Below are 115,770 nucleotides of genomic sequence, written 5' to 3' on the forward strand. Positions count from 1 at the left end.
TTAGTCTAGAGAAGAGACGATTCGTTAATGCATGTAAACATCTCAAAGGAGGGTGCCAAGATAGTGGTGCCCAGCGACAGGACAAGGAGCAATGGCCATAAAGTAAAACACAAGAAGTTTCCACTTCGCCATAAGGAAGGACTTTTTTATATGGAGAGTGGCAGAGCACTGGAACAAGGGCTTGGGGCGGCTTTCACCGGTGAGTTCACCGGCTGCAGGTTGCTGCGGTGAGACTGAAATAGAGCAAGAAGATGTTCGGCTGCAACATCAAACAAATTACAGACGCTGGAAGTGCTGAAAGCAGGCTTGATTTGTTTCAGTGCAGCCACTGGAGGGAATCTCGGTGTCGCCGAAGAGCCTCATGAACAAGTTTGCAAAGTCTAATCCAGTTTTTGCAAGAATGAAGAGCTGCAAGGAGCAGTTGGTACAAGGACATTGAAACCCCCAGCCAAAGCACTTTAAACCTGATTTTTCCTGGGCACACCCGTTGCTCAGCCTGTGTGCATTCCAGTGCCACACTACAGGCTGTGGGTACAGAATTCCTTGCCTTCAGCCAACTTGCAGCTGGCCGAGGTGTGCGTGCTTCCGTGGCTGGCAGGACACTGGCTACCCGGTGACAGGATACCACAGCCCACATACCACAAGACATGAATCTTGATCCTTACTCACTTGCTCTGTTTCTCAGCTGTTGCTGGTGGAAGGCCCTGGCTCTTCCCTCCAGCCCTAGCTGGCCCTTTTGGTCACAGCCTACATTTGTCAGTGGCAACCATGGCCACCCCATGGCTGTGCGGCTGCTTCCCAACTGGCATGCTGTCTCCTCAGACGGGGTCTAGGCTGGCTCCTGTCCCCAGCCCCTTGACAATTACTTTTGCTGGCTCTGCTGTCCGAGGATGTGCTGCGACTGCCCATCATCCCCTGATTTTTTCCCTTGACAACCCGTTCCTGGGCTGCTGGCTCCAAGCTATTGTTGCGTTCCTACAGCATCCCGCTTCCCAAGGGCTCACCACCTGGGTCTGATGTGCTCTGTTACCAGAATGACACTTCTTCTGTCCTGTCTCTTCAGATTGTACAGGACCAGGAGTTGATGTGATGCTAATCTGGCTTGCTTTTCCCCAGGAAATATCTGTGGCTCAGTGTTTGCTCTATAGGTTATGCTAAAATGGGACAATGCCAGCATGTCCATTACTTTGTGTTTCTAACCATTTCACTCATCTCTGTGGTCCATTTTTTGGACTATTTTGGTCCATTTTTTTCTGTCTGCTACACACTTTATTATCATCATCATTATCATCATAGTCACCACTATAATACTTGTAGGAAACCAAAAATAGGAAGATTTGAGGAAACTGTTTTTCTAAAGTTGATATGTTTCATGGTGATATATGGTTATTATTACATGGTCTTGGAGTGAACTCAGAGAGTAACTGTTGTAGTACCTGTGTGTTCAAATTGGTACTTTTTTAGTTACTACAAACAGCAGCAAAGAGCCCTACAAATGAAGAATGCATGATGGCCATGGACAAATCAGTATGTAATCAGAACTAACGATCTCCTACCCAATTATTAACAGAATTAGGAAGACTTCTTTTTTAGCATACACTTGTCCCTGGAGAACTTGTGAGGTGTCTGAAAGCATCCCAAGGCTGCAGGCACAGTACACATGTTCCCATCAAATACACTGAACACTAGGAATGCCACAAAATGTTTTTCCACACATGTGATGCCCAAATGTTATGTTCTGGTTATCCAACCCATGTGTATAAAGTATTTTGCACTGGGGTGTCTTGGTGATCGCAGTGTTTTAGACAAAGTGGTTTAGATGCCAGCCACATAAACACTCTTAGAATCTAAATGTTCCATTTTGTTGTTCCACACTTTCAGGTTGGCTTTTGAGTTGAGAAAAAAAAAAAAAATAGGCTTGCAAGATGCCACAGGTGAGGAAGCTTAGAATGAAAGGAGTAATTTCCCATTTTATTTCCCCAAATGGTTCAAACTAAATACGTGATTTTTTTAGTTCCTACATTCCTATTTCCATGCAAAATACAGGAGAACAGTGTTTGAAATTTAACTCTGTCAGTTTCTAGAGGGAAGATAAAAGATCATTCATTCATAGTCGTTGGAACTATCTCCTTTGCTTCATTTTGTCTGAGGATTAAATTAAATCAATTTTTTTGCCATTCATGATGTTTTTTCATTCATCTATTTAATGTTTTGGACTTCCACAGATCTAAAGAAATATTGAAAAAGGCAAGTCTGAAGCTTTGGGTTTTTTACCATGCAAAGGGAAATTCACATTCAAAATCAACATTTAAATAATGGCACAGATGCATACAAGCAAGGAAATAGATAGCTACAATGGAAATGTGCCACATGTCTCAGAACACATAACCACAACAGGGTGTCTCTTTTATGACTTCCTTAATGCACTGCAATATGCCTAGATATCAAAGGACATATGGTATATTTTCCCTTTAATTGCACATTTCTTTGCTCTTGTGAGTTACTCACAACCTTAACATTATTTAATTGTAATTTAGATGCATAAATCTCAGAGTCATCATCAAGAGTTTCAAATGCAAATATGTTTCGGTGAGATCTTGCTTCCACCTCTGTTCCTACTTTGGTCAGTATAGTCTTTCTTTTCTGTTAATAAGCATTTGAGTATGTCATATTTTTTGGAGAGGGAAGAATTCAGACAGAGGAGTATCAGTCTTTTTCTGAAATACTTTTTCCTATGTTTCTGACTAATTTCTTAATAACAAGTTGTTTTCTGTGACTTCTATTATCTGAATTTCCACAGAGTCATGGACATTTCCATCCTCGAGAAGGAAAATACAGCATGCTGATTCATTAACATTTTCAAATGTACATTTAAAATTAAAAAGAAAAAAATTAAATGTAGTATTTATGAAGCTATCTATGAAAGAAGGGGACAGCAAAGAATTTTATGCTAGTACCACTTGCTTAAAAACCTTCATGACTATAGGTCTTGGTATGAGAGTTAAGAATTCTTCCTATGAGCCAAGTGTTTCTTAGGCAAAGATTTTAATATCTTTTTTGGTGTGAGCACCTAATTTTGTGTACTCACTCCAACTGACAGCAACCCACCCACTTTCTTTGCTATAGTAAGGATGACAGCTCAGGATCTAGTGCTAATAGATAGGACAGTGGTGAATTTAAGCCTCTTTTTCAGGACAGACTACTTTTTCATCTTGAAATTAAAAATACCAAAACGGGTGTTATACTGGTGTTCTGTAACATCAACAACACCATCAGGTAACAGGAGATCCCAAGGAAGAAGTGTCTTTCAGTAGATGAAAAAGGAAGATGGAGAAAGGAAAAAATGCCATTTTTGGTGTAGTATTTCTTACCAACTGAACTTGATGATCTCAAACTTTTTTGGGATTTTCTAATGCCCAGTCTCTGTGTTAATTCATCTTGTGGCAAAATGAAGCTTGCACCTGAAGGTCTGCCTATGTAAATGGTTGATGTTCGAATTCTGTTTATTTAAAACTCAGCAACTTGTTATCAATATACACAACAATATCAGAGTGGTTTTTAGGGTAAATGGTGCTTTTTGCTTCTTAGAAGAGATAAATTTGTCTTGAATTTATTTTATTTTAGCTTCTTGCCTGTTTTTTGGGGTTTTTTGGCAGAATTTTGTAATTTCTATTCTCCATTGGCTATTGTATGGAATAGTAATAAAAAGTAGCAACTGAAATGCAAACCTGTATGTTCCAGTATAAAATGAAATACTCAAACAGCTCTGTACACTACAAGAATATTGGTGGCTCTGCCATATTCCAGAGGAGCAGTAACAAATCCAGAAAAAAAATCATTGGAATGCTAAACTTTTATTCTACTACCTGTCATTTTAGTCTGCAAATATAAATATTTAGAATAAAGAAGCTGACAGCAGGTTCGCCAGTTTGCATTTATGGGAGGGAATAAGTGCAATACCTGTGGTGAGAAAATCTTTCCATGTCCCGATTTTATTCTTCAAAAGGGAATCTCCAGCCACTAGGAACATATGCTATAAATAAAAAATAGCAGAACATCTAATCTAAGCCTCCTTAGAGCTGAACATTCCTCAAGTATTCTTTGAGGTTAATATTTTATTTTAGGGCACAGAAGCAAAGTGCTACAGTTCACTAACTTCTTCAGTTTTTAAATGTTGAAAGCAAAGCAGGAAAGAAAACATGAGAAGGCACTGCCAAGCCATACTGAAGAAAAGGCAGCAATGATCTTGATGATCACTGAACTTTCATATCTGGTAAAACACAACTCATTTGCAGTGGAGAGTCATACTGTTTGTTCTTCTGGGGACTCTCACTTCTGCATCATCTGTATCACCTCCAGCATCTGCCTACTGAAGACCCATGACCACGAAGGACAGAGGAGATGACTGAAAAACTAGAGGGCAGTACTTCCACCTTGTCACAATTCCAATAAACTTCCTGAGGGAAAATAGAAAGTGCATATTATGTCATGTGCGATTTTCTTTCAGCGAATCTGATCCCATGAGGTAAAGAAGACCCTGCTCATTCTGCTGGCAGTGCTCTTTTTAGTGCTGTCCAAGATGCTTTTGCCCTTTATGACAAGGGCACATTGCTGGCTTACAACCACCTTGTCCACCAGGACTCCTGGGTACTTTCTGCGAAGTCATCCCTCAGCACGAGCTGGTGCATGGGGTTGGTTCTCCCCAGGTACAGGACTTCGCTCTCCCCTTTGTTGAACTTGATACGGCTCATGCCTGACTATTTCTTCAATCCACTGAGATCATCCAGGAGTGATGGTGTTATCAACAGCTCTAACTCTTGGAACATCTGAAGAACACAAGTTCTGTGTGAACTTGCTGAGGGTCTGATTCCCTCATCCAGGTCAGTAATGAAGAAGTTGAACAGCATTGGCTCCAGCAGTGACCCCTGAGATGTACCACTGTTGACTGGCCCACAGCTGGACTCCATGCTGCTGATCCCAACTCTGTGAGACTGACAGTTCAGCTAATGCTCAGTACGCCTCGCTGTACACTTGTTTAGTCTGTACTCCATCAGCTTGCCTGTATCACTGTTGTGGGAGATAATGTCTAAAGACTTCACTAAAGCTGAGACTATTACAGTATCCATCTCTGTTCAGACAATATTTCTATATTATTCCTCTAGATTGCCTGTCCTTGCTTCTACCTCTGCTATACTACATTCTTATGTCTGGGTTTTGTCAGGAGCCCCTTGTTCATGTTCATCCATACAGACTCCTTGCATCCATGCCTGTGTGTTTCTTTTCAAGAAGGAGCAAAAAAGAAGAAGGAAGATGCTTTATGTGAGTACAATCTGTAAGAAGAGAGTCCCAGTGCAGAGAAGGTCCACTGTAAAAAACAGGAGAAAACATAGAAAAAATAACTAGTAACTATGTTGATTTTTAGCATTTATTTTATGGCTGTAGCAATGCTTTTTACCACTCTCTTTTCCTTTTATTCAGCATGAAATTTTAAAGCATGCCTCTCACACAAAAAGATACTTCAAAAAAGTGTTATCCTATAATTGCAATATATTCTTTTCCAAGCCAAATAGCAATATATCTTACTATTAAGTCAGTCTGAAAATCAAGATGAGTTTGCTCTTGGTATCAGTAAGAGAAAAATCTAAGTTAAAACACTAATTAGAAGCCTTGCTGATGGGAATGTGGGCCATAATAATACTTATGCCTCTTTTATGTTGATTCTATAGGATTAGAGTCTGTAAGAATCTATAAGAATAGAATTTTTCCTAACTATAAACCTTCATTATTAAATACTACTTGTCTTTGAGTAATGACAAAACACAGTTCTGTGTGATTTTCTAAATATATTCATAGACTAGCTATTAGTGTGTATATATTTCTTGAAGGAATAAGGTACTATTGCTCAAATCAATTCATTAGGGCATTTTCTAAATGCTCTATTCTTTCTTAGTCATTCCAAGTGGGCCTTTGATTCTGCTGTCTATGATGCATCATTTTACCCTGCTGATTCAGCTAGTGAGAATAATTCAGTTTGGAATAATTATCTTTTGTATTTTTTATTTATGTATCTACTGAAAATGCTAAGCATGGATTTCATTCTTCTTTGTCTTTTCATAATTCCTCATAGTATTTGGTCAGCATCAGCTTGTAAAGTTCATTAGATACAGTCAAGGAAAATAAATTATAACCCATGAATAAAGAATTGAAGTAACTTTGCTCTTTGGAGAAAGGAAACAAAAAAAAACCTAAATTCACCTGAAATTATGATAAGGAGAGCCAAGTGGAAGAGAGAGTGGTCAAATCTGGGAAAGAGAAGCAGATTAAACCCCCTGTCTTTACTGATATTTATTGGCTCGGACCAAATTTTTGTAAGCAAAGTAATGAATTATAAGGCTAGAACAGAGGACAGAATTTTAATGGATTGACAATGTAACATGAAATTTTCTATGAAAACTTTCATTTGCATAATTTAACATGGAAGTTTTATGAGCTCTGGAACAAGTAGAATTGATAGCTAGATTGTATGTACCTATTGGTTTGCACTTCTGAAAATAGCAAACATATTATATTAGAAGTATGGAATCATAGCCTGTTATTCTTCTTAAATTACCAAAATATCAGTATATGTCTTTTAAAATAATAAACTGTTTTCTAGATTTATGCATGCAATATTTTACCCTGTGTGTACTTCATATAAATAGTCACGGAAAATGTGAAGCGTGATGTTGGTTGTGATATACCAAAGCTCTGGTCTTAGGTAAACAATAAGGAGAATATTTATCATAAGAAAGTTGGGTAAAAAAGGGATGAGTTTTGTATGTAGTGTACTAAAAGTATACTTTTCTTTCTTGAGTACTGGATAAGAAGATACATTTCTGCAAGGGAAGGACTATGTGTGTTCCTATAAGCTCCCTTTTACATCAATTTGTTAGTAAGAGAGAATCTTAAAGGAAGACTTACTAAGCAAAGGAGGGGTTGCTTATGTTGTATTTCAATCATGCTTAACCATCATAATCATGTTCAGCTCAAAATCCTTGTTTATTTATCACTGATCCTATCATTCATTTAATTTTTTCAGTCCATTGTCAGATCTGACACAGTGCTGGTCAGTTTTCTTTTTTCATTTATTTGCATCTTCGAAGAAAAAGGTTTTATGAGGGCAAGTCCAAATTTCAAACAACTGAGTAAACCACAAAGTTCTTATCTTCTCTTGAGATATTGACTAATATTCATTCCAATAGTGTCTCTCAGAAATTTTCAAAGCAACAGTTGCCTTCTTCCCTTCCCTTCCCTTCCCTTCCCTTCCCTTCCCTTCCCTTCCCTTCCCTTCCCTTCCCTTCCCTTCCCTTCCCTTCCCTTCCCTTCCCTTCCTCCATAAAAGGAGCCTCTCACAAATCACTGTACTACAAATGCCTTCAATATTCATCCCGACCAAAATATTCATGAAACCAGTGACAGCGTTAAAGTTGCAGTCTGGTATTACCTTTCAGATATGTAAACCTCACAGCAAGCTGTTAACCAAAATTCATGGTTTTTCTTCAGTCCCCTCTACACTCGTCTTCCCACTCTGTCTCCTGGGCCATCACTTTTACTTGTCTGATCATGTAGTGAGATGTTCAAGGAAGATAAATTGGCAGAAAACAAACTGCCTTTCTTTAAAAGTACTTTTCTGCCTGATCAGTTTTAGAGACTGGGACCAGATGAGTTTCAGTATCAAAGCAAGGGAAGATGATTCACAAGGCAGAAGAGTGGAGTAGCTTTACCCTTTGTCAACAGTTAACTTTTAGAAGATCATAGCCATGACTGGTATGGACAAAAGGTAATTAGGAGTCCTAGCTCCATCTTTTCTCCTTTCTTAAGTACTGTATGTTTGTTTGTGTGTTTTTTTAATTTCCCCAAGGTGAGCATACAGTAGCAGAGTTACTTACCAAGTGGTGGTGTTTAACTTTGCAGTCTTCTACTGTTCTATCCTCTGATGTGCTCATCACACCTTCTTGGCTTCCTGTCCTGCTGGGACCTGCCTGTACTTGTCTCTTATTCCCTAGTTTATGCCTCAAGAGTGTAGTTAATTGGATTACTCTTCAAGTTCTCAGCTTGATTCCCAAAAGAGAGAAAGCAAGGAAGCCCTTACCCCCATCTGTTTTTTCCATCCTCTGAATATACTTCTTTGTTTTCACTGTAAACAGTGCAGAACACCTTTCCTACCATTCTCATTTTAATTTCAAGAAACTCTCCTGGATGATCCTTGTCTTCAGGACTGGTGAATGTGTGTTGGCAGTTGGACCACCAGGGATACCATTTATTGACAGTCATGGCACAGGTGAAAATGGTCATGATCAGCTCTTCAGTTAACCCAGGTAAAGCTTCTGCCCACTTTCTGTATCTCTTCTGAATGAACAAATGCTATTGGGGTTTTTTGCTGCTATTATATTAGAATAATTTTTTTATGATTAAACTTCAAGGAGGGAAAGTTAGTCATCGAACCACTACAAATATTTATTCCCTAGATAATATAAGGAAAGAAAACAACAGCACTATAAGCTAGTCTTGCACATGAGACCATGTGGACACTCTTCAATTCACTTAAGAAGCTGATAGTGATTTAGATGCCAATGAAACTGGAAAAAGTTTGGAATTCCATTTGAGAGAAACCCTGTGCATGCCTTTTTTTTCCTTCTCTGATGTAAAGTAGTATGCACCAAACTTTGGCAGTTCTTTCAAACGGAGCTTCTTGGCTGTTTTTACAAAACACCCTGACTAACTCAGCCACTAAATGCATTCCTAAATGATGAATATAGATTTACATGGGTTAGAATAGAAATAGTTAGAATAGACTATAGAAATAGTCTACATTCCAGCTTACTCAGAATGCTTCTGCCATGGACAGGATTTGAGTTCCTTCAACTGTTGCTCACAGGAGTGTCTTAAAGGATTGAAGTTTCTGTGCTTTCCATAGCTGTTGATCAGAAGGGGTTTTGGCAAACATGAGTTGCCAGAGGATAAAGAAAAAGATATGTGGCATAAAAAACAGTTGAGAACTGCTGCTTTCATGTATTTATGTTCCTAGATATCCTAAGATGAAGTACTGGAACATTAGCAGAGTAACTATGAGCTGCAAGGGGAAATGGTTGACCTGGCAGACAGGAAAGTTGTGCACTGCATGTTGCACAGTGACTGTGAGGGAGTCCCTTTGCAAAATGTATGCGAGCCTTTATAAGATCAACTTAAGCAGGTAAGTTCATGTGTGTTGTGGTGAGATTTGCAACTTCCTTTCTGTCATCTGCAATTGGTGGCAATGCTGAAACTGGCTAAGAGTTTTTGGAAGAGAAATGCCCCAAAGTTGCTCCAAGAGCTCAAAGGACACCATCAAATTAGCTAAGAAGTCATCCAGTACTAAGTGCGTGCTAAAAGCTTCAAGAAAAGCCTGGGCCTCTTTCCTTCACGAAAATGCAAAATACTTGGTAAATATACTTGTTTTAATGATTTCATTGTATGCTACACTGTGAAATCTGGTGGAAAAACATCAAACTTGCTATCATAAGGAGAAACCAGCCACCCCAGGTATGTATTAATGACTCTGTAGGAAACAATTATATAAATGGTATGCAAAATCTTCTCACAAAAATTATTCCAGGTGACACCTGTGCATTCAACTTGATGTATGAAATCTCCCCTAACATCTGGTGGTACAATGTTAGGTGACTTTTGTAGTGTCTCTGTAGATTGATAGTGCTGGGAGCTATAATGGTTGCTGCTGATTTATAATAGCATAAGACACTGTTGGGAACATTTCATGCAGGAAGCAGTGTAGGAAGGTGTATGGCAACATGCTACTTGTGTGGGTTGTACAAGACATTATCATTGTCTTTAAAAATGATGAAAATTATAGCAGTGTTTTATCCCGTAGTGATCCTTATCACAGTGTTTCTGACATGTTGTTGTCCCTTTCTAGCTTAATAGCTTCTGTTTCCATCACAAGTGGAAGATACAGGCTTTACAGTATATAAAAAACTTGCATTAAAATATTATCCGAATGCAGTATTCTCATTTTTTTTGTAACAGTTACTGTAATACTACCTCTATAAAGTCCTGCTAGCACACTAAAGGAAGATAAACTTTGCTCAGCACCGGTGAGGCCACACCTGGAGTGCTGTATTCCATTCTGGGCTCCCCAGTATGAGAGAGACATGGATGTACTGGAGAGGGTCCAGCAAAGGGCCCCAAGGATGATGAAAGGACTGGAGCATCTCACCTATGAGGAAAGGTTGAGAGTGTTTGGACTGCTGAGCCTGGAGAAGGCTCAGGGAGATAAAGTCAATGTCTATAAATACCTGATAGGAAGGTGCAAAGAGGAGAGCACCAGTGGTGTTCAGTGACAAGACTGGAGGTAACAGGCTCAAACTGAAATACAGGAAGTTGTGTTGAACATCAGGATTATTTTTTTATTTTTTTTATTTTTTTTTTTACAATGAGGGTGATGGAGCATCAGAGGGTATTGCCTGTCTCTAGGTATTCAGCTTGAATAACAAATTTTAATGAGTGTACTTTGAAATTCAGTATCCATTTCCTCTCTCCCAGTATGATTGTACATTATAGGACTATGACTTGGATGTTTCGGAAACAGTACAGAAAAAATATGGGAGGGAACAACATGTAAATGCATTTTCCCAAGTGTTTAAATAGGGCAAACAATTTGCTTTGCATTAATGCTTTTGAAATTAGACTAATTTTTCCATTTTAACATTTGTTCAAAGTTTAAAATACCCCTCTTTACCCCTTCAAATATGAGAACAGTGTGAAGGAAGGAAGAGGAAGGGAAAAAAATTCTCAATCTTTTTATTAATGACCAAAAGAAAAAAAAAGATAAATCCAGGCATTCTTTGCAGGCACTTTTTGATCAAGTAAACCAGTTTCTTTGAATTATCCATGGAACAAAAATAAGGAAAAAAGATTGCAGTTCCAGGTTCAGAAATCATTAGCTTCCTATGCTATTATGCTCTTTGTGTATTAAGGGTGAATCAAATTATGAATTCCCAGTGGAAGACCAGCAGTTCAGCTAAAAAAGATGCATCTATTTAATTTAAGGAGATATGCAAGCATAGGGAGGTGGAAATTTAACACACCAGTCCAGCAGTAGTTTACTACAATGTGGTACTTGCGAGGATAAAGGAAAAACAGATTACAGCATCACAATTGGAAATCCGTGGCATTAGTAATTTTGTTTTACTCAGATTTTTAATGCAAAAGACACTGAAATGCAAGTTACAGAAGCAGAGAAGGGAAAAAGATCTATGTCACAGAACAATTATGACAGCATAATGTTTTTGAAGCTCTTAGAAGCAGTAATTATCCACAGTGCACAGAGTTGCTGAATGAACTTGTTTCAATCTAAGCTGAGTTTTGTGGTTTTCCTGAAACATGATGGAGGTAGAGCTGTGCTACTTCTGATATGCTTGAGCTGTATTAAATGAGGCATTTTTTCCCTCCTCACACATATATTTGCCCCAAAAAATTGCTGATGTGTTTTCCAGAAGCTGATGATTGGCCTGGGTTAGTGGTGGTACAGGATATGTAAAGTCTGTCAGAACCTCTTTTTTCCTCCCATTTTATTGAAATTTTTGCAAATAGGCTAATTACTGCTCAGTGGTAGTATGAGTCCAAGAAAGATCTTATTTGTGTTCTGTTTCAAGTACTAAGTATTGCTCATTATTCATGAGCAATATAAAATTAATAAATAAATAAATAAGATAGCAGCGTCACTTTACATAATGCTGTATTATTATAGACCACTGCAGCTTCAGTGATAAAACTTTTATTTTAATGAGTTTTACTGGATAGCAAGTGGTATCCAGTATAACTTCACAGTATAGTTCTGTAATTCTTAACATAGTAAGTCTGAGATCAATTTGTTTTATTCTCTGTGCTCCGTTGAGAATATATTTGTGCCCAATGGCTAAGCTTTAATACTGTGGATCTCTTTTGTAGAGGCATTTTTACCATACCTTTTTCCTGTTACTGTATGTTTTCAGCTACTCATGCCTATTGCTCATGCCCATTCCTCCCTTCCTTCTTCCTTTGTTCACTTAGTTTTCTGATCTTTCTCACTTAGAGTCATGCTTGTGAGATGCCTGTGCTTTCCAGACCTTCCCACCTCACCAGGTCACTTCCAGGTGAACATGAATCAGTGTGTGCCCAGGTGGCCAAGAAGGCCAATGGCATCCTGGCCTGTATCATCAATAGTGTGGTCAGCAGGACCAGGGTAGTGATTGTCCCCCTGTACTTGGCACTGGTGAGCCTGCACCTCAATTCCTTTTTTCAGTTCTGGGCCCCTCATGACAAGAAGGACATGGAGGTGCTGAATCGTGTCCAGAGAAGGGCAACAGAGCTGGGGAAGGGTCTGGAGCACAGGTTGTTTGGGGAATGGCTATGTGAGTTGGGGGTGTTTAGCTGGGAGAAGAGAAGGCTGAGGGATGCCCTTATCACTCTCTGCACCTACCTGAAAGGATGCTGTAGCCAGGTAGAAGTTGGTCTCTTCTCTGAAGGAACAGTGATAGGACAAGAGGAAATGGCCTCAGATTGTGCCAGGGGAAGTTTAGATTGGAGATTAGGAAAAATTCCTTCACTGAAAGAGCTGCTGAGCATTGGAACAGGCTGCTCATGGAAGTGGTTGTCACAGTCCCTGGAGGTATTGAAACAATCGTGTGGTGGTGTGTTTTTATTGTTAATTGATGTTAATTGTTTGTACCAATGGTTGACCCCAAATTCCTTTCCCCTGAAATGGAATGGTTTCTCCGAAATTCTCCACACCCTTCTCTTGTGTCACTCATCCTGGTATCCTTCCCCTTGCTCCAGAATGGTCTTTGTAAGTCTTGCCAAACATCAATGATATTAAAGTTCCCCTTTGTCCATTATTGTAAACCCTGGCCTTTGTTCTAGACCCTTCGCTGTCAATCCCTTAACCCTTGAGGCCCCATTGGCCTATGTGACCAGTCCTCTCCACCCCCTCATCCCTGTTGGTCCCTGCATTGTAATCCCCTCCCCTTGCTCCTCCCTCCTGGATTCCAAATTGGCTGTTTGCTTGTACCCACCCATTGGGTTGCTGCTCTATAAAATGCCAAGCACAGATGTGCTTGGGGCTCTTTGGTCCCTGATCCCCTTGGGGCACAAAGCTTTCTGGGACGCACACCAAAGGCTCCTCTCCATCCTGTACCCCTGTCCTGGGTGCTTTCACTGACACCAAAAGCCATAGAGCATGCCACTCTGACCCACAAACTTGCCAGCCGTACCCCTGATTGCACAGCTTTCTGGGGACAGCCCACACATCTGTTGCCATACCAGGGGCTAGCCTGGGCGTGGCCACACGATCTGTATGTGTGATACTGAGGGACAAGGTTTAGTGATGGACTTGGTAGTGCAGTGTAATGGTTGGACCTGGTGATCTTAGTGGTCTTTTCCAACGTAAATGTTTCTATGACTCTGATGTAGCTTGGGGTTCCTCAAATCAGCTAGTACTGCAGATGCACAGCCAGACAGGAATTCCTCTGCTGGGATTTCATATGCCTCACTGTTAGTTCTCTTGCTATTAGTAGCTCAGTATAGTCAAGCTTATATAGCAAGCTTTATGTCATGTAACAGTTTAAAAGTATATGCACAATTCTTTTTATTATACCTTCCCGTTGTACTTTTAAATTTACAAAGTTTTAAAGCTGCAGGGTACTGTACCTCATGGAATAAAGACTTTGACTTATGCAAATCTGTATATACATTGTGACCTGAATATCCAAAAGGAAGAGGCACCTCCATAAAAAGATCATCAGTCAAGACAGAAAAAGCAGGGCAGACTGTATCTCTGACTATAAATAAACTAAAAAATCTACTGAAATTGCAACTGTCTTAGGTTGCAATGCAAGATTTAACCAAAAGTATTTTCTATTCTATTCTACTCCTAGTCTAGTTTAGTCTAGTCTATTCTAGTCTATATTCTATTCTATTCCTTGCCATCTGTTAAAACCAGGTGAGGCAGTGTTCCTTATCTCTTCCATGACCCATCCCTCATAACTGGGGGATATCTTCTGTTAATGGGCCATTGAGTCTCACTGCATGACTGATAAAATTACCTCATCCCCTTGTGAGATGCTCCACCCAGGGGAGGAGCCAAGCATTCCTACTTGCCTGTAATCTGAGACTCGGAACACCGCAGTCAGCCTTTCTCCACGGGCTTCTGAGAGGAAGACTGGACCCAACTACACCACCACTGGACCTTCAGAGTAAAACTACAGCCTTCTACAGGATCATTGCTTCAACAAAACCACATCTGTCACTCCAAAAGGACAGCAGCCACCATTTAATCTGTTACCAATGCCCTGACCAACAGGGTGTCAGGTTGTATTCTGATTCTGTCAGGGTTTTTTTTTTTTGTACTGCTGCATTTTTATTTTAATTTTCCTAGTAAAGAATTGTTATTCCTATTCCTATATCTTTGCCTGAGAGCCCCTTGATTTCAAAATCATAATAATTTGGAGGCAGGAGGGGTTTACATTTTTTCCATTTCAAGCAAAACTCCTGCCTTCCTTAGTAGACACCTGTCTTTTCAAATCTAGACAGCAACTAAAATGCAGATGTGTTTACTGCTGATATTAAATAGCTATCTGTGATTTTACTTGGTTGTTCCCATTAGTAAATAAATACACATTTACAACTTTAGTTGCCATTACTTAGTCTTTTTGCTCATGTATTCTATTCCTGAATTTCCAACTAAGAGAAGATAAAACTTTTGTAAAAAGGATCATGGACAGATTAAAAACTCTTGACGCATACTAGATAGATTTTATAGGATTATAGGAAGCTGGAACCATTGTTGTATGTAAAACTGGCTTAAGACCTAAGGACTTTAAAAGGTCCATCTTTGGAAGTTAAGGCTTGCTGTGTGTGGACAGAAATTTTGGAGGGCAAGTGGCTTTATGAAGGGTGGTTTGTGTTTTGAATATGCTATTTGAAAGCCTCCAAAAAGCTTAGAACAGCACATACTTATTCAATGCACACTGTGATGGTCTCAGCTGTTGGAAACAGGTTATGCAGAACAAACTATGGGCAGTATCTATCCAACCTAATAGCTCCTGGAAAGGAAATCTGAGCTGCTGTTTGCTGTAATGCATTCCTGTGCCTGGAAGGCAAAGAAGGGACTTAATTCTATATGAATGTCAGATGCGCCCATTCATGGGTTATTTGAAGTAGAACAGGTCAGTTTGCCAAGGCTGGGTGTTCATGAAAGGAATAGTTACGTGGTTAGATGCATCTTCAGCTGACTTTGAAAAGCAATTATGATGTTTAGCAGTATCCCCCAGACAAGATCTGGGTTCTTTGTGGGTTTTTTTGATGGTGGCATTTACCCACGAGAATAGAGATTTTTTTAAAACCCCAAAACTCTAGGTAATGACAAAAGTAACCTCCTTACATGTGCTGTAACCTCTTCAGTTATGAAAACAGCTTTCAAGTTTCAGATTCTTTGTTCGTTTTTATTCTGAACAACATTTTGTATTTCCCTTAACATTGCTAATAAAGAGTGTGTACTGGGCATCTATGATAACACATTTTTCCAGTGTGGGAAAAGGACTCTTCCTTTTATTTCCTGTGCAGTTTCATACAATGATTTGTTTGGAGAAGACAGTATGCCACTTTTAACTTTTTAATTTTCTTAAAGATATGCATATTTCTAAATTGTCTGGGTATGGGTTTTTTTTTTCTTCTTTACTGTAAATGTGCTATGCCTTTTCTTGTAATGCGTTTCATATTGCTTTCTTCATTTCTTGATTTGTCTATTTTTCTCTCACTATGCTGTATTTTATACTCCTCATTTTCTCACACTGCTGGGGTTTGCAGCTTTGGTGCATACACTTGTGCTGTCTTTAGCTGTTTCTTTTTGCCTCTTTCAGATACGTTTTCATTCCTAAGAATTTGCATGGGGGTCTCAGAAATTTCCTCTAAAGTTCAATGGCTGCAAGAAGATAAAAACTTGGCTTTAAGTAAGAAGCCAACTCCATTCTTCCTGAAGTCCAAGAATAATAAACATGATACCTTGCTTTGTATCCTCTTCCCATCTGCTGTCAGTCACTGCTGGTCTTTGCTGAAACTGAAGCATCCTTCTCTCCTGTTCTCTGTGCATCCTTTGGCATGTAGGAGGTAACTCACTGTACCCTGGTTGTTGCTTTATGTGTGTAACACAGCTTGATATGCATAAGAAGCGATGTAACTTGGACAGACTTGGCAGAGCTGTAAAAGGTACAGAGGATGCTAACTCTTGCTTTACCAACTCTTTCACCATCTTCTTAGCTTGGTCTGACACTTGGAAACTGACCATTGCTGCTTCTGCCACCTCTTTGAGATTTTGGGCTGATTTGTTCTAGAATAGAGTATGCATGGCAAGAGGAGAGCGTTTTCTCTAACTGTTTCTGTTGCTGCTGACAGCAATATAAAGCACTACAGCTGTGGAATCAACCAAAGTTGTTACTCAAAATGGCCAAAAAATAGGAGTGTTTCTCTTTCTTGTCTACATTTCTATCTGAAGAACATAGTTGCAGAGGAAGTTTAATACAAAATTTTTTTTTTTCTCCTAGTTTTTTTTTGAGATTTTTGTACCACTTTAATAAACCGTACAACAGGCCCTGGATTTTTTAATTGCTTATGTTGTGCTCAATTTGGATAGTTATAAGCAGTACCCCTTAAATTTTATGCATAAAATAAAGCATGTGCATCAACATGCTTCAGAATGTATTGAAATTTAACCCAGACTATGAAAACACAACGACCTCAAAGCAGAATTACTGAAGGTCATGCTGAGTTCCCTTTGTGCAAAAACTTTCCATTATATGCTGAAATTTGTTTTTAGAGCTGTGTTGTGTGTATTCTGTAAGGATCACACTTTCTTTACAAGGGGGACCGAGTTGCACATCTTCCCTCAGCCCTTCTCCAAGTCGAGCCCCGGGCATGAAGGTCAAACGGGACAACTTTGTCCCCTTCATCCTTTCTGTCCCCAAGTCCGTGCTGCTTTCTCCGTCTCGGCCTGTCAGCAAGTTTCCATCACGACACGACCAACTCCCACACTTGCCGCAGCTGCTTTTGTTTTGAATGGAAGCCCCAAGGACACCTGCAGCCCAGGTACAGCCGGGGGTGGTCTGGCGCAGGTAGGCGGGCCGGAGGCCGGCACGGCGGGAGGAGCAGCTCCGCGCCTCTGCCGCGGCCTCCCACGCGTGCCCCCCATCCCGGAGCTCCGGGCGCGTCCCCCTCCGGCCGCCGGGACTCTCTCGGCCGCCACCAACTTCAACGCGGCACAAGCGCTGGAGTCCGCATGGCTCCGTAAACACGGGCGGGCTCAAAGGGGCGGCGGGGCCGGGCCGGGCGCCGCCGCAGTAGGACGCGCTGGCAGCGTTGGACCGCCCTTCTTCCCTCCTCCCTGCCTCCCTCCCGCCGCCGGCAGGGGGGGCCCCCCGGCGCTGTGCCCGGCGGCCCCGCGCCCGCTGCCGCCCCCGCGGGGACCCCGGTGGTGCGGGGGGCCGCTCCCGGGGTCCCGCGGCCGGTGGCGCCCAAGGGGCCGGCCACGGCCAGCCTCCAGTTGCCGGCCAACTTGCAGCTGCCCCCAGGTGAGTGATCCCTCTCGGGCTGCCCCGGCTGCGGGCACGTCCCGTGTCGCGACTTAGCCGGCATGTCGCCGGCGTCGCTGCCGGGGGGCAGGTGGGCAGGACGGAGCCGCGCTGCCCTTGCTGCTGGAGATGAGCCGTGGCGAAGGACGGGCAGGGCGGCGGGGGTGGCGGTGATGGTAGCGGCGGTGTGGGTTTCGGGCTGCTCGTCTGCCCCGAACTTCTGGGGACCGGCGTGTGCGTCTGCCTTGCCGGGCATTGGCAATGTGACTGGATTCAGTCGGGTAGCGCTGGGGATGCTTGCAGCCTGTCTGAAAGATGGATCTGGAAGCCTCTGGATAATGGCAACTTCTTACTTTGCTGGATAGCACGAAGAGCAGGAGGAGTAACTAAAAACTCAGCGGCCAAGTTACCATCTGACTTGAAAAAACTGCTCGAGGCTTTAGTGGAACTTGGATGAAGGAGTATTTCGGGGAGGGGGTGTGAGCGTGGGCTGGCGGCTGCAGAGCGGCTCGGTCACTTAGGGAGCGGGTCAGGTTGCCCGCTCTCCCCTGCGACCGGGCGGTCCCGAGGGAATTCTCGTCACTGGCACAACCAGGCCGATGTGACTGTCGATGGAACAAAATACTGCCGTGCCTAAGGAGGGCAGAGTTGAAAGTTCATTACGTGTTGCTCCTTGAAACACTTTTTTGCTATGAACCCTTTGTGGGAAACATAAGAGTCCGGAGAGATACTGCCCTTACAGATGCGAAGTCCTTCTTTCTATAGCAGCAGTGAAAATACTAACGTAGGAGTTGCACAGTGCTGATACACATATCTTAATACTTTGGAGAGCAACAGAGGATTAGCCAGAGCTTTCACCTGCACTTTCTCTTAAGAGGGAGAAGGTTCTGAACTTCCCGCTTCTTCCTGTTGGGCTGTATTTAAGTGGTTTTTTTAAAAAAAAAAATAGTCACTTTGCTTCCACTGGTCTTGGTTGTGCTCTGTTGAGACCCCAAGATATGTAATAACTTTATTGCTATTTGATGCTGTAATAATTTCCTGCCAGGACAGTTCTGTTGTTGGAGCATCTGTTGCAATTACTTTCAGGTTGGCTGTTGCTGAAAAGGATGTCAGGCTTTACAGTAATCCCTGTGCTGGTAGTGCGTGTTTGCTTTTTTTTTTCCTTCTTTTTTTTTTTTTTTTTTTTAGTCCCAATGTCTATCAAAGACATGCACCTCCCAAGGAAATATATAATGCTAATTAAAAATAGTCTTTAGTCAGTCAGTTTTACTGTAGACTTCCCAGCACTCATGATGCTGTAATGTCTGGGTAGTCAGCAGTCAAGGATGAGTCTAAATCCTTGCCAACTTTCCTCTGAAGTGAACCATGATGGAAATATATTAACTTCTTGGATGGAAATATATTAACTTCTTGTTCTGGGGCTTCCCGAATGTTCAGGTTTTGTATCTAATATTTTTGTTTTCTGGAATGCATTGACATTCAGTTAAACACCTTTCTGTGAAGGCAGATGCTCAGGTGAGTTGCTTGTGAATTGGGAACTAGAAGTTATCAAAACTTGTGGGTTTTTTGTAGTGGCTTAAGTTTGATTGCATCCAGGTAAACTGTTGAATGTCATCTGACTTGAATTGTGGTAGGAGGCTGATGCCACAAAAGTAGTATTACCCCTCACTTGCATCAGCCTTGCTCCTGGGACAGTGCAGTCTTTGTATCAGAAGTTCAGAGATGCTGGTACTCTGCAGCATTGTAAATTAAAATAACTGTATGGACTTCAGTGCTTTAGAAGAAGCTAGACATTGTCAGATTTCATACAAAGATCAATGTTTCAGGGAAACTTGCCTATTTAATTGTTGCAAGGTTATATAAAAATGCATCCCATCTTGAAAAAGTGTTAGTATTTTGCCTCTGTGTTCTAGATGGATTCAATTTTTAATTAATAATAAAAAATGCAAGATGGATAGCACTAAAGCTACAAGTGCTAGCAGCATTAAAAAAAAGAAAGTGGATTAAACCACCAAATTCCTAGGCTTGAAAAGTTTTTATTTCAAGTTAACTGCCAAATCTAGCCATACGGGATAAAATACAGAAGGGGGAACGCACTTAAGTTTAAAATCATGGCGTTCAACTTTTGTGGCACCAGTTAAGAAAAATGCGTACAGAAAACATCCTTCCCTTGAATGTCCTTGTGGTCAGAATACAGCCAGGAGTTGGGAAAAGCAGATGACTTGATAGTGACTGACTCCTCATGTCTCTGAGCACAGATTGCCCATCTGCCAAGTGCCTCTTTTTGTCTGGTTGCCCAGGAAAGATCATTGAGCTTTACAAGTTCTCTTGGTCTTGAAGGACTCAGACTTGCTTATGAGTAACAAGGGTTTTTCATCACCTTCCTATGATTTCCTCTACCAAGTGCTGGTTTTCAGCGGAGCAGCCAGCTGTCAGAGCAGTGCTGCTGATGCCCAAGGCCATCCTCCTGCACCAGTGCATCCCTGGCTGACCACCACTGAAGGCTTGAGCACGCAGTAGGACTCCAGCTGGTCTGACTTCAGGGTTTGGGTGTGTACCATCAGCTCTTAACTGAATGGCTGGGCTGTGTCCTCCCAAATGGAGGGGATTTGATCTGCTAAAGGGACCTTTTCTCAGTTGCTCTCTTTGTTGACAAGGACAAGGCTAGCAGCATTCCAGAAGGTAATTTGCAGGTAGCAGTCTGGGTTTGCAGAGAGCAGAGGCATGGCAAGTCCTGAGCTCCGTGTGGCCTGTGCTGATGCGTACAAACCTGCAAAAGTCTCACGTCATGGACCATCTGCTTAACAAGAAATTGTGTCCTTGATTAACCTGAGTTTAATGAGGGGGGGAGAAATGGATGGGCTGTGCTGTTAAACAGGAGGAAATAATTGGGAAGGGGAAGGAGAGACAAGGGCTGTGACAAATGTGTATAGTTCACCTTAGTGTCTTTGGGCCCCACTCTGCTTTGGAGAAGTGGAGGGTAGAAAAAGTGCATAAAAACAACAAAAAGAATGTTGTTTCTTGGTTTTGTTTACTTTCTTGAATTTAGGATTTTGTCACTTCTGTATCTGTACTTTCAGTCTATCCCTGGCCCTGGAATGCTTGTTACAAGCAGGTGTTGAAAGTACAATTAGTAGATAAATCTGCTTCTCTGCTGGTGGGATGAGAATTGAACCGGATGCCAGGGATCCTCCATTGTTACCTTCAATCTGCTTAGAGCAGGAAAACCCTTGGAAAACCTCACCTTGTGCCGCTGCTACTGGCTACAGGGCTGTGGCAGCAGCTGCTATCACTCTCCACTGTAGCATTGGCTTCCTCTTGTGTGTATTTCTGTTTTATGCTTTCCATTACTGCTAACACCAGTGGACCTGAGCAAGTATGGTGTCAGCAAAGAGAAGTTGCCCTGAGTGTGCTGTATTTCACTAGTAATGTGGTGCAAGGCATAGTCTCCGTGTAAGGTTTCCTTTGCACCTGACTTAGAGGGGAACAGCAGCAAGAGCAGCTTCTTGGTTTCTGTTTGCAGCTCAGTTGTCTTTGCTTGGATATTTCGCCTTGTCTGTGGCAGGTTTTCCACTGCCTGCAGCTTATCTAGGATGATGGTGGGTAACTTCAGAAAGCACAGGCACTGTGTCAGGTGGCTGTGCTGTGTGGCATGAAGGAGGCAGGCAGAACGTGGACTCCTGTGGGTAAGAAGGAGAGAACCTGTGGGGTATTCCAAAACTGCAGTGGGATGGCATGGAGCCTGGTCTTGTCGAGTTTCTCGTAATTTTCTGTAGAACCTAAGGTAGGTAACCTGAAGAGGTAAGGGCTGATAAACATCTGGATGCTGCTGCCTTCTGCTTTTGAAATTGACCTAATGTGTCTCATGCAGAATGCTGTGAATGTCCCATGTCATGGTCTAGTTGTTGTTTTTCAGTGGTAAAACCATATGAGAAATCCGATATTTCTGTATTTGTATCTGGTCTGTTGCTTTAGAGTTGCTCCTTGCATAGGAGGTAATGCTGATTTTAAAATACTTCTTATATTATATTTGAGTAGGAGTAGGCTATCTAAAGATTTCTTGTTTCAACAGGCAGAAATCTGTAGAAATTCCTTTGAAGTATGCAATTTCTGGATGTTGATAATCCCATGAAGTCTGAGCATGGTACTTGTGCATATACCAGTAGGGGCTAAATAATCGGTGCTTTTAACCTTTTTTATCACAATTACATCCTCTGTTTAGCAGGCTTCTGGGGATGGATTCTCTGCAAACTTTTCTCTTGACATTAGGTGACATTGATCAATTTTTTTATTTTTTTTTTCCTGAGGAAGGGTGAACAAAGCTTTGGTGGGCTTGAAGAACTAAGTCAAACTTAGTGAGGAAATGTTTTGTGCTGCAACCATTTGAAATTTCAGCTGCATTGTAGAGCTGAATTTTGCTTTCAGGACTGAGTGTATCTAGCAAAATAATGCCTTCTTATGATTAAGTACACAGCCATGTGGGAATTAAGATTTAAATCTCGGCAGAAGATGTAAAGCTAATGTCTAAATTTATGGTTTTCCAACACAGAAAAAAAAAGATGCATTAAGAATACTGAAGCACAGAAATATGATGCTCAGTAAAATTAATGTTAGATGCTGTTCAGATTTTACAGTCAATTGGAGTGTATCGCAAAGAATTACAGCTACAGTTTGGTGAAGAGTAAACTTTTTTTAATCTTCAGAACAGAGAAAGTGAGCCAGACTTGTGTTGCTTTTGCAGTATTTAAAGGACCTTTCAGCTTCTAGCAGTAAAAATAGTGTCATCCACACACAATTGGCAGCTGGAAGAAACATTATTAATTATGTTTCAGTATTCTTTTTCCCAAAGATGCTGATAAAATCTAGGTAAGCTCATGTGTTGTTACTTTGAGTAGTTATCATACCAGGTTTTTAAGTAATTTTAGAGAACCAGGTATTTGTAATGCCACTTGATTGGAATCTGTGCTGTACCTATTGGGTAGGATTGTATTTACAGATGCAAGTATATGCAAGTTTTGATGTAAATTGCAACGCTTCTGGTAACTATCAAAGATGACTGTCATAACCAATTAGGCAAAAGCAAAAGGCAAATACTTTTTTATAATTCTCTTTGGATGAAGCTACTTTTCTGAAAACTGATAATGTCAGAAGAAAAGCAGGTATAATTTGCAAAATGAAAGAGACCGCCATAGATGCTTTTAAGTGCCTTGCTATTCAAATTGTCAGGATTAAGGTCTGTTCTGCCATCTGGATCACCTTTAGAACAAAGTTCACTAACTGATCTTTTCCACCAGTGTCTTGAGGAAATAGTCTCAGTTTGCAACTGAAGTGGGGTAAAAAGGCAATAGATAAAAGATCCTTGTTGCTAATGAGCAAATCTAGGGTCTGTTAAAGCTAGAGAACTGATGAAGCTCAGTGATCTTACTGCTCTGTAAGAACAGTCCCATGATATGGTAACACTTAATTTTCATAGCTCATGTTTGCAGACTTCTTCCAATGCGCACTTCCAGTTTGGTGGAGGCAGAGGGGATGCTTTCACTAGTACTGGCTGCTCCTAGGAGTTGCCTGGAAAATCAGAGTTCCTTGGGTGAATGTCCAGGCTAGATTAACAACTGGGTGAAACAGCATCCCTTGGTTGGCACAGCACCTGGAGACTTTCCCTGGCAGCTTGCCCAGTGGCAGTTGCCACCTAATCCCAGTGGAGCCCTGGGAGCCAGGTCCAGCTGACTGATGGCTGGTGCATTACCAGGCAGTCTCAATGGGGCAGCCAGTGCTTTCTGTTGAAGGGGGTAGGTGCAGTCAGAAAGAACACCTTTATACATGGCACTTGACAAATATGACACATTTCTGGTGCCAGTTTCCACAATATCTGTGTAGACAGAAGTTAATGTTTCCCATGAAGGTTTTGCTGTCTTCTGCAATAATTTTTGTTTGCTCCATCACACTTAGAGCAAGGTGGTGACCAGTGTTAAAATTCAGTGTTGATACCTTGTTTGCAAGTGAAAAACCATCCAGCTGAGGAGTGACTTTGCACTTTTGGAAGAAATGAAGTGGAATTCAACTTTTTTCCGGTCCCCAAGTGAGCAACGAGGAGACAAGGGTCCCATTTAAAATTAATCTGAATTAACTGACTTGATTCTCATCTTATTTAAGAGAAACAGAGATTTAAAGGGGACTGATCTTGTCCTTTCTTGAAACACTACCAAAACACCAATGATGTGTTTAGCAACTCCAGTTATAAAGTTAAGTTCTGTGGTTCAACTTTTCAGATTTCTCTGTAACAGCTGTTACAGAATGGCTGTTCCAGAAATGCTAAGTGTTGGCATACCTTCTGGTCCTTAGAAAGCCATGTGCTGTATATGTATGTGGCTGCAGTGTGCCAAGCATGTAACTTGCTGTTTGAGGAATTCCACTCCAGTGAATACTCGGAGTACACAAGAGGATGTGGTGTAGAGACTTAATGCTTCTTTCAGCGCAGTAGGAATTGTCTTGAGAGTAAGGAAGTGTCACTTTGCTCCTTTGAGGTACTATTTCACTGCCATCAGCTGAGTCCCCAGTAAGTATTTGAAGCTCCTATATGAGGCAATTTGTGTCCTGGAGAATGCTCAACTGAGATCATCTTAGCTGTAGACAATCCTAGAGCTGTCTGATTGCTCTGATAGGAAAGCAACCTAGCCTCAAGGTGCAAAGTAGCAAACCACAAAGATGGGATGTGGAAATGCTGATGGGAAATGATCCCAGTTGGTGAAAGGCATGGCCCAAGGACAAGAGCTGGATGTTATCACGATATCACATAAGGCTCTGCCTTGTGGTACACAGTGTTGGCAGGGAATCCCCGATGCCTACACGCAATAAAAACAAAGCCTCTTGGGATTCAGGTGTAATAAATACACTCTGAATCCAAATAGAAACTAGTGCTATCTTGTAACCATGCCCAGAAAACCTATTGGTTATTTACAGCCCTTCCAATTACCAATGCAATATCCAAATTTTCTTCAGATGGTTTGTATGGGCATCTGCTGCTTTGCAAAAAAACTTGACTACCTTTGCAACTGGTACAGTTATACTTCTGCTTAAGAGTTCTACTATAACTGTAAAATTATGTGGCTATAAATGTACTCTCAAGGAAAGAAGCTCAACTGTATGTGCAATTGAGGAGAACTCTTAAAAAACACTGAAATGTGGGCTAGTATTCCGTGAAAAGGCATCAGAAAATGTGAAAACTATGGTGGCTCTGTTGCTAGACTGTTAAACAGATACCCATCTAGGCACCAAAATGCATTGATGAGCAGCTGGTCTCCAACAGCTTGGATAAGACTTGCTGGTTGAGCCGTGTGTGGAACTTAGCTTCAGAATTTTGCAGTTTCAGCACTTTGTGTCTAGTTCCTGGAGAAAGGGAGGGAGAGGGGACTTTGTTTGCACACTTGAAAAAGTTGTGTGTATTCCAGACTGTTTTAAACAATAGGATGTCAGAGTCTTCTTCATCCTGCCTAGAAGAGATAGATAGCATTGTCCCTTTCCTGGCTCCCTGCACTTGGAAAGCCTGTGTCTGTGCTGGGTGTCTTAGGAGCTGGTGCCTGCTGTTAGCACAGAAAGGTGCTTAGCCAGAGAAAGGCTGGAGTTACTGGAGGCAGCAGCCTTTGCTGGGATGTAAACCCCTCGAGCTGTTAGTGCTCACAGCACCCCAGACAGGCTGGGAAACATTAATGCTGGTGGAACTGGCAGCTGGACAGTGATGTCCATGAGGAAAGCTGGTCAGTGGCTTTGGAAAAGTGGGATGTCAGACATCAGCCTTGGAAGTAGTAGGCCAGAGTCTACATGAATCTGCAGTGCAGTTGGCAAAGATGCCATCAACACCTTTAAAGAACTTACAGATATAATATTGTGTTGTATTTTATATGGACTGTGTTCTGTTGTAGCATGAAAGAATATGAGGATTATGCCCTTTGAGTTTTTTTTCCTGACATGGAAATTAATGATTTCCATATCCGTGGGCAAAACAAGGTGTCTTTCATTGGAATTCAAAATCTGATGTTTCATTGTGACTCTGCAATATCTACATGCTAGTCACTGGTCCTGAGCCATTGCTATAAAGACCCATTAGTTTAGAAGCTTCCCTGGAACAAAGGGAAAGAGCACAGAGGGAGATTTCTGAGATATGTAATTATTTAGTTTGTGAAACAAAATGTGAATGAAATTAATTGTTTGAGGGCCTTGGATGTATGGTGAGTGATTCTGGTTGCTGCAATGGCAGTGCTTGGTTGTGGGTTGGAAATTGCTGAATTCTTCTTACATCAGCTAGAATCGACTTCCGAAGGTTGGATTGATTTGTTGTATGGAGTAAAATGTTTTGTGGGTGTAGTGTAGATCCTGAACAACTTATCTTGACCCCATGTAGTGTAGATGAACCCTCTGCCCTGCTTATCTGGGAAATATGAGAATACTCACAGGCATTTTTCCCAAGAAAAGCCCAAAACAGTCAATCCTTGTGACTTCACGGAATTTCTGTTGTCTGAAGTCAATTGCATTTAAAAATAGAAGTTAGAGATCATGATTGGGAGCCTGTGGTAACTTGGTGTAGCCTCTAGATCATTGTAGCTTCATTCCTAAAACAGTGAAAAGCACAGCTGGATGTTGCCTCCAGACTGGGCTGTTGTCCTGGTTTCTTCATCTTCACTACAGAAATTTGCAGCAGACATCTAGGAAAACTCAAGTACTGAGTGAAGTTCATAGGGAGTAAGTAGTTCTCCTGCATGCACTACAGATCTGAAAGCATTACAGCCCCATCATATTAGAAGGATTATGTAAATCATGTGAAAGTTACATTAGTGTCTTTCACAGTATTTCATTAGCACTTTGTGCCTCTAGCACTCTTTTTAAGCTATCCTTTGATATAATGCACCTTGATACAGTCACTGCTGGTAGTCTACATCTCTAATAATGCTCTTTTTTGGTCTGTCTTATTCAGTTATGTAATGTGTTTTTAAAAATTTTTAAGTGACCTATTCTGTGGGGCTCAATAAATGGAATTGAAGAGGAAAAAACCAGGCTTTTTCTCTTAAAGGATGGCTTTAGATAGGAAAAACTGTATTCAAACCTGTTGCATGGATTAGTAGTGTTTGGTGTTTCATTTTCTGAATTTTGAATGATCCTAAATAGTCAAAGAAACTTAAAACCAATATTCCTTTTTAGTTGCCACTTAGTTTCCTATTAAAACATGACCTTCAAAGCTTGGTCTTAGCTTGAAATAACTGCCTTAAAAGCTTTCACTTTGAGTAGCTCAGTGAAAGAGTGGCATTTGTTTAGGAACAGAGAGCTCTGACACATTACTGTTGTTTTAAAACATTTTTGTTGTTCAGTTACTGATTTGAGACCTGGAAGTCCCCATTTAGCCTTGTTTTTATGAATGGGTTAAAGTGTACTTTACTAAGAATGGCAACATACCTGATGCAGACATTCCTTGTTTTGAAATAGGCTAAATTTACCCTTCTTTGAAAGCAGCTTTTGTGACTTGTGTTCTTTTACATGAGTTTGGCCTCATTGTGGCTGGTTCTTGCTTGTATTTTATTTTAGGAGCAAAAGACTTCATTTCCTCACGTTATTCCCTAGCCAGTAGCTCACAAGAGCTGCTTGGTTGCACAGTTGGGTTGGAAACCTTGTAGTCTAAGTGGTGGTTTAACATGACAACTTCAGCTTCAGGTGTAGTAACAGCGTAAATTCTGTCTCTACTAGAGCACAGATGCCAGCTGGTTCGTCTCAGGAAATTCCTGGGTGAAGTTCCCCTTCAGAAAGGGTCTCAGGCTTATCTTACGTGGTGGAAGTTGCTCTTTTGGTGAGCTGCTTTTAGCATCCATTGGTGTTCAGTGCTGCTGCCTGAAGCCCAGAGCTTCAGCTGGCAGCACAGGTTTATGTTAACAACATTGTGGTTTCCTTAACACTGTTTCCTGAAATACAGTGAAGCCCATGCAGGTGGCATTGCCTACAGTGGCATAAACAGATCTCTGACGTTATCCCACAGCTTCTTGCTCTTGTCTCCAGTGAGGTTTTGGTGCTTTTGTGTTAAAATGCAGAGGTATCTGGAGCTGATCCTCCAGCTAACTTGTGTTTCTTGGTTCCTGGGTCGGGTGCTGAACCAAGTTCAGAATAAGCTGGGTTTCCTTCACCGATGGTGTTGGGACAGTGAAAATTTGTAGCAGAGGGATCTCAAGTTTGTGAAATGAAATGAAATTTCCTAAGAAGGGCTCTGATTTTCCATTGCTGACAGTGCTGACATGTCTAGGTAGAGGCTGATCTGGATGATGGCTGCTGGAGCTTTGCAGGACTGCTGCCAGGCACTCCTCCTGAAGGCAGGGTACCTGCAGCCCTGGTTCCAGGAGAAGGCAGGGCACTGGGTGTAGATCTCAATGAGACCTCCTCAGGGTGAGAAGGTGGCTCCTTCTGTGTAGCTTTGGAGGAACCTAAGTTGGGTTTTGGTTGTCAGGTACTTCCCCTCCAGCCCTCTTTCCGGGGTTGCAGCTGAAGAAGGGTGTGCAGAGAACAAATGGGTGAAACAACTGATTGTGTTTTAACTGGCTTCTCTGCCAGTGCAGGAAAACCAAGTAACTTCCCAAAGTGTTTTTGGCAGGATGGGCAGAATCTCTAAGGACAGAAGTCTTAATTCATTGTAAAAATGTTTGTTTTTTTTTAAATCTGCAAGAGACATCGGAGTCCTCCAGTGAAGCAGGTAAAAATAATTCCTTATGGTAACCGGTCACTGTGGTTTGAAAATAGGAACAGCTATGTAGCCCCAAAGGGATTGTGCCTTGCTCTTACTATCAAAGTGTGTGAGCAGTGAGACATTTGTTCCTGCTCTCTGAAACAACTCCAGTAGAACTATCAAACAGTGTTCTTGGAAGTGCAGCTCAAAAGAGGGCATCTCTAGTGTTACGAGGATGCTTCATTGCTCTTCATTTACTACCATTGGTGCTGATATTTTGCTCAGATTGCCAATACTTTTTCTGTTTTTAAATGCAGTGCTGAGAGGTGTTAGCTGAAACTTCATGCTTCAGCTGTTCAGAGGTCCTGTGTTGTTTCGTGTGTTGTCTCTTCGTTTCTCCCCATTTTCTTGGGGAGTTGCAGTGACTGCAAGACATGTTCTGTTTTCACATTTATTTTGTTAGTATTTGCCTTCTAGTGAATGTGAAAGCAGCTCTTGATAAGAAGTACTATCTTTCCCCCCTGCCAAGTGAAGAATGTGGATTCTTACACTTATTTTCATTTCTGATGGTAGCGTCTTGGTAGCTGCACAAGTCTGTTTATGTGACCTTTCTACTGAGAGCCTCAAGGTTACCATCACCTGCTGTTCCCTCATTTCACACTTGTGCAGCTGTATAAAAGTGTATGAGACTTCAGGTATTGGTTTTGAGAGCCATGGAACCTCTTCTTCTGGCTTACCAGACCTCCTGTGCCGCCCCTTGGAGTCTGTGTTATTGGCTGCAGTATGGGGTTATTGCTTTTGTTTCCAGGCAGAAAGGGAGTATCAAAGTTGTGAAAAACTGTAATTAAATTGTGGCAACCAGAGGTAAAAAATAAGTGCTGTTCTCAACAGCTTTCAAAGTGTTTCAGGCAATTCATGTGTCAGTTTACTGTCCCTTTGTGACATTAGGTTGTAACTGCCCAAAACACTCTCTTGTGCTTGGACAAGATGTGGCTCTTCAGTGTGTGGAACTGTAGATATAACAGTTGTTTCAAATTTGCCTTCAGCTTTATCTGTGCTAGCATCAGGCATCAATGGCATTAAGCCTGCAGAAGCAGTAGTTAGTAGACTATCATAATACGGGTTTGGAGTTAGAATTTTGCCAGTGTCACAAAGAGCTGCTGCCATGAAAAAGTTACCATGCCTTATTAAAAATTCTGCTAAATGGAACAAAGATAGCAAAGATTATTGTTTGTTCCAAGGTAACAATTTCTTACTCACATGCTAGTAACAGGCATTATCATAGTTGACTGTTCCAATCAAGGCTATGACCACTGGAGTGGCCACAGGTAATTTCTTCTGTGGATGCTCTCACCAAGTTATTTTACAGTATTCTGATTCTGTATGGATGTCCTTCTGTTGCTTAATCCTGTTGCTGGGGGGAAAGTTGCTTTATGTTACATAATTTTTGGGATCGTTATTATCCTGCTCAAATGTAAAGGAGCTACTTTGACTTGTTAATCCTCTAGTTGGTTTTTGTTTACCTTTTCTTTTTTGGAGATGTTAATGAATTTACATATGAACTGTATTGTATTTGCATAAACTTTCTAGTTCTGTCCTTGAGGTAATTTCCTGTCAAGCAAGTAGATTGTGCTGGAAACTCACCCCATTCAGGTGACTGGAGGATGGGATAGTTTTCCAGCAGGGTGTCCATCTCTGGTGAATGCCGACTGAAAATGCAGAACAGTAGGGCAAAACCAGTCCCAGCTCTGTAATCAGGTTGACTTGTATCAATGTGGTTTCTCAAATGCAGGGTAGAAAATGCACTTCTGATAATTTGACTTAACAGACAAATGTAATGAGTAGTGACAAAATATCCAAGTACATGAAAACTAACCCTTCATGCATTCCAAACCTCTAAAGGAATGAACTTATAAGTTTATATGTGCCTTCTCAAAGAGTAGAGCTCTCAGTGATGTTTTAAACCAGGCTTATAAAGAAAAAGCCTAAAATCTCCAGTAGCAATACTTCTGCCTTTCTAAATGTAGACCTAGAGCAAAGAGAAATGCTACTGCTAGCAAAACGTGGTCAGCTTTCTCTCTTTCAAGTGAAATCTGCGTAAGCATGTGTGAACAAGGAAAAAAATGTCCCTTTTCTGGCTGATGATAAATTGTTTGCCATGAATCACTGTCTAAGTAAGATGGCATGAAAAGGAAATTAAAAACCTAATATGTTTTCTGTAATTCCGGTTATTCATTGATTAAATTAAATGATCCATCTGTACCTAAATATAATTATAGTCAAGTCATCAGTGGAGGAGGAGAAAGCTGAGTTGTCAGATGGAGTTAACAGTGTTTTTCTGAATACACAATTGCCTTGTGCATCTGCCCCATGTAGTAAAAGCTGCTTGAGAAAGGAGGGGATCATGTAGATGCTGCTCTTGCAGTTCTCAGTTTGTGTCTGCTATGTAAATGGCAATATGTTGATGTTACAGAATTTTATACCAGGTTTTGTGTTGTCTTGCAACATCCTCTTAAGCTTTTAGATGTGGAGGATGAAAAGCTGTTTCCAAGCATGTGGTTATAGTTTGATAGTTTTTTTTTTTAAATACCCCAAAACATACTCAACAAAACCCAGCTCATGGAGCTTGTGGCTTTTTCTGTTGTATGCATTTCAACTCAGACAGAAGCTTTAGGCTGTATTGTATGGTAGTGTTTTGACAACTTTCAGACTAACCAAGTAGTAAAAAGACTTTCATTGCAGTCTTGTTTTACACTAGGAAAGATCGTAAGTGTGCATAGAAGATCTTGGTTTCAGATATTTGGTAACTCGCAAGAAAGTTTAATGCAGTTCTCCAGAAACATTGAGGTAGTCTTATTTACGTATCTGGATTCTCTTGTACCTCCTCCTTCCTTCTATTTGAAAGGTCAGTGTTAAGGGAGGATGTTTGGGGATGGTGTTTTCAGTGGTGGACTTGTGCAGCAGCTGCTGTTGGAGGCAAAGGAGGTGAGACACAAAGGTAGGGTCCTCTGTGGCTCCCTTGAAGAATCTGACATGGTACAGACCAGGTATCCAACTGGCATTTTGTATTTGTCATTGTTTTGAATCTTCTGAATTTTTCAGAGTTGAGTCCTTAGGGGAGGAGGGAGAAGGCTTTGGTAGCTGAATGGTCTTTTTTTTTTTTTTTTTCCCCTTTCTTTTTTGTTTTTAATTATTTCCCGCTGTAATCTCCATATTTGGCTTCAAACTGCTTCAATAAAACCCTGGGTTTTAATGCTTTTGGACACAACTTTGACCAAGGGACAGCTTCAGATATCTCCGTGACTTGATTTTCATGGGAGATCATTGCCCTCTTGACTGGGTAGGATGGTCTTGGTTACAGGTAGGTGAGCTCATACTAATCAGGCTTCAGTTCCCACTGCAGTTTTCTCCAAGCTGTGTTTTCACCTCTGAATATGTGCGTAAATGTTCAGAAGCTGAAGAGGCAGCCAAGTGTGATAGTGGTGATGAATTTTGCAAGTTGAAGAACTGCTTAAAATTAGTGTTAAAGAAATCCCAGAGTGTGTGTATATTTTGTGTGTCTGTCTTTTTAATGTTCAGAATATCTTTTGGACTCAAATGGTGAACTGCTTTGCAATTTGCATCTTGTATGCACACAGTGTTTCAGTGTGGCTGGTGGCTAAGTTTTTGTCTTGAATTTAGGGATTCTTTTCTGTCATAAGATGCATAGTAAAGCTAGATGTGCACTTAATTCTTATATTTCTTGGCAGCTTCTCCTTGGAGTGATAAACTCAGTATTACATTATCAGTGTGGTCTATTTATTTCTTCCACAGAAATATAGGAAATCCATAATATAACTTAATTTCTAACAATCTAAATGTGTTTTTTTTCCACAGGAACTGTTCTTATCAGAAGCAGTAATGGCCACCTAATGCTGGTATCTCAACAGGCAATAGCAGGAGCACAGAACCAGACACAAAACAACACAAGTGTGAGACCATCTGTGCCAACCAGCACACCTGCAATTAGAATATGTGCTGTGCAGGTAACTTCTCTGATAACTTCAATTTGATGTAGCTGTATGTTATGTAGTTATAACAGGGTTTACAAATAAGTTGTGGGGGGTTAAGTGTTTCAATCCTTTCTGAATGGTGTTTGAATCTGAATCCTTCTGATGGTGTTTGGTTTTGCACCAATAAATTATGTACTTTGCTTTCTTGCCTGGGAAAAAAACTTGTGAGCTGTTATATACGGTAAAGGTCAAATTAGTGAACTCCTCTCTGATGATGATGATGTAAACCAATGTAAGAAAAAAAAATGCCAGCCACTGTCTAAATGGTAACTGCTAGTATCTAAAACCTTGTGATCCTCTCTTGGGATGTTTCTCCAAAGCTGAGTAAAGCTGAGGGCTTTTCCATGTCCCTAGGATGTTCCTCCTTCCCTGAACTCTGCTGGCTTTTTGCTTCCATCTCTTGTAGTGTAGTCAGCGCACAAGAGTAGGGAAGTACATGAAAGTAACAATTCACTTTATTTCTTTATTTATTAAATTTCTTTAATTTTATTCTGATTATACTTTATCTCTAAATGCCCCTGAATCTGCTATTGAATATTAAACTGGTAGACAAAGAGCTTTATTGAGCAGTGTTTAAACTATATAGACTGTGTGAATTATGCCTGTAGTATTACTGTAAGATGATGTGTCTCAGTTTGTATCTGACCCCAGCTTCAGTGTCTGTTTTGTCACTGACTTGTCTGACAAGTGTTCTCTGCCCATGTGTAATTATTTTTTATTTTTATTCTTTCAAAGAATTCTGGCACACAGTTAGTAAAGAAAATAGCAGCTGCTCCTGTGAAAACGTTATCTCAAACTACAAATGCTGTGGTTTCTACTGTTCAGACACCTGCTGTAATACAGGTACTTTGCAAGCTTTATAGTATGGTGGAATAAGTGACAGAAAGAACTAGAGAAAATATGGATGCATTCTTGTTATTTCTAACTGTAATATGGTTTTCAGTAAGCTTAGTAACCTTTGTTCTCATAACAAATTATTTCCCAAATCTGGTTTTTTTTTTAAATGCATAATTTAATTAGGTTTCTGTCACTGTGTGTCAGATAATCTTATCTCACTACAGTAGAAAGCGCATGAACAATGAATAAAATAAATAGTTCAGAGAGCCTTTCCAGTGCTTTTGTACACTGTGACAGAGCTCCTTCAATCTCTTGCTAAATCTTTTCTGGGAGATGTGCTCCTGTTGGAATTTTCTGATTCCTTAGTGGGGAAAAAGGTATACCTGAGATGATGTTGAGGGGAAAATGAGCTATCTGCGCCAATCAAGCTGTTTTTCATGTGTATGGCTTTTTTTCCCCTCATTATACATTGAAGGAAAGTCATAGCTGAAGACCTGTTCTCTAATTGAGTGTGGCAGATGGGTTCCACGGGTGCAACTGTAAATAGGCAGTGGTTGAAAATGCCTCATTATTTTTAGATAGTATTTTTGTTTTATTTCCTAGGTGTTATTTTGCTTTTTCTGGAGAAAAATGCTGTAGTCCTCTTCTGAAGGACTTCTATCACCTGCAGAGTTATGAGATTTTTCGTGCATATGGTTCATCTTCTGTTCTTGGGGACTAGACTTCTGCATAAGCATGTGGAATGAAGAGAAAACTACATTTTTCTGTAGATAATATGTTCTGGTCTCATAATCTGGAGAAGAAATCATGAAAAAGTCAGAAGTCTGGCTTGTACCTATATTTTGTGACAAGAGTTTGAAGGAGACTGAGCTGTAGCAGTTGACAGCAGAACACTCAGTAAATGGGCAGCATCAGTCAGTCATTCAAAAAAACATGCTAGATGTATGTTCTTGACCCTTAGGGTGTTTGAAGGATTGAGGGATGTGTTTGCTGGTAACAGTCTGACTAACAAGTTCATCCTTCTGCTGTTCTTCTGTGTCAACAACTGAACACTGCTCACTCTCTGTGCTCTTTTTTTCACTTCTCTCTCACTACAGATAGCTAGTGTTGGGGCTAAAGGGGAAAACCCAGAGGCCTCTCTTAATACATTTTCTGTTTTGCTTAGAATGGGAACAGTGTATGCCTTGTGTCTAAATACAGCAATGGATTTTCCTTGCTTTTATTTCGGAATACTAGTTTGCAAACTCTATGTTTGTGATCTCTGCATAGAGGTCTTTAGTATATAAAAAGAATAGTCATCTACTATACTACCCTTGCACTGGGGAAAAGAGATGAAGGTCATCCATCATCTGATGGATGAAGTTGCCTGCATCCTCACACTCTCATGTGGATAAACACTGAGATTCATCATGCTATTAACTTCTCTTTTTTAAACTTATATCTGCCTTTGGCTTGGTTTTTCTGTACTTCAGTTTCGTTTGATGTAGTCTATTGAACTTGTGTTCTTCTGAGATATTTAAAGACATAGACATGGAGTATTTTTTGTAAGCTGTTCTTTTTTTTTGTTCCCCACTGTAGAAACTGGAACACTTGTAATGAGCTGTAGGGCTGGATTTAAACAGCAGGAATGATGACTCTAGGAAAAATTAATAGAGCTGTTTTGTTTGGAGTGGCTTCCTTGAAGCCCCACTGTTGTGCAGAGGATTGCAAAGCCCTCAGTACGAGCTCCTTGTACAATGAAGAGTAAATAGAAGCAATATGGATACATCTTGCTGTCATGTGGTCACGTTGCTCTTCACTCTGGGGTGGACAAGAGAAGAGTGCTGAAAGGGGAGAGAGTGCAAAAAGTTGATGGAACCATCTGGGGAAAGGATGGCAGAGCCCTTGAGTCTGATTTCCTTGGCAGAAATTCATTCATCAGTCTTAAAATAACTTCCTCATCTCAGTCTTGACAATTTTTTGAGGTCACAGGAGACGAGTGTTTGTGTGGAAGTATGAGGTCATCACAGAAAGTGGTGGAGAGTGGAGAGGAAATAATCTTTGGCTTGGTTGTGCATCTTCAGTCTTGTGTGAAATACAACTTGGAATAGTGTCTGCGAAACTCTTTAGGTACTGACTGCAGGATTATTCTCCTCATCAACAAAAATATTTCCCTTTTTGATGTTACTGAATGTTTAAGCTCTGAGGTTAGACAAAATTACCTGCACATTCTTATTTTTCACCTGTTTCCCAGATGGGGCAACGAAGCTGCAAAGTGTCTAATTAGCATCATGCTGGGGCACTTTCATTTAGATGCAGAGCACTTCTTCTCTTGAAATGACTTCAAAATATGCAGGATTAATGCCATTTTTTTGTGGTTACTGTTTCTCTGTTGCTCAAAGTGAGAATGAGAATTGTCAGTAGCGACAAAGGTTGACGGCAGATGACAGAAGTTAATTCCCATATATTCATTTTCCTGGGAAAAGGGTCCAGCAGACTTCCTGTCGTTTCCTCCCTCAGCTGATAAAATGCTGTTCTAGTCTTGATGTGTAAGCATGCTGGAATTTGCAAGAGATCAGCTCCTGTTTTCGACTTTTAAAAGCCCAGGGCATTGCAACTTGGCAGATCTGCATTGTGTCCCCCTCCGTCTTCCTCCTGCCCATCTGTTTGTGGGATTCTTGTGCCCAGTTTGCCTCCCTGTGGTCTTAGAGCTGTTGAGCCTCATCCTTGGAAGAGGCAGTGGTGGTGGCAAAGATCCTGCAGAGAGCTATTAAAGTGTTACCAACAGTGGGAACCTAAGCTAGGAGCTTTCTGGTAGCTGCCTGCTGCTTTCATGTCAAGCTGGCACCAGCTTGGGGAGGGGAAGAAACCCACCCAGAAAAAAAAAATATTAAATATATGACCAAAGCGTTGTGGTTTTGCTTTAGCTTCAAGTGTTCGTTCATTAATTTTCCCCATCCTGAAAGGCTGATATTCTACATGATGTCTGTCCCACTTTTGATTAGTTTTTCTTTTATCCACGGTAGGGTAAGTTAAATTCCTGTCTGTTTTATGATTGATGCAATTAGCAAGTATTAGTTGTGTCTGTTCGACTAAGCTGGGGTGATGGAATGTGTTAAGAGTCAGTGAAAGGCATTACATTGTGCAGATCTGAACATAGAATTTGAACTGCAAAACCCGACTTTCCCTTCCTCTTCACAGGCTTGGAGGAAAGATGACACCCAACTTGAGGTTTCAAATGTTAACCTGGAACTCTACCTGTGGGTTCCCTCTGACTTTTCCGCTTTTAAGTTGAGAAATCTAATGTAGTGGTTTTTTGCATGGGCAGAGTCTCTTTTATTCATGTTGTTTTATTCATCTTGTATTCCGTTCTTTCAAATTAACTGTGTTGGTTTTTTGGGTATGGTTTATTTGTTTTCTTTAAAATCTGAAGTAGAAATACTTCTGTTAAGTGGGTTTTAGATTTAGCCTAGTTTGCAAAGAAGGGAGGTATTTTTTTCTTGAATCTTAATTACTCTACTGTTGCTGGATCTTCTTAATCTGTTGGGAAATTATAATGAGCTTTTAAAAAGAGGTCTCAAAATAACTGAATTTTGTGAGAGTTTCTGTCAGGGCAGAGGAGAAGGAGATCCAAATTGCTGTCCACAAGGAAAAGACAGGAAAAACTTGTTAGGTTCATTTGCTGAGCTGGCTGCTTCTGCTGGCACTTGCATCCTTCCAAAGTGGACATGATGTCTTTTGCCTACTCCGTGTGTGATAGGAAAAGCAAGGGGTGTTGCAGCTGGGAGAGGAGCTTCAGGGCAAGACTGGAAGATTAAAAATCACCTTTGGTTCTTCTTGTCTTCAGAATAGTATCACCTGGCTTAGCATTGTCCAAAATCTATTAGTCTTAGACTGTAGGAGCCTAGCAAAGTTAATATATTGCTTTCTATAAGACAATTTTACCTTTCTCTCTTCCTTTAAAGTTGCAGGCAGTGCTTTGGTCTTGATGTGCCTTTGTAATTTATTTCCCCCCACCCTTGATTTGTAAATAGAATTGTGGCTGTGGCTGTCACTTATTGTATTAAATAGAGCCTCACAAAGCAAATGAATCTAAACTCTAAAAGCAAAGAGAAGAATTGTTTCTTTGTGTTTCAGATAGCAGTGTGGAGGAGGTTGCTACCTTATGTGCTAGCAGAATCCCGTATGTTTGTCACGTTGTTCCTTGGTTAAAAAGTGTTAATTTTTCTCTTCAGCCAGCAGCTGCAACAGCTAGTGTTACTACAGTTACTGCTGTAAAGCCTTTGAGTACTGGAACACCTGTAAAACTTCCAGTTACAGGACCACCTGCACGAGCTATCTCCCAAAAGGCAGTCTCTGTGAAAGCAGAGGGCACAACAGTAGCACAGACCAGCGCTTCTACAGTAAGGAAAAAAAAAGTTTTTAATTAAAAATTAACATTCTGTATGTTCATCAGAGGTTGAAGAGACAGAGCAACATCTAATACTCTTCTCTTTATTTCCACACTAGGAGATGCTAGAGAATGTGAAGAAATGCAAGAATTTTCTTGCTACGCTAATAAAATTGGCGTCTAGTGGACCTCAAGCCCCTGAGATGGGGCAGAATGTGAAGAATCTGGTGCAAAATCTACTGGTGAGACTTTTTTTTCAAAACAGTCTGTGTCATTTGTGTTTAGATTTTTGACATTTATGTTATCACAGTCTTGTTCCTGTTATTTTGTAGCTTTTTTTTTTTTCACAGCTCAAGAGTTGGATCTGTGGCTGAATACATCTGACCTTCGTTAAATCTTACATTATAAATCTTATTTTAACTGGATGCCAGTGTTATTTCCCCCCTCACATTTCTGTTTCATTTTATGCACACAGGTAACTGATAGCAGGAGGAGGTGGTAGTGTTAACACAGCTTCTGGGTCTTTTTTTTTAATGTTAGTGTAGTTTTGAGTGCTCAGTAGCAAGAATCTGATGTGAAGGGTGCAGTACAGTGCTAAGTCCATACTACTGCTTTACTCCAAGACAGAACTGAGCAGTGGAACAAGAATGACATTATCAATAGCTTAAAAACAGTAGGATGGAGCAAACAATGTGGTGGCTGCCAACCTCTCTCTCTTTGCAGGTGGCTTCCGTATGGTGCTTTGTGCTGTATCCCAGCACAGCTGGGTTTTCCTGGTAACGATTTCTCCTGCCACTTCTTGTCATGGCATTTGACCGCTGCTGCTGCGTTGCTGTTCCACCGTAGCAGAAGGCTGTGTGCTGGTGGAGGGGGGTGGCTTTGCTAGTGGTACCAAAGGGCTTTTCAGTCTAGGAAGGTGTGATGTAGACAGATGTAATTTCAGAGAGCAGATTGTTTGAAGATGCAGCCTTGCAAAAATTTGATTCCTTAGCCTCTGTCCCTGCTGGACTATACCCCTTCCTTCTGTGGGAAAAATAAAGTTGTTCTTTCTTGTGCTTACAGTGCTTTCTTTTTTTTAAGAGCAGTTAAGAGATGTTAATACATTGTTAACTGCACACTTGTTTGCTTTTTGTAGTAGTTTAAAAATCTGCCATTCAGTATGTGTATGATTTAAATGCAGAATAAAGTGATGTTTTGTGGGTATGACAGAAATGTGTAAATTGAAGCTGGGGAGCAAAATGATCCTTAAGGCAGTGTTTCATGAAGTGTGTGGCAAGCACCCTGTATGCACTGAGCCTCAGTGTGCCAAACCACTTGCATCTGTATCAGTGAGACCTTGGTGACCCATGTCTGCATCTCAGTGAGATCTCAAATGTTCTGGCTAAATGGGAGAGCTGCGGGAAGCTCAGTTTGTCTGCAGATACGCTGTCTTTACAACCCCTGTTCTGGTGATGTAGCAACTCGGAACAGTTGCTCCAGAGGTGAATATGGGTGAGAGGAGTAATTTCTCAGCAGAAATGGAGATTGGTGCTGCTCTTTGTGTGTCTGTACCTTCTTGGAGGAGGTAATGTTCTTGGTGACTCTGGGAGGGTGAGGAAGGGCAGTCTGGGGCTCAGCCCTGGGTTGCATTTTGCTGCAGCTTCCTAACCCCCCTCCCAAGCCCTTGAGGGTGTTTGTGTTGGGACAGGGTGGAAAGCATTAAGAAAGGAAACTACTCTGCAATTGAGAGGACTGTTACCATGGGGGTATGCAGAAATGTTTTGATTGCTCTTGAAAGACAGTGTTAAGTGTTCTGTTTTATTGTGTATTCATTAGTTTAGAATTGTCTTACGAAAACCGATAAGTTGTCATTAGTCTTCGATGCCTGTAAGTTTATTTTCATGCAGATAAACTACTGTACTGAAAGAAGTACTAGTAGTTGATTTAAAATACATCTACACAACAATGAGATAAGGATCAGAATCAAAAGGATCAGTGCTTCTTATAAACTTTTTTTCTATCCCTTCACTTCAGTGACTGGTGTGAACACCTATCCCATGGTGTGTTAGCTGCCTGTAGCTGAAGAAAGCATAAACAACTGGGGTAATACATATGGACATTACAACATTATTCTATTCTAACTGCCCTTTTCTTTCTTTCTGAAATAAAGCAGGAAAAAAGCATTTGAGTACTGAAATTGAACAATGCCATGATATGTTTCCATGACCTTTTGCTACATCTTGGGGAAAAAGTGGGGTGGATTCAGTTATAGCTTACTATTGTAATTATATTTTCCTCTTAGGAAGCAAAAATTGAACCAGAAGAATTTACAAAAAAGCTGTACATAGAACTTAAGTCATCTCCACAACCCTATTTAGTTCCTTTTCTCAAGGTAAGTGTCTAATTATGGATAATGTAGTATTTAAAGAGGGAAGGAAGGAGGACCAGAAAAGAAAAGAGTTTGGGTGTTCAAATAGGTATTTGTTCAGGTCAGTTGAAGAAGAGTGCTTAGCATACCTCTGTGTGACTGTTGTGCTTGGAAAGACAATTCTTAAGGGGAAGGGGAATTTTTAAGGAGTAATTTATGCTGTGTTCTTAATGTTGTAGAGTAATTGCCCTCTAGGTGTTAGTGGAGACCAGTGTTTTGGAAGCTGTGCATCTATCTACAGTAAATCAGCTATGTTAAGCTGACCTCTTACTTTCTCATCAAAATCGTAGCAATTCTGAATTCTAACTTAGAAGCTGACAACAGTGGCCATGCACAGCTTATGCCATATTAAAGATCAAAGAATCTGCGTAAAGCTGTTCATCTTCTGCTGGTACATGTTTAGCTGGAGGCAGAAAAAAATCTTTACCCATTTCTCTAGGAAGGGTCTGACAAGACTACTTCTTCCATTCAAGCAAATAATCATACAAAGGAAAGAACATTTCCTTGAGACTTTTAATCATATGATAGAGTGGTATTGGCAAAATAAAAAAATAATTATACAGCAAGCATTAAGTCTCAGTGAAAACATGGAAAACTACATTAAATTTACTAAATTTCAATGTACACCATCCTCCTAGGCTTGTTAAATTTGTACTTTTGTCATAGGTGTGATGGGAAATAAAGGAAGAAAAGTGGTAAAGCTGGGGCAGAGTTTTCCTGGAGTTTGCCCTTTTCCTTGGTATTTGACAGGCCATATAGCAATGCATGTGGTGATGTTAATATTGCTCTAGATGGCTGGTGTTAATCTGCTCAAATGTGGGGAAAAAAAATTTCTTACAGTGGCAGCTTTGCAGCTTTTAAATGCCTTGCTAGCCAGTTTACCATGAGTCTGAAAGACTGCAGTCATCTCTGCAGGACCTTAAGCTGAGATGGGAGATTCAGATTTGATACTAGAAAAAAAAATTACCATGTTAGGATGGTTTGGCATGGGGAATAGATTGCCCAGGGAGGTGGTGCAGTCACCATGGAGTCACCACACTGGAGGTGCTTATTAGGATCCAGATCTGGTGCTGGGTGATGGTTGAACTTGACAGTCCTAAAGGTATAAGATTTCTTCCAACCTTGATGATTCTATGATACATAAAATTTTCCTATTGGTCATTTATTACCTGTTTAATTTCCTGGAGGCTTCTTAAATGCCCATGCAAACGCCAGAAAAGTAAACAGCTCAGAGAATGGGTTTTCTGCATCCAGCGTGGCCCTGGCTGCAGAAGAACCAGGCTGTGAGTACAGGGTCAGCATGACTGGCACTCACAGAGGTGCTCAGCTGTTATGAGAAGCCATCCAACGATGTCAAGAGCTGCTACACTTGATGCAGAGAACTCAAGGCAATTTTGCAGGGGTTAAGTTGGGTTCATCAGTGTGGGTCAGACCCTGACCTGTCTCAGCAGAGCCATTGTGTGTTTCTGCTGCAGCGCACTGCCAAGTACTGGTATCATCTAGGCTTCTCTGATTTGGGCAGTGTCCCTACCACATAATCCTTGGCACGTGCTCTCTCCCTGTTGCATGCTGTATTAGCAAAGATATACTGTGACTTCAGAAGTGTTGTTCAGACACGGTTGGAGTTAGCTGACTTTGCGGTGTTGCCAATCCTTTAACATCTTGCACCCAGATTGCCTTTTCCTGAAACTCTGTAAGGATGTGCGGTTGATACACACAATTAGGTTGATCTGTAACTCTGAGCAGCTGTGACTGGAACTGAGTGCCAAATGGAGGATGACTTCAGGAGCACTTCTCTAAGGTGCTAAGCGGATCAGTACTGGCCTTGTTTGTGGGGGAAATGTTTGCAGCTTGAGTCTGGAAAGAAATGTGATACGGCTTTTTGCCAATCCACTTTTAGCCAGTGAAGTGGAATTTTAGGGATGACTCTCTGGAGTCAGCTCTTATCTTTGAGCTGCAGGTTTTTGATGAAGTTGTGCATGTGTTTTGTTTTGTCTGTTCCAAGAGGTAGAAAAAGTACAGTGGCTTTGGCTGTGAAGCCTGCTTGATTTTCAAGTCTGCTTGATGCTTTTGGTACATAAATTGCATCAGGAGCTAAGCAGCTTTAAAAGAAAAAGAAGTGAATTTTAAAAAACATATGGGCTGCAAAAGGTGTGGTTGTGCAAACAATATGATTACTTGGTATGCTTGCATGTGAAACATGAACCTTCTGCATGAAGTCCAAAGCTGCAGCACTGTGTTTGCAGCTCTTACAAACTTTAGCAACTGTTAAGAGGGGAGGAAAAAATACAAGGGTTTGCAAGAATATACAGGTAGCTGCAGAATTGATTTCCCCTGGTTCAGAGCCATAGCAGATTATAAACAGTGAAGGAGAAAAATCTGTGGAGAGTTTGAAGATTATTCTGTCCATTAACCTTCTCAAACACAGCTGTAGAAAAAATGAGATGTTGCCAGATTCCTTTACTTTTGTTCTCCTGTTGTGAAGAAGTAGCTGGCTGAAGTTGTGTTGCTGCAGCTCTACAGACATTATTTAAGTGCCATCCCCCCCTAGTGTAGATACAGCTGTATTGGTATAAAAGTGTTCTTCAGACCTTGTTTCTGACTTTATTGGATAATTCCTAGCTCCCTGTCAGGCTCCATGAAATAAACACAGCTGCTCCAATATAGCAGGGGTTTTTGGCAAAACAAAATTCTTTGAGGTAATAAAGCAGTTAAAATCATCTTACTCTGAAACATAAATTCCAAATTGAAAAATCTAAACAGAAGAACAAAGTTATATGCGAGTTTCCCCCTAGATGGGATTTACTATGTGTAGTGTAGCTGTGATGGTTGACCTTTGCTCAGCTGGTGTTTCTTGTCATCTTCACTGAACAGGATTGTCCTCAATTTAAGCGTGCCTGAAATTTAACAAAACTTGTTTGCCATTTATTGTCTCATGAAAAATGAAACTGGAAAATGAGGAAGAGGATTCAGTTACAAATGTATTATTATTGTGGAAAACTCTGCTGCTACTACATCCAGTGTTTTTTCATTTTCCTTTCAGAAAAGCATGCTTGCCTTACGGCAACTAATGCCTAATCCTCAGAGCTTTATCCAGCAGTGTATGGAGCAGCCAGCTCCAACCCAAGAAGTGGTTTCAACTTGTACCTCTGCAGTGCCGGCTCCTTCAACAGCAGCGGCCACCTCGGCTGTAGCAACAACCGCTCTTCCAGTTGTAAAACCCGTGCCTGCCTCTGTAGCAGGCACAGCCCCTCTGGTTATCACACCAGTCCTTGCCAGCACATCGGCAGCAGCTTCTCTGCAGGCCGTGAAGGCTGTTCCTTCCCCTGCAGTGGGGACAGCATCGCTCAGGCACGCAGCTTCCGTCCTCACCACGACCGTGGCATCATCCGGGCTCACTGCTGTCCAACCTGGCAAGCTGGTCTTCACCTCTACGGTGCCAACGCCCTCTCTGCCGTCTGCAAAGCCAGTGCTGGTCTCTACGGTGGCATCTTCAGCAGCAACCCCTCTCCAGCCTCTGAAACCAGTCATTGGAACCCCAATTGGTCTTAAAATCTCGCAGCCCAAGTGCGTCGGTGCGCAGTCAGTCGGTGCTCAGCAGGTGGTTAAAGTGAAACAGCTGGTAAGATGGATTCTCTGCTTCTCTGTAACTAACCAGGCTCCTCTACTTTGACTCTTGCTGTTCAGTAAAGAGGATACCAATTTGGACCTCTGGTTCATTTTTTGTTTTTTATTTTAATATATGAAGGTAGTCTGTCTTGAGTTCGTCAGTTATGTTTGTCATAGTTTAGAAATACTGAGCCCTTGCTGGAAAGGTGAATCTAAAGCCAGGCTGTCAGCTTGGTCTCTTGGAAGACATGTCAACCACCATTTCACCAGACTGAACATCCATCTTGAGACACAAGAGGATGTGAGGTCCAACCCTCACTCTGCACACAGCCAGGCTAGGTTGGCAGCTGGGAGAAAAGGTAGGAAATGCAAGTGTCAGAAACAGAAACTGCTGATGGGATACTTAGATTAATTGCTCGTGGATGCCCTGTTAGGGCTGTGCCTCAGCTAGCCACCAGGGATCCCAGACTCTCTCCCCTGGTAGCTCCTGCCCTGGGTGCTTTGCAGGCTCGGTGATGTTCAGCGATATGTTATCTGAAATGTACCAACTACCTCAAGGAGCTTTTCTGAGCTCAGTTCTGACCTCCACATTTACTAAGACATATTAATTACGAAGTCGTCCAAAAGTGAGCTTTTTCTATCAGGCCTCATTAGCTAGCAAAGTCCAGGAGGAATAACTGTCTTATTAAAACAATACCCTCAAAAGCAATGTGTTAACTTTTTTGTATTCTTGGCACAGGTTAACTTCTTACTAATGTTAATATTAAATACCAAGAAACTGTAGATCACAGGTAAACCTGAAAGAGCAACTTGGTGAAATAAATTAAGTTTGGCTTATAGGTGTTTAAGATATGAGGTAGCATGGTGTCTACTTGTGAGCAATGCTCTCAAGTATTTTGAGAGAACTAGTCTCCCTTCGGTAGATAAACAATTCTTGCAAAGGAATTCCTTGTAAAGATTATTTTTCTTTAAAAAGTGGGAAAACCATTAGACTTCCTGGGAAAGTAGATTTACTTTCCACAGGTATAGCAGGACGTTTGCTATGTGAGTTTTCTTTTTCAGCTTGGATATTACGTATACTTGATTTAACAGTGCTCAGACCCCTGAAATGTTTTGCTTTTTCAGTTTTCTTCCTTTGAAAGGGCAGACGGTAGATGTAATAAAATAATCCTGCATTCTAAAGAAAGAGTTCATGCTGTGGTAGTGTAAACTACCATAAGCATGAGCTTTTCTCCTCTCCAGACTTACTTAAAAAGAACAAAACATTCAACTGTATGGGGTGGACAAGGAGTCCTTTTTCTGAGTGGATTTGTTTTAAAAAAAAAAAAAGCAAAATACCCTCAACCCCAAACTCTAAAGAAGAGTTATTAATATTAAGCATATGCACTGACAATCTTGGCTAGTAGTAGCTAAAGTCAAATTGGAAAAGGAGTTGGTACTCATATTGTCTTTGAGGACTAAGTTTGAAATTCCAGCCAGAAGAAATGGAGAATTTCTTAGGTAGTACAAGGGTAGGAGAGCAGTTTGTTGGCTACACATCAGGTCTTGTAATCCAGAGGAAAGGTTGACCATCTGTACAAATAGGCAAGGAAGCTTAGCTCCACACAGGGGAGTCAAAACACTTCTTGAATTTGATTGTGGTGAACTCAAGAAATGGCTTCTGCCTCTACACTGCTGCATTGTGGCAGTCTGCTGCAATTGCTTTTCTTTGCTGTGCCTTACATATATTGAATTGCATACAAAACATGTTTTTACCCTAATTTAGGTAGATCCCAGGCACAGTGATTAAAATTCTTGCTCTTCTCAGATACAGTTGAAGGGCTGAGTTGACTGCTTCACTGCTTAGCCATATCAGGAGCTTGGTGTTTGTTCTGACAACTTTAGTGCAAAGGGCAAGTTAGTAGAAGTGGCTATATCTCCTATGGCTTCCCTGATGCCTTTTCCTGAAAGGGCAGAGGGTCTATTTTGTCCCATTAGAAAACAAATCTGAACCTGCCCTCCCTAAACAGAAGAGTCCTACTGCCAGCTGAAAAAGGAAGCACACTGCCAGCTGTGCAAATCTGCTTATACAGTGCTGCCAGCAATTTTTTCCCTTTTCAGCCCACAGGGATGTCTGATGCCATGCACTCCCTCTGCATGCCCCTTTCTAATTCCAGCCTCTTGTGCTTGAGAGAATTTGAACTTTTCATGTGCCAGCTCCATTATAATGTTCATGGTACTCAGGAATGCAGCACTGCTGTATTTTAATATCAAATTTGTTACTGGAGTGATGCAACATGAAACTTTACATTTCTCTAGCATTATTATCAATACTCTGTGTGGACACTAAGGAACCTGTTCTTCAGGGGTGCTGTTGGGATTGACTGCCCTCCTGTGCTGTGAGAGTCGCACATTTTGAACGATTTTCTCCTGTGACATTTTTAACACCACCTCATCTAAGGGTGTTTGTTTATAAAGAAGTTTCATCTTGGAAATAGAATTTGTCTTGCTCTAGTGTTGCTTTGTCTCTTGTTAAAGTGCAATAAATGGAAATTTACTATAGCAGATGCTGGCATCCATTGGTGAGAAAGCTGCTGTGAGATTACAGCTTCATGTCAGGCATAACCAGCGAGGGGTTTATGGTGTAGTCCCCACAGTTACCAGTGAGAGACACTGCCTGGAGATGATTAATGGTTGAACCAAGGAGTGAAGTGTTTATGCTGTTGCAGTTGTTTCTTCTTAGTGAGCTGGTAGTGCCAAATCCTGTCGGAGCTGAGCTTTCATGAACAATCTTCTCCATTATTTTTTTTTGTCCTGGTTATTGCTTTTGCATTCAATTAGTGAGGCTTCCTTCATGAAGTGATATTGTTTGTGTGTGATGATACCTCAGCATCCCTCTGCTGATCTCCAGACTTTGTTTTATGAATGTAAAACATGTTTGGTGAGGCTAATCAAAGTCTGTTTCAGGCAGCTGTCTCTTCTATGTCAGTTGGATGTTGTGTTGCTTTTTTTTAAAACTTCAGAACACTGGTAATTTTATTCTGATGTCTGTGTCAACCTGCTTAACAGGGCACAAAGGAACAGTCCCTTTTCTTTATTATTTCTCCCTGCTAACCTGAAGAAAAGAGACAGTAACTCCTTGTCACAGATACTACCAGTGTTGGTAATGCTTCATTCTGGCATTGGATCCTTGTTGAAATTTCCAGTTTTGCTGTTCTCCCATTGCAACTTCCAGCTTTTGTTAGTCTAGAGCTAGAATGGCAAACAGAAAAGGAGCTCTACTGCCAACACAGCCTTTGTTTCTTGGCAATGTAGCTTCCACTTAGACCACTGTTGTAACATTGCTGTCTCTGTTCTTTTGCCTTCTGTACTTCAGTCTGGAATGCTTATGTTTCCTCCTGTGCTGTTCCAGTGTTTTGCATGCTGAAGATGAAACATTGTTCTTCCTGGTGGTGAGGAGGATCTCTAGGTGTGTGTTAGTGCTAGTGGAGCCTCTGAGTAGTGTGTCCAAGCTGCTTGGCTCCTCATTGATTAGCTGAACTCACAAAAGGCACTGCTAGCATTATTCACAACTTGTAGGTTTAGAAACCGATCTTTCTGAGAGATCAAACAGAACTCTGGGAAAAACATAGAGAAGTAAATGTTAGCATCTGTTCTACTCCATGAGGAAGTGCTGCATGTGTGAGCCTCATCTCTCCACAGTCTGTCCCTGTATTCCTGTAGCTCTTTTCTCCTGTGAACCTTAATGTTAACTGTCTGTCAGGTTTTCAGATACCACTTTCAGATCAGTTGCTCTATTGCTGCTGCTACGCCAAGCCTTAGTGCTACCAATATGGAGGTGGTTGAGAAGGGTGTCTTGGCTCTTTGATACACAAAGTACCTCTTTTTGTGTACATGTGAGGCTTATGTTGATGATAGTTGTTAACAGGGGAGAAGTTAGATGACAGAAGAGAGCCTAATTTCTGAAGTATTGTCAGAAATACAAATGTCAATTCTTTAATTACTAGTGCAGTTTTGCTGTACAAGCACTCTTTAGACTTTCTGAAATAAAAGATGTAGAGGAGAAAAATGGTTTATTGATCCTGACATTTTCTTTATGTTAGTTTTTGGCTGCTAAGAAAATAGGATCCAGTCTGAAGATGTTGATTTTATGCTTTGGTGAAGTAACACCTTCCTAGGGCCTGTAATCAAGAACTTTTTTAAACATGTATCAAAGCTGAAGCTCACTAGCTAGGAGGTTTAGAAGTGAGATTTTTAGGGATGTTGCAATCTTATTACTTTCTTGCATTTTAATAGCTGCCCCTGAAGAGGAAGGATTAGTATTTCTGGGCTGTGCCTGGAGGTGTGTGTTGTGATGACATCCTGCTGTCTGGTTTTGTTTCTTTGAAGAGTGTCTTTAAACAAAACCATGAGCTGCCTTCCTTTATACCCTTCAGCTGTGTACTGATGTCTTTGTGTAGAGGCTCTACTTGCTATAGGTGTTGCTATTTAGTACTTCATGTTCCTGGTAACCGATGTGTTCAGTGTACTTTAGCGTAACACTTCAAAACCCAGCATCTCAATTTACAATTGATGTTGCAATTCCAAAAACACATCAGTGATTTTATAGCATGTACTCTTTAATTCCTAGCAGGTAAAGTATTTTGGGCAAGACTTCAGTTGTTTTGGTGTTCTCCCTTTTTGACCAGGTGTTTGTGATACCTACTCTTTCTGAAGTTATTGGCAGGCAAACTCACTCTTTAATAGTTAGCCTGCTGAGCAAGACTTAGGTAAAAACTCTCAGTGTAATGGCTTTTGTGATTATTAGTGAAACTTGTCTGATAGAGTTATCAGTAGAGAGTAGAGGTGAAGTGTCTGTTTGAGCTCAGTGAATGAGCTTAAAGCTCACTACCACTTGTTAAAATTTCTTGACATAAAGTTTAAAAAAAAAAAGTATTTTCTGAGCATGCTGTTTGCTTTAAACTGAAAACTAGACAAGCATGCCTGCCCAGTGGCACTTCTGGCTAAATGGAAACACTGATACTGTTTACTTCTCTGTATTTTTAGCTCTTCTCAATCTTGATATTGGATATTCTCCTTCCAGGTAGTCCAGCAACCATCGGGAACCATTGTCAAACAAGTATCCACGCTCCCCCAGCCCTCAGTGCTCACCCTACAGACACCTGCTGAGAGGAAGATGCCGCTGAATACACTTGTTCAAACCAACCAGTTTCCTGCAGGTAAAGTGCAGGGACCTCTTTCACTGAGAAGGGGGAGGACTGCTGAGGTGTAGAAGTAAGTGCAGGCTGTTGGCAGATTGTATGAATGCCAAGAAGGTGGCTGTCTGTCAGGAGCAACCAGCTCTGTGCATTAAATTGAACATCTTTACTGTCTGGAGCTCTGAAGAGAAAATCATTGTCACACCTCCTTCTGGTACTTGTTAAGAGCATATCAATCAAATATCTGTACTTCTTAAAATACTATGACTGAGCTTCTTGAAGTGAGCTTCTTCTAAGCTGATGATTTTGAGAGTTGTTTCATGAGACCCTGCTTTTTCCTTCAGCAGGTTTGGGTGATGCACAATTCGAGTTTTTCTCAGCCAGTCACTTTTCATGGAAACATTTCCCTGGTCAGCACAGAAGGGAGGGTGTTTGCTGAGAGTGTGTGAGGCTTTGGGCCATACAGAACTTGTAGAATGTAAGATTCTAGAGTGTCTGGTTTTCAGATGGACCCAGTTAGTTGTTACTGAGTCTGCAGTAGCCTTACCTAGAAGAATGTGCTGACTAAACAGTTGTCTAAGCATTTTGCTTTCTACTACAGCATGTTCTTTGTTTTGTTTAAGGTTCCATTCTGAAGCAAATTACTTTGCCAAGAAATAAAATACTGTCGCTTCAAGCATCTCCCGTTCAGAAAGTGAAAATTAAAGAGAATGGAGCAACATCCTTCAGGTAAAAATGAACAATATCAGAAGTTAAGTATAGAAAGGAACAAAAGGAAGAGGCAAGTAGAGATGTAGGAATGGAGCTCAAATAAAAGCAACTTTGTTCAGAAGCTTTTTTCTGGTACATGTTTTTCATGTTAGAAAAGTCATTAAGGGTAACCTTAAAACTTCTACGCAGATGTTAATTGTTCTTAGCGTAAGAAGACTGTCCTGGTGAGGTTGGGTTTTGTGTCAGTTTTTCACTGACATGTTTTCTATCCTGTAGATAGAAATATAGATAGAATACAATTACTGATCTAGTTATCTTGTATTAAAGTCTCAACAGGATCAAAACAGATAGAACCTCTGTTTTTTGCATATAGTCTGATAGCATTTAACTGCTTGTAACCTGTCTAAAGCTCTGTGCTGCATTTCAGAATCTTTAATTAGCTTCTCTTACAAGCTTGTTTCTGTGTGTATGGGTGAAAGTCTTTGACTACATCTCTAACCATGCTTTCTAACATATTCTCTAGGCCTTTAGATTGCAAGAGTGCTTAAAGCCTTTAGTTCTGGCAACTGATTAACTTTACAAAAGCAGAAATTATTTTTACAGCTGTGAAGTGTGATGTTGGAACTGAGGTACAGACTGCCATAAGCATTATTAGTCTTACCACCTCAAGGCAAGTTTGACATTGCTCTTCCAAGGCAGGCATGACGACACCTCTGTGTTGCTGACCAGTTGACTTATCTCTTGAAAGCTGCAGCTTTGAATGCACTGGTATAGACAGAGAGCTGCTGCTGTTCACAGTAACATACAGTATACAGTGAACACTTAAAAACAGTGGTTTCCAGAAGTTGAAATGAAAAGCTCGTGTTAAAGCAATAGCTCTGTCCATCTGCCTCAAGGTCTCATGAAACGTGCTTTAGAATATAAAGTGGGATGTAGTTTTGGGTAGTGATGTTAAGAAAAAAACCTTTTATCAATATCATAATATAACAAAATAACAAACAAACTCATACACAAAGAAAAAAAAGAATTGTTTTTTTCTGTGATCTTCCAAATGGAATATATTAGCTGTCTTACATGACAAATTTGAATTCTTGGAAGTCGTTCCCTGAATTGTTTAATTTCTAGTGTAGGAAAAAAACTGCTTTTACAATATGATTCAGTAGAGATTTCTCTGCTTGCTTTTGGGTTGTGATCTTCAAAGCAGCCTAAGTCCATGAGAGTTTAGGTAGGAAATCTCTAACTCACCTTAAATTTTCTTTGTAGAGTCTCTTGTCTCTGGAGAGTCTGTCTTTGGATATACCCTTGGTGTTTTTTCTATTCACTGCTATAATTAAACTTTCTGACCTATGATCCATCAACTGCTAATCATGTGTGAGGCAGAGAAAGGCACCATGGCCTGCTTTCCAATTTTGTGATAAAATTTGTTACAAGCAGAGAGTGTGTCTTGTAATTGATGTGATTGTACATGTGGCTCTTACTGTGCACTCAAAGCAGTGTGTCATCGAGCCTGACTCCCTCTGCTGTTGTGTGACTAGGCTAGGTAAGGATTTGAGGACATTCTAATCACTAAGCTGCACTTAATTAGTTGCAGTTTGCCCTTGTCTGCTCTTTAACAGGCAGGTTTAGGTTGCCTGAGATAAGCAGTAAAAGGAGTGATTTCCTGCCCCCCAACCTAACAAACAGAAAAAAAACCAACACACAAAGCATTCCAGCCTTCTAGATGTTGTTTCAGCATGGACATTGCACCTTGGCATGTCAAGAGATATTCTGATTTAAAAAAAAAGAAAAATCAAGAGTTTCGTAATCTGATCTACTCATTTCTGTAAAGTATATGCTAGAGCACTCTGGTAAAAAAAACAGATGCATATTTCATCTTCAGATATTTGTTTTGAATTTATTCTGTTTAATAGAGTCATTCTCCAGAGAACATGCAGCTTTCTGGCTTGGCTGGAATTGTTCTGGCCTGAGCAGTTGTCAGGGATGGTGCACAGAGGTTTGGGTTCGGTGTGTCTTTCTAGTTTTCCCTTTGGCTCTTGGATAGAACGGAGTAAAGGTAGGGGGATTCAGAAGACAAGTGCGGTTGTGTGACACCAGAGGGTGCCCCAGACTCACTTTTCAGGCAGCAGGCTGATTCACAGATGTGAGCTGCATCTGCAGTTGCCTGGGCTGCCTTTGCAGTGAATACCCAGTACAAATGTCAAACCTGGCTTCATGCGGTGTGTCGCTCAGAACTCTTGAGTTCTGTTTTCCACCTTGTTGCTAGTAAGTGTAAATCACTGGAGACTTGGAGCAGCTGGGTGAGTTTCTCCTGTTCATTTCTGTGTATGACATGATCAAATGAAAAGGCCATTGAAGAAAGTGCTGCAGAAAAGGGGCTTTATGGAGGGATTGCTGAAAGTGAAAGCAAGTCAATATCCATCAAACACTTTCATGTACACTCTGTAATACTTCAAATTTATCACCGTAGTGAAATGATTTCTACAGCTTACTCAAAGTACATGGTACCTTACTTAAAAAGATTGAAGTTTGATTGAACAACAAAAAAAAAAAAAGAGTAGTAAGAAGTATGAATATGGCTTCTGGAACTTCTGTTAATCTTTAGTAAGCACTTTTCTAAGGAAATATAGTGGTAATTTCTTTGGGTTAAGTAAAATAAGTACAACAGTTTTTTCATATCTTTCATCAAAGCTAATGACTAGTTGACTTAATGCAAACTTGTGTCTCACAGTGAAAAAGTTAGAATTGGTACTGAAGAACAGTACAGGTAGAGGTATCTGCTTGCATATAAACTCTTGTATGCCTGTACACACTAGAGAGACCCTATGCATGGAAATAATCAAGAAAATAGTAACCTGGTTAAAGAAAAATGAAACTTCTCTATGTAGAAAAATGCACAGATGTACATTATAGAAATTTATCTGTTCTTTGCTTGAGCATTTTGAGTATGTGGCCAGATTAAAAGCAAAATTGATTTCCTGAAACTGCATGCTATGCAGTTGTGCCTGGGATGCAAGCATCATTCCTGGGATTCCATAAACAGTTCAGCTGGAGTAATGTCAGGTTCCAGCACTGATCGCTTGTGATGTGTGTTCCTGGTGCTGGTTGTGCTGATTTTTGTCAGCAGATCTATGGTAGTCACTGTGTTTCAGTGGGATTCTTGTCTCTGCCATCAGCAAAGACTTCTCTGTAGTGGTCACTAAGAAGAGGAAACTGGAATGTACTTGTGAAGATCAGTTAGCACTCAATTATCATCCCATGAAGCTTCATTGACACGCTTGCTGAAATTTCAGGTCTCTGTTAGGCTGATAGAGCCTGAGTATGCACTTGGAGCTGCTCAGTTGCTGGTTGAGAAGGGGTAGGAGGAGGGAAGCTGTTCTGGCACTGTTGGCTTCAGCTTTAAATTGTGGCTGTGGACATCGAACTGTTCTGACAGTCCTGGGATTTAACACTTTCCTTAGCATGATGGATTTGGGGCACAAGCTGTTTGGGAAGCTGTTGTGTCCAGTTAGAGGTAAAGAGCTGGAGCTGGTCTGAGAATCTATTAGGTTTCCTTTTCCCTGAACACACACATAGGAACTGCTAGCAGTGAGGGCACGTGAGTGAAGGAGGGGTAGAAGGAGGACTCATTTTCTGGCAGTTCTCTCACTGGTTGTTTGCAGAAAAATGGTGCCATAGAAACATAACTGAAACCCAAAGGAAAAAATACATCTATAGTTTAAGAAAAATATCCTAACGTTTTCTTGTATCTTTTGAGTATTGCTTAACCTCAACCCCAACTCATGTTCTAATAACTTCTACCTCTAGTCAGTCAAAGAATAGCCTCCAAGAAATATAATTTCACCTTGGAACGGCAGATTTCTGGCTAACCCCTTGTTCAAAAGTTATTGAGGCCACACAGTGTTTTCTGAAGGTGAACTTTATCAAACCTAGCCAGAGAATATTTTTCAAGAGGGGTGTGTGTGTTGATTTTGTTTCCTATACTTTGCAAATAAAAATATGTTCAGATGAGTGATTTTACTTATCTGTCCTAATACTGTGGATGTCTGTTTTGGATTGGTCCTAAATCCCTGAAGCCACCACTAGGGCCTTTATCACATTATGAAGTAAAAATGCATTCTTGTGACGGTCTGAACTTATTTGATGATAAATTGGATTGTTTCTTTGTCAAAGTAGCAGAAAAACCTTTTCCATATAAGACTCATTCAGTATTTTAACTTAAATGATCTCTAAAAAAAAAATTAGGCTGAAGCACACAGGCTATTATAGCTAGTCTGAGTGATGTTCACTCTTTTAAGTATGCCAGATTTGAGTTTTTATTTTGAACATATGGTCCAAAGCTGCTGCATGAGAATCCAGCTAATGGTGTTGCCAGCTAGAGCTCTGGCATGGTGCTTCAGAAGCAGTGGCATCTTCCCCACTGTGTACATAGTATGGTAGGACTGATCCAAAGTACAAAGTCTGAATTGGTTCTAGTACATAATCAAGAGTGTTTGTATCCTGTGTTTTAAGGGAACTCTCCAAAGAAAACTGAAGATCAGGTCTGTGCTAATAAGCCTGTGCTTTCAGCCTCAGTTTGCAAGATATGCATCTTGGTTAGAAAATGGGCTTGTTTTATAGTGCAATGAGTCAACATTCAACTTCATTCCATACTTGGTTTTACCTGGTGAATTAGTTTTAGAACAAATTTCAGGCTGCGAGAGTGGTGGTGCAGGGTTAGGGGTTGTGGGAACTTTTAATCTGGGTTTAACTCAGTCCAAGGTTTCCAAGCTGGCTCAAAATTTCAGTTTCATATAAAGGATTTGCATGCCTAGCAACTGAGGCATTAGCCAAATTAATGCACTTTGCAGAAGTGTGAGAGCTTTTAGGAGCTCCCTGTCCACACCCACACTAAACATCAATTGTATATAGGATATGTGAATGTGGTTGCTTGTTGATAGTTGAGACTTTGTGTCTATTCTGAACAAAGCATAAAATCTTGGTCTCCTCTTTTGTAGAGATGAAGATGACCTAAATGATGTGACTTCTATGGCTGGGGTTAATCTCAGTGAGGAGAATGCCTGCATTTTGGCAGCAAACTCTGAGCTCATTGGTACAGTGATTCACTCTTGCTCAGATGAACCATTTCTGTCTTCGGAAGCTCTTCAGACTAAGATCTTGAACATAGGTGAGAACAAAGGACACGTAGCAGATATGTATGGATGTAGTGTTTCCTTGCCTCTTTCATCAGTCAGCCTCCAATCTTTGAAGAAGGACCTGGAATTATTAAGATCTGCCATCTCAGTTAATGTGTTTCTACCAAACAATACTGATTTTTCACTTCCCCTTCTAGGAAAGAGCTGTCCTTTAAGGTTTTCTTAAACAAAAATGCAAAAACAGTTTGAAGCACAAACAAAAAAAAGAAACTGATACCACTTCAATATTTGAGAAGCGAGCAACTTTCTTATTCTTAAACCTAATGCAACACGTAACAGCCATAAAGGTGCTAGTGTCAAAACACTTAAATGTGCTTTTCTATCTTGGCAGCTTCTAACTTGATGCATTACACTGACTTCCCTAACAGTTTTTGCATTCCTCAGCCTGTTCAGGTATATGTATACTCTATTGACTAACATTAGGAAGAAGCTTCAAGCTTCCAATACACACAGAGCAGAGCTTTGTTTATGACTCCCTCCTTGGGGAAAAAAAAAACTTAGTTAATTTTATACAGAAGAGATGTTGATGCTGTTTGTCTGTATGTGCTCAGCTCCTTGTTCGTGCCCTCTGCCTTGTACTTGCTGCACCGGAACACTGAGTTTTACAGCTGAGCATCCAGGAAAGCATCAATGTGCAGTCACAATTCTGTCACAGTGGCTTAACCACGTGTTCACAAAGTCTTTCTGTTTCCACACACAGCTGGTTCTTAGTCCAGAGTGAGCAGCTAGCGTGTGACAAGCACGTAACCTGCAAGTGCTACCTGTGACCTTGGTGCTCCTGCCCCGGTCAGCCAGATGTGTCATCTCGAGCTGTACAGGGCTTAGTAAATGCTGTGTTACTGGGGGCAAAGGGAGAATACACATCAGGCCTGGTGCCTGGAAGTTGTTCTCAACATTCAGTAGAGGATTAATCAGTCATTTTTGGGAAGTGGGTATAAGGAAAAATAAAGAGCTCTGCGAAAACAGAGAGAGTATTTCTAGAATAATTTGCTTGTTGTGGGTGTAAAGACAATGTGTTGAAAGACAGAAAATAGAAGCCTGGCTGTTTCATAGCTAGAATTGTAGTTGTTCCAAATTATTAATAATAATAATAATACAATAATTCATGTCATAAATGATAAGTGCTTGTTTGCAAGAAAAGGAATGCTGCCAGGGAGTAGAGCAATTCAGAAAGTTAAGATGTCTGCTTTCGAGCTGAGCCATCTTTGGATTAAGAAATGTGTGTGTGTGTGTGCACGTGTGGAGGGAGGTCTTGAGATTTGGGGGGAATTTTATTTTGTCTTTAAGTTGTTTCATTAATCTGATTGTCTAGCGAGAAGCTGCAGAGGAAGTATTTTGAAACATGCTTGAGCAAAATGCTTTGCACTCAGTTAAGTTACAGGCCAGTGCTTACTGATCAAACAGGGAACGCTTTGGTTGTGTATGGGAAAACATTCTAGGTTTTCCCTGTCTTGTGAGATTGTCATTCATTTTCAGTTACAGTAGCAAAAGCAAATGAAATAGGTGATTAGCTTTTTTTAGAGTGCGCTGTTTATCCATTCTTAACACTTCGCTTGGCAGTAAATACTGAAATGGGTTTTGAAGGCGTGCTGTATATTGCATCATAAAGTATTACAGCTGCTGTAAATGCAGTGTAGGGCAAGGAAAAGTGCTTCTGACAGGTACAACGTATGAGGCATGTGGAACTGCTGCCTGCCGTGCCTACCAGGGAAAAGCCGCTGCCGCCCAGGTGTCTGGCTGGAGCCGCGCTGAGTGATGGATGGTGTCAGCCACGGGAAGGCTTCTCTGTCGGCAGCCTGCAGCCGCGGGAAGGTCACGGAGGTGATGCCCAGCTCTGGGTGCAGGGCCAGCACAGCCTTGCCTGGAGCTGTCACCAGCCTTGGTCGCAGCTGCTGAGACGTGGAGAATCGGTGGCAGCCCGAGAGGAAAGGTTGAAGGTGCTGGCAGGATGGCCCTGGCTGGACTGGAATCTGCGCTGTCCGAGCGGCTGCTGTGGGTCGGTTGGGTCTGGCTGCCCTGTGTCGGTCAGTCAAGGCAGTTCGGAGGGTCTTGTGTGCCTGGAGTGCGCTGCAAAACCCATTCCTGCTCGTCAAATAAATGTCATGAGTTGTTAACAAGCACGGTGTCAAGCAGGGCAAAATGTAATTCTGTATTTTTTTAATTACTGGAATTAACAGAATATGGCACTAATTTTTACAGCTACCTCTTCTCCCCCTCCCTGAACATGAAGCTTGATTTGTGTTCTTATTAACTTTGTCCTATAAATGACCTTGCAAGGAGAGTGGTTCTGGAGGCTAAGTGAAACAATGTCTATATTTTCTGAAGCTCCAGGCTAAGTTTTATTAATGTAATGTCTAAGATCTTTGAAGTTGTGACTTTACCAGGAAAATCATAATCTCCAAACCTTTATTCATAATGGGTATGACTTCCAGGGGGAACAGAATACCTGCTGTGCTAATTATTTCAATTATCAGCTACTACTAAAACACGTAATGGATTTTCTCTGCTTCCACAGGTAAAAGGCATGACATTATGGAACTTAACTCTGATGTTGTGAACTTGATCTCCCACGCTACACAGCAGAGATTACGAAGGCTCCTGGAAAAACTAACTGTAATTGCTCGGCACAGAGTATCAACCCACAAGGTAAAGGAAATCATTAGCAAGTTTTGCACAAAGTTTTCCTGCTTTGCAGCCTTGAAGGTAAACCTCTTCCAAGTGTGGGCACATCACAGGCAACATTTGTGTTCTCAGTATCTACCAAAAGCTGGTTTTAGCTGTGTCTAGCCCAGCATATAACTGTTCCATTTGACTTGTTGGACAGGTGCTCTTAAAACCCAGCATGAGACTGAATGCATGTGTTTCTTCCATAGCAGTGGTAGCTGTTATGCAAAGTCTCTTACATGGTAAATGGAAAGCTAACTTTGAATGCTCTTGATGGTGGGTTGATTTAGGGGCTTGTGTTTTCCTTATGCATTTATTGTTGGTGGAATTGCAGTCAGTATTGGCTCAGTAAAAAGCCTTGGGAAACTGAATTATTTTACTTGTAGAAATTTCTCCATGAAAGCAGAGGCCCTTCTCATCTTAAGATTTTTTTTTTTCATCTTAAGCTTTATTTAGCTTCATTTAATGTAAAGTCTGTTGTGTCCCAGTAAGCTGGTATCCCTTAAGATGCTTGTATGGTGCAAATGGGAAGTGATAATGTACTGGCCAAACCAGCTCTTTCTTTTTATATTTTTTTTTTTTTTTTGGTCATTCAATAGCAAGATACTAATCCTTACTTCTTTCAACGTGAAGGTGTTTTAGAAAAAAAAGAAGTGAGAAGCAAATGTATCTGTCAACTCTTACTTTCCTGTTTGTTCAGGCTTGAGCAAGAGCTTTATGCTTAATGAAATTTAACGAGAGCAACCAACTGATGGGATCAGAGTTATTTTTGTATTTTTGTACTGAACACTTTTTATGGGCTTTTCAGCACTGGAGCAGCAATAGTAAAGAGGAGCAACTATTTGGAAACTAAATGTATTTACAGTGTTGTCTGGAGCAGTTGGAATAGTCTGTTCCTTGCCAGAAGAAGATGTAATAGAAAAGAAAATCAATACAGGACAAGTACAGAGTTTTGTCTGAAAAGATTTCAGAAATCTGCACATGTTGTATGGTGTTTTCTTGAAAGTGGGAGGTACAGTTGAGCTTGTGAGCAAAAGTGAGGAGGAGGCTGAAGTCCTGAGTAATCAGTAGACAGAACTAAGTGTCTTGGAAGATACCAAGAACAGAAGGAAATGCTTTTGGACAGTAGGCTGGATAGGACTGGTTTCTTTCTCATTGAACTAAAGCAATAGAAAACCAGATAGGTTTTTGTCTGATTGAATTGCCAGGAGCAATGATAAGATTATAAGATTGCAATAAGCTGGCTTTCTTTTCCTCTTTTCAAAAGCAAAACAAACAAAAAAAACCCAGAAGTAACGGGCACAGTAATCTTAGAGGCACAGATACCCTCTTTTGTTAGGACGATGGTATTACGCGACAGAGGAGTGTCCTACAGGATTACCTTTGTGAGCATTGTGAGAGATGCTGACAGGCTTTTAGAAAGCTTAAGTTCAAGAAGAGAACACTGCAGAGTGCTGGAGTCCTGTTATGTATTAATGTAGGTGTTTATACAGCCCTGTATTCCGTCAGCCGTGGTGCTTACCCCCTGTTCTCTTTTCCCTGGTGGCTTTTGATTCCCCTGAGCAATGTGGGCTACATCTATGTCAGATAAACTCCCAGAACCTTTCCAGGAGGGTTGGGTGGTTGCTCCATAAGGCTTTGTACTGGCCTATCTTCATTACAAAAAGACAGTAATAGGGGTAGGTGTGGTGAAACCAGAGTAATTACTGTTAGGGTAGGAGCTGGTATAAAAAGGCCAGTAATTCATGGGATCATACTCAGGGAGCTCTTCCCAGTTTGCTCAGTTCATGCAGCTTTTATCTGATAGATAGCTCTGCAAAGACAGAGTGAATTGGCAGGGTAAAAGCGTCGTACTGTGCCATCACGTAGACTTGTCAACTTTTGTTCCTTTCTTTGCTAAATTTAAGGAAAAAAAATACAATTGGAAGTCACTAACTTAATTGGGATAAAACTATGATGGTGGTTTTTTATGTGAAGTGGGAATAACTTTTTAGATGGTTGGGAGCTGCTCTCTGTGATGCAGCTCTTGTTGCAGTGCTCATATAGAGCCTTTGGAAGACCATAAAGGGAAAGGGTTTTAATGTGGATTCATCCCAGCATGAAACAGCTGCCGTGCTCCTGCGGTTGGAGCCCCTGAGCTCATGGCTCCGAGAGGCATGGTGTGGTGCTGAGCTATAAATGATGCTCCATGAAAACATTTTCCCCTCTTGCAGTAGCACTGAAATGCCACAACACTAAACTGCATCATCTGTAGGCTGTAGGTGATAATGGTTGATCATAACAGCACTGGCTACAAGTCATGAACAGGGGTACAGTGTAATGTTTTCTGTCTCAGCAATTCCCTGCTAAATGACCGCAGAGAAATTTATTGAGTAGGACAAAACATAACCTCAGGTGTTCCTCTTTTAAAAATTCCTGAAATAAGCTATCTAAAACAGGTGATGAGCTGAAATATGTTACTGATGCACCTACTTCTTGTCACATATGAGCTCATGGTAATGCAATGGGGAGCATCTGGTTGGGAGACTTACATTGCTGGTTGTATATGGTCATGGATTTGTCTTAAAATGTGTAAATATCCAGCTATTCCAAAGTGAAACACTTCTAAACTTTTAAAAAATAATGTTCTGGTACTACAGCTTTCTTCTTTGTCCTTTTAAAAGGATTGTGGAATGGTGGTGGATTATTATAAATTGCTGCTTCAAAACAAGTTGTACTGATGTACTGAGAGTGACTCAAAAATAGCATATGCTTTGTGGGGAGTGGTTAAAAAAAGCGTGAACAGTGACAGAAGCGGGGGAAAAGGTTTGCTGGACTTCTTTGCAGGGCCACAGACACTGTTTGGGGAAGTCTGTGGTTGCAGCATGTGGTGTGTTTTGAGCCACAGTTGGTAATACGTGACAATGAGGTGGCTCATTGAAAAGGATCAGATGTAATACCAGAAAAGAGATTGATTCCATGCTCTGACTTGTGAAAATTCAAATTAGGAGACAACAGTGCTCACAAGAAAACTTTTTACTTTCCATATTTTCATAGTGCATGACTGGATGTGAAAGAAGAGTCTTAGTATCCTTGAAAACTAAAAATAGAGTAACTGATAGTCCATATACTTAATATGTAACCTTGCCTAAAATACAGCTGTAAAATATCCTGTGCTGCTTTTAGAATAGTTGCATGTCAGAGTTGTTTCATTACAATATGAGATTGGGGTAACATAGAACAAAGAGTTGCTGAAAGTACGTAGTGTGTGTGGCTGATAAAAGACCCAGGATAAACTTCTCAGGGAAAAAACCCAAGTTCACAAAGTAACTGAGAAAGAAGACATCTGTAGGACATAGACTAAAAAGTCATACAAACAGGTGCCACAGACATGCCTCATCTAGAACGGGCTCCTTGTCTTGTGCTGCCTAAATCCCCTCTGGCCAATGCATGGCTCCAGAAGCCGGTCTTTGGAAGAGCAGAGTAGTAAAACCAAGCTTTTCATTGCCAGTTGACCCTGTTTTGGATCTTTCCTTTCTCTGCCTTTCAGAGCTAAAGTAAATGTCAACTCAAGCTTTCCAGTGTGGGCAAAAACAGAATGTAAAATAAACTAGTGATTGCTGTTCTTCAGGCCAAAAGGAGCTCGTGTGTCCAATGCCTCTATGTTCACTGATTGTTGGACTAATACTAACCATTAGTATTCATTGGGCCAGCTTTGTACAGGTGGCTGGACCAGATGACTTCCCTGGGTTACCTTTCAACGTAAACTACCCTGGGACTCAAAAGTATTCACTGAGGCAAAAAATATGTACTCTTAAAACTATAATAAACTGTATATAATATATTTCACTTTCTTCATCCCTGAGATTCACTGTAACTGGTTCTAAACCACACCTCCAATACATAAAACATCTTTTTAGAAATACCAGGCGATGCTTGTTTCAATTTAAACATTAAATGGCTGAAACTAGAACACAAAGCACTAGAAACTTAAAATGTGAATTTTTTTTTTCTCTTCAAAGGAGAAAAGATATAATGCCCTGCTGCTTTACAATTACTTTTTTTTTTTCAATACATGTTTACTGGATATGAAGTTGGTGGTTTAAAACAAAATTTCAGTCTTAATAAGGCTAGGGGAGACTTCTGTTATAATCAGTATAGACTGGATGTTGTTGGATGTCACTTGTTCAGTAACCTCTTACTAGTCATGGACACCTGGAAACATGCTGGAGTGGAGAGGAGGTGTGTAAATGACTGCCTACAACCTGAACAGCCCACTCTTTGCAGCTTTGAAAACTAGTGTTGTTCTTTTCAGATGGTTCCCATTAGGTTTATTAGCTCCTGGTTGTCTATAACACGCTTCTTTTTTCAGGGGAGTGATAAGTACATCGTATGCAGTGACACCAGAGCACAACTGAGGTTTCTTGAGAAGCTTGATCACCTAGAAAAGCAGAGAAAAGATGAAGAGGAACGTGAAATGTTGCTTCGAGCAGCCAAGGTAAGACTCCAGGTTTCCAAGGAAGTAGTAATGTCCTCTAGATTGGTGACCCATCTTCAGGTTTCTCCTACTTCTGCTTTAAATATTGTAGCCATTAAACCTGTCACTGAAAATCTGTAATGTTTAGGACAATTGAGGCTATACAGAAAATGATTTAACTTATTTATGGTTTTTAAAAAGTCCACAAGATTTCATGGCAACGTGTGGTGGGGTGAACTCCTCATTTGAGATTATTCCTACTGGTCAAAATGAAATAAAAATCTGTAAATGTTCTTCCTGTATCTCAAAAATTTGCCTCTGAAACAGAAGCCTGGTGAGATCCACCACCCTTGCAGGTGTGTTTGTTTTCTGTAGTCAAGTTCAGAGGGCTGGCCTTGGAGCTGGTACCACAGCATCCATAAACCCCTGATGGAGCTGTTGCTAGTACAGAATAAGTTCCTTCTCTTTTCCCTCCCCTCAAGAAGAGGAGGGAAAAAAAAACCCCTATGACAGTAGATGTTGCTTCATCAGCTGTGACTTGACCATCATCTGTTTATTATTTTATTTTGATTTTATTTCAAGCCAAATTCTGGAGCCACTTGGGTGGAAACCTAATCTAGAGTTGAACCGAACTGTGTTGTGCTTGCATGAATACAACTCCCTTTCTTTCCTATACTTCCTGTCCTTTTTAAGTGTCTGCTGCTGACATGAACAACATCATGCCTAGACTGGACCTGACTGACAGTGTTAGCATCATTTTCAGCTTAATCTTGCCTCCAGCTAGAGCAGAGGCAGCCGGCCCAGATGAGGAGGGATGTGCACGTATGTGCATGGAGGGGGATGGAAGCCAGTCTGGATTGAGGCATTCACCCCTGGAGCTAAATCTTTCAATCACCAGAGAAAACTGTCATTTATTAAATATTTAACAGATAGGATGGTGTTTGGACGCCAGTAACTTCTATTCAATCTTTTTCCTCTTCCTTTGGTAGAGCCGTTCCAATAAAGAAGATCCAGAGCAACTGCGGTTAAAGCAGAAAGCGAAAGAGGTAGGACTTTCCAGTTACCATGCTTGCCTTTGTGTGTGGAGAGAAGGTTGGCAGCCCTGTCCTGGCAATTAGGTCAGGGTTTATTTTGCTGCTGCATACCATTTGCAGAGGCCTTGGGGAAGGACAGGAATTGCCACAGGCAAGGGCAGTGCTTCAAATGAGGTCAATGAATTATGAGCTCTCTTTTTTTACCATTTTATTTTTGCAGTTTCAGTCCTGTCTCGAAACAGTCCTTTGTAAACTGCAGCAGTACACTTGGTAGGAATATAATGTGGGATTAGAAAAAAAAAAAAAAAAAAGAAACTTTGAGATTTAGCATCTGGGACTGTACAATAGGCTACATTTTTCCAGGGTAATTGTTCGTTTTGTAAATCTGATACTGCTTATAATTCTTTGGCTGGGAGGCGGTACTGGGATTTAGTTTTAAATGGAAAACGCCTCTGGCTTTTAATTTTCTGGGCCCAGCAGTTTTCTGTTCTGGAATGGAGCCCTTGTTTCACACAGTTCATGTTTAGCTGCAGGGGTTTTAGTTTATAGCTTAGACTGGTTAAGCTTTTACTCCCAGAGGCCTCTGCATAGCAACTGTAGAAATCAACAAATAAGTTCATTTATGTCTGCAGCCTCCTCTCAGTAGCTGACTTTTTACATTTCCCAATATCCATTTCCTGACTTTTCTAGCCTGAGAGAAAAAAGCTCCACTAATTGGAGCTTATTTTAATTGAGCCTTAATATTGGATCTCACTGGAGTTGCCCCCAGAGCTACTGGGAACAGAATGAAATGAAAGTACCTAAGGTTGAAGATGTGTGTGTGTGTGTGTATGTGTGTGTGAAATTTTTCACTTGACCTACAGAATTCTTGTCCCTGCTGAATAAATCATCAAGCCTGTTCACATTTCTGATTAAGGATCTGACAGCAGACGATAATAAAGACAATTGAGGTGTGAGACGTGTGATACAGAGCTGAAGAAATTGGTTTCTATAGTTACTTGACTGATTTCATGCAATTTTTAAGGATCTTTGTGCTAAATGAGAGTGATTTTCTGAGCAACCTTTTTCCTTAACTGTGCCTCTTGAACTATGAAATTTGTTGTTGCTTAACATTGCTGCACTTGGCTCCTAGGTGCCAGCAGCAGCAGCAGGTTATTTATGAATGCTTTAAAGGCCCTTATTGTTTGGATTAATGTAGGGGCCCAGGCAAAACAAATGGAAATCCAGTAAAATAGTATTTGAATCAATGCTCTGGATTTGCACCACAGTAGATGAAATTTGTAAAATGAGAGAGAAGGAACTTGCTTTACTACCTATCCTTTAATTCTTTGTTTCTGCTTACAACTCTTTCTTCATTCCTACAATCTGTGAGTACAAAGTTGCCCTAAAGCCGTTCCCAGTTTGCCTCTAGTGCCACCAGGATCAACAATCAGTGGGTGATGCTAATCTGTCTTGTTTTGTAGGTGACTTTACCTCTGCATCATCTGATCGTTTCTAGATGTACTTTCTTTTAATAAAGACTGCAAAGTAATTCATTTGTGCAGCTTCTCTTCTCTTGTTTTCTGAACAATAATGTGTAAGATCATGAAAAATATTCTGTGGTTTGCGTATTTTAAACACAAAGAAGGTTAGGTTAGATTCATTGATTTTTTTTTTATAAGAAAAAAATTTTTTTCTCTTTTAAAAAGTGGCATAGTGGTGTACAAAAAAAAGCAGCCAACAGAGCAGAGAAGACATCTAGGTTTAGTGCTTGGTGTTCTAATATGTCTTGAGTTCCCCTCCTTCAGTGCATCTCATCTTGTCCTAGCACAACCTGCATCACTCTTTGTCCTGCGTGTTTCTCCATGCTGTGCTGCTCCCAGAGTGACACTGTCCAGCTGCTCCACCAAAGGAAGAGGAGGCAGATGTGCCTCTTGGGGCAACACAGATCTTTGTGTTGGTATTCACTTGCCCTTTGTCCTGCTTCTTTGTTCTCCAGAGAATGAGGTAGCCTGAAGCTTCTCCAAGCTTCACATGGAGAATGGGGATACTCACCTTCTGTGCCAGTGGTGCTTTTTCATCTCAAGACTGGGTGGAAATGAGAGCAAATGCAGCTGGAAAAAATTAGCACTTTATTGACAGTTTGGAGAAAACTGGTCAGCACACATTTGCATTGAAAAAATGCAAGCATGAATAGGACTGGAATAAGAGCAAAACAAAAATCAACAAATATCCCTAGAATAAAACTGGTAACACAGAAGCACGGTGCACAGTGGGACGAAGGCTTGAAATGGCTTACCCTTGTCTGTCTGTCTGTCTTGTCATGTTGTGGTTATTGTCTCCTCCTTAAGGAACCAAACTTGGAAACTTTGATACCTCTGTCAGCTGGAATCAGATCCTTTCCAGGTCACTCCAATCTAGTATCTGCTGGAAAGCCTGATCTGATTGTCTGCTTATAGTTCTTTAAGAATTAATATGGACATGCCTTCCTCAAAGCTGTCTTTTATGTGTTGATGGTGACCCCCTGGGAGAAGGGAGAGGGTGTGGAGTATTGGCACTGTAGCATGTTCTAAAGCAAAGTTTCCCAAAATGCAGGGTGTACACCCTGACAATGAATGACAATAAATCCAGGATGTGCTGTCATCCAGTAGCTGGAAGCAACATCTTAACATTGCTGGAAGTACATCCAGAGACTCTGCAGTGGATTCTTTTATCCAAAAGGCTATACATAATTGCTGTGACCTTTTCATCCTTTTTGCATGACCTATTGCCTCAAACTTCCCCTATGCTAAGTCATTTACTTTCCTATATTCTTAGCCTATGTAGCTTGCCATGAATTAAGTCTGTATTTATTTCCCTCTTTCACCTGTTTCAGCAGATTTTAATACCTATGGAAAGTGCACATTCCTTCTGAGACAGCTGCAAGGCTTGCTCCAAGCTGCTGCTTTGTGCACTCAAGAATTTTGTCCTTGCTCTCCTCATGGACCAGCTCTTTGTGCAGTGGCGTTCCTGCAGTCTGGGTAAATTACCCCTGTTTTTCATTCTGCCTTATCTGCCTCTTCAAACTGAGAGGATGCAGTCCTCTCATTGTCCCTGATGTTTGCACTACTAAACCATAACTTTTTTTAGGTGGTTTCTGCTGTTTCCTGTTCTACTTTCTACAGTGCTTCCAGTTACAAAGAAAATGTTCAGCCAATGTGATTCTTCTTGCTGTATTTATAGTTTTTCTGTGGCTTCATCCCCTCTCCTGAAATGAGCTTTCCTAAATTGAGTAGGTGTAGGATACTATCAAATGTGCAAGCCAGCCATATGAACAGTGCAATCCCAGAAGACCTGTAAAAATGTCAGTATTAAACAGTTTGTACTGTAATTCTAAATATAAACTCTGATCCTTTAGAGTCGTTTATGTTGGAAAATACCTCTGAGATCGTTGAGCCCAACTGTTTACCCAGCATTGCCACGTCTTAGGGACTAAACCATGTCCCTAAGTGCCACATCTAAATATTTTTAAATCCCTCCAAGAACAGTGGCTCAACTACTTCCTTAGAACAGCCTTTTCAAATGCTTGACAACCCTTTTGGTGAAGGAATTTTCCCCAATTTCTTTGTACTTCTGTTCATGCTCTTCAAAAATGAGTGTGCTTTTGTAGTACGGCTTCAGGAAGCTTAAGGCTGAGCCTGGGCAAATCTTGTAGAATGTATCTGAGAAAGATACCTGCTTGGGATTGAGCAGGTGAACAGGTATTTTACTGAGAGCATCTTTGCTTACTTCCATAGTAGCCACCTTTATCCCTGCTCTCAACCTTGTGTCACCTTGTGGCATCTGCCAGTGGATAAAGGGGAGCAGCTGCATCTTGAGCTAGGGGAAGGAGTGTGTGGAGCAAGCACCTGATGGGCAGCAGGTTTGCCTGTTCCATGCCTTCCTCTCTCAGCAGCTCTGTTCACTTGCGACTGCACAGATCTTCCCACTCCCCTGTTCCTGCCTGCTTGATGCACTCGTGTGTTTTTTGATGCAGATACAAGGCAGCAGTGGATGAGATGATGAGAAAATTCGGTACCTTTATTATCGACTGAGGATAATAAAGGAAAATGCCAAACCCTAGGGTTTTTGTAGAGACCAAACAAACCCTATAGAAAACATCAAACAAAAAGACAGCTTGATTCCAGTGCATTCTGGGTCTTACATAGTAATGACGTGATTTTAGTTGTTCTCTAGTATCTTTTCAGCAGTTACCTATTTCGTATAACCTTCTAACTCCCTTATTTCCTCTCACTTTCTCAGGTAACAAGTTACTGTAACTTGATTCTTTGCTGCTTGCCCTACAGCCTCCAACTCACATTTTCAAGCTGTTTGTTTTCTTTTTCTTCTTGTGCTGCTTCTCTGTTTAGTCTTCTGGACCCAGTGGTTCAAATTATTTAAGACCATTCTTGTGGCAGGGCCGAAGTTAACCATAATCTCTCAAAAAAGCAAGTACAGGATGCTGCAAGCAAAACAAAACCTCATTGTGATCAATTGGCTTTTTTTATGAGCCTTCAGTGACATCTTAAGAGCTTCTGCTTAATTACCTGATTTATATTATCTTTATTATTCTGTAGTGTTTCTTACCTGCTTCTGCATGTTTTGAAAAACAAAAAAACAAACCTTGATAATCAAAAGAGACATAAATTTTATTAACTGCAATGTAGCCTTACAAATTACAAAGGGCAATCATCAGAGATTTGGTGTGTTGCAAGTCTTGTAGAAAGGAATAGAAATTCCACAATGTGTTAGATTATTGGGTGAGGTACAAAGCAAACAGAATGCCTGTTTGTGGCACTCATGTTAGTGTTTTGAAGGGATGTAAGAAAAGAGCAGCTGAGACACTGCATTGAATACCCTAAAACCATCTGGCTGAAAGATGATAACAACTATCTTTAGTGAAAACCAGCCCCCCCACAAAACTCCATTAACTATGTTTTTGGATTTGCAAATAGCCTTTTCTCAGTTTGTCTGAGAGACAGAAAATGGACGTATAACCAGTTGTAAATATGGCCTTAGATTAGAAATATGCTAATAGAGGAAACTTTAGGGCTGAAAATACAAAAAGAAAATTATAATGAAGATACAGAGAGCTGTCTGCCAAGAAGTGTTGGATGGACTGTATGATGAGATGGAGAAGCCTGCCTGCTGATAGTCATTGAAGAGTCTTCTCCTAAGAAATGGCATCTGAAACAAAACCTGTGGAATATGTTGTACTGGTGTGGGTGCTGTTGTCTGTTTCTTGTCCTTGCAGCAAAATTAGCCTAAGCAATGTCTGAAAGCACACAGAGAGCTTGATGCTGGATGCCAGACACCCAAGAACTTCTCTGGGCCTCCAAGTAAGGCAAGCTGATGGGACTGCAAAGGAAGAATCACGTTCCAAGTGTCCTAGAAAACACAGAAATGTGTCAATAATGGTTAAGCAAACCAAAAAACTGGTAAAAGGACATACACTCTCCAACACATAGGAAATTCTTACCAAGAGTGGACAAAATAAGGAGTCAGGAAGTCACTGTGCCCTGGATGTTTTCCTTATGTGGAGTTAATTATGTATTAGGAAATATCAACTCTAAATACCAATTTTTTTCCCCTCCTCCTACGGGTAGATTACTTTGTGGCTATCCTGGAAAAAATATTCTATTGTTCTCCAGAACATTTTATTGCACCCTTTTAGACAGACAAAGCAGCTGGTCTTGGGGCACACAGCCATGGTAGTGCTGCCACTGGAGCAGGTGTGTGGGATATTAACCTGAAAAAAATCTACAGTATTATATATAGCTCTGTTATAAGTCAGGACTGCATTTCAATCCAGTGCATGCTATTCTGCCTTTCTGCTGTTAAATTTAAATTACAACAGAGGGAAAAGTCAGTGGAAACTAATTGTATGGCTAATTAAAACAGTTTGAAAGGAAGCAATTGCAAGAAGAGAAGTTGCATTATAGGCAAAAGGAGAGGATGGTAAATGTTTAAATATGCAGCCTCCAAGTGTCAGTTTTCCTCAGAGAATGTCCCCCATATGAGAAGTCTGCTATTCAGCTGCATTCAACCTGTAGGGCAGAAAATTTTGTATAGGAAAGGTAGAAGCTGGAGGCAGTAATGCTCATTGAGCTTTATGACAACCAGTGTGAGAGGCTTGGGATTGAAAGCAGATTTTAAGGTTTATTTTTCATTTTCTTCACAAGTTTCTTAAAATGCTTAAAGGGAATGTGAAAAAAATTGCAGTTCTTTCTTCCAAAGACAATGAAGAGAGAAGTGACTGAGAGCAGTAGGCAACTTTCAAAGCACTAAACAGAGGACATAATGAAACCCAGTGAAACCTTGCTTGAAAAAGCTAGTTAAAAAGAGAGAATGGATACAAAAAAGAGAAAAGTCATTTGAGTGGAATAAGTGGACCCACTAAAAAAAAGCACCTCAGTATTTAATTCTTTAAAAATACAGAGTAAAGGGCAATAAAAGGCTCAGATAGGTCCTGAGGTTTCTCTTTCACAGATGTGAGCTAGAAAAAGGTAGACATTGAAATTTGGTCTCAGTTAATTTGACTTACTTTGAATTTTACTATTTGTTAATTTATTGTTTGGTTCCTTTATTGTGGAAGCTGATAGGATTGGGACCTCCTGTCTCTTTTTTATGCCTATATTCCTTTCTTTCCCCCCCCCCCCCCCCCCCCCCTTTTGACCTTTTTTTTTTTTTTTTTTTTTTTTTTTCTCTTTTTTCCCCCCCCCCCCCCCCGCAAGTCTTATACAAATTCTTGTTCGTCTATTTTAGTGCTTTTATTACTCCTGATGTACTTATTGCTGGATAGCACACATAACCCTTAGGCATACATTAAGTTGTCTTCAGCCTTCCCTGGTTTCCTTTCCTGCCAGTTCTTCTGTTAGTTTAAATATTTATTTAATCTGTCCTGTACTCTATCTGCCTGTAATGTCATATGTGGAGACATCCCCACTCTTTACTTAATATTAAAGCCAGTAGCTTGTGCATACATTTTTAAGTCTTTCTCTTATATTAATTATAACCAAGTCCAGAATTTAGCCACATCTGTCTTGCCAGCATTTCTTCTGAGCTCATGGGGCTGTATTTATTTGTCATTGCATTGCCAAGAAAATTTTTTGGCTCTTTTTTTTTTTTTTTTTTTCCCCAGACATAAGTTCCTAGCACTCAAATGAAGAGAGATTTCTTTTCTCTGCTCCTCAGATTTGTTTGCTAATACTTAGTATATTGAAGTGCAGAAGCAGACAGTGGTATGAGTTTCTCATGCTAGCACAATGCTGGCATGTCATCTGCTGGACAAGGGCTGCCTGTCTGGCTTTTCTTTAACCTCAGTTCTGTTACTGCTCTGTGAGCCCTGGCTGAGACAGGTGATCTCATCTCTACCTGTAGAGAACCCTTCCCTGGCAAAACTGCTTTTTGAGGCTCTGGAGACTAAATGTTTCATGCACTTTGTCTTCTATGAAAGCTTATTCTAAGTACTTGAATCCTGTGCTGGGTACTTTGTGACCCGACACAAAGGCTTTCATTTACTCCTTTTCTAAGGTGAACTTGAATTCAGCTCGATAACACTCTTCCCCCTCCCCCCCTTTGATAGTACAGCCACCCTCTGCTGTACACATCATGGATTAGCTGCTGTGAATTAGTTGACTTTATTTGTGGCAGTGTATTCTTTTCATCAGTTCTGTTTAAGGGATTCTTCCACTTTAGGGAAAGCCTCAAGATTTGCATAACTTGCATTATTGAGGCTCTGATAAGGCAGGCAACTATATTATCATGTACTTCTTAACCAAAAGAGTTTAAAACCAATCTGCAGTATTGCTTTAAGTAAAAGTTTCAGCATCTCATAGCTGAAGCACTTGTCTTCTTATACAACTTGAAATTTATTTTTTTAATATTATAGTGCCTCAAAAATGTCATTGGTGTAATAGTAAAAATAGATTTTGCGTATTTTCTGAAATGTGGGGTATGAGACGTAAGTGAGAGAATTTCTGTGAGCAGGAAAAGAAATTTTTTTCTCAGAGGATTGAGTGAAGAACAGAGAGGTCAATTTTAAAACCTTTCATTTTGTGTGATTACAGCCATGCTGCAAATGCCATTTCACTATAAGGAAGGACTTTAAAACATACCTTATTTCCTGATTTCTGCTGCAGGTCAGATTAGCTAAAATGGTTATTGTGTCACCCTAGAGATTCCTGCTTGCTGCAAGACCAGACTTTAAACCCTATTTTTATTATTAAAAAGGCCAGCAGCAACAAAGACTATTTTACAAGTTCTGAGACGTTTTCATAGCAATTTGATCTTTATACACAGGTTTTTAGAACTCTTTGTACTGCAATTCTTAGCATATGTGAAATCAGAATGTGGGGGAAAGAAGCATGAGCAATCATTTGCCACTTGCCTGGAACCCATCCCCTCTTAATGCCCTTCTTGGGGAATAAGTTTTGAATAGAGCATGTGTTGGGTTCTTGTGTTATGATGGAAGAGCAGCTTCTTTCAGCAGATGAAGTAGGTCAGATTGAGGGGCAGCCTGTTAGTTTGGGGGTCTGATGTATGGTGCAGCTTCCCCACGCTCCTCTGGAATTGCCATGACACACTTCTGTCTTCAAGGAAAAAGATTAATCTGTTGTCAAGATGAGTATGATGGTATGATTTCATCTGGGTGTGACAGTTCTTTCTCTTTGCATCCAATCATACTCAAAGACATCAGTGTTAATAAAACTGACCTCTAGAAGGGAAACCATGCAGCTTCTCTGTATTATATCTTAATAAAGTGTATATACTACTTCTGCCATCTTTTACTGCAGTGATCTTTCTCTCCTAACTTAGGTGCTACAAAACTAACCATTAAAGAAAGATTTGGCTCCACATAGTCACCTCTTGCTCTTTCCTAATCTCGTTTAGGAAAATCTGGTAGTAGTTAGCCAGCCAGTATCCTCGGGTATCCCTTGACATTATCTGCTTGTCTTCTCCTTATCCTGTGCTTTTAACTGCTCACACAATGTTTAGACACTTAATCTGCAATTTTTAATGGAACAAAACTTGATGAAAATATGATTTTGCTGGCTTCAGCAGGGTAATTTGGATGCCTGCCCGTATCGCTTAATGGGGATCTGTTGAGTCCATTATAGAAATAGAGTGTATAAATTCATTTGTCTTAATTACGTTCTCAGAAAAATCCCTGAGATGTAGAACGCAACAAGACTGTGATTTTATTTTTTTTTTCTTTTGCTTCAAACCTCTGGTGAGATTCTGTATGAGTTGAAAAATCCTTTGACTGCCTAGGAGGTGGAAAATGTATTGGAGAGAGCAGATGTTGGTAATGACATGTGATTCCAGCATTGTCTTGGGAACTGCCTGGTTGAAGATGCATCAATTCTGTTTCTAGAAAACACATCTTTTTTTATACAATCCCCCAAGTGTCATCCGTTGTTACCTCTGCCAGCACTGCCCTCCAGCAGCATTGCTCCCTCCTGCAGTGTGTCTGTGCCAGCAGCACGCTTGGTCTGCTCGAGTTCCATGGGGTAAATGGTGATGGTGCCAAGGCACTGCCCAGTCCTCAACCAGAGCATCATCCTCATGCTCCACCATGAGATCCTTAACCTGCCCAGTCCCCTCCACTCCATGCTGATGGCAACCCAAAGCCCTCTTGACAACTTAATTCATAGCTCTGCCTTTTGTCCTCACACTTGACCATGGCTGCCCATCAATAACAGCTGTAAAAAGGAGAGAGGGGCTTATTTCAATGCTGCTTCAAGCCAGAGGTGTTCAGCAGCCACGCGTTTTTGACAAGTCTAACTGCAGTAGAGCTGGTTGTATGTGTTTTGTAGAGTTGAGAGAGAAGGGAGATATATTTTCCAGTGATTGCCAGGGGTGGAAGCACACAGACTAATAAAGGCTTTTGATTTGTTTTGCTTTGTCTTAAGTTTAATGGTTTTAAAAGTCATTTTACTTTGAGTGTAATGGTTCCTAAATTAAAGCAAACCGTCTTTCTCCTTCTGGTTTTCTTTTTCACTGGAGCCTTTGGGAGTTTAATTTTACCCCAGAGGGCTGGTGTGTGCATGGCATGTTGCAATGCCCCCTCTCATGGCAAAAAGACTCTGGTGTACATGTGACCATGTTGATCACTGAACTACATTGCTGGCAGGAGGGAATGCTTTACTTCTGCAGGAATGCTCCATAGCTGCCTGTAGGGAGGGGTGGCTCCACGTGTTGGAGGCCTGGGCAGCTGAGGCTGGAAGTCAGCACCTGCCTCTGCCAAAAAATCTCAGCATTTTATTGCTGAGATTTAATGCTTATTCTAAGCTTTTTATTGCTCCTGCTTAAGTAGTTTCTAAGCCCCAGTCTTTCACAGTTTGCAAAGTTTCAAATTTTTTTTTATTAATGTTCACTTTCTCCCATCTGATTGGCTGGAGTGTGTTACTAAATATAAAGATATGAGATTCAATCTATATATGAGATTAAAGGAATGTTTATCTAAAGCATTTTATGCTAGTAGGCTGGCTGGACTTAACCTCAGACAATTGCAAAATAGTAGTAGTTTGAAAGTTTGTAGCCTGTAAAATATTACTGAAAGCAATCCTGTATATTTGGATAAAAAACAAGCTGACTGAATTGAGTGAATTTTGATAGATAAGGTTTTAGTTGTGTGCCCACGAAAAAGCAAGACTAGTGTGTGTGGTAAGTGAATGATGGTATCTAGCATTGAAGAAGTACTACTGTGTGAAGAAGCACTACTACAGTAAAAGCCTACATATGAAATGTGATGAAAGATGACTTGCAAATAGTGCTGTTTTCAAAACTGAAACATACAAAGCCCCCAGAAACTCTCTTCACAACATACTTGTTAGACTCTTACTTTCCCTGATTTCTGCTGAAAAACCTTGATCAGTTTGAGTCTTCTAGGGAACGTTGTTCTTTTAGGAATCTTGCCCTGAAATACTGTTTTTATTTAAATAGCCTAGCTGCTGCAGTACTTGATGTGAAGCTGCCACCATCACTAAAGCCCAGTTATATGAAGTAAAATAAGGTGTGTAACTACACCCACTCAGAGACCACCCAGCCAAAAGCTCTCTTTCTCAAAATGCTTGCCCTGAACCCCAAAGTATTTATTTGTTGTGGTTTCATCTTTATTTAAGTGGTAGCAAGTAGGGGACCTATACCATGTAGGTGCTGCAAGCTCAGTTGTTATCAGCTGTTGTTCTCTTCAAGTGGGATCTCTGAGAGCTGAAAAGCAAGCAAACTCAGTGTTGCAAGCTTGATAAGCAAGATATCTGTATTGACTGGGTGAGGAAATCCAGGTAATTCATTGAGTTTATGAAGGGGGAGGAGATTTGGATGCTTTCCTACCCATGGTATAGTTCTACTTGAATTTTTTTTAAGACATGCACATCCATGCAGAAAATCTCCATCTGAACAATGTTCTAAGTGCTGGGAATGGGGAGGACACGGGCTACAGAGCTATACAATTGCAGGTCAGATTATCCCAGGGTTGACATCAAACCAGAGGGTTATGTTTGGAAAGCCTTCCTTCTCCACCCATGCTCCAAGTTGGACAGCTGGTGGATCTGGAAGCAGTGTGGTTGTATCAGCAAGATGGCTGATCTAAGACTGTCAGTCTGCCAGCAGACGTGGCTGGATTGAGCTCCAAAGTAGCTGGCATTGATAATTATTGAATAGAATGTATCTTGAAATACAAGAGGTTTTCTTTGTTGAATTTTATTTTATTTTATTCCTTTTTACTGTGAGTTTCTATCCCATCCCAAGTGTACTTAACCCAGGTGAAGGTTGTTTCTAATGATTTCTAAGTGTTCAACAGTTTTGAGGTGAGTGAAAATAAACATGGTGGTGTATCTCTAACTTGCTTCAGATGTTCCTGAGCATTCAAATACATACTGGTAAAAGAAAAACTAGCAGTCAACTGGCAGCATCCTGTTAAATTGGATAGTACAATGTTTCACAATGGCAGTATTAAGTGCTGGATTCAGGTGATAGAGGAATATTCAGAATAGCTGTACGTAGGGCTCCAAGCATGCCTGAGTGCTGGAATTTGTTAAAAGTGACCAGAAAGAGGGGAAAGATGCTGTGAAACATGTGTTTCTGTAGGAGCTACAGAGCTGTCTGAAACTACTATAAAAAAAACCAAAAAACTTTACATAATGTGTATCATAATTAATGTAGATGTTTTCTTTTTAAATTAGATGCAACAGTTGGAATTAGCACAGATGCAACAAAGAGAAGCCAACCTCACAGCTTTGGCAGCCATTGGACCAAGGAAGAAGAGACCATTGGATTCATCAAATGTTGGATCTGGGCTCGAGGTACAGACGTGGTTTGCAATGACTTGCATGGTGTTACATCTTCATACTGAATTACGTTTATCTTTCCCTGTAGGAAGAAGTGAGAGTTCTCTCACACAAAATGGTTTGTTGCATTCTGTAAGAAACCTAGTTTGTGTGTTAGGTGCTTGAAAGGATTGCTTTTGGTAAATTAGATGGGAGTGTGTAATTGTGTGTTAAAGGAATGACGGTGCGTAAGAGCACTGTTGTAAAGGATTGAATAAAGTGATGACTCAGAGAAATTTCCTTCTATAGTGGAGGGTAGCCAAGCTGTGGTGGCCTTCCACAGCAGGTAATTGTCATGGCTCTTCAGTTGCCCTCACAGTGCCTAGCTTGGATGGCTTTTGAAATGGCTCTTGATTTGACATTTGACTGTGGACTTTCATCCATGCACAATGCATAGGGACTCTTTTCAAGTATTCTGTGAGTTTACCTTGGCTAGGTTCTCCCCAAAAAGCAATAAATAAATCAGTAAAGCTAGACCATTCACTTCCTGCAGTGAGCCAGATCTTCAGTCTCCCATGGCTCATGTTGAATATTGAAAGTGCTTTTAACAAATCTTTTCTGAGCAAATCTCTTAATGTGCTGAAGAGTAACTGTTCCCAGTACCTGGGAAGCTTTTGTGGCTGCAGAAGTCCTTTCTGAGGAGACTGACAGCCTACTTCTGTTAAAGGTCATCATCTTTGCTGGAGATTGGAGAAATCAGTGTTACTGCCAGTTCTGCTGCTCTGTCATGAAGCCCTGATATTGCTCAAGTGAAAGGCTGGCTGGCCTGACATAATCACAATGAGCAGGAGCCTGGACAGTAACTCTTGTGTGGAGGCAGTGGTAGTAAAGTTGTCCTTTCTGATGAACCTTAAGTCTTTTTCATTCTTGTTGTCTGGGAAGCTTACATAGATGGTAGGATTGAAAATACTTTGTCATTTTTGCATAGCGGAGTCTGGGAGGACCTTGTCCTCAGTTATTTGCAGTGTAACTGAGACAGTGGTGGCATCTGTCCTGTAGTTTTGTCTTCATCTGGACTGTGACAAGAGGCCTCGCTAAGCTGGTGAGATAGATTTGTTTCAGTGAATTTTTAACTTATTTTTTCCCTGACATGGATGCAGAATTAAGTCTTTGAATACTCCCCGTTAACCACAAGTGAAGGGAAGCAATCTATCTCTAAACAAGCTGCAGAAAGCAGCGTTCACAGCTTTTGAGCAGCTTTTCTTCTCTTCTTTGAAGTTTTTTAATGCACTTTCACATGAAGCTAAATGTATGGCTATTTCTTTTTATAATACCACTGGAAAAACTTGAAAAAATCAGTCTAGCACAGGAACAGTTTTCCCCATTCTTTTTTCATCTTCCCCCAAGCTTCTATCGGGTGACTATTCCTGTTCTTCATAGTGGTTTTCTGTAATTATTGCCGGATTTGTTTCTGAATACTTAACAAGTCTGCCTGTTAAGTAGTTTTCAGTTATTTCTCATCATCTGTGGTATGTCTGCTTTATTAAAAGCTTCATGAGATTATGGCAAAGCAAGACAGATAACAGTGTTGCTGTTGAAAGCTGGTGAGCCATTATTTACTTTGCCACTTTAAAAGAATGTGGACATGACACGCCTAAAACTGACCATAAACCTTGATAACATTCCATTGTCACAGATTTACCTGCTGTATTTTAAGAAGCTTCTCATATAGGTTGTCACACTAGACTGATTTACAGGGGCAGTAGGTGAAACAAATTCTGACAGTGAAACTATTTTTGTTTCTTGCATGCAAGCTCGCATTCCAGTGCCTAGTTCTTGGGCTTCGTGCTACTGGAAAGCGTATCTCTGCAGACCTCTTTTTTCTATTTTCTGGAATTATGCAGGATAGCAATCCTTGAGAAGGATGTTTAGATTTAAATGTTTTTAAGTGTCGCAATATATCTGAGCAGGATTTATAAAAGGCTTAAGACTTCTTGTGTAGAATTAAGAACGGTTTTGACAAACACTCTCTAGTTCAAGAAGCAGAGCATTTGTAATACATTCATGATAACATGGCAAAACATCCTGAGCAGTAAACAACATTCCATTCTTCAGAGATGAAAGGAGGTCTTTGAAACTGAAAGCAAGTACAATATAGCCTTAGGCTGATACACATTTGGGCATCTTTAAAATCATCTTTTTGGGCAACCTGTCTGAGAATAATTTAAACAGGCAGGATGTACTTTCTCATTTCAAATTGCAAATACAGACAAAATACAGACAGCTTTACTCTCAGATAATCTTAAATTTCACAACTTCTAGACTGTGCAATGGCAAGCAAATCTGTGCATAATACTCCTGTGACCTTTTTTTTTTTTGTTATTATTTTTAAAGCCTAATATCTTGGTAGACAGGTATGATGGAAGAAGTTATTCCTAAATCCGAGTGATATTTAACATTATCGAGTGAAATCACTGATGCTAACTGGATTAGGATTTTTAACTATGATTTCAACATTCTTTGGATAATGTTCTTTGTACAACGTTTGTGTCTCCCATGGCCATGTCAGTTCTCTACAGTTTTTTATGGTTGCCTACTGCAATAATTAAAGGAAAGGAATCGTTTCAAGCAATTATTGACGCAAACCGAAGCCCTAAGGTATTTGGGCAGACAGGGAAGAAATAATCAGTTACAGCATGTATTAAAAAAGTGAAACTCTGTAAGCAAATTTGTCATATATTTGCCTTTCTTTATTCAGTACCAAGATGTAATGGGTACTGGGAAAGTTCAGTTCAGCAGACTGGGTTGGTTGAATCTGCTGCCTACTGTTGCAGTAAATGTCAAAGGCTCAAACCAGCATTTTAGGGAGCATGGTATGCTAACTTATCCACAAATGAATATATGTGTTTAACTGGGATGATTTTTCAGCCTGAGGTTTTCTATTTCTTCACACTACAGCACCAGGCTTTTCTCCTCTTCTAGAAAGTCTTTTTCCCAAGATAATTGAGCACATGATTCCTGCAAATTTATCTTATTTTGATGTCTGAAACTGTGCTTTACTTGGTCTTTCCAGGAGACCTATTATGGGTCATTTTAATATGGTAACTAGAAGATGTGGTGACACAATCATGTGCTTTCCAGCTAGAAGCCTGCCTGCCAGCAGCCTCATCACCTCATAGTGTAACAAATACAGAAAGAGGCTTTTGTCCAGAGGAGTGCCTGTCAACTAATTTGGACCTAGAAACAATATAAAAAGAATAATCTGTATATTGCCATGGTTGCTTATGTATATCTAAAATTGAAATAGCAGTAGGAACAAATCCATGATGGTCATGGAATGAAAAAAATAAGGCTAATGCTTTAGGCCTAATTATAAAAAAAATAAAAGAAAGAAAATGCATCAGTATAATGGGAATTCTTTTTCCTTTCTTGTTGGAAACACTAGTTTGGGTAGTTTTGCATGTTCTCTTCACTGCAACTTAAAATTTGAATAGTATTGTTCAGAAAGAGTAATTTGAGAAAGCCCTGGTAAAAAAATCCTTCTATTGTGAAAATGTGTTAATTGGTGCTACTTGTAATCCAGAGGTGGCAATATCTTCATCTCTCTCATTCTTATCCCTCTGGATGCTTTTGGATACAATGAAGAGAAGAGGCCTTTGGATTTGATTTATATGTGTCATGGGGTTTGTGCATTTGTTACCCACCTCTCCTCCTCCCCTAGTTTGAGGGCATGTGGTAAGCAGTAATGAATTAAAGGGTAGGAAGAATTGAAAACTAACTCATCTTGGGAAGGGAGGACACTTCTAAAACAAATAAGAAAAAAGTAAACTTGAAACCACAGATTTATTTTCCTAATTCTTTGTTCTGTTTCATAGCTTTTACTGGTTGGTAACACACCCCATAATGTTTTCAATGCTGATAAATAGTCAAGATTTTTTTTATATTTTTTAGTAAGATTTACTGGTTTTCTGTTAACAAAGCCATTTTGGGAACAGCTTTGTCTTATTCCCACTCTAACTGGAATCTTAGAAATTTGAAGGCTACAGTTCTAAGTCCTTAAACTTTCTTTCCTTCTATTCAAACGTGTCTTGGGTAGAAGGTCATCTTTGGCCTTGAACCAAGAGCTGTGTATTTGTGCAGAATCATGCAATAGGGAGGAAAAAAAGTCTCCAGATGTTTGTGAAAGTAGGCTGAAGAAGACTGGCTGTTACACTAATGGTCGGCATCTGAATACTGCGGTCAGGCCTGTCTTCTACTTTGTATAGGAAAACTTAGTTGGATACTTGTACTTCTGTGTAATTTTTTGGGGTAGACTACTTGCTTTGCATTGCTTTTCTGGCTCCATGATAATACATTAAGTACTTAGAAGTGATGCAGTCTCTCCTGGCCCTAAGTGCTATTGGTGCTGAGTTCTTCACTTGCTTTCTTCCAGGTTAGTTCCACTGACTGACTCGGGGTCTACATCTCGTGACTTTTCTTTCTTTTTGCCAGATGCAATAGCAAAGGAAATTCCTCCTTCCAGATACTGCTTGTGTCTGTTCTGTCCCCTGCCAAGACTAGCTGCTCTGTTAGTAAGTGTGGGTCTTGCCTTTGTCACAGGTAGTCTGGCTTTGCTGTGGAAACTTAAGCTACTGCAAGTAGTTGCTGCAGAAGTAAATCATGGCGCTAATATGCTGTGGTCAGTGCAGAGCCATTCAAGTACTTCCTTTCTGTCAAACTCCTAGCCCTGGCCAACATACTTGAAATAATGTGGTACTTCCAGGGTTGTGCACATCTAATACAGCAGTCCACACTTACATTCTCTGTCTGCAAAGAAGTTTGGCAAGCAAAAATGGGAGAAATGCCTTATTTACCGCAGTGGTCATTGTTCCATTTTTAGTATTGATTGTGGGTGGAGGAAATGAGCTTGTCATCTTCTCTTGTGTCTGCCACATCTGATCATTGTTAGCAGAACTTAAACTTACTCTTCTTGTTTTACAACTTTGGGATGCTGCAGTGCATGTTGATTAAACATATTCTGTACATGGTGCTTCTTTGAGCTTTGGAACTGTTCTTTAGGTTGACTGAGGAAGAGCTAAGCCTTTGAGCAACAAGTCCTTTCTGCAGAATGGAAGTAAACCCAACAGTTCCAAGTGACTGGGGAAAAGACATGATATGTTTTTTCTGGTGTATGACAATCCAATATTTTCTTTCTATTTTTCTTTTTTTTTTTTCCTTTGTTTTCTCATTTCCAGAAGGGGTTTATGCTCTTGTAAGTGGCAACTGTAGAAGCTACTGCCACTTTTTGGCCATAAGCTCTTCTGATGAGGGAACATACTAGCACAATTCATCATCTTCAGTATTGGTGTTAAGGACATGACTGTGTCTAAGTGTGAATTTAAAGGCATGAATTGACTCTGTAGCAAATGATAGCTCCCTGTGCAGTCAGGTCACTGCCTGGTCTTTGGCATGGGTACATGATAATCTGCTAAAGTATTTTCTTAGGAGCAGCATAAAATTAATTTAAAAGCAATCACTTCAAATTGGGCTACTTATATATAAGTTGGTGTTCATAACTAGGCTACAAAATCTGTTTCTACACTTCAGTTTCCCTCACTTACTCTGTGTCTGTTTCTGTCTTTGTCACCCCTTCCCCCAGCCCATAGGTATTAAGTGATACTGGAGGGTGAGGTTTTTTTCTACTTTGCATATGCTTAATGTATGCAGACTCTTGATTTCAGTTTCTGGTTCTTATTTAAGCTCTGGGACAGCTGAAGTGTCTTAACATGGTCATACCTTTGGAGAAGAAGGGAGCTAAAACTTACTGCAATTAAAAAAATGTCTTCAGCATCTTAGTTATCTGTTTCAAGACCTAACAAAGCACAGCTCTGTCAGCTAAAGAGTTTCAGTTTCTGTGCTGAATTTCCTGGCTCCTGTCAGTCTAGGCCATACACTTGATCTGAATTTTTTCCCCATGTAAATAGGCAAAAATATTCTCAACTGCCATTCACACGCTTCAGAAATACAGTTCATTGGCCCATATCGTGCTTTCTCTGTGCTAGAGATGAACTTAATTCTTCTTATACGTGAAAGATATCTGCAATTTAAATGACTAATTGCATTGTAGCTTTAGGCTGAACATATTGGTAACACACAAATGTTGATGACATGTGAAGGGTCAAGAGATTTATAATTTAGTTGACAATACATTGCTTAAAATGATGTGGCAAAGAGCCAGAAAATTTCAGCTTAATAATTGTCTATTAACTAACATGACATATTTGTATAGGATTCATTACCTCCAGGTACAGATTAAGCATCTGATGTACCCATACGAAGTGACATGCGTACATGAATCTTGGGCATAATAGTGAATAAACTGACATTGCATTCACAGTAATTTGTTTCAATATGTAAAACATGTTGTTGCCTACATTTGAAAGGACTTGTAGGAATGTTGCAATGAAATCTGAAGAAAAATGTGTAATTGAATGGAGTTTTCTATTATATAGATCTGACAGCTCTGTGAGGCTTTTTTGTAGGCTGCAGATAACATCATAAATACACGTTTGTTTTCAGCTGCACAAGAAGCAATCTGAATATAGAGATCTGAGTCTTTCAGCCGTTGGCTTGAGCTAATGGTCTATAAGGTTAAAAAGAAATAAGATCCTCAGACCCCAAGCTAACACAACCAACTTTATTTTTTAAAAAAGAGTCATATAAATATTGAGTAATGTAATATTTTAGTGTTTTGAATGTGGGAGTATTTCTGTCAGACCAAGGTTTGTTAGAATAGGCAGCATCAGTAGGCTGGCTTTCCACCAAACTGCTATCAACTTCTTTCACTTTGTTTTCTCTGGCCTAGATTAAGCACTTGTGTGTATGAGCAAAAATGTCACAATTTTGACAGGGTCTCTTCCTTTCCCCCTGGCTGCTGGAGGAGACTCAGGTACGTGCTTGAACACAATGTGTTAATGGTTTTTTTAACCCTTGTTTCCTCTTATGAGACAGGAATATATTCTGTGTTTTACAGCTGGGAAACCAAGTACAGCATACACTAGGTATCACTGACCTCAGTGTGACCACACCTGACAGAGATGGGGGTTGAACCTGGATACTTTTGCTTCAATTCACTAGGTGCTCATTTGAGAAGGGAGCGTGTACTCCACCAGGAACAGCTCACTGAACCTGACTGGAACTTGGTGGGGAGGAAGATGTCTGCAGACCTCTCTGAGCTTTGTGTGTAGAATAGCTCTGAGCAGTTTTGAAATCCTTGTCTATATCTATGGTCCAAACTTGCAGATGCCAAGCTCCAGATACCTTGCAGACTAGAAGTAAGGTGGTAGTGGTGAGCAGCTCTGTATTAACTTCTATCTTGCCTTTTCAGAGAATTGGTATTTAATTCTCCATCCAGCCACTGGAGAGAGCTCTAGAGATCTTTGAACAGGTTTCCAGAGCAACCTCTGAATGAAACTGGCTGTTCAGAAGCTTGGGACTGCAGCAGGAGCACCACAATGTGTTCTGCTGCCAAGATCAGTGAGTGTAATTGATCCCTGTAAGGTGTGTATAAAAGGCACTAGGGGTGACAGTGTGCTGCTGTGGAAAAGGTGCTGATTTGGCTCAATGATGAGGCTAGTTCAAAAGCAGGACTGCTGCTGTTGTGACCTTGTGGGGCTGATTTTAAGCCACTTGTGGTCTCAGTCCTCAGTAAAGGGTGATTTACAGTGGTGCAGTCACACTGCTGTAGTGTGGCTTACAAACAGGGTCTGTCAGCTGTGATACCCAGGCTCACTGGTAGAATATAGACTGGTAGTTGGCCCTCCTGGGCTGCATGTCTCTGTCATTTCCCTTTTGGAGGAAAGGCAGAGTGGTGAGGGTTTACTGAAAGGCAGGAACTTCAAGTAACAAAAAAGAGTGAGAAAAAAAGAAGTTACTAGTTAGTTAGAACTAGTAACTAGAAGTTACTAGTTACTAGAAGTTGCTAGTTAGAGCACTAATAATTAGATGTTGCAGGAGCGGGGGAAATGCAGGCTGATTGCAGTAGCCTTTGCTAGATAGAAAATGCTTATTATTATAATCAATATGCTTATCTTTGTACTTGTCTGTGACTTAGTTGAAATGCAGCATTTTTCCCCTAGAAAGAGACAAAGCTGTCTTGGTATGCTGAAGACTAGCAATGAAGAATCCCCCAAAACAGCAAGACACAAGTGATTGCTGCCCAAATAGGAGCATGATAGAGATGTCTGGGAGCAAGGAGTGGGCTGGAGTTTTTCAGGTCTCAAAAACTTTGTGCCTTTGAGGAAGGGGTATGTGAGATGTAATGGAGAGGATTATTGACTTTTGCCTAGAGCTAGACAACACTGACCTCCTGCCCAATAGGAATTTGCTCAAGTGGAGCAGCAGCGGACCCTCCCTTAAAGTGTCCCTTGTGTCAGCTTTAGAGCTCAGAGTTGAGCATTCCTTAAGTAGTCTTGGACATTAACAGTGGTGTCTGTGATGGTTCTTTGGGATGTGCAGATCTTGGACCACTGCTTGGTCCAAGTTCCAAAACAAAACCAGGAAAAACCAATGTTTTGATACAACTGTAGAAAACAGTAGCTAACAGGAGATAGTCCTCAGCACTGTATAAATTAACTTAAAAGTGGGCTCCCCAGCACAGTCTCAGTCTGGACTGGAATGACCTAGGCGGTCTGTTGGCTTCTTTAATTTTAAACCATTGTGTAATTTGAGAGAAGGACACTTTCTTTTAACTTGTGGTAGGAGCTGTTGGTTGTCAAAGAGCTCCCTGGCCCCTGAAATAACTTGGTAGCTTTGATAAGCCAGAGTGATGCTATGGGAAACTTAGAACTGTGAATGTCTGTCTTAGTAAACAGGGGCCCAGGAGAAGCTTTGACTTTGGATGTGGAATTACAGCATAATATCACTTTGTGTCTTTGCACCGGGCATGACGGGTAAGAATTTAAGAATAAACAAATCCATAACTTTCTCAAATTCAGGCAGCTCGGTGCTTCTGCCCTGTTGTAGCATCTTGCAGCTACAACAGCTTCCAAAGTGGGCTGGGGGATATGTGCCGTCTGTCTCCTTTTTGTAAGAGTGAACAGGATTGAGGTGGCTTTGTTTGGTGTCTTTTTAAAGGTAAGACTTCTAGTCTAATGACTTATTTAGAGAGAAAATACTTTCACCTCAATAAAGTTCTTTGAATTTTAAAGGACATTGCTGTTGGGTTACTGAAAACCCTTGGGGTTTGTTTCATTTATAACATTGCCTGGGGCCTTCTGCTGCATCCTGTTGGACTGACCTCCTTTTCAACCCGTGCTGGCAGCTGCATTGCAGAGCTATCTTTTCCCTGGATCCTTCAGGGTTGTCATATGACAAACTTGAACTGTGACCCTTTTGTGTCTTACCAGGACAGCAGTGCCCTCTGTGCAATGTGGCCAGCAGTCTTCCCCATGCACGCATTTGTTCCAAGCCATTTAACAAACTGAAAGTTTCAAATGATGGCATTTCATAGTGTTTAATAGTATTGACTGTAAAGCAAATGAAATGGTGCTGAATACCCTGCGTGCTGCTTGTAAAAAATACAGCTTCCATTTGTGCAGTGTGCCCTGGGTTTTCTGTGGCTAGCATGTGCTCTCTGGTAAATCTCTTTATATTTTTACTAAATTCCATGCTTCCACCCTAACAACAGTAGCATTTGCTACTATATGTAGTCTAGCACTGGTCATCATTTCTAATAAATGAGGGGTTTAAATAGATTTCTCTAAGCAAAGTGGGCAAAATAATTTTGCAGAAGTCTTGCAGAGAGTGTTAGGGTAAGAATTTATATAGTTAACACTGCATCCAAGCAACACCATCTCCAAGTGGTGTTGATGCTGGCAGGCATTGCCCTGCTGAAGTTACAGAGACTGAGCACTCGTATTTGTACAAATTACATTCATTACCAAGAACCCTCCAGTAGTGATAAGAGACTGGCTGTGCAGCACAGATTGGCTCCAAGATAAGTAGCCAGTCTATTGTGCAGCTCATGGTAATCTTCCTCTTCCCCACCCCTAATAATAAATCTTAGGGCATTTTGGAAAGCGTGGGGGTTGCTCATTCTAGTAGCTTGAATGTAAAACTGCTAAGTGTCATCATCTCCTACCAATTGTATTTTCATAACCAAGCAAGGCAGCTGACTGAGATGGATAGGCTCAGATACAGTATTCTGAATATCTGGATGCTTTCACTGAGTATTTGTTGCCCCCTTAAAGAGCAGAGCACAGATGATGGGTGGGATGAGAGTTTCTCCTGGCCATGTTCCAAAGCTAGGGTGCACTCACAGTGACAGTTTTCCTCATGAAGAGATGGAAACCTCTGGAGCAAGCAGTGGTAAGAGCTGTGCACAACCTGGGGCTCTGCATAGGTACTGTGTTAGTACCTTCTTCATAGTTGGCTGAGCCTTTCTCAGAGCAAGTCTGTTTAGCAGTCTTCAGTGAAATGGCAGTTATTTATCTTACCATATTTGTACAATTTTAAGGGAAGAAAACTTTGTCTTTGACTGAAATAAACCATCAGCTGGCAAGCGCTTGCTTTGTCTTTTTCAGTATCTTATGTGCAAGGCTCTTTGGATTGTTGTTTTTCAGCGTGGAAAGCACAGAACATCAATGGCCTAGTTTTGTACAAGTGGGCAGTATAATCCAACCAGTTTAGTTAATACTTCTGTTTACATGAAATTCTAATGTTTCTGATGGGTTTTTTTCTTCCTCTCTCCCCCATTTAGGGTTTGAACAGCAATGGAATTGCTGGATCATCAGGTTTTAGCCTTACGAAGCAGATGCTGTCTCCAAGAGTAACCCGTGTCTGTCTCAGGGACTTGATATTCTGCATGGAACAAGAGAGGGAGATGAAGCATTCTCTTCACTTGTACCGTGCTCTTTTGAAGTGATGTGAATCGTGCATTTCACCGTGCTGTCTACTGCCAAAGAAAACACTGAAGCATTGTTGCACTGTCCTGAAATTCCAGTTTCTGGAAAATGATCCGTTGTAAGGATAACTCTTGTTTACAGATAAACATTTTTATTAAATACCTAATTTAGCACCTGTAAGGTTTTTAATAATACTTGGCTTAAATCAGTCTGTAAACCAGTGAAAACACTGAGCTGCACACGTAAGCACCTATCTGCTTGCATTTAACTGTCTTACAAGCTCTGAGGGCTTGGTAAGTGTCCCTAGTTTATGTATGTCACTTGCTTAAGTACTCCAGAGTCTGCAACATCTGTTCTATGTGTAGTGCCACTTCCAACCCAATCTTATTTTGGGAAACAAATATCACTATAATGGCACAGCATAGCATGGCAACTGTATTTAATCATGAACCAGCAGTCAGTAAACATGCTAATGTATTGCCTGTCTGACTCAACATCATCTTAAATTTTCTGGGTTTAGAATTACTACTTGATGCTTATTTGTGGAGATAAAAGTAGCAAGCAAAAGGAATGAGGGGTCCTTTCTACCCTACACTTTGCCTCAACTGCCCTCAGCCTTTCCTCTGAGAAAGTGACTGAGGGAAGGAGGACAAATCAGTCATTCTTGTGATTGAAGTACATCACAGAGTGTAGTTAGGGCATACTTGGATGGTCATGGAAAATTTGGAGTTACTAAAAATACAAGGAGTAAAAGATCCTAAAAAGGGAGAGGGAACAGAAGAAACAGTTTATCTTTCTGTGGATACAAAAAATAGCATTGAACTTGCCTAGATGTGGAAAGATATTAACAAAACCTGTTCTGACTACAAAAAAGGGAAAAGTTGAGATGCATTGGAACTCTGGAGTGAAGACTCTCTTGGAGATGAGCAGTTTTTGCAAAGCACAGGATTCACTGCTTTAGAATATTGTTTTAATACTTTAATGTAGTGTAACAGGGAAGTGTCTCAAAAAGAAAGTACTTAGACGGTTGCTTTGTTTCCATTCAGTGAGGAGGAGGACTCTGGATTGTACAGACTGTTAGAACAGATTCAAAGATTGTCTACTTGCTGGTAAAGACTGCCTTGTGGTAGAAGGAAAACCCTCTGGGTCACCCTTCTCCTCAGCCTCCAAACATGATGCCTTCCATGACACAGTGCTGTATAGCATGGCTGTTTCCCAGGACTGGTGGGAAAGGCACTGAACTGCATTCACAGAATCACAAAATATCCTGAGTTGGAAGGGACCCCCAAGGATCATCAAGCCCAACTCTTAAGTGAATGGCCTGCACAGGGATTGAACACAGAACATTACCATACTCTAACCAACTATTGAATGGCTTCCTGCTGAATTTTTTTTCTTTGGAAGAACAAGCTTCCTATGGTTACTTGGCATGCTGCTTCAAAACTTGAAGCAACTATTCACACAGCTATTCTGCACTATCAGAACCATTGCAGATGGTTCCCAAATTCATAAAGTTGTGAATCAGTTATGTTGGTTTTTGTTGGAACAGTAGTAAACAAATCTAGTAAATGAATGCTGTAAATTGTTTATATATGTATATATAGCATATATATATATATATAAAAGAAAAGCAGTACTTTAACTAAACTATAGTTTGCAAGATATTGATGGCATCGGGCAAAATTGTTTTGTATAATTAAATGCTTAGCTTTACTTTTTATGTAAAGTGCAGCATTTTCCATATTTGTGTACTGTTATCTTATTGATCAGATGTTAAAAGTTATTTTAAATACTGCATTAAAGCAATTATTTTATTAAAAATAATAAATTGTTAACTGTTTCCTGATGTGAGAAGTTCAGCATCTGAAGCTGTCAGCACCATGACTAATGGTGCGACTCGGTGAGCGAGTCCCAGCTGTCTGCCCGTCACAGGAGCTGGCACGGTTTCCTCACATGACAAATTAACTATGAACATCTCTGTTTGAAGGGGTTTTAAACAGAAGTAGGTGACAAAGAAAAGGACTCCTGGAAAGGGGAGGGGTGGGCAGGGAGAAAAAGCAGCATCCCATGCCTGATTTCCTCCTCTCAGCACAGAGACTGGGTTGTGGGGGTTTTTGTTAACAGCTGGGCAGAGGTGAGAGCTCTGCATGTGTTCTGGGAAGTGAAAGCATGAACTGTGTCAGACTTCAGCAATGTGCTGTGGAAGCACTGTCCTAAATTATTTTTAAAGCAACTCACAATTAAGTGCAGGCTGGAGAACCACGAAGAGAATCTGCATATTGGCCTGCCTCTTTCTCTTGAAACCAGTGCAATTCTGAAGTGAAATATGTTGCAGAAAATAATTGATAAATAGATATATTTAAAGGATTATGGATGATTCAGGTGTTTTTATGGCCTGCCTGTGATGTAGATCACATGCTTTTATTGCTGCCAGAGCAAGTTCTCTCTCACCAGTAGATTCTCCTTGTGTGCTTCCTCTTCCCCCATGTGCCATGTCCACACCCACCCCACTCCCAAAAGACCTCTCAAATTCAAAAGCTTTACACTGTAAGGAGCAGCAGATGTTTCAAAAAGGTTTTTCAGGAAGTCTTTAGGCCTGGTTTCAAACAGGGACAGCTTTGTGCTTGGTGCAAAAACAGAAAAATACTTGTCTTCTTGCCAAGGGTTCATAATGCCTCCCATTTGAGCTCAGCTTTGCTTCTGAGAAAAGTGTCCTCTAAAGTGGCATTTAGGAGATACCTGTGTTTTGCTCAGCCACATCAGGAATTAAAGGAGATTCACCAGGGGTTCACTTCCATGCTTTTCCCCACTTTTCCTGCCCATTTTGAGAATACAGAAATCCAAGTCATAAGGTGATGAGGACAAAACCTGCTATCATGCTCCCCTGCCTTTTAGTTCTCAGTGTGCTCATGTTCAAGCTTGGGAACCTGGGGGAACTGTCTGAGCCACCAGTGCTGGGAGGGCTCTAGAGCTTGTTCCAGGCATTTCCTGCTTTCTAGCTGGCCTGCTAGCCTAGTGGCTGTTTCTGATGCACTGAGCTGGCTGGGCAACTATCCCTGCCACTGAAGTGCTCAGCTTTCAGAGAAAAGGGTATACAGTTTTGGGGGGGGGAAAGTTGTTGTTGCTTGCTCTTTACTACTATCTCAGCAGCGTTCTATGCCAAATTTTGTGTGTTATTTGGTGACAAAAGGGGGCCTGTACTGTTTCTCCTCCAACTGATGCTTTTTCCTTTTATTGCCATTTTCAAGTCTTAGCACTGAATCCAGCCCTTTGCACTGTCTTTGACTCCAGCTTTTCCCTTCTCCCCCTGGGAAAGCCTAGCTGGAGTGCACTAACACACCCTGCAGCTTTGTTCGAGGTTTAATGAGGAGGGTAGCAGGGGATCGTGAGACACTGCTGGATGATTCCTCAAAGCCATTGCACTCACTTGGACACTTCGACACGAGTAGCTTAAGGCTACTGTTTGCATCAAGTTGTTCTAGGCCCCCTCTCTTTGTAGGCACCTGTGTCCTGCCATGTGAGTGCACTGTGCTGAGCAAAAGTGCTGTCAGCTGTTCTCCAGGTTCATCTCTTTGCTCTGTTCTTTGCTTTCCTCTTCATTTGTAATCACTGGGGTGAAGAGAGAAAGACTAAAGCAAGTGAGGATGTCCTGAAGGGGCAGACAGTCCAAGTGATTGGACTTGGTGAAACAGGCTTGTTCCCGGCAGCTTTTTAAATGAGGGCTGCTGGGTTTCTGAGGCCAAGTACTGCACACTCTTCCCTGTGCATGTAGCACATGATGTCTGCGCATGCTCTGAAAGCTGGATGCAGCCATTGTTATCCCAGGTCCTACGGCTGTAGCTCTGGAAATAACTACAGTCTGTAGTGAAGGCTTTACTCCTCTGAGGGGTGCAAAGCTGAGAACCAAGACTGAAGAGCACAGCACACCAGACCTGTCTGTTATGCCACTTTGGATTCTGGGGTGTCAGTGGCTTGTCCCTCTTTGGACACAAAGGCTGCTTGTCTGCAGGTCACAATGCCAGTGTTTCACTTGGTGCAGGCAATCTATAACCTAGACAAGCACCCTGTTTGGCTTTGTAACACTGAAGGAATAAGCAGTAAAATTTGTCTTTTCCTTTCAGATGTATCAATCCTTGTGCTTACAGCCTCTTCTTTCCTCTTCTACTGCAGGCATGAGCTGGTCACTCATTGCCTGCTCTCTGTAGCTATTTTGGCATGTTAGCTGGTAACTTTGCTACCCAGTCTCTCCTCATGAGCCCCTGCTTCACAGTTCCCCTCTGACAGGCTTAGTTTTGAAAGAGTTTTTGCTGTGAAGAAGGGAGGAAAAGGAGGGTTTTCATCCTGGACTTTAATGGTTATTCTAGAGTGGAAGGAGGTGGTGCCACAGGTCACCCCACAGCTCTGAGGCTGCTACTTTCTGGTCCAGGGAAGATCCTTGCAGGAAGTTGGTGTTTCATGGTGCCCAAGACTTCCACCGTTAAGTCCTACTTCAGTCAAAGGTTTGTCTTCTACCTATGCTTATAGCAGTAGGTACCTCCCGTGTTCCAAGGGATGTTTCCCTGGCAGAGCCGTCCAAAGTTCCTGCTGGGACACCCTCTCAGAGATTGTCATTCTCTTCCCCAACCCCATCTCAGTCCCACAGCTCTTCCATGTGTCTCATTGTCCGCCTGTGTCTATCTCAGAACTAGCAAAGGGTACAGAGCCTGTTTTGTGTGATTCACATGGACACTGAGGCGTGTCAGGACCCATACTGAGGCCCCAGAGGGTGACCACTATGTTGTTTCACCAGAGTTCTGCCCATTTGCAGTGTCACTGAAAGACTACTTCCCCTGGGGCTGTGCCCTGGTGGGAGGGAGCAAAGGTGGGAGTCTTCTGCATAGGTACTGCTAAGAGATAAATCCGTCTTGGCAGCTTGGCATGCCACACTCCTGCTCCACAGGCTTTGTTTGATAACTACTCTACAGTTATCAGTAAGCAGTTATTGTCTCTACCAGATCACAGGGAATAGTATTTTTAAATCTATCTGAAATGAAAAATTATCTGACAGATCATCTGTATCTGTTTTTGAGAGCTAATTCATAATTATGTGTAGTTCCCCAAGCTTCTTGAGATATTTGCTCTTCCACTTTGAAGTGTTTAGCGTGACGGGGTTTATTATTTACAGTTATTTTAAGGTGTTTCTTATTTCTGTTCTTAGAAGATGGAAGGGAGGATGGAAGTATTTTTTTCAAGTAATTATGTGTGAATATACATGTATTCTGTGTGTATGAGGATGGCTGAGTAACTTCTAAAAAGAAATACTCTATTTTATGTAAAGACCGAGTTATAACAGCTCCCAGGTGTGAAACTCCAGCAACAAGGAGAGAGGGAGGAAGGAGATAAATTATCTTCTTTCTTTAAGAGGTTTCAAGTTTTAATGTGTTAAAATCCTTTGATACCTTTGTGCAAAATTGGGCAGAGAATAAAGACTCCCTTGAAGAGTTGATCAGTGGGAAGTCTCAAGAAGGAAGGGTAGGAAAAGGAGAATACATACAGACTATCAAAAACAGAGCTCGCTTCTCTCTTCAGGAGCTTCAGTGATACATTTACATGCATTCTGGCAGGGGCTTTCTTTTAGAGAAGAGACAGAAAAGGACCTTTCTAGAAACAGGTGAGAATGTGTAGGCAGGCTGTGTATTCAATTAAGCAGACTTACTGAGGAATAAATCCCTATATTGTTGCTTCCTGCTCAATGCAATTTTTATTTTTAACTTCATGTCTCTTAACGTTTGGAAACCCTCTCTGTTATCACCTTATCTCTCTTTGAAGGAGTAGCAAGTACTATCACCAGCACAGAACTGAGCTGTTGTGGGCTGTGGGCCACATGCTGTCCATGGGAGTCAGTGGCCTGACACTGAAAGAGGCTGGAGTAAGCAGAAGATGTGTAGTGACATCAGACACGTAAGGAGATGTGTAAATATAGCGTGGACTACTCAGCATGTCATAGCTGAAGCAGTTTTCCTCTGCTCATGTGACTAAACCATGGTTGGAGCCTTATAGCCTGCATGAATATCTGCCTTGTGTCAAGCTGAGGTGTTAATCAGGCTTGTGCTACCTCTTGTCAGGGCCAGGTCTGTAATTTTCTGCACCCTGCCTTCCACCAGCCCATTCCTTAGCCCTTTGCAGACTGGCTGGCGGGTGGTGCAAACTCAAAGAAGCCTCATCTCGCACAGCTCTCAGTCTTTGCTTCTAATTTGAAAGCTTTACCTTTCTTTATTACAGGGGAAAAAAAATTGAAAGTGACCCAAACGTCAGGCACAGAGGGCAAATATTAAAAGGAAGCCTGTTTTTGCCTTTGAAATTCCACACTTCTTAGAAGTTGTTGGTGATTGATGCCCCAGAGCTGGGGAGGATGGCTCCAGAAAAAGATCCCCTCAAGTGTGCAATCAGCCCTTCACAGCAGTCTGCTGGGGATGCTGAAACAGAAATCAGCATTTCGAGTTGTTCTTTTTTTTTTTTCCCATGCGGTAAAGAAGAACCTGTGGGAAGGTCCTGCCTATGTCCTTACACAAAACCAGGATATCCAGTAATTAGTGAGAGATACCTCCAGGGCAAGCTCAGATTTTGCAACACTTCCCAAGGCAGGGAAAATGCCCTGGGCTAGGGCAGTCTTGGGAAGAGAATGAGTCAGGAGCCTAATTTTTTTTTTTTTATTTTTTTTTTTTTTTTCTCTCTCTTCTCTGTAGCCCTGATCAAGTGAAAACTTTGTAGGGATGAAAACTTTGCAGAGACCAAACTCTTCCAGACCTCCCTGTACCTGGGTGAGGCTGCTCCACCTCTTGGGCTAGACGTCTGCCTTTTCAGACTTTTTCTTCTCAACAGGCTCAACTTTCTGCAGTCCTGAGCCACGTCTGGGAGCGGGGAAGCCGAGCTGACCCCAGGGGCAGCATCCTCCAAGGACGAAAGCCCGGGAGGAGCCACCCAGCCCTCGAAGAGTGGAAGGGGTAGGCTGCTGCCTCTTTTGGTGATGCTTTCCCCTCCCTCAGAAACACACGGATGATTTAAAGAAGGGATCAAGAAGAGATTTAAAATTCCTGTTTAGCTGTCAGCCGCCTTGGGCGGCACCTGACACAAGGGAGAAGCCGGATCAGCACAGGCTTGGGGCAGGGCGGGTGGCACAGGGGCGGTGGATGGCGGGAGCTGGTGTTGACCCGCCGGCAGCTCCTGCGCAGGGACCCAGCCCCGGGAAGGGCGGAGAGGCTGCGCTGGCGGAGGCAACCTTGAGAAAGCTCCGGCTTGGCTTTGGGCCCAGAGGAGCCAGCACCGCCCTGCTGCCCCGGGGCCGCCGGGCCTGCCCGGCCCAGCCCAGCCCCTTGGGGAAGGCCCAGCCCCTGGGGAAGGCGGGCCGGGGACCTGCGGCTCTCGGCTAAGGGGCGGGTGGGAGCCCTGGTGTAGAGGGGCTTTGAGCCCTCACTGAGCCATGATTCCCTGGGTATTCCTTGATGCGACGTGGCACCAGCCTCCTCAGGCATGTCTCTCATTGAGGAGGTCTCCTTGAGAAGCCAGTGGCTTCTGCACGCACTGCGGGCAGTAAGCCATATCTAAGGAGCTCGAGTTCCTCACATCGGGGTGCAGCACAAACACTCCCTGGCTCTTGGAACAAACATCCCCAGGCATGTCTGACCAAGATGCTGTGGGCCCGCTCCTCTTTGCCACTCTTATCCCCTCCACCTGTTTTCTGTGGTGTTGGATCTCCTTCCCACCAGTTGTTCACCCCCACAGCTGCCTTAGTTTTGTATCTTTCTCCCCTGCTCATGCCTTGCACAAACCTGCTGTGGCACTGTCTGCTGTCCCTTACTGTTCTCCCCAGCCACTGCCCTTTCTGTGTTTTAAGCCCTGGGAAAGATATTTTGAAAGTATAAGGTGTGCCCCCACTAATAAACAATGCTGGGATAGTGGTGTCAGCAGATGAGGCTGAGGTACTCAACAATTTTTTGGCTTCTGTCTTCAATGACAAACTCCCTTCCACATCTCTCAAGTGGATGGACAGCAGGGTGGGGATTTGGGGAGCAAAGTGTTTTCCACTGTGTAAGCATGACTACCTGAGGAACCTGGATGCCCCTAAGTCTTTGGGACTTAATGAAGCGCCTCCTGGAGTCCTGAGGAAATTGGCTGATGTAATTGTCAAACCATTCTCCATGATATTTGAAAAGTCATGGCACTCAACTGAAGACCCAGGTGACTAAAAAAAGTGAAACATTGTACCCATCTTTAGACATAGTAGAATGGAGGACCCTGGGAACTACCAGCCTGTTAGCCTCAGCTTCATGCCTGGGAAGATCATGGAAGAGATCCTCCCAGGTGCTGTGCTAAGGCACATGAAGAACAGGGACATGATTCAGGACAACCAGCACAGCTTCTCCAAGGGCAATCCTGCCTAACCAACCCAGTGGCCTTCTATGATGGAGTGACTACATCAGTGAACAAAGGGAAGGCTACAGATGTCATCTAATATCTGTAAAGCCTTTGACACAATATCCTACATCTTTCTCTCTAAATTAGAAAACAGTCCATTCCAATTTGATGGATGAACCGTTGGATGGATAAGAAATTGGTTGGATGATCATATCTGGAGGATAGTGGTCAATGGCTCAGAGCCCTGAAGGACATCAGTGGCAAGTGATATCCCTCAGGGGTCAGTACTGGGACTGATGTTATTTAATATCCTCCTTAATGACATAGACAGAAGGAATGAACACCTTCAGCAAGTTTGCAGATGACACACCTGAAGGACGCTATCCAGAGGGACCTGGACAAGCTCAAGAAGTAGGCCCATGGAAACATCATGAGGTTGAACAAGACCAAGTACAAGTGCTGCACCTGGGTCAGGGCAACCTCAGACATGAGTACAGATGGGGGAAGAAGTCACTAAGAGCAGTACTGCTGAGAAGGACTTGGGGGTGCAGTGGATGAGAGGCTGGACATGAGCAGGCAACATGTACTTGCAGCCTGGAAAACCAACTGTGTCCTGGGCTGCATCAAAAGCAGTGTGGTCAAAAGATCAAGGAAGGTGATTCAGCCCCTCTACTCCACTATGTTGATTCTGTGAATTCTGAACTGAGAGAGAATTGTCTGCTTCATGCAGGCACCCTGCAGCCTGACTTGAACTTCTGTGCTTAGGCGAAACCCAAGTGAAATGTTCATGGACTGGCAACACCCAGACCAGGTGCTTCCACCTTCATAGCTGTTGGGCATTTCTGTTCTGCCTGAAAGCCTACCTTCCTCTTCAGCTTCCATGGCTGCTCTGATTCTCCTCCCCATCCCTTGAATAATTTGTTTCCCTTGGATGACTACCATTGCTTCTCAGCCTTCTTCAGGTTTGCTCCTTTGATTGCCTTCCACAGGAGACATCTCCTGTATAAGCAACTCCTTAGCTGCCCCTTGTCTGAGCTGAGACCTCACAAAGCTTTATCATAAATCTGTTGTCCAGGCAGGAATTGTGAGCACTTGGGGGTCCCTGTGGGCATGTTGAGACATTAAATCAATTTGAACAGGGCTACAATAGGGCTCAGTTACTTTCTCTCCCATTATCTTTGTAAATGAGTAGGCAGTGTCAGTCCTGTGGTATTTGCAATCTTGAGATCTCCCAAACCTTGAATGTAACTTCTTGAGAGCCTTGAGGAGTGCTGTCTGCAAAAGTCTCTGCTGTCATTTCTGCCTTTCCAAAGTGTCAGAGAAGCAGGTTCTCTCTTCCCCAGGGAAGAACAGCTGGGGTGGAGCAGTTTTCCTTCCCTAGATTCCTTGTGCACCTCCTGCAGAAAGAAACACGCTGTCCCAGGCAGCTGCAGTGCTTTTAGGCTATTAAGCTGTTTCAGATGTCTTGTTCAAGTTGGGCTTGGCTGTGATGCCAATAAAAACTTGCTGGTGTTAGGCTTCTGCAGCATCACAGAGAATGCCATGAGAAGGAAGCACTCACTTCTCAGCAGCTGAAACCCTGCATTGGGGATTTCCCTCCATCTCTTTTTTGGTAGTTCTCTTTCCCAATGTGCCATCCTCTGTGGATGTCCATGGCCCATTGCTTGAGGCAATGTAGACCAAGGACAACACTGTACTATACCTTCCTAAGATTTACCACAACACAGCCTTTTCCTAAAATCAGCTGTGAATCCTAAACCGACTGAAAGGTCACATCTTGTAACACCTCTGAGCATGTGGGGCCGCTTTGGGGGTGGCACTTCACAAACCTCCCTCATCCTTTTGCTTCCTGATTCTGCTCTGTCTTCAAATGGACAGAGAGCTGACAGAGAAAATGGAAAACAGTCTCCACTCCTATGGGTTCATGGTTTTGCCTTCCATTGTGCCATCAGCAGCCTGTCTGAGGGAATACAAATGGTTCTCAGCACAGGGTTTAGAAAATTAATACTGTTTCTTTGAGCTACAGTATTACTTATGCCTTTGGTTTCTATCTACAGTGATAAAGATACAGTCCTTTCTATGACTGCACAAAATAAATATATGGAAGGAAAAAATGGAATTTTTGCTGGTCTAAATTAATGTGGGCCCAAAACTCTCACATTAAATCTCCCAGAACAAAGCCATCCTATTTTCATGACTCCAGGAAAGGCCCTTAGATGCTCTCCTAGGGGCTTATGTGCCTGCATGTGCCCAGACCTCCCTCCCCAGAGCAGCTGGAGAGGGACAGGAGCTCACCTTTCCAAAACATGTGGGGACAGATTGGTCGCATCCACCATGATAGTACAGGGCTTGTCTGCCACCCCCAGCATGGCTGCAGTGGGGGGACAGCATTTTCCTGCTGCTCCTTGGAGAAAAAAACCCTTTCCCAGTCTATCCTGCCCCAAGGCAAAGCAAAAGCCGTGAGGAGTCGCTCCAACATGCTGTGGTTGGTTTAGACTATAAAATTGTGGGGGATTTTTTTTGGTGTTATTTAGTGAGCAACTCACTGTGAATTTAATAGATGAGTTTTTCTATCAGTAACAACCCCCCTAACCCCCAAGCAGTTTATTTCATGTGTACAAGAGTAAAAGAAGGGAAAAGTAAGAACACCTCTGGGGAAAATAAGGGGTTGGGAAATGACTGTAAGTGTAAGCACAGGATTGCCAAACCCACACGTTCAAAAAGCATGAATCAGATCTCCAGGAATCACAAGACTGGTGGTCTGAATTCCAAGTATGAAATCTGGGCAGTTCCTGAAGGGTATTTCCCTCCATGTTTTCAATGCTCCAGGGGAAGCTGTATGCCCTCCCTTGGGGAGAGAGTGTTGGTGGGCTGGAGTTGAGGCTTTCACATGCTTATAAATACATCCTCCCTATGCTGGAGTTGTCATGCCCTCCAAACCACCAAGCCTGCCTCGTTTGCACTGCTCTCCCCCACAGTGGGACATTGCTGCTGCTCCCTCATATCCCTGATGAGCTGCCTGGAAGGGCACCCAAGCTCCAGTGCCCACTTTACCGTAATGGGGAACAACAGCTGCTTGCACCAGTGTTATTCTTCTCCCTGTGGAGAGGTGGTGAGGAAGAGGTGTCTTTATTAAGTCCTCAGACTTTAATAAGAGAGAGATGCAGCTTTCAATAGTCCAAAGATGTACCTAGCCAGGGCCATAAAACCAGCTCAGCACTGCCTGAGGTAGGGAGAGTTGCCCATAACACCTGTTCTGGAGGGCCATAAATTGTTTTTCCATACTATGCTTTAAGACAAAGCTGAGACTTTTTTATCTGGGGGTACAGACTTCCCAAAGTTACCCAAAACCCCCAAAAACCTGAGGAGATGAGTGCTGTGGCGAACTTCCTCAGTACTAGACCAAGTGGCCCAATTCACTGGTGCCTGAACCCCCAGGCAAGAAGCAGCCTTCACCCACACCTCCAAATATGGATGTGCTGGCAGGAGAGGGAAGCTTCCTCTGTCTCCTTTCTCACTTGAGGGCCTCTAGATCTATAACTGATTTAAACTGCAGTTGCCCAACTCGGCCTTGCAGAGTCAGCTTTACTGCAAGTCTTTTCTTGTTCCCCTCTGGAGTCCCTCAGTTACTGTATGTGCCACAATGTTGGTCCTTGCAAGCTCTTTGGTCATGCTACAACTGTCCCCACTGAAGGAGCAGCATGACCTCCATGGGAGAGGACTCCCTAGGTGACTGGCTGTACAGCACCATGAGATGGTCTACCCAAGCCCAGCATGGTAGTGTTGCTTCCTGGTGCTGGACCAACATCTCTTCTGTTTCAGCAAAAGCCACTCTCATCCTTGTGTGTTGCCTCCTTGTTGCTCTTACATCTCAACTCATACCAGTCAGGACTCATTGGTGTGAAATGTGGGGAAACCCCAGGCTGCATGGCTCTTCCTGAGCTCCTGTTGGCTAGGCAAATTACCTGTCACAGGGAGAGGATTCAGGAGTTAGAGGGAATTGCATGCAAATGGGAAGAGCAACCAGAGAGCCCCAGTTCTCCCAGATCTGCTGAAGACTGCAGTTGGAAGTGCACCTGCTTCAGTGAGGGGTGGAGCTGCTGCTGTGCAATAGGTAAACCTCACAGCCTTTCTCCTTCAAAGCCAAGCATCATATTTTGCTCCAAAGCATTTGTACCACCCACCTGTGGGAGAGGAGTACCAGTGACTTCCAACTGGATGGACAGCAACCAGCAGGCAGCAAAACCACTCACATCTAGCAGGAGCTGCAGCTCTTGGAATGGTAGCTGATGAGCAGAAGCTGGTTGGTTTCCAGGGCAGGAATGACTCACAGCCCATCTGTGATTACCTGTGAGTTGTCATGCCTGGCTCCAGGCTCCCCAGGGCCTGGTGCAGCAGCCTCTGTTTCCTGAGTTCAGTGAAAGGGAAAAGGTGCCTTGCTCCCTGTTGATGAGTGAATTAATCCATGCTTGCCCTAGGTTGGAGGTAATACCGATAGCACCAAGCACTCCCTCCTGCTGTATATGAAATGTGGGAGTATCCTGGCCTGAAGGACCAGACATACTAATCTGACCCATAAGTGAAGCATCTGCATCAAAGAGGACACGAGATTAACATGTACATGGACAGCTCGTGGCAGCAGTCCTTCGACCCTTCGTCACTATGCCTGCTTGGCTCATTAGAGGTTCTTTATCTGGTAGAGGGACTCATTTGCCAATATAAATACACACTTGCTAGCAGGGGTCAAACACAGTGCATAAAGTCCTGGAGAAGCTGGAAGAGCAAAATGTATCCAGCACACATGGCAATGCCAGGAGAAGAGGACTGTTGGAGCTCAGGAGAACACACACAGACATATCCCAGAGTAGTTCTTGCCCCAGTCTCTCTATAGCCATGGCTGCCTGAAGAGGAGAGAAAAAACAGAAGTCCCTTTCAATGCTCACTGCAATCACATAGAGTACCTCAGCCCACACTGTTGGTTGGAGCAAAGTGATGGGATCTTGGCTGCTCCCAGGCCAGCCTCTGCACTGTGGTATCTCCAGAGCAGCAAAGTTTGCTCTCTCACTCTCAATGTACAGCTGCCCCTCAAAACCCTCTCTGGTTTGAAGCAGAGCAACCTATGTGGGCCATGCTTCCTAGGGCATCTGCCAACACAAGACTTGAGCCTCCTGCTCTCCTACCGCGCTGGCTCCAGGGATACAGCATGTACAACAAAGGTGTCTCTGCCTGCTCCCTCCCAGCAAAAGCTCTGCTACAGTTGGATGTCCACCTGAATGCTGCTGTAGGTCCACACAGGGAGCACTCTCCAGATCTCTGAGGAGTTCCCACTCTTCTTTGGGACCAGGAGTGCACAGTGCAGGGTGAAAGGCTTAGCATACCAAGCTCTTATCCACATTGCAAGCCTGGCAAGTGATTCCTACTTGCTAGATTTCCTGATATGTTTTTCCATGTCCAGATGCTGCCCACAGCCTATCTGGAGAACCATTCCCCACAACCCCCTTGTACGCTTCTCCCAGCTGTCTCTCTCGTGGGAGTCGCATGCAGAGTGCATATTTTGAGATTTGGAATGTCACTCCACAAGCACCAAGTGAGCACTTTTACCTGTTCCAAGCTCCCTGTAAAGTTCTTCAGTGTGTGCAGGCTCTGAAGAGCTATCAGGTTGTTCCTATGGTGAAGTACCTGTCTGGTTGTAGCTACATGTGCCATCACTCTGCTGAACTCCTCTCCTTTGAAAGGGGAGGGATTTCCCATCCTTGCTGTGAATTTTCACTCATGAAAGAGCACTCCAGTGTGGACAAAATGGCCTCACAAGTGATGGCTCCATTCTGGATTTCTGAATACCGCTGACTCTTCAAGAAAAGACCGGATTTGCTGCTCAGCCTTTCCCTCAGAGTAGCAGCCCTTATCCAGCTAAATTCAGCTGGGGGAATTCCACCTGTAGGATGTGCAAGTAAGGGCAAAGACATCCTTTGCCTTGTCCCTGTCAAGTTTCTGCTCCCCAAGGCCTTGCTTTCTCTGTTGGTAGTTCCTGCATGCAGCAGCAAGTCTGCTCCCTGTGTGTTTCACTAAAGCCAAGATGCCCACACATTTTTTCCATTGTGAACCTGGCTTCATCCCTGCCAGCTCACGCAAGCAGCTATTGTTTAGTAATTGTTTGAGTCATCCACTGAGCCCACACCCAAGCAGGCTTTTCAGATTTAGCACATGGGAGATTCACTGCTGTTGGCTTGGCTTTGGGGTACCCTACCTCCTGCCTCTGCCCAAGAGGATGGCAGCAATGAACACTCCAGATGGGCCATTTCATGCCCATCCCTGCTTTCCGAGCCTTCAGCCACCAGTAACAGAAACCTAATGCAATACAGAAGAGCCACCAGCTTGCTCCCAAGCTGGAGCAAGGGGTTTTTCTCCTGATGCTGCTGGAGATCAGGGGTATCCCTTTCTTCCCCTTTTTTCCCTATTCTCATTGTCATTACCACAGCAAATGTCAGAGATGCTTCCCTCACCAGTGATGATGCCTCCCCCTCACCCCTACTTGATGAGTGGGGTTTATAGTTGAATTTTAGTTTGGCACAGTTGCTGCTCCCCAACTCTGGCAATTAGAGGATTTGCTAAGTTCATTACAGAGCCCTAAGTTTTCATATGGTCATTCTGGCTGACACCACACTTTTTGCCACCTTTTTACATACACAGCCAAAGTACTCAGCACATTTTCAGAAGAGGGAAGATTAAAAACCCAATGAAAAAAACCCAAAAAACAAAACAAAACCAAAACAAATGAACAAACAAAATCCAAAAAGCAAAACAAACAAAAACAAACAAACAAAACCCCAAACCCAAAAAAACCCCAGAAGAGCCAAACAAAAAAATCCCCCCAAAAAAACACCCAGGAAAAAACCAGAAGTGAATTACTGAAGTTTATAAGGCTAATACTTTATAGGGCTAGTATGCACAGGCCTGGGGCCTTCAAGATAATATAATCTAATACTTGGAGATCCCCTGATGAAAGGCACTATATATGCAAAGTGCTTTATAAACATTAATTAGTTAATGCTGAAAATTTTGCCCAGGGCAAAAAGTAAAAAAAATCCTACCAAAAATCCCCCGTCCCTCCCTCTCTCTCCAGTCCCTAACTATACAAAGTTAATGATTCTGTGTGTGCAAACTTGGAGTACATTTTAATTTCTGTTTACTTCTGGGGAGATGGAAGCACTGGAAGTACTTTCATATAAGTTATGCTTCTGCAAGCATTAGTAAAATGGTGGCTTCTCCTATGGAGCGCTTTAATCTCCATGAATGAGGACACCCCAACATCTACAGCATAACTTTGGACCACAGTGTTTGCAGCAAAACTGCCCAGGCTCTACTCGCTCATCCCTTCATGGTCTGTAATCACCAAGCAAGCAAGCCACCAACCAACCAACCCACCCATGTGTGAAGGTTTTTGTGACAATAGTTTCCATTCCAGGCCACCTTTTCAAATATTGGGCAATCAACAGGTGGTTTCAGTGTCATCACCACATCATATGTCACCGCATAATCTATGCACAGGGAGCAATGGACAAAGTAATACAAGTGTTGCTTATCACAAAAGAAGGGTGTCTGAAGGACAGAGCAGACCTTGCAGGATGAGGTTGTGTTTCAGAGTAAGTGGTGTAAAAGGCAACAAGTTCTGCATTCAGTGATATCTCCAGCATTGCTATTCCAGGTATATTTCATCTCTCCTTCATGATCTTTCACAGGGAAACATTCAGCTTTTAGATAACACTAGGGGTTATTTTCCCTGGAATCCCACATCTGTGCTGGCATAATAGTCCACCACAGTCCATCCCACTCCTTTCAGAGCACTGTGCTCACTTCCATGCTTTGCAAAGCTTAGGGACCCTCATAGACAACAGTCTTCTCCTGAAAAAACCCTTTGCATTGCACTTAGTTCAAGCAAGTCTGCAGCATGCATGCTTCTAGTATGCCACAAACTACCAAATCAGCTGCCTGACTTGGACTTCTCTTTACCACATCCATCAGCAAAGGACTGGCAGGCCCCTTTCCCTATGGCCAGGGTGGGTAACATCCTCTCCCAGGCAGCAGAGACCCCAAGGGAAGATATACAGGAAAACTGCTTCCCTGAAAAGCTGGTTGTATCTTCCAGAGTCCTTTTTCCCCATCTCTCCTGTTGGAACCCCAAATTCATGCCTGTCAGCCCAGACACTGGGATAAAAGTGCTTGATGGAGCAGGAGAAACTTTATTGGCAGAGAGGCAGAATTCAACCTGCTTGCCCAGCAAGGTTTTTCAGGCCTGGGTCAACCAGGTCCCCATGGCAGTGGGTGGATTCAGAGTGACCTTTTATTCTGCATCTGATGCCTTCCCTATCAGATGGGTTTTTGCAGGCACCAGATCTTTTCCCAGCACCCGCAGCAGCCAGCGCTGCCTCCCTGGCAATGGACCTTTGGTGGGGGATGCTTTTGCTTTTCCTCTCCTGGGTCCTGGGGGTCTTGACGGCTGCTCTTAGCATTTTGGCTCCCCACAGTGCCACCCTGTGAGATCTTGCTGTGCATTGGCACCAGGACACTAAGCCAGACATTTTCTGTCTGCCTGGGCTGTCTCTAGGAGAGGCAGCATCAAGGGATAAGACCACTGCAAGGTGCCACCATTTCCCTTAGCCTGAGACTTGGTAACTCGTATGAGCAGTCTTAAAGTGAAGTGGAGTCAGCCCTTGTGACCACAGGCCATGCTGATGGTGTCTGTCTTGTGCCTCCAGTGCTTAGCAGCCAGGCTGCTGCATGGCTTGGGAATGTATCTCCTCTCCAGAAGCTTGTGAAGAGGTGACTTATTGAGCTTCACTGCATGTGGGTGCAGCTCTGTGCTCAGCAGTTGAAATGATGGGGCCGAGGAATCGATGCATTCCCAAGGATCTCAGCCCTAATGACAGCCCCCCTTACTATCAATGGCAGCTATTGATGGAGTCTGGAGAATCAAAGGGTTTGCTCTGGTCTGTTCCAATCACTGCCACCTCTGGGCACAGTCAGGGTTCAGCTGAACATCCAGCTGAGGTGGGTCGTCTCAGGGGAGTTTTGCCTGTGCACAAAAGCAAGATCAAGCTAGCGGAGAGCAATCGCTTACACACGTATCTAATGCAGACATACCTGAATGAGCTAAGCTATACTTTCATCTTATGCAGTTAGGGATGTTTAATTTTAATCCCGTGTCAATGGGGGGAAAAAAAAATGGTATGAAGTCCTAATAAATAAATGATGCTGCCGAGTGCTCAGATCAGCACATCCTAGCTAGAAGCAGTACAGAAAAAGCCGCCTTCCAGCACTGCAGACTGTTTTAAAACATCCCTTCAAACAGATGTTGTTGTAAGTCAGTGATACACCAGTGCTATTGTGTTGGCTTCAGATCACAAAGCATTTGCCATTCTGAGGATGTGCAACTCTCAGTGCAACTGAGGAAGAAGAAAAATGAGAAATATTTAGTAGTTTTTGACGATCAATTTGAGAACTCTTGAAGAACCCTGATTTTTCAAAATCATTGCACATTTACTCTCAGACAGCCTGTCTGCTTTCAGGCATATCATGCTGGGCACCTGCCAAGGCAACCACTGAAATTACAAGTCTGCTTGGAAAATCTAGATGAGAGATTGTGATGGAAGAAACTGTCTGTGCTGCTATTGCTGAAGTTACTGATTTTTACCTCCTCTGTTTTTAAATTACCTTGCAGCATTATTTGCTCTCAAAGAGGCAGCTAGGAATGCAAGGAGAAACTGGAGATTGGAAACATGTTTTATATTTCTGTGGGTGAAAGACTTGATATTCCTGGGATTTCTTGGATGCTCAGACCGCGATTAAGTTCCAGGGACAGCAACTAGCACAGGGAACTGTTGTGTCTAGGTCAGATACCACCAGTTTCACCAAAGCTGTTGGTCTGTGCCGCAGCAGAATATTTGCAATATGTATTAGGAGAGAAGCTGTTTACCACCCACTGATGAACTTTTATGTGTAAAATGTCCCTTTCAATTTGGGCTGAAGCAGACACTTGCTTTGATAGTTATATGAAAAAACCCTTAACTTTGCTTTGGGATATTTATAACCAAAACACGCAGAATTATTGCAACATAAAATCTGCTTCACTGGGTCTTGGTGATATAAAAAAGGCAAAAAAAAAAAAAAAAGAGGAAGAAAAAGAAGATTAATATAATAAAGAAAAAAAGACATATGAGTACACAGAACACACTTCAGATCTACAGCGCTATATTGTCCCAGCAATGCCACCAATTCAATTTAAATCCTAAGGACAAAAACTAATCCTATTGAAGCACTGCAAATTAACAACAGCCCTGGCCTTGTACATCACCCTTTCACAAGAACCAGCCCATCAAACACCTTTGCGGCTCCACATGAAGACAGAGTGGAAGAAAAGTGAAATGGTTTCTCATCCTCTGCCCTGCCAGAGGCAAGTGCCAGCTCTCACTGTTGTAAACTGTAAGGCAAGGCAATCTGCAGTGCTATGGAAAGAAAACAAATACCACAGTAGCAGGAAGGCAGGCAGAATGAGACAGAGATATTTTTAATTGATGCTAGAGGAACATAAATAGATGAAGCTGGCATTAAGCAGCACAGCCCTTTTTCTCTCTTTGCCAGGTACCCATTTACCCGGGCTCATAACCAAAGGCCAACATGACATCAGAAGCCCTGTGGTGTTTTGCCTTTGGGCAACAGCCGGTAAAACTGGTTTCATCTGGCAGATGAGCATGTGAGCTGAGGTAATTGGTGTGTTCTTTTCTGCCTCAGATTCCTTATCTCATCCTGAATATTCCCATAACCTCCCTTTTTCCAGCCCCTTTTGTTTCTCAACAAAAAAAATATTTACATTGAAATAAACAGTGGGAGCCTCTAGATGCATCAGGAGACACAAGGTGCCTGTAACTTCACAAACAAAGAGCAGCACAGTGACGGCTGCAGAAAGGAGAAGCCAGAAAGGGGGGCTTTTTCTTGTGGGACTATTCCTGAACAGAACAGGTTGGAACAGACACAGTTTGATAAAGGAGTCTCACTCAAAACCAGCTGCCCTTCCATTTTTTTTTTCACACCTGAGATCAGTTTGGATTTTTTTTCTGAGGTGTTTTGCAACTACAGAATAAAACCCACCTGAATGTGATCAGAGTACAATGTGGGAATCATTCTACACACCAAGGCTGAAAACATGCAGGGCTGCCTATTCCTAGGGCTGCATTAGCAGTGCTTTGGCAGCACAGCCATCCCAGGCTATGCAGAGGTTGGGCAGGCTTCCTGCAGGCATCCCTCACATCTCTCTTCTTAGCTCACTGAAGAGAGCAGGCTCAGAGAATAATCCTGCCAGAAAAACTGTATTTTCTAGCATATCACTGAATGTATATTACCAGCAGTTTTGTTGGATTATCTATGTGAATGAGTGACTTCACCCATTGGAGCTGTTGTTTAGGGATGTCCATGGCATGTCTGCAGGATACACATGCTCAGAACACTACTGTGGGGCAGCACCACAGCCAGATAATGTGTAACTTGGTAATCTGGGGCATGGGACAGAGATTTCTATCTTGTTTGGAACATATGAACTGCTACAAGCTTCCCCTGGAAAGAAGCTGGAAGGGAAAAAAAAAGGTTTCTCCTTTCCTCACTTCAAACATACTACTAATATATATAAATGTGGCATAAGGACTGGGCACCATGCCTAGCATGGACACGCTGGGGATAAGGTTCCTGCTCTGACACATTGGCTCAAACCTGGTAGGATGCTGCCTCCATCTCTGTAATTTAAGGAGATGTGGCCTGCTTTCCAGAAACATTGTTCTTTCTACTTATAGGTCCCTTTGGAGCTGGGAGATGCTGGAAGCATGAAGAAGCTTGGGAAATCTGGCAATAGACAAAACCAGACACTTGAGTTTAGCCTCTCACATTTTGAATGTTCTCCCTCTTCTATGGAAATCACTGGTGAAACTTCCCACTGAAGTGAAGCTGGATCCCAGTCTGTTAATGCTGACATATTAAGAGGAAAATGCAGAACATAAGATAGAAAAAGGAGCCTCCAACCTGCTAAGCAAGGCTAAAACACAAATCCAGTGGTTATGTTAAACAGTCCAAATGAAAATTATCCAAATGTACAGGATTATAGGAGAAGAAAGAAAATAGACAACGGGAAAGAGATGATGAAAAATGGGCTAAGGGAGGAGGAAGATATAAAAGGTGGGAAATTAATTAGAAAATCCACTTTGGGATGAGAGAGATGCCAAAGAAGATGTAGAAGATGTAGGAAGGTTGGTGTGAAACCCAGGTAGTTCTGGGTGCAGAACGGGGCTTTGACATCTGGGTCTGAGCCTCACAGGTGACAGGAAGAAACACCCAGAGGAGTATGGACACCTCCAGAGAGGCTGGAAAATGTCTGAGCTCTTTGTGGTCTCTATGGAAAATGACAAAGGGGAAGATGGAGAAGGGAAGGAATGGAGGGGAGTCCCTTGCCTGGCCTACCTTGCTTTATGTGCCCCAGAGACCAAGCCTGGACAGGTGCTGCAGGAGCTCCTGTTTTTTTCCTGAGGGGCTTCAGGGTTTCCTACAGGACTGAGAAACACAGGGCAGGGATGTGGTCCAAGCGGTGAAGCAAGGCAAACCCAGGTGGCTCCTCCAGCACATCCCCCTGCCCAGACACACCCCCACACAGCCCACACATCCCTCTTTGCACCACCCTGCTGCTCCCAGCCCACGGTCCAGCACTGCAGGGCTATCCAAGACCTGAGCAGGAAGCCAAAGGGCTGCAGCTTGTGCTGCTCTACATCCCTACATGGCGTGTAGACATTTGGGAGCCAGAGGACTTAGGAGGATTCTGAGCTTGTCCAGGAGAGTGGCTCTTCCCACACACACAGCCCCACAGTGACAGCACATGATGCTCCCTGCCTACCAGGTTGTGAACCAGGTCCACACAGACAAAGCTGGGAGCACTGTTTTGACCCCTCCTCCTATCCCTGTCCTCCCTCCTGCTCAGGGAATGTTTTGGGCAGGGTCTTAGCAGCAGAAGGACATGTCCCCTGCTGCTTCTCCCTTTGGTGAAATACTAACCAGCACACCATTTCGGCAAAAAGACAAATGCCTCAGGTTCAGAAAACACATTTTGGACTTTTAAGAAGAGTGAAATGAGGCAGCTGCCCATTGTGGGCAATTTAGCTTAATGTGATATTGAATTCAGCTGCTTAATACACCCAGATGCTCCAGCAGCGCGTGTATAAAAAACCCCAACTTCAATAAATAATGAAGATGTGAAGCTTTTTTTTTCTGTTTGCTTCTTTTTTTAATGAAAATGGCAAAACCACTAATTTGCTGCTGTAGATCTGCATCAGTTATTTAACATGACATCTTGCTGTAGTAATAATCCATCAACATCCAGTATTACATATGGATTCATAAAAAGGTTTATGCTTGTGTTGGTGCTTTTGCTGTCTGCCAAATCAACTATATACATTTTACAATAAATTATACATATTGAGCTGAGAACCTGCTGTGCTAATTGCTCACATTTTTGTAGGGGAAAAGTGTGGTCATAGAGTGCTTTTTTCATTTTAAGCATATTGAGAACATGTCAGAAGAAGATGCTATGTCTTCAGTTTTTCAGAGGTGAAAAATCAATATTTAGCCCCACAATAAGTAAAACAAACAAGAAATCAGGAAAAAAGAACTTGGGGGAAGCTTCCTCTGGTGTGTTCTTGCCCCTCTGTGTCTCCACTTGGTGAGGTATGGAAATATAAACATAATTTCAGCACTGCAAGTGTCCCATGAAATGAAGACCAAACTTCTACTGTACCAAAGGCTAAGGGCCCCCTGAAATGCCTCCCCAAATCAGGACCCCACAAGAAAGATGTGAAGGAGATCTGCATCTGCCTTTCTTGAAGTTCTTTGTTTGCTCTTCAGCAACAGTGATATGCAATTATGAGGTACAGCTGTGTTTTTCACAGAATTCGTGTGAACAATACTTAATATATAATTTTATTACATTAAGCCCAGCACTTGCACCCAATGGCTTTCAAGTCCCATTAGGACAGAATCTCCATTCTGCTCCCTACTGAAAAAAAAGTAAAAGATCTCTTTTGATTGAAAAGAAAGAGAGGACAGAATTAAAACTCCAGATAATACGACAATGGCATCAAGTAAAGAGGTAGAGCCACATTTCACATGCCCTGAGGAACCTTTCACATCTCAGTTGGTCCAGTCTTCTTGGGAATGGCAGAAAACATTGAATGGTTGAGATTGGAAGGGACCTCTAGATATCATCTTGTTCACTCCCACCTGTCACAAGCAGGGCCACCTTGAGCCCTTTGCCCAGGACTTTGTCCAGATGCCTTTTGATCTCCAGGGGACCCGGAGGATTTGCCTGATGGAGGAACAGGGAGCTGGGCACTCAGAACCCCTTGCTGCCAGCAGCACCTCACCCAACCCCAACAGTGAGTACAGGCACTCACTGTACTCTTGCACATTTGCAGCTGTAACATTTTTTGGGTGGTTTATGGAGCACTGGCGCTGCTCTTGCAGCTCTCACTCATGCAGCAACGCCCCATGAGCTGCTGACAACACCATCACAAAGGCTCAGTGGTCACCGATGCTAAGCAGTCACTACATCTGCTGTGTGGAGCATCAGCTGAGGCTGGACCAGAGCAGGCTGCTGAGACAAAAATAAAGCAAATCCAAACACTGAGGACAAGTAAATGCCCTAATTTTTAAAGACATGCATTGAAAGGGGCAGTTGATCTTGTATTGCAGCTGTTACCAGGAAAATAAGAAAAGCAAGGAATAAAAGCAACAATGAAAGACATGGTTAAATCTCTCAAGTTGAAAAAAAAAACCCAAAAGTTTTTACGTGAAGGCATATTAGCTAAAAAATTCCCCAAAGATAAGGAGTGACATTTACTAAAAATGTAGAAACATCCTGGTTCTCATCACACTACAGGCTCATATCATGTCTTTGATGGAAGAGATTAGAAAAGGACACATAGCATATACAACAGGGAACAGGAAAGCAGCATTTTCTAAACACTTTAAAAATGTGCACTTTTTTATCCTAGCAAAACAAACTATATACTGTTATGATTGATTTATTATGTCAGCATTGCACTTCGGGCTCAATGGATATATTAACATTAAGCAGGTAAAGACTTAGGAATAATTTAAAATAGGGTTTACAGCAGCTGCAGAGCTGACTGAATTCTGCTGCAGGATTGTGAAAAAAGAGAGAAATGCTCTATTAAATTTAGAGAAAAAGACTGTTGTGTTTAAGTGTGTTAGTGAGAAGAGGCTGAGACTCACTGTGGCTGTGAATTGTCTGCCAAGCTGGCACATGAACATCATGGTACAGTTGGTTTGGTCTCACAGAGAAGGTCCTTCCTCAGAGACTGACATTCCTTCCCTCTCCAAAGCGCAATGGAGGATTTTTCCCTTTCACCAAGGAGCAGATCAATTAGGAATGAACTTAAATGCATGAAACACGTTAAACCCACCAAGTTACATGCACTGTATTTGGTTTTCCTTAAACATAGTTTCTTTGTACTTCCTTGCTAGCCTTCAAAGCGTGCCAAGTACTCTGTGCATGCAATATCTGGTTTCAGGCAAACCAGCATGGCAGTTTGCCTGAGCTGAGAAAATATGCTTGAAGTCGGCATTCACAGGCAGCTTCAACATCCTAAGGAAAATGCTTTGTTTTTGTAGCCTGAAAGTATGTCACAAACATGAATAGAATTATACACTCACTCTCCCTCACCCTCAATCCTCTTTACCTGAGGAAAAAATTATACACTTCCAATTACAGGGCCAGTTAAAATCAATACAAAGGTGGGAGAAAACAGATCATTTTTCTTATGGAAGTAACTGTTTTCATTAATTTTTCATTAGTCCTGCTTTTGTTGTGCTATCCATCACTGAAGGAGCTGGTATGCAGTAGATTACATTTAGGTTATCTTACATGCTTCCAGGATTTAGTAGATATTGCCCGATAAAGCTGCGAGCTTTATGGCTTTAACTTACATCTATCAATAATGCATCAGAAGAGAATTTTTCTGCAGAACAGCTGTCCCTGAGCCAAGATGCTTTCTTCTGGAATAGCTGCACTGGTTACAGTGAAGATGATAGCACAGCTTTTAAACTACTCATCTAAAGTCTACAATTGTGAGAAAGATGAGCAGCTGCTTAAGGAGGAAGATAATTCGTGAGGGTTTGAGCCTTAGTTTCCCAATGTAGTAATTTTTATTGTAGAGCACTTGAAGCTGGGAGCCAGCCATGCCTTGCCCCATCTCAACAACCACACCTGAAAAACATTCCTGCCATCCTGGCATGCAGCAGGATTTTGTTGTGACCACTGTACAAATAAACAAAGCTCTTTTGCAAACTGTCTTGGAGCTTTCCCCTTCTCCCATTTTAATGCCTGAGTTCTGTGTTAAGTAACATAAACATAAACAGAAAATGATAGTCCCTACTAAGGAGCTGAGCCAGAAAAAGGAAATGCAGTAGGCCATCAGTAGATTTCACTTAAAACATGTAAGGTAAAGGAAATTTTATTTCATTTAATTTATTTTTCTCTCACTTTGGAAGGAATTAGGAAAAGAAATCAGAAGGTGAGTAAAGCATAACATGGTTGTAATGCTAACATTTTAAGCTTTGAATAATTTGTGTTTGAATAGCTTCTAACTCTCTCTCAAAAAAAAAAGTGTCACAGCTCCTCCTTGATTTCCACCTATTTCTGTACTGCAAGAGGACTTGTGAAAAAGGACAGCTAAGTGGGACTCCAGATGTGCAGTTTGACACTCAAGTGGGTGACAGTCAAGCTTTCTTCAGCCTCCCCAGGTGCCAGGTGAGTTTATTGCCGCCTTCTTCCCTTAGAAGCAGAGAGATGCTTAATTGAAGGTCTGTACGATACTTTGAAGAGACCAAGCACTGCATTAGGGCCAAAGTTATTACTCTTGAGCTGCCCAGACAGAGCCCCCAGCAGAAGAAAAACAAACCTCCTGAGCTGGAGAAAGCGAGGGAAAGAAATGTACAGCTGCTTTTGGTTTTAATGTAAGCCACTCAGAACTGAAATATTTATTCAGAAGCAGCATGGATTAGTGACATCATGGCTCCAGATCTTCAGAACAAGCATCTGTGTTGTGCTTGTTTTGCCTTTTGTTTTTGCAGTTTCTTGGGAGTTAATCAAATGAAGTATCAAACATCCACTGGTGAGCCTCACTGAGCGCTCTGGTTTGACCTGAAGCCAGAATGAATGCAGTACATGAATTTAGGGGACTTCACCACATGCAGTTTTTGTTTTAAGTCAATGTCACCCTGTCTTTTAGACTGCATCCTATTGGTAAGGAGGCAAGGACAGCCATCCCATGCTTCACATTTTCCTCAGGAAAATTAATAACAACACTGACAAGCTACATAACAGAAGCCACAATACCATTTAGGGTTGTAGATGAGATCATTTATCAGTCCAAACTCCAAAACACAGAGACAAATCTCCCTCTCTCCATCTCTTCTCAGACCAGCAAGCCAGAGCTGTGCTCCAAGGACCACAAGACAGGGATCAATGGGCACCAGCACTCCATGCTTCCCAAGAAGCACAAATCCAGCCTGCTGATGCTAGTGACAGCCTCTCCAGAGAGGAGAACTCATGCATATAGGGCTTTAATAAGGCTGAGAGAAAAGAGTCTCATCAACCTATGCTTCCTCTGACCTGCAGTGGAAAATACTGTATTTTTAGAAACAACAGAGATGACATTACTGCTGTGGATGCAATGACACTGACAGCCCATGACTACACTGCATCCTTTTGGCTTCTGAGTGGAGTGTGAGGCAAATTCACCATGAATATGGAGGGCAGAAGATGGGATCTGGCCCGTAATCCCCTACATCACCTGAAAAATATTAACCCTCTTATTATTTTAGGGGCATAGGACTCCTATTAGGTCCCTAGTCAAAAAATGTCAGGGGTGGGGGTGGAACACAAAAAAACCCCCAAAAACAAAAACAAAAACAAACAAACAAAAAAACTTGATTCAAAGAGAAGTGGGTTTTTCTGCATTTGTCAGAGGACATTTCCATTTCTGGAGCTCTTATGCATATAGAAGATGCTCCAGTGGGCTAGCACTATGGTTTCCCCACAGCATCAATGTTAACATCCTGCTTATCAGCTAGCAGAGCTAGCTCAGCTTGTAAGAGGATGAACTTGTGTACTGTGTGCCTGCATTTCTTCTTTTTAAGAGGAGTTAGGACTATGATTTTAGTAGTTTCAGTCTCAAATAGAGGATCCCATATGCTAAATGAGTTTTGGGGTCTTCAAAAAAATGGATCAATGGGGTAGCAGCCAAAGCCAACACTGGGACCTGGTGCAACATATTGATTTTTGGTGGTGGCGATCCCTCCAGACCCTCAAGAAATAATAAACCACTCAAACTGAAGTCTGAGAAAAAGCAACTGGTCTACAGGCCCTAAGGATGTCTTGGTTTCATTTCCACTGTAAATAAACCTCAGGCAGCTTGAATGCCAACATACAAATACCAGTTGTCCATAGAAATAATTCATAATATAGAATTCCTCAGAGAAGAAATGACAGATGGAAATAAATGTTTTTATTTCTCTGAAAAACTGACCACTGGTCAAAAAAAATGCTTTTCTCACCCCTCAAAATCCAACCCTCCCCCCCTCCCCCAAGTCATGCAATGGAAACATTAAAGAAAAATTCACTTGACAACTCATTTGGGTGGCAGTAAAAACCCTGTAATTAGTATAGAAATCAATTTTTAAAGCTTGCTGCAAAAAATTATGCTTATGAACAAAATGTTTGACTTCAAATTGAATTCAGTGCCTGTTCAGCATAAAGGAAAATAATTGAATGGGTGGCTCAACTTTCATGTTTTCAGAGTTTACTAAGTTTTCTCCATTGGTTTTCGTTATGCATTTTAGCGGGCATCATAAAACAATGTGTTAACTCGACTTGCTTGTTGCCAGTCAAGCACTGAGATAATCTGCTTCCTTCTATAGACATGTGGCAATGGAGAGGGAAAATATTCATTGGGCCAGACTGCCTGGCTAGTATGTACCTGAAGACAGAATAAATCAGCACCACCTACTTACCAGTACTGCTTCTGGAAAGAGAGATCAACCCAGGGACAAAACAGGACTTCACTTTCTGTAGCACGGAGTAAATTAGCTCAGTCTTCAACGGGACACTCAGTTTTAAGGTTTGTCCAAGCATGCCAGGATCCATACTTACATTACACAGCTGTTTGGTACATTAAGGAGGTGACAGGGGAAGAAGTAAACCCTGGGTCGATGGTTACTGTAGAAATCCAGCATTTGCATTACCCAAAGAAAAGGTGAGGACCAAATCCCTCTGCCTGTGTCTCACTCTGGGAAGGGGAGTTGGTGCCATCTGCAATCTTTGCACGTCTGCAAGAGTTCTCCTGGCAGCTGCTTAACCAACTTGCTGAAGTACAACATTGGCAGCTACTGCTCACTGCAGCTCTGCCTCTTGTTATTAAACACAGCACCACTGATGGCATAAAATGGAGTCAACACTTTCTAATAAAAAAACAGATACACTTAGATGCCAAAATTACAAACCTCCAGAAACAAGCTGACAGTAATCTGGTCCTTCTTGGTTCTCCCATTCCCCTCACTTCCCTGGAGAAATTGCTTATTTGTTTGTTGATCAGTTTTTCTAAAGAACATTTTAAAAACACATGGTTATAAAACTCAGTTGCAAACTGGACTAATCTCATTTGCTCTCTTAAATCTACAGCTAGTTTATTCCTGCATACATTTTTAATCAGCCATTGGTTTGAATATTCATGATCTATTACTCCATGACCACATTGTAACAGCAGAAACATTTACATCCAGGTCTGAGAGTGATTTTTGACTCCATCAACAACAAAAGTGGGCTTGCTGAGAGGGTGTCCAGCCAGCTGAAGATTTGGGAGGAGCACAAGTGGTATTTTCAAGGTCATTGACTTGGACAGATACACGCTGAGCAAGCAAAACCACCAGCAGAGCACAACCTGCTGGCTTTAGGAGCCACATGTTGGAAAGCATCACAGGCAAAGCTCCTCGCTTTCCACACCCTGCCTGGCAGTGTGGGCCCTGCCAGCACTGGAGGGATACTTTTGGGGCTGCTGATGCTCCTGGCCAGGCAGGCTTGTGGTGCCTGCTCACCAAAGAGCAGGGAAAGGAGCTGCACTCCCCCCAGCTCCAGCCTGCACTGGAGCATAAACCCATATGCACAGATGGGGGCCAGCAGGGCAGGTCCGGATGTGGGAATACCTTTGGGCTGAACAGAGAGTGTAATCACATCCCCTGGGACACTGTGGAGGCCCCAGAAAGTGCAGCCCCACCAGGATGCGTGAGAGGATCTGCGCAGCAGTCTCTGAAGAATCACATCACCTTGCACTGGTACTTGTGTACTCTCCAACCCACGGGGACCAGCATCCTTTTTGACATCACAAATTTCATCACTTTCAACGGTTTGAAGATCTGTTAAAAATATTTATTTCCCTGGGTTTTAGCTTTCCAACTTCTATGCAGACTAACAACCAAATTGTGGGCAGTAAGAGCAAGCATTTGTTTATTTTGTAAGAGGACTTCTTGCTGCTGATTGAAAACAAGCATTTTCAATGAGGCAGCTGTTTCAGTACTGTGAATAGACAGATCAGCATCACATTGAAGATCTAATAGCCTGCTAATGAACCTTAATTTTTAGAGCCCCCTCCCTCACCCATTTTCACATTTCAGTAATTCCAAACCATTGATATGTGCTGCCAGTTAAAGATGTCCTCAGACATCTTTAATAAAAACCAGAAAAAATGTAACTTGTTTTTTTTTTTTTTTAGTTATCAGACAATATTAAAAATGTTGTTACATGTATCTAACAGTTTCTTTTTTCTTTTCTTAAATAAATACCAAAGTGTCACCAAAATGAATGGAACGCCAGCACCATTGTTGATAAAAATTTCCATACTAGGATGAACACACAGTCATATTCTGTAACAGTGCATAAAAAGAGGCTTTGGAGGAAAGGTGGTGGTTGCTGGTGCATCAGCCCATGAGCGGTCCATGCAGTGGCATCAGGATGTGGCACCTCTGCAAAATCTCACAGGCCTGGAGCTGGTGCCTGCAGAGGTGGCCTCAGTGAGAGTCTGCAAGAGAGCAGCTCACAGGACATCTAATGCAGGATGTGAATTTACTGCCTGCTACCAAGGGACACGCAGCCGATGGTAACTCAAGGGGCTGGCCATGTCACTCTCTAGGCAGAAGAACAATGGCTTGTAACGAGGAAAATGAGCAACCTGAAAACCAGACAGGCTGACTGACACTCAGCAAGGCAAGGGCTTGGAGAGT

General features: G+C 41.9%; 1 protein-coding gene across 1 annotated transcript; it reads left to right on the forward strand.

Moving 5' to 3' along the window:
* The first annotated feature begins 16,229 nt into the window (after positions 1 to 16,229).
* Positions 16,230 to 87,832, forward strand: TAF4B (TATA-box binding protein associated factor 4b). Its single transcript, XM_015652548.1, has 17 exons — positions 16,230 to 16,278; positions 17,035 to 17,405; positions 17,474 to 17,636; positions 32,209 to 32,357; positions 33,120 to 33,227; positions 37,436 to 37,603; positions 37,710 to 37,832; positions 39,872 to 39,961; positions 43,041 to 43,619; positions 48,669 to 48,804; positions 49,407 to 49,512; positions 54,489 to 54,658; positions 57,202 to 57,332; positions 61,702 to 61,827; positions 62,796 to 62,852; positions 75,026 to 75,145; positions 85,848 to 87,832. The coding sequence occupies exons 1-17, from the start codon at positions 16,230 to 16,232 to the stop codon at positions 86,010 to 86,012; spliced, it is 2,811 nt and encodes a 936-aa protein (XP_015508034.1). The 3' UTR covers positions 86,013 to 87,832.
* The last annotated feature ends 27,938 nt before the right edge of the window (positions 87,833 to 115,770 follow it).

The sequence above is a fragment of the Parus major genome, chromosome 2 (genome assembly GCF_001522545.3).
Source record: "Parus major isolate Abel chromosome 2, Parus_major1.1, whole genome shotgun sequence".
Taxonomy (NCBI): domain Eukaryota; kingdom Metazoa; phylum Chordata; class Aves; order Passeriformes; family Paridae; genus Parus; species Parus major.

Bases quoted from the DNA above. Each gene is read 5' to 3' on its own strand.
- TAF4B (XM_015652548.1), top strand. From the start codon at position 16,230: ATGCATAAGAAGCGATGTAACTTGGACAGACTTGGCAGAGCTGTAAAA. The intron at 16,279-17,034 runs GTACAGAGGATG...TCTGTCCCCAAG, and splicing joins ACTTGGCAGAGCTGTAAAAG to TCCGTGCTGCTTTCTCCGTC. The intron at 49,513-54,488 runs GTAAAAATGAAC...CCTCTTTTGTAG, and splicing joins AATGGAGCAACATCCTTCAG to AGATGAAGATGACCTAAATG.